The 142,804-nt window shown below is 50.2% G+C and overlaps 1 protein-coding gene and 1 non-coding gene across 2 annotated transcripts; one reads left to right on the plus strand and one right to left on the minus strand.

Moving 5' to 3' along the window:
• The first annotated feature begins 27,073 nt into the window (after positions 1–27,073).
• Positions 27,074–116,301, plus strand: PGM2L1 (phosphoglucomutase 2 like 1). The gene is given in 15 exon segments (XM_060235041.1): positions 27,074–27,197; positions 65,871–65,969; positions 65,971–66,039; positions 89,190–89,296; positions 93,531–93,615; positions 100,391–100,474; positions 100,698–100,891; positions 101,202–101,391; positions 101,957–102,054; positions 103,688–103,868; positions 107,509–107,602; positions 108,836–108,965; positions 111,947–112,136; positions 113,400–113,533; positions 115,936–116,301. Coding segments are annotated over 15 exon segments (1,869 nt in total). The 5' UTR covers positions 27,074–27,086; the 3' UTR covers positions 116,039–116,301.
• On the minus strand, positions 53,166–53,237 carry TRNAT-GGU (transfer RNA threonine (anticodon GGU)). The gene has a single exon. It is a non-coding gene; the product is annotated as a tRNA-Thr (tRNA).
• Positions 116,302–142,804: the final 26,503 nt, after the last annotated feature.

The following is a 142,804-nucleotide window of genomic DNA, read 5'->3' on the forward strand; positions in this document are numbered from 1 at the left end:
CCAACAGGGCTTCTTTTATGTTCTCTTAGAGAAAGAGAGAGAGAGAGAATTAGTATCCAAACAGGGGTCCTTTAGTAGCTATTAGTCACAAGGTCTAGATGGAACATTCTGTCTGGGGCAGTGATGCTCTTTATCAGGGTTGGCCAAACTGTGGCTCAGGAGCCACATGTGGCTCTTTCACACATCTTGCGTGGCTCTTGAAGCTCCCACCACCCCGTTGGCTGGCTCGGAGAAGGCATTTGTCTCTTTAAATCACTTCTCCAAGTCAGCCAGTAGCTTTGGAAATGCATTTAAAGTTGCTTTCTTCCCACCTCTCCTTCCCATCTGTTTCCCTCCCTCCCTTCCTTCTTTGTCTTGCAGCTCTGAAACATCTGATGCTCATGTCTTGTGGCTCTGAAACATCGGACTTTTTTCTATGTGCTCTTACATTAAGCAAGTTTGGCCACCCCTGTGCTGTATTCTTGGTGCTTGTGGGGCAACAGTGGAGGGCTTCTAGGGTCCTGGCCCCATTGGTAGCCCTCCTGATGTCACCTGGGTTTTGGCCACCGTGTGACACATGGACTCGATGGGCCGTTGGCCTGATCCTACATGGCCTCTCTCAAGTTCTTATGTCGCTCTAGGACTTGTGTTTCTCCTAGACTCTATCGAAAATCACACGGTTTTTCTTCCAAAGCTGCCGTATCCTGTGAAGGAAACTTATATGTGTACCTTGAACATCAGTTCCAATCCCAGGAGGTTTCTAGGAGACCCTACACTTCAGCCCCAGTTACAATGGATCACCCCCAGTCCACCCCTCTCTTCCTTTACCTGAGGTGATGGTCCTTCTCCGTCTGGTTTTTTCCTTCTTCCCCTTCCGGTAGATTCTTTTGAGGCACCTGAGGAGTGGCCCGCTTTCATCGGGAGCCAAATCCGAGGTCTCATCCGGGGCGTCGCCGCAGCTCAGGTCTATGTCATTCTGGCTACTTAACGACAGGTCAGAATCTTCCCATCTTAGGAGATTGGTGGCATCCAGAAGGTCTTCCTCGCCATCCTCTGGGAACCCATCTAGGTCCATTCTGCAACCCAGATGTGAAGGAGGAGCTTCATGTGGAGACAAAAACAATCACAATGTTCTCCCCCTTGTGAGAGCGCTTTATTCTTTATAGCGGGGGTGTCAAACATGTGACCCGAGGGCCGGATCACGCCCCTGGGGGGGGGGCTCCTATCAGGCCCCCAAGCATCTCATTGTCCTCTGCTTCCTTTTCTCTCTCTTGCTTCCTTCTACATCACCGTGCGCTTTGCCAGGCTTGCTCAATCGCACAGGAGCTACAGAGCAAAGCTTCTAGTTTCTCCATTGGCTGACCAGCACATGAAGCAAGTTATGTACAAAAGCTCACAGTTTTCCCCTGGGTCTTAGGCTCAAAGCATTGACCATGAGATTTCTGTAATCAAAAGGAGGTTTGCAACTTACACACAAGCACCCCTGAACAACACCTGAACAGCATACTCAAGAATGCTGCAGCACAGACACTGTCTTCAGATTTTGATGCAATAGTTCAGAGCAAGAGATGTCAGTTATCAGAAACTGTTAAATAAACAAAATATTCGAAGAGTGCTAATCTTTTAAGCATGTCTTAAGTTTTTAAACATTATATATATATTTTACATTTTATGACACGTATGGCCTGGCCTAAGGTCCCATTTATGTCAGATCTGGCCCTCATAACAAATGAGTTTGAGACCCCCGCTTTATAGAATTGTCAATTCTGGGTTGGTAGATTCCTGGACTTTTTTAGGGAGTCTCAGAGCGGCTTACAATCTCCTTTATCTTCTTCCCCCACAACAGACACCCTGTGAGGTAGGTGGGGCTGAGAGAGAGCTGTCAAGCAGCTGCCCTTTCAAGGACAACTCCTACAAGAGCTATGGCTGACCCAAGGCCATTCCAGCAGCTGCAAGTGGAGGAGTGGGGAATCAAACCCGGTTCTCCCAGAGAAGAGAGCTCTGCCTGAACCAAGGTCATTCCAGCAGCTGCAAGTGGAGGAGTGGGGAATCAAACCCGGTTCTCCCAGAGAAGAGAGCTCTGCCTGACCTAAGGCCATTCCAGCAGCTGCAAGTGGAGGAGTGGGGAATCAAACCCGGTTCTCCCAGAGAAGAGAGCTCTGCCTGACCCAAGGCCATTCCAGCAGCTGCAAGTGGAGGAGTGGGGGAATCAAACCCGGTTCTCCCAGATAAGAGAGCTATGGCTGACCCAAGGCCATTCCAGCAGCTGCAAGTGGAGGAGTGGGAATCAAACCCGGTTCTCCCAGAGAAGAGAGCTCTGCCTGAACCAAGGCCATTCCAGCAGCTGCAAGTGGAGGAGTGGGGAATCAAACCCGGTTCTCCCAGATAAGAGAGCTATGGCTGACCCAAGGCCATTCCAGCAGCTGCAAGTGGAGGAGTGGGGAATCAAACCCGGTTCTCCCAGAGAAGAGAGCTCTGCCTGAACCAAGGCCATTCAGCAGCTGCAAGTGGAGGAGTGGGGGAATCAAACCCGGTTCTCCAGATAAGAGAGCTCTGCTGACCCAAGGCCATTCCAGCAGGTGCAAGTGGAGGAGTGGGGAATCAAACCCGGTTCTCCCAGATAAGAGAGCTCTGGCTGACCAAGGCCATTCCAGCAGCTGCAAGTGGAGGAGTGGGGGAATCAAACCCGGTTCTCCCAGATAAGAGAGCTATGGCTGACCCAAGGCCATTCCAGCAGCTGCAAGTGGAGGAGTGGGGAATCAAACCCGGTTCTCCCAGATAAGAGAGCTCTGGCTGACCCAAGGCCATTCCAGCAGCTGCAAGTGGAGGAGTGGGGGAATCAAACCCGGTTCTCCCAGATAAGAGAGCTATGGCTGACCCAAGGCCATTCCAGCAGCTGCAAGTGGAGGAGTGGGGAATCAAACCCAGTTCTCCAGATAAGAGAGCTCTGGCTGACCCAAGGCCATTCCAGCAGCTGCAAGTGGAGGAGTGGGGGAATCAAACCCGGTTCTCCCAGATAAGAATCCGCACACTTCCAACTACACCAAACTGAAACCACACAGTGACTGTTTGCAAGTGGATTTTGCTAATCTTACTTTTTGAAAGAAATATTTTGTTCTTTCTTGAAAGATTATAATAAGATAGATAATATGACTTAATTTAGTGATATATTGGATCATTAATCGAATGAGGTAATAAGCATAAAGAAATATAAGTTCCTTTTTTCTTTTTAAACAGTTTTTTTAAAATGTTAAATGTTGGAAAGGTGGAAAATGTTATGCAATGTATTGACTTTTATTTGAGAGAAGTAAATGAAATAGTGATATAATATGTTGTAGAATAATAAAAATTGTTTTTACAAAAAAAAGGGACATAAAAGTCACGACCACCATTTTGGAAAAAATATAAACTTTAAACATTTATATCTGAGCTTAGGAGGCTCCAGGGATGGAGATTTTGGGCTTATTGAAAAAAGCAAAATTATTCTTCAAAACCCAATAGCTGGATTTTAATTTGGTGACGTCAACTTTTTCAGCCATAGCTCTCTTATCTGGGAGAACCGGGTTTGATTCCCCACTCTTCCACTTGAAGCTGCTGGAATGGCCTTGGGTCAGCCCTAGCTCTGGCAGAGGTTGTCCTTGAAAGGGCAGCTGCTGGGAGAGCTCTCTCAGCCCCACCCACCTCAAAGGGGTGTCTGTTGTGGGGGAGAAGACATGGGAGATTGTAAGCCGCTCTGAGTCTCTGATTCAGAGAGAAGGGCGGGGTATAAATTTGCAATTCTTCTTCTTATGCATGCAGGCTACGAGGGCTGCAAGCAAGGGGGAAACCATGGGGGAAAGCCGTCCCGGGGCCCCTAAATGCGTTGGGGCCCATAGGCCATTACCTACTTGGCCTAATTGTTAATCCGGCCTTGTTTGAGAGCCACAAGGCAAGGAAGAGGGGGAGGGAGGGAAGGAGAAAAATAGATGGGGAGGAGGAAGAGGTGGAAGGAAAGCAACTTTAATTTGAAATGCATTCTCCAAGCCGTCGGCTGGCTTGGCTTGGGGAAGTGATTGAAAGAGACAAATGCTGATGGGCGGTGGGGGCTTCTAGAGCCACACAATATGTGTGAAAGAGCCACATGTGGTGCCTGAACCCGCGTTTGGCCACCCCTGGTTTAGAAGGACTTACTTCTCTCTTAAGGGTAGGTTTGATTGGAAATTCACTCCAGACACCAACGTAAGGTACGCCACTATAGCGATAGATGCTGGGAGCAGACAGAAAGGGTCTCCCGGAATCTCCAGGGCAGAGTTGCTATGAGAACCCACAGGTAACAAAGGAAGGCTTGACGTGTCAGCTGGCCAGGTGGAGAGGCCTCTGGGCTCCAGGAGGAAACCTGTCCAGGTCATCGAGAGAAGCTCTGTTGGGCGTTCTCCAGCTTTCTAAAGTTCGGCAGAGGGCTCCCAGTGGGACAAGGATAGGCCAAACTGGCTTAACATAAGAACCACACAGAATAAATGTCAGATGTCTGAGGACCACAAGACATGAATGTCAGATGTATGAGACGGAGGGAGGGAGGGAAGATGATATTGGATTTATATTCCGCCCTCCACTCCGAAGAGTCTCAGAGCAGCTCAAATCTCCTTTACCTTCCCCCCACCACGGCTCACAATCTCCTTTACCTCCCCCCCTCCCCACAACAGACACCCTGTGAGGTAGATGAAGGTATTGGATTTATATCCCGCCCTCCACTCCAAAGAGTCTCAGAGCAGCTCATATCTCCTTAACCTTCCTCCCCCGCAACAGACACCCTGTGAGGTGGGTGGGGCTGGAGAGGGCTCTCCCAGCAGCTGCCCTTTCAAGGACAACTCCTGCCAGAGCTATGGCTGACCCAAGGCCATTCTAGCAGGTGCAAGTGGAGGAGTGGGGAATCAAACCCGGTTCTCCCAGATAAGAGAGCTCTGGCTTACCCAAGGCCATTCCAGCAGGTGCAAGTGGAGGAGTGGGGAATCAAACCCGGTTCTCCCAGATAAGAGAGCTCTGGCTGACCCAAGGCCATTCTAGCAGGTGCAAGTGGAGGAGTGGGGAATCAAACCCGGTTCTCCCAGATAAGAGTCCGCATACTTAACCACTGTACCAAACTGGGAGGGAGGAAGGAAGGAGAATAGATAGGGGTAGCTCCGTGGCGCAGAGTGGTAAAGCTGCAGTACTGCACTCCAAGCTCTTTGCTTGTGACCTGAGTTCAATCCCGGCAGCAGCTGGGTTCAGGTAGCCAGCTCAAGGTTGACTCAGCCTTCCATCCTTCCAAGGTCGGTCAAAGCATCCCCAGCTTGCTGGGGGGAAAGTGTAGATGACTGGGGAAGGCAATGGCAAACCACCCTGTAAAAAGTTTGTCATGAAAATGTGAAAGCAACGTCACCCCAGAGTCGGAAACGACTGGTGCTTACCCAGGGGACCTTTCCTTTCCTATCTACACTGAAGGAGCCCCGTGGCGCAGAGCGGTAAAGCTGCAGTACTGCAGTCAGAGCCCTCTACTCACAACCTGAGTTCGATCCCAGCGGAAGCTGGTTCAGGTAGCCGGCTCCAGGTTGACTCAGCCTCCCATCCTTCCAAGGTCGGTCAAAGGAGTCCCCAACTTGCTGGGGGGAAAGCGCAGATGACCGGGGAAGGCAACGGCAAACCACCCCGTCAAAAGTCTGCCGTGAACACGTCGTGAAAGCAACGTCACCCCAGAGTCGGAAACGACTGGTGCTTGCACAGAGGACTACCTTTACTTTTTTACGGAAGAGGGAGGGAGAGGTGGAAAGAAAGCAACTTTAACTTTAAATCCATTCTTTTAAAGAGACAAATGCTTTCTCCCAGTTGGCCGGCGGGGTGGTGGGGGCTTCAAGAGCCACACAATATGTGTGAAAGAGCCACACGGGACTTCCGAGCCACAGTTTGGCCACCCCTGCTGCGAAGTTTCTTTTGACATCAAACCTTTATATTTTCCCCAAATCGCACCCCAACTGGAGCTCTGTTTAAAAGCTGTGGTTGCAGCAGAATCAGAACTGATGGCTCCCTTCCCCAAGGAATAGGGATGCCGGCTTTTGCCTGGTCCAGGCGGGCAGCCGTCTGGTTCTGAAGCAGTAGAACAAATTTTGAGTCCAATGGCACCTTTAAGACCAACCAGGCCTTGCATTCAGCAGGAGCTCACAGGAGCACAGCTCCTGAACCTTTCTGAGGGTTCCCCCTCTTCCTCCCCACCTACCTTGTCCATTGAATAGGAAGTGCAGCTGCATAACAATCCCTGGATTAGGAAAGCGGGCAGCCAGCCAGCCACTAGGGGCTTTGCCATGCCCTCAGCAGCCCTCATTAACCCCTGGAGAAGCTGACGCCCCATCCTTTCTCCACTGCTTATGTGATTTTGGGCAGTGGGTGGCTTCCTGGCCTTTTGACTAGGGGGCGCGGCCCAGAAGAGCCCTAGGTGAGTGAGGCCTGCTTGGGCCGGCTGGATCTCTAGCTGGCCCAAGCAGGCTTCGCTCGCCCGGGGCTCTCCTTTCTTGCATCGGATTGCTTTTGGCTGGGGGGGGGGAGCGGCGGCATATGCTAATGAGTTATGCTAATGAGCTTCACCGCTTTTTTTTTTTTACACAAAACGACCCCAAAGACCACCCAAAAGTTTTATTCAAGGTGTGCGGCCTGCTTCCTCCGCACACAAAAGCTTACTCCTTGAATAAGCTTTTGTTGGTCTTAAAGGCAGACCTCGTTTTGGGGCAAGAGCTCGGGAGAGCGGAGATCCGGAACAGGTTTTCTTCCCAGGGTGTACTGTAAGCTCTTGGAAAATTGGCTGCATCAGGGGGCGTGGCCTAATATGCAAAGGAGTCCCTGCTGACAATAAAGCCTTGATTATTATTATTATTATGAATAATATTTATTTTATTTTGGTAAATTGATATTCCGTCCTTTCCCAAGCGGCCTCATGGTGGATTACAGCCAGATAAAACCCGTCAAATACAATAAAATCAATCAATTCAATAAAATGCAGTTAAAACAATAACACAACAAAGGAGAGCCAGTTTGGTGTAGTGGTTAAGTGTGCGGACTCTTATCTGGGAGAACCGGGTTTGATTCCCCACTCCTCCACTTGCACCTGCTGGAATGGCCTTGGGTCAGCCAGAGCTCTCTTCTCTGGGAGAACCGGGTTGGATTCCCCACTCCTCCACTTGCAGCTGCTGGAATGGCCTTGGGTCAGCCAGAGATCTCTTATCTGGGAGAACCGGGTTTGATTCCCCCACTCCTCCACTTGCACCTGCTGGAATGGCCTTCGGTCAGCCAGAGCTCTCTTATCTGGGAGAACCGGGTTTGATTCCCCCCTCCTCCACTTGCACCTGCTGGAATGGCCTTGGGTCAGCCATAGCTCTCTTATCTGGGAGAACCGGGCTTGATTCCCCACACCTCCACTTGCAGCTGCTGGAATGACCTTGGGTCAGCCAGAACTCTCTTATCTGGGAGAACCGGGTTTGATTCCCCACACCTCCACTTGCAGCTGCTGGAATGGCCTTGGGTCAGCCAGAGCTCTCTTATCTGGGAGAACCGGGTTTGATTCCCCACACCTCCACTTGCAGCTGCTGGAATGGCCTTGGGTCAGTGGCTGCAGTGAAAAGTCTGATTTAGGGTTGATGCTGTAGCAGTGCGATTCTTCCTCAATCTCCTTTTGTCCTCAAGACCAGCTATGCGTGCGTTCTCAGAGGAAGAGACAGCCTGGTGGATGGTGTGCCTCCATGCTTTGCGATCTGAGGCTAGGTCAGACCACTGGTGATGGTTGATGCGACAGGTGCCAAGGGATTTCTTCAAGGAGTCCTTGTACCTCTTCTTTGGTGCCCCTCTATTTCGATGGCCGGTGGAGAGTTCGCCATACAGGGCAATCTTGGGAAGGCGGTGGTTTTCCATCCTAGAAATATGCCCTGCCCAGCGCAGCTGCGTCTTCAACAGCAGTGCCTCGATGCTTGTAACCTCCGCCCTCTTGAGGACTTCAGTGTTCGTCACAAAGTCACTCCAGTGGATGTTGAGGATGGTGCGAAGGCAGCGCTGATGAAAGCGCTCAAGGAGTCGCAGGTGATGACGGTATAAAACCCACGATTCGGAGTCGTAGAGGGTATAGGCCATAAGGAAAAGGACGCCCGCTTGCCTCACCCAAACGCCTGGCGGAACAGCTCCGTCTTACAGGACCTACGGAAAGCGAACAAATCCGGTAGGGCCCGTATCTCCATGGGGAGCTGATTCCACCAGGTTGGGGCCAGGGCTGAAAAGGCAAGACAGATATCCTTTGGGCCAGGGCTGACCAGAAGATGGTGGTTGGCAGATAGGAGCAACCTTCGGGGCTCATATGTGGAGAAGTGGTCCCGCAGGTGTGTTGGTCCCAGGCCACGTAAGGTTTTGAATGTCAATACTAGAACCCTGGAGCGGATCTGGTACTCAACTGCTAACCAGTGCAATGTGCACAGCATCGGTCGACGGCTTGCCCCTACTAGCATGCATGTAGCTTTTTCAGACATTCAAAGAGCCTCACGTACCAAACTCCGGAAAATAGGTCAGAATTTATTGTCTCTAACGACGGGTCTGATTTTGCAGTCTCGCTGCCCCTCTGCTTGCAAAGCCCTCTGTTGTGCTGGTGAACGGGATGACTCCTCCTGCCCACTTTCCATTTTGCTGTCTCCGGGCAGCAGCGACTGATTAAGCCTTGGATTAGTGTCGTTTCAACAGCTGGCAATATGCCGCTTACCCTCATTTCAGGCTATGAGAATTAGAGACAGTGCCAGGCTGGAATAAAATTGCAGACTCCAGGGTGTGTAACTCCTGGTTAGATTTGGGGGTGGTGAGTGTGGATGGGGGGCAGTTAGGGCATAAAACCAGGAGAAGATCCTTGCTGCATCAGACCAGGGAGGGTCCATCTAGTTCAGCCTCCTGTCTCACACAGGGGCCAACCAGTTCCTCTGGAGGCCCAACAACAGGGCAGAAAGGCCGAGGCCTTCCCCTGAGAAGAACCTCAGAAAAGCCCTGGGGCTGGATCAGACCAGGGAGGGTCCATCCAGTCCAGCCTCCTGTCTCACACAGTGGCCAACCAGTTCCTCTGGAGGGCCAACAACAGGGCAGAGAGGCCGAGGCTGAGTTGAACCTCAGAAGAGCCCTGCTGGGTCAGACCAGGAAGGGTCCATCCAGTCCAGCCTTCTGTCTCACACAGAGGCCAACCAGTTCCTCTGGAGGGCTAACAATAGGGCAGAGAGGCCGAGGCCTTTTCCTGAGAAGAACATCAGAAGAGCCCTGCTGGATGAGACCAGGGAGGGTCCATCTAGTCCAGCCACCTGTCCCACACAGAGGCCAACCAGTTCCTCTGGAGGGACAACAACAGGGCAGAAAGGCCGAGGCCTTCCCCTGAGAAGAACCTCAGAAGAGCCCTGCTGGATCAGACCAGGGAGGGTCCATCTAGTTCAGCCTCCTGTCTCACACAAGGGCCAACCAGTTCCTCTGGAGGGCCAACAACAGGGCAGAGAGGCTGAGGCCTTCCCCTGAGAAGAACATCAGAAGAGCCCTGCTGGATAAGACCAGGTAGGGTCCCTCTAGTTCAGTCTCCTGTCTCACAGTGGCCAGCAAGTTCCTCTGGAAGGCCAACAACAGGTCAGAGAGGCTGAGGCCTTCCCCTGAGAAGAACATCAGAAAAGCCCTGCTGGATGAGACCAGGGAGGGTCCGTCTAGTCCATCCTCCTGTCCCACACAGTGGCCAACCAGTTCCTCTGGAGGGCCAACAACAGGGCAGAGAGGCTGAGGCCTTCCCCTGTAAAGAACATCAGAAGAGCCCTGCTGGATCAGACCAGGGAGGGTCCATCTAGTCCAGTCTCCTGTCTCACGCAGTAGCCAACCAGTTCCCCTGGAGGGCCAACAACAGGTCAGAGAGGCTGAGGCCTTCCCCTGAGAAGAACATCAGAAGAGCCCTGCTGGATCAGACCAGGGAGGGTCCATCTAGTCCAGCCTTCTGTCTCACACAGGGGCCAACCAGTTCCTCTGGAGGGCCAACACAGGGCAGAGAGGCTGAGGCCTTCCCCTGAGAATAACATCAGAAGAGCCCTGCTGGATGAGACCAGGGAGGGTCCACCTAGTCCAGCCTTCTGTCTCACACAAGGGCCAACCAGTTCCTCTGGTGGGCCAACAACAGGGCAGAGAGGCCGAGACCTTCCCCTGAGAAGAACATCAGAAGAGCCTGCTGGATCAGACCAGTGAGGTTCCATCTAGTCCAGCCTCCGGTCCCACACAGGGGCCAACCAGTTCCTCTGGAGGGCCAACAACAAGGCAGAGAGGCTGAGGCCTTCCCCTGAGAAGAACATCAGAAGAGCCTTGCTGGATCAGACCAGTGAGGGTCCATCTAGTCCACCCTCCTGTCTCACACAGTGGCCAACCAATTAAGCACATAAGAACGTAAAAGAAGCCATGTTGGATCGGGCCAGTGGGTCAGGCTAAAAAACCCCACAGGTGGCATCAGGAGGTTCCATCAGTGGGGCCAGGACTACTAGAAGCCTTCACACTGTGCCGTCCCACCCCCAGCACCAAGAATACAGAGCATCACTTGCCCCAGACAGAGAATTCCAACAACACAATGTGGCTGATAACCTGACTGTGTTCTTGGTGCTTTGGGGAGGCACAGTGGGAGGGCTTCTAGTGTCTTGGTCCAACTGGTGGACCTCCTGATGGCACCTGGTTTTTTTGGCCACTGTGTGACACAGAGTGTTGGACTGGAGGGGCCACTGGCCTGATCCAACAGGGCTTCTCTTATGTTCTTATGTGACACAGAGTGTTGGACTGGAGGGGCCACTGGACTGATCCAACAGGGCTTCTCTTATGTTCTTATGTGACACAGAGAGTTGGACTGGATGGGCCACTGGCCTGATCCAACATGGCTTCTCTTATGTTCTTATGTGACACAGAGTGTTGGACTGGATGGGCTGATCTAACACGGGGCCATTGGCCTGATCCAACATGGCTTCTCTTATGTTTTTACGTGACACAGAGTGTTGGACTGCAGGGGCCATTGGCCTGATCCAACATGGCTTCTCTTATGTTCTTATGTGACACAGAGTGTTGGACTGGAGGGGCCATTGGCCTGATGCAACATGGTTTCTCTTATGTTCTTCTGTCTCGGGCAGTGATGCTCTGTCTTCTTGGTGCTTGGGGGGGGGGGGCAACAGTGGGAGGGCTTCTAGTGTCCTGGACCTCCTGGTGGCACCTGGGTTTTTTGGCCCCTGTGTGACACAGAGCATTGGACAGGAGGGGCCACTGGCCTGATTCAACATGGCTTCTCTTATGTTTTTATGTCTGGGGCAGTGATGCTCTGTATTCTTGGTGCTTGGGGGGGGCACAGTGGGAGGGCTTCTAGTGTCCTGGCCCTACTGATGGATCTCCTGGTTGCACCTAGGTTTTGGCCCCTGTGTGACACAGAGTGTTGGACTGGAGCGGCCACTGGCCTGATCCAACATGGCTTCTCTTGTGTTCTTATGTTCAGTCCTCAGCATCTTTAGCAGGTGATGTGGAAGACCCCTCTCTGCCCCTGATCCTGGAGATACTGACCTTGAGGGCCTGATGGTCTGCTTTGCTATAAGGTGGCTTGGTGTGTTGGCCGCACATGTGGGGACCGAGAAGTGAAGGAGGGCAAGGCTGTGAAAGGCGGTGGCAGCCTGGAGGCAGGGCTTCTAATAGTTCCCCTTGCTGAGATACCCCAGTTTATCCTTGGGTTGCCAATCTCCTGGTGGGGGGGGCAGGGGATCCCCCAGTTTGGAGATCAGGAGAGGTTGGGGGTGGAGCCAGGAGACTTTGGGGTGGAGCCAGGAGACATTGGGGGTGGAGCCAGGAGACGTTGGGGTGGAGCCAGGAGACGTTGGGGGTGGAGCCAGGAGACGTTGGGGTGGAGCCAGGAGACATTGGGGGTGGAGCCAGGAGACGTTGGGATGGAGCCAGGAGACTTTGGGGGTGGAGCCAGGTGTCTTTGGGGTGGAGCCAGGAGACATTGGGGGTGGAGCCAGGAGACGGGGTGGAGCCAGGAGACTTTGGGGGTGGAGCCAGGAGACTTTGGGGGTGGAGCCAGGAGACTTTGGGGTTTGGAGATCCTCCCCCTGCTTCAGGGTCATCAGAAAGTGGAGGGGAGGGGGAATATGTCTGCTGGGCACTCCATTATTCCCTATGGAGACCGATTCCCATGGGGTATAATGGAGAATTGACCTGCTGGTATCTGGGGCTCACCAAATTTGCAGCATAATATCCGGTGCCTCTCCCCTGAACACCCTCCAAGTTTCAACCGGATTGGACCAGGGGGTCCAATTCTATGAGCCCCCAAAGAAGGTGCCCCTATCCTTCATTATTTCCTATGGAGGGCAAGAATTTAAAAGGTGTGCCGTCCCTTTAAATGTGATGGCCAGAACTCCCTTTGGAGTTCCATGATGCTTGTCACAACCTTGCTCCTGGCTCCACCCCCAAAGTCTCTTGGCTCCACCCCAAAGTCCCCAGATATTTCTTGAAGTGGACTCGGCCACCCTAATCAACTGCAATTCTGAGAAATCTCAAGGCCCCACCTATGTGTCGGAAAGCCGAGGTCTCCAAAAAAGGGAGGCCGATTATTTCGCTGCCTTTTTGCCACGGCATTCACCAGCCAGTGCAGCTCTCCTTTGCTTCGTTCTTGTAACTGTTCCTCTCGGGCATCTGATCCATTTCTCCACCGGTGTCAGTTCTGAGTTCTGCCTGTGTTGAAAGCGTTCTGTAGGGTTGCCAATCCCCAGGTGGGGGCAGGGGATCCCCTGGTTTGGAGGCCCTCCCCTTGGTTCAGGGTCATCAGAAATCGGGGGCAGGGGAGGGAAATGTCTGCTGGGCACTCCATTATTTCCAATGGAGACCAATTCCCATAGAGTATAATGGAGGATTGATCTGCAGGTATCTGGGGCTCTGGGGGGGGCATTTTTTGAGGTAGAGGCACCATATTTGCAGCATAGCATCCGGTGCTTCTCCCCAAAATACCCCCAAAGTTTCTAAACGATTGAACCGGGGGGTCCAATTCTATGAGCCCCCAAAGAAGGTGTCCCTATCCTTCATTTTTTCCTATGAAAGGAAGGCATTTAAAAAATTATCTGGGGGGGCCTATTGTTTGAGGTAGAGGCACCGTATTTGCAGCATAGCATCCGGTGCCTCTCCCCAAAATACCCCCAAAGTTTCAAAATGATTGGACCAGGGGGTCCAATTCTATGAGCCCCCAAAAAGGTGCCCCTATCCTCCATTATTTCCTGTGGAAGGAAGGCATTTAAAAGGAGCACGGCCGCTCTAAAATTGATGTCCGGAGCTCCTTTTGGAGTTCAATTGTGCTTGTCACACCCTTGCTCTTGGCTCCACCCCCCAAGTCTCCTGGCTCCACCTACAAAGTCCCCAGATATTTCTTGAGTTGGACTTGGCAACCCTAGTTTACCCCCAGTATTTCCCCCCCTCCAGAAATCATCCGTGGTGGAAGGGAGGGAAGCCATTGTATGAATCACTGAAGGATGGTGTAGAAGCCAGCATCGCCTTCAGGCACTCAGCGTTTGCTTTCGGAGACATCTGCGAGCAATTTATCTTTGTCCTCCAGGAATGCAGCGTCAACCTGGGAAGAGCCCTGCGCTCAAAAGGTGACATCACCGTCGGCCAATCCGAGCGAGGCTGCAGATCCCCCGCCCTCTGCCTCTGGGGTCTCTTGCTGCAGCCTGTTCATACACACACACACACACACAATAAAGCAATGAACAGACTAATTTTATTGCCTTATGACCAATGTTCCCTCTAAGCTGCAAAGTCTTGTGAGCAAAAATTCTACTTTGTGAGTTTCCTGCAATGTGCAGGGGGTTGAGACTAGATGACCCTAGGGACCCTTTCAACTCAGGAGGTGGTGGGCTCTCCTTCCTTGGAGGTTTTGCAACAGAGGTTAGATGGCCATCTGACAGCCATGAAGCTCCTGTGAATTTAGGGGGAGGTGTTTGTGAGTTGCCTGCATTGTGCAGGGGGTTGTACTAGATGACCCTAGAGGTTCCTTCCAACTCTGTGATTCTATGATTCTCCTTTGGAGGTTCTTCAACAGAGGCTAGATGGCCATCTGACAGCCATGAAGATCCTGTGACTTTAGGGGGAGGTGATTGTGAGTTTCCTGCATTGTGCAGGGGGTTGGACTAGATGACCCTGGAGGTCCCTTCCAACTCAGGAGGTGGTAGGCTCTCCTTCCGTGAAGGTTTTTCAACAGAGGCTTGATGGCCATCTGACAGCAATGAGGATCCTGTGAATTTAGGGGGAGGTAATTGTGAGTTTCCTGCATTGTGCAGGGGGTTGAGACTAGTTGACCTTGGGGGTCCCTTCCAACTCAGGAGGTGGTGGGCTCTCCTTCCTTGAAGGTTTTTCAACAGAGGCTAGATGGCCATCTGACAGCAATGAGGATCCTGTGAATTTAAGGGGAGGTGTTTGTGAGTTTCTTGCATTGTGCTGGGGGTTTTACGAGATGTCCCTTGAGGTTCCTTCCAACTCTGTGATTCTATGATTCTCCTTTGGAGGTTCTTCAACGGAGGCTAGATGGCCATCTGACAGCCATGAAGATCCTGTGAATTTAGGGGGGGAGGTGTTTGTGAGTTTCCTGCATTGTGCAAGGGGTCGAACTAGATGACCCTGGAGGTCCCTTCCAACTCTAGGATTCCATGATTCCTCAGGAGGTGGTGGGCTCTCCTTCCTTGGAGGCTTACAAACATAGGCTAGATGGCCATGTGACACCAATGAAGATCCTGTTAATTTAGAGGGAGGCGTTTGTGAGTTTCCTGCCTTGTGCAGGGGGTTGGACTAGATGACCCTGGAGGTCCCTTCCAACTTTATGAATCTAAGATTCAAGATCCTACTTTGTTCTATTGCTTCAGACCAACAGGGCTGCCCACCCGGATCTACACACACACACACACACACACACACACACACAAGCTGGCCATGGGTCTTCCTTCATTCCCCCTCCCTCCGCTCCACATCTTTGCATTCCGTGGCATCAAAAACGCTCTATTGCAGTGACCCTCCGTCAGATTAGACGCTTCATTCAGGATTCTCTGATCCCCCCGTGCGCCTCCCCTCCATCTATCCAGCATGCTGATAATCTGAGATGCTTTTACATGCAGATTAACTGGGAAGGGATGGGTGGGTCAGGTTGCATTGCAGAAAAATGTAAGAGACGAGTACTGAAGAAAATTCTAAACAGCTACAGGATCAGTGACTGGTAACCTGAGAGGAGCGGATAATAAGGCACGGCCTTCCCCTGTTAAATAAGTAATGCTCGGACAAAAGGTGTCCTGGAAAACAAGGGTATGGATATGTGCCTGCTAGGTATGTGCCAAGCGATTCAGCAGCTGGTCTGCTAGAAATCCGGTGAGGCCACCCTGCATAACTCTTTGCAATACCAGGAACTGGAAAGTGGGAAGGTTAAGACAGCTTTGTGAAGATCCAGGCGGGTAGCCGGGTTGGTTTGAAGCAGCTGAACAAATTTTGAGTCCAGGGCCAAAGGAGGAGGAGGAGGAGGAGGAGGAGATATTGGATTTATATCCTGCCCTCCACTTCGAATCTCAGAGTGGCTCACAATCACCTTTCCCTTCCTCCCCCACAACAAACACCCTGTGAGGTGGGTGGAACTGAGAAAGCTCTCCCAGAAGCTGCCCTTTCAAGGACAACTCTGCCAGAGCTATGGCTGACCCAAGGCCATTCCAACAGGTGCAAGTGGAGGAGTGGGGAATCAAACCCGGTTCTCCCAGATAAGAGAGTTCTGGCTGACCCAAGGCCATTCCAGCAGCTGCAAGTGGAGGAGTGGGGAATCAAACCCGGTTCTCCCAGATAAGAGAGCTCTGGCTGACCCAAGGCCGTTCCAGCAGCTGCAAGTGGAGGAGTGGGGAATCAAACCCGGTTCTCCCAGATAAGAGAGCTCTGGCTGACCCAAGGCCGTTCCAGCAGCTGCAAGTGGAGGAGTGGGGAATTGAACCCAGTTCACCCAGATAAGAGAGCTCTGGCTGACCCAAGGCCATTCCAGCAGGTGCAAGTGGAGGAGTGGGGAATTGAACCCAGTTCACCCAGATAAGAGAGCTCTGGCTGACCCAAGGCCATTCCAGCAGGTACAAGTGGAGGAGTGGGGAATCAAACCCGGTTCTCCCAGATAAGAGAGCTCTGGCTGACCCAAGGCCATTCCAGCAGGTGCAAGTGGAGGAGTGGGGAATCAAACCCGGTTCTCCCAGATAAGAGAGCTCTGGCTGACCCAAGGCCATTCCAGCAGCTGCAAGTGGAGGAGTGGGGAATCAAACCCATTTCTCCCAGATAAGAGAGCTCTGGCTGACCCAAGGCCATTCCAGCAGGTACAAGTGGAGGAGTGGGGAATCAAACCCGGTTCTCCCAGATAAGAGAGCTCTGGCTGACCCAAGGCCATTCCAGCAGGTGCAAGTGGAGGAGTGGGGAATCAAACCCGGTTCTCCCAGATAAGAGAGCTCTGGCTGACCCAAGGCCATTCCAGCAGCTGCAAGTGGAGGAGTGGGGAATCAAACCCATTTCTCCCAGATAAGAGAGCTCTGGCTGACCCAAGGCCATTCCAGCAGGTGCAAGTGGAGGAGTGGGGAATTGAACCCAGTTCACCCAGATAAGAGAGCTCTGGCTGACCCAAGGCCATTCCAGCAGGTACAAGTGGAGGAGTGGGGAATCAAACCCGGTTCTCCCAGATAAGAGAGCTAAGGCTGACCCAAGGCCATTCCAGCAGCTGCAAGTGGAGAGGTGGGGAATCCAAAACCGGTTCTCCCCGATAAGAGAGCTAAGGCTGACCCAAGGCCATTCCAGCAGCTGCAAGTGGAGGAGTGGGGAATCAAACCCAGTTCTCCCAGATAAGAGAGCTCTGGCTGACCTAAGGCCATTCCAGCAGCTGCAAGTGGAGGAGTGGGGAATCAAACCCGGTTCTCCCAGATAAGAGAGCTCTGGCTGACCCAAGGCCATTCCAGCAGCTGCAAGGGGAGGAGTGGGGAATCAAGCCCGGTTCTCCCCGATAAGAGAGCTCTGGCTGACCCAAGGCCATTCCAACAGCTGCAAGTGGAGGGGTGGGGAATCAACCCCAGCTCTCCCAGATAAGAGTCTGCGCACTTAACTGCTACACCAAACTGCTCACTTAACCACCACACTTGTAAGACCAACAAAGTTTCCGCTACTTGATCTCTCATCTCGGAGGACCGCTTTCCAAAATCCTTTTATTACCCTTCTGTCTGACTCCCTCCATCTGTTCCCTACTAAGGGATCAGCGACGTGCCAAGTTCTCAGCAGCCTGGCAACCATTCTCTGAAGAAGTGAGAACGAAAGAGATGGGCACTGCAGAGATCCAGCCTGTGGTCCCTACGATACTTTGTATTTTGTAAAAAATTGCAGCCGCCTCTTCTCAGAATGCCCAGGAAAAGGAAGAATCTCTTTCTTCCCATCTCACACCGGCACGCTGCGCTTCCCAGAAGGGGGATGTATAGAGTTTGTTTGGACATTCAAAGTACATCTCAGACAAAACCCTGGAAAATAAGACAGTCAGTAATAATGATGACAACATGCAAAAAGATAATAATCCAGATTAAAACTTCAATCTAGAAAGCATCCAAATCTATTTAAAAGGTTAAGAGTCAGGGAAGAACCAGCTACCAGGGGCAGTGCTTGTTCTGAGTGGATTAATCTCTCCTTCCCTTTTTTTGCTCCTTTTGAGCACAGTCCAAAAAAGGGATGTTTGTCTATTTTTCCTTGTCGCTTCTTCAAAGGTTCTGCCGTTGCGGCACCTGGTGTTATTGAACTGTATGCAGATGCTGGTGAAAGCTGGTTTAAAAAAGGAGAAAGAAAGGAGAAAGGGAGTGTGATGATAGAGAATATTCCCACGCTACAAGAACCGGAGGGCATTCAATGAAATTGCTGAGCAGTCGGGTTAAAATGGATAAAAGGAAGTATTTCTTCACCCAAAGGGTGATTAGCACGTGTAATTCACTGCCACAGGAGGTGGTGGCGACTACAAGCATAAACAGCTTCAAGAGGGGATTGGATAAACATATGGAGCAGAGGTCCATCAGTGGCTATTAGCCACAGCATATTGCTGGAACTCTCTGGGGCAGTGAAGCTCTATTCTTGGTGCTTGGGGAGGGCAACAGTGGGAGGGCTTCTAGTGTCCTGGCCCCACTGATGGACCTCCTGATGGCACCTGGGTTTTTTGGCCACTGGGTGACACAGAGTGTTGGGCTGGATGGGCCACTGGCCTGACCCAACATGACTTCTCTTATGTTCTTATGTCTGGAGCAGTGATGCTCTGGCTTCTTGGTGCTTGTGGGGGGCAGCAGTGGGAGGGCTTCTAATGTCCTGGAGCCACCGATGGACCTCCTCATGGCACCTGTTTTTTTTGGCTACTGGGTCACACAGAGTTTTGGACTGGAGGGGCCATTGGCCTGATCCAACATGGCTTCTCTTATGTTCTTATGTGACACAGAGTGTTGGACTGGTGGGGCCACTGGCTTGATCCAACATGGCATCTCTTATGTTCTTATGTGACACAGAGTGTTGGACTGGAGGGGCCACTGGCCTGATCCAACAGGGCTTCTCTTATGTTCTTATGTGACACAGAGTGTTGGACTGGAGGGGCCACTGGCCTGATCCATCATGGCTTCTCTTATGTGACACAGAGTGTTGGACTGGAGGGGCCATTGGCCTGGTCCAACATGGCTTCTCTTATGTTCTTATGTGACACAGAGTGTTGGACTGGAGGGGCCACCTGCCTGGTCCAACATGGCTTCTCTTATGTTCTTATGTGACACAGAGTGTTGGACTGGAGGGGCCACTGGCCTGATCCAACAGGGCTTCTCTTAGGTTCTTATGTGACACAGAGTGTTGGACTGGAGGGGCCATTGGCCTGATCCAACATGGCTTCTCTTATGTTCTTATGTGACACAGAGTGTTGGACTGGTGGGGCCACTGGCTTGATCCAACATGGCATCTCTTATGTTCTTATGTGACACAGAGTGTTGGACTGGAGGGGCCACTGGCCTGATCCAACAGGGCTTCTCTTATGTTCTTATGTGACACAGAGTGTTGGACTGGAGGGGCCACTGGCCTGATCCATCATGGCTTCTCTTATGTGACACAGAGTGTTGGACTGGAGGGGCCATTGGCCTGGTCCAACATGGCTTCTCTTATGTTCTTATGTGACACAAAGTGTTGGACTGGAGGGGCCACCTGCCTGGTCCAACATGGCTTCTCTTATGTTCTTATGTGACACAGAGTGTTGGACTGGAGGGGCCATTGGCCTGATCCAACAGGGCTTCTCTTAGGTTCTTATGTGACACAGAGTGTTGGACTGGATGGGCCATTGGCCTGATCCAACATGGTTTCCCTTATGTTCTTAAGTTAAGGTTAAGGCTGTACCTCCTGCAGAGGAGATAAATCCTGAGTATTCAATGTGCTCCAGGTCTTTTGTAAGCAAGACCCATCTTCCCCCCATATGAGAGTGAAAGGGATGGAGGGAGGCGGGTCAGAAAAAGGGCAGAATCTCCATGAGGCCCCACAGTGAGCTTGAGTGCCTCAGCCTCGCATATCCACAGCAGTGTCTTCAGGATTCGAAGATACAATCCGAGGTTTGATGAACCTTAGTTATACTGCTTGAGACCTTGTTGGACAAGATCCCTCGCCTCACAAGTAAAGCCAGGCTAGGCTACCTCCTATGTGACATAAACCCAGGGCTTTTTTTGTAGCATGGACTCCTTTGCATATTAGGCTACGCCCCCCTGATGTCGCCAATCCTCCAAGAGCTTACAGGGCTCTTCATACAGGGCCTACTGTAAGCCCCAGGAGGATTGGCTACATCAAGGGGGTGTGGCCTAATATGCAAAGGTGTTCTTGCTAACCCTAAAATCTCCTATCAAGTTTCCAGGTTTTGTGTGTTGATTATGAGGCTGCGGAAGAGGTACATTAACCAGGTTTTATACTGGACTTGAATAATTGGTATATTTCAGGGGTGGCCAACGGTAGCTCTCCAGATGTTTTTTTTGCCTACAACTCCCATCAGCCCCAGCCAGCATGGCCAATGGCTGGGGCTGATGGGAGTTGTAGGCAAAAAAACATCTGGAGAGCTACTGTTGGCCACCCCTGGTATATTTCATATCTCTCCTCTCTGCTCGCATATAAGAATGCCTACTTTTTAACTTTTAATTTTTCGACTTCTGTGCTGTATTTTTGCTTCTGTACATGGATGGTGTAATGACTATAATTAATACGACCGACTGACACTTGAGACCGTTTCAGGGCTGGCTTTGTGCTCGGTATGCAATGGACCAGACACCCGAGTCCCATCTGCAGGCTGTTCTTGCTATTGCCATGGTAACAGAAGAGGAGAGATTCTGGGATTCTCGCTTCCTTCCCTCCGTGGCCTAATACTCAGGCAGGCCGACAGCTATTCTGGGCAAACGCCTGGGCTTGCGATCTTTGGGCTAAGGCGCCCGTCTGGACTCTGTTCTCAACTGTCTCAAGGCAACCGAGATCAGCTGAGAACAGAATGCTAAGAAGTATGCAAGGCTGTGCAGTCAACTGACAGACGCAGGCTAGTTTTTAATCGCTTGGTGCCACCTACCTATTCTTCTTCATTCTGCCCAGTCTTCCAAGGGCCACATGACAGCAAATACATTTCTTTCCTCCTGGGTTTTATCCTTACGACAACACTGTGAGGTAGATCATGCCGAAACCGAGAGAGAGGGAAGAAGCTGACTGTGCGTGATTTGAACCTACGTTTGCGTTCTAGTCTGGCCATACCATCGCTGCAACGTTCGCGTATGGCACCTTTAATTTGGTTTGGTTTACTCAATTTATAACCTGTGTCCAGGTTCAGAGCGGGTGACATCATTAAAAAAAACATGTTAACAATAAACATATTAACAATCTAATACAAGGGTGCCCCTCTCGTGGATTGCTGCCTTGTCGTGGCGAGAGGGCTTGCGCGGTTCAATGAGGCCGTGGGCTATGCCATGCAGGGCCGGCCAAGATGGACAGGCCACAGCTGAGAACCCAGTCAAAATGTGATCCACTGGAGAAGGAAATGGGAGGGACGGTGGCTTAGTGGTAGAGCATCTGCTTGGTAAGCAGAAGGTCCCAGGTTCAATCCCTGGCATCTCCAACTAAAAACCTCCGCTGGAGACCCTGGAGAGCCATGAATGGGCTCAGTGGTAGAGTATCCGCTTGCTAAGCAGAAGGTTCCAGGTTCAATCCCCGGCATCTCCAACTAAAAAAGGTCCAGGCAAGTAGGCATGAATAACCTCAGCTTGAGACCCTGGAGAGCCATGAATGGGGCTGTGGCTCAGTGGTAGAGCATCTGCTTGGCAAGTAGAAGGTCCCAGGGTTCAATCCCTGGCATCTCCAACTAAAAAGGATCCAGTCAAATAGGCGTGAAAAACCTCAGCTGGAGACCCCGGAGAGCCATGAATGCGGGTGTGGCTCAGTGGTAGAGCATCTGCTTGGTAAGCAGAAGGCCCCAGGTTCAATCCCCGGCATCTCCAACTAAAAAGGGTCCAGGCAAGTAGGTGTGAAAACCTCAGCTTGAGGCCCTGGAGTGCCGCTGCCAGTCTGAGTAGACAATACTGACTTCGATGGACCGAGGGTCTGATTCAGTATAAGGCAGCTTCATATGTTCTCATAATAAACCACTCCAATATCCTTGCCAAGAAAACCCCATGGACAGTAACAAAAGGCTACAAGATATGGCGCTGGAGGATGAGCCCCTCAGGTCAGAAGGTGCCCAATATGCTACTGGGGAAGAGCGTTCAAGTAACCACAGAAAGAGTGAAGCTGCTGGGCCAAAGCCGAAAGGACGCTCAGGTGTGGATGTGTGTGTCTGATGGTGAAAGTGTCAGGATATGCAAAGCCTAACAGGTTATGTGCACATGCTGGGAAAGTGAAAGTAACAGAACTGCCAGGTAGATCATCTAAGTGACAGAAGGTGGCTGGTTGCCAGATTGCATCAGTCTGGGCAATGTCAGCATGACTCAGCAGGAAGCTGATTGGTTACCTGGCTGGACCTGATGTATAAATGCACAAAGATACTTTACTGTGTGTGGGATATGTATGGTGGAGGTGCAGCGGAGCGTTCTGTCAGATTGGAGAGTGGAGGTGTAAATAAATTGTATACAGTGGTTTTAACACTACTGTGTGCAAGCCTTCATTCTTTGCATCACTAAAACCACCCTCACTAAGCACAGGCCGATGCTGCAAAGAACAATACTGCATTGGAATGTGGAATGTAAGATGTATGAATCAAGGTAAGCTGGATGTAGTCAAATAAGAGATCGCAAGACTGAACATCGACATCCTGGGAATCAGCGAACTAAAATGGACAGGAATGGGTGAATTTAACTCAGAGGATCACTACATCTATTATTGTGGGCAAGAGTCCCGAAGAAGAAATGGTGTGGCCTTTATAGTTAACAAGAGAGTGAGGAAGGCAGTCATGGGATACAATCTCAAAAATGACAGAATGATCTCGGTCCGTATCCAAGGCAAACCATTCAATATCGCAGTAATCCAAGTCTATGCCCCAACCACTGATGCAGAAGAGGCTGAAGTGGGCCAGTTTTATGAAGATCTACAACACCTTCTAGAATTAACACCAAAAAAAGATGTCCTCCTCACCATAGGTGACTGGAATGCCAAAGTGGGAAGTCAAAAGGTAACCGGAACAACTGACAAGTTTGGCCTTGGAGAACAAAATGAAGCCAGGCAAAGGCTAATAGAGTTTTTTCAGAAGAACAAACTGGTCATAGCGAACACCCTCTTCCAACAACCTAAAAGGCGACTCTCCACGTGGACATCACCTGATGGGCAACACAGAAATCAGATTGATTATATACTCGGCAGTCAAAGATGGAGAAGCGCCTTACAGTCAGCAAAAACAAGACCTGGAGCTGACTGTGGCTCAGTTCATGAGCTACTCATCGCAAAATTCAGGCTTAAACTGAAGAAAACTGGGGAAGCCATCAGGCCATTCAGGTTTGACCTTGGTCACATCCCTTTGAATATACAGTGGAGGTGAGGAATAGGTTTAAGGAACTAGAGTTGATAGACAGAGTGCCGGAAGAACTATGGACGGAGGTTCGTGACATTGTACAGAAGGCAGCAATCAGTACCATCCCCCGCCCCCACAAAAAAAAAAAGAAATGCAAGAAAGCAAGGTGGCTGTCTGTTGAGGCTTTACAAATAGCTGAGGAAAGAAGGAAAGTGAAAGGTGAAGGTGAAAAGGTAATATTCCCTTCTCATTTGGTGGCCAAAGTATTTGCGCTTCAGCTTCAGCATCTGACCTTCCAGGGAACAGTCTGGGTTGATTTCCCTTAGGACTGACTGATTGGATCTTCTTGCAGTCCAAGGGACGCTCAAGAGTCTTCTCCAGCACCACAGCTCAAAAGCACCTATTCTTCTGTGCTCGGCCTTCCTTATGGTCCAGCTCTCACAGCCATGCATTACTACTGGGAATACCATCGCTTTAGCTATACGGACTTTTGTTGGCAGGGTGATGTCTCTACTTTTTATTATACTGCCCAGGTTTGCAAGAGCTGTCCTCCCAAGGAGCAAATGTCTTAATTTCATGGCTACAGTCACCATCTGCAGTGATCTTGGATCCCAGAAATGTGAAGTCTGCCACTACTTCCATGTCTTCCCCTTCTATTTGCCAAGGTGTGCTGGGGCCAGATGCCATGATCTTAGTTTTTTTGATGTTGAGTTTCAAGCCTACTTTTGTGCTCTCCTCTTTCACCCTCAACGGAATGCTGGCCTGGAAGAAGCACAAGCCGGAATTAAGATTGCCGGGAAAAACAACAACAACCTCTCTTCATTACCTGTTACAATTTCACTTTCCTGCCCTCGCAATGGGCCTACCATGTCCTTGCTCTTTTTCTTACTCTGAACATAAGAAAAGAACCTTTTTTTGTTGTTTTCAGCATCTTTGGCCAGCCTAAGCTCATACTGAGCTTTAGCTTTCCTAACTTTTTCTCTACAAGCACTGGTGATTTGTTTAAATTCATCCTTGGTTATAAGGCCCTCCTTCCAATTCCTAAAGGGACAGCACATCTTTTAAATGCCTTCCTTCCACTGGAAATAATTGATAGGGGTGCCGTCTTTTGGGGTACATAGAATTGGACCCCCTGGTCCAATCCTTTTGAAACTTGGAGGATGTTTTGAAGAGAGGCACCGCATGCTATGCTGAAAATTTGGTGGCTTTACCTCAAAAAACAGCCCCCAGATACCCACGGATCAGGTCTCCATTACACTCTATGGGAATCAGTCTTCATAGGGAATAATGGAGTGCCCAGCAGACATTTCCCTCCCCCCTCCTTTCTGATGATCCTGAAGGAGGGGGAAGGCCTCCAAACTGAGAGACCCCGTGCCCTACGGTTGCCAAGTCCAATTCAAGAAATATCTGGGGACTTTGGGGGTGGAGCCAAGAGACATTGGGGGTGGAGCCAGGAGACATTGGGGGCGCAGCCAGGAACAAGGGTGTGACAAGCATAATTGAACTCCAACCCCCACCTGGGGATTGGCAACCCTATCTAAACCAGCAAGTCGCTCCATAAACAAAACTGGGAAGAGATCTGAAAGGTTAAAAAAACTACACTTCCCAGAAGCCCCCGCGTCTCGAGAAAGCCGGACGCCTCATGCCTGGAAAGGGAAAAAAAAAATAAAGGCCGTATGCGCACGCAGCCGACGGGCGTGAGCGTAGCCTGGCGAGGCGGGGCCCGCCGGAGTGCGGGAGTGGGCGTGACTTCCGGGGGAGAAGAGGCCGGCCGTTGGGCGCGCGCTGGCGGTTGTTGAAAGCGAACGGCCGAAAGTAGGCGTGGCCGCCGGGTGGGCGTGGCTCGGGAAGGGTTGTTGATCCTTTCTCGGCCGGCTTCGGGGGCTGCGCGCGCAGCCACGCCTCCCTTCTCCCTCAGGGAGCTGCGGGAGGGGGCGGCGGAGGGGGAGGGTGGGAAGTGAAAGAAAAGAGGCTATTTTATTTTTAATTCTCTGGTTGCCCCTCCTCACTGGGTATTTGGTTATTACCACTTTAACCCCTGTCAAAACAGACCGTCGCGAGGAGGGAACAGGCAGGCCCCGCCCCCTTGGAGGCTAGCTCCGCCCTCTTTTTTTAAAGGGCGGCCTCTCCATGCCTTGGGCTGAGCTGATAGGTTAGGGGGTTGAAGGAGCCTCGGCTGAATCGCCCCCTTCCCTTTTTAGGTTAGCCCCTCTCTCTTTTTTAAGGGGGGGGCTGCTGGTTGGGGGGCTAAGGAGCCTTCTCTCTGGCTGAATCCCCCTCCCCACTTTAGCCTAGCCCCTCTCTCTTTTGTAAGGGGGGGCAGCTCTGTGTCTTTGGCTGGGCTGCTGGCTGGGAGGGCGGGGGCAAAGAGCCTTCTCTCTGATTGAACCCCCTTCCCTATTTTAGCCTAGCCCCTCTCTCTTTTGTAAGGGGGGGGGCAGCTCTGTGTCTTTGGCTGGGAGGGGGGGGGTAAAGAGCCTTTTCTCTGGCTGAATCCCCCTCCCCACTTTAGCCCAGCCCCTCTCTCTTTTGCAAGGCGGGCCGGCGCCTGCTGTCTGCACCCCCTTCCCTATTTTAGGCTAGCCCCTCCCTCTTTTTTCAAGGGGGGGCTGCTAAGGAGCCTTCTCTCTGGCTGAATCCCCCTCCCCACTTTAGCCTAGCCCCTCTCTCTTTTGTAAGGGGGGGCAGCTCTGTGTCTTTGGCTGGGCTGCTGGCTGGGAGAGGGGGGGGGGTAAAGAACCTTCTCTCTGATTGAACCCCCTTCCCTATTTTAGCCTAGCCCCTCTCTCTTTTGTAAGGGGGGAACCAGCTCTGTGTCTTTGGCTGGGCTGCTGGCTGGGAGGGGGGGGGCAAAGAGCCTTTTCTCTGGTTGAACCCCCTTCCCCATTTTAGCCTAGCCACTCCCTCATTTTTAAGTGAGGGCAGCTCTGTGTTTTTGGCTACTGATAGGTTGGGGGGGGGGCGAGGAGCTTTCCCTCTGCCTGCAACCCCCCCCCCGCCCCATTTTTGGCTAGCCCCTCCCTCGCATTTAAGGGGGCAGCTCTGTGTCTTTGGCTAGACTGATAGGGTGGGGGGGGTGAGGACCCTTCCCTCTGCCTGCAACCCCCCCCCCGTCCCCATTTTTGGCTAGCCCCTCCCTCCTTTTTAAGGGGGGCAGCTCTGTGTCTTTGGCTAGACTGATAGGTTGGGGAGGGGGTGAGGACCCTTCCCTCTGCCTGCAACCTCCCCGTCCCCATTTTTGGCTAGCCCCTCCCTCCTTTTTAAGGGGGCAGCTCTGTGTCTTTGGCTAGACTGATAGGTTGGGGAGGGGGTGAGGACCCTTCCCTCTGCCTGCAACCTCCCCGTCCCCATTTTTGGCTAGCCCCTCCCTCCTTTTTAAGGGGGCAGCTCTGTGTCTTTGGCTAGACTGATAGGGTGGGGGGGTGAGGACCCTTCCCTCTGCCTGCAACCCCCCCCCCCCGTCCCCATTTTTGGCTAGCCCCTCCCTCCTTTTTAAGGGGGCAGCTCTGTGTCTTTGGCTAGACTGATAGGGTGGGGGGGGGGTGAGGACCGTTCCCTCTGCCTGCAACCCTCCCCCCCCCCGTCCCCATTTTTGGCTAGCCCCTCCCTCGCATTTAAGGGGGCAGCTCTGTGTCTTTGGCTAGACTGATAGGGTGTGGGGGGGTGAGGACCCTTCCCTCTGCCTGCAACCTCCCCGTCCCCATTTCTGGCTAGCCCCTCCCTCCTTTTTAAGGGGGCAGCTCTGTGTCTTTGGCTAGACTGATAGGTTGGGGGGGGGCGAGGACCCTTCCCTCTGCCTGCAACCCCCCCCCCTCCATTTTTGGCTAGCCCCTCCCTCGTTTTTAAGGGGGGGGCTGCTCTCTGCCTTTCCCTGGTTGTCTTGAGGAGCCCGCCCTGTGGCCGCAGCCCCCCAGCCCAACAGGTGTGGCGAGCCTTTGCATGCGCCCACAGACGCACACAAACGCGTGCGCGCATCGGGGCTGGCTTGCACATCGCAGCGTCTCACCGGGGGCCCGCATAGAGCCCGGATTCCGCCAGCATGGGAGACCAGGGGGAAACCGGAGACGTCAACTCCAATTTGCTCATCAACTACAGCACCGGCGACTCTCAGCTGGACAAAGCGATCTGGCAGTGGTTGACCTGGGACAAGGTGCGCGCCTGTGCATGGACTCTTCTCCCCCGCCCCAGCTCCGTTATTAGCATGAAATGTTTGTGCCTGTCTGTCTGGGTCTTATTGGCCCTTTCTGGGATGCATTTTGTGTGTGTGTGTGGGGGGGGACCCTTGGGCTGGGCACATTTTTCTGCAGTGTCAAAATATTTCTGCTCCACTCCCCGAAAGCACAGATACCAATGTTGTCTTTTCTGTAGGGCGCTGATGGAAATCTTGCCTCCCCCCCCCCTTCCCTTTGGAGACTGGGAGTATTTCGGGGAAATAAATGTGTTTTTTTGCCTTTGCAGTGTGGGTAGATTTGGGGAAGATGTCCAAAAAACTCCATTCTGGTGCCTGCCTGTGAAGACTTGTGTCTGAAGGCAAAGCATTTGCCTGCCTTTCCACTGTCGCTTTTTTTGTTTTTCCTCTTGCAAAAATAACTGTCAGGGGAGGAAATCCATGCCGCATCTGTCGAAACAGCGTGTTCTTTTATAATAAACGGTTTCTGGGGACCTAAATTGCAGTGAGGCTGTTGGCTCGGTTAGAGTAAGGTCTTTTATAAAGGGGTTCTTTCTGTCAATGACTGTCTTTAATCTGTACTGGTTAATAAGCTCTATTACGTTCTCTGTGCTATACCAACCGTTGTCATCTCTGTAGTAATGAAACCGCAAAAGCACACAGCTCCTTTGAACACTTTCATCGTCTGGTAGATGAGAATTGATTATATTTTTGTGCCGTTTTCTGCTTTGAAATGTGTATTATTGTGTGTGTGTGTGGGGGGGAGCTCTCTGCTTTTTTGACTTGATTTGTGCCTTGGGGAGTAGAGAATAAATTTAAACTGTTTTCTTGGGAGATTCTTTTGCCTTAAGGCTTTTCTGAGTTCCTGCAACACCACCCATTCCTGGGGGGGCGGGGAGTGAAACCACAGAGTACAGTTCTCTTACATTTTTTGTTGTCTAAGGCATTTGCCGGCTTTCTTTTTTAAAAAAAATACTGGCAATGTGGTAATTTTGTGCATGTGCGTATTTGCTGCTTCCTTTTGGAAGTTATTGCAGCCTGGCAAGGGAGTGCTTTTCTGCTTGGTTAAGAGAGGGGTGTGTGTTAGTGTGTTAGAGAGCCAGTTTGGTGTAGTGGTTAAGTGCGCAGACTCTTACCTGGGAGAACCGGGTTTGATTCCCCACTCCTCCACTTGCACCTGCTGGAATGGCCTGGGGTCAGCCAGAGCTCTCTTATCTGGGAGAACTGGGTTTGATTCCCCCACTCCTCCACTTGCAGCTGCTGGAATGGCCTTGGGTTAGCCATAGCCCTGGCAGAGGTTGTCCTTGAAAGGGCAGCTGCTGTAAGAGCTCTCTTAGCCCCACCCACCTCACACCCACCCTGTAAGAGCCCCACCTTAGCCCCACCCACTTCTGTTGTGGGGAAGGAAGGTAAAAGAGATTGTGAGCCTCTCTGAGACTCTATAGAGTGGAGGGCGGGATATAAATCCAATATCATCATCTTCTTCTGCATGCATTGTGGGCAATAACATCAGCTCTGGCTGCGTGATGTTTCAATCCAACATTTTTATTTATCCATCTGTGTCGCTTGATGATGATATTGGATTTATATCCCACCCTCTACTCTGAATCTCAGAGTGGTTTACAATCTCCTTTACCCTCCCCCCACAACAGACACCGTGTGAGGTGGGTGGGGCTGAGAGAGTTCTTGCAGCAGCTGCAAGTGGAGGAGTGGGGAATCAAACCTGGTTCTCCCAGAGAAGAGAGCTCTGGCTGACCCAAGGTCATTCCAGCAGCTGCAAGTGGAGAAGGGGGGAATCAAACCTGGCTCTCCCAGATAAGAGAGCTATGGCTGACCCAAGACCATTCCAGCAGCTGCAAGTGGAGGAGTGGGGAATCAAACCCGGTTCTCTCAGATAAGAGAGCTCTGGCTGACCCAAGGCCATTCCAGCAGCTGCAAGTGGAGGAGTGGGGAATCAAACCCGGTTCTCCCAGATAAGAGAGCTCTGGCTGACCCAAGGCCATTCCAGCAGCTGCAAGTGGAGGAGTGGGGAATCCAACCCTGTTCTCTCAGATAAGAGAGCTCTGGCTGACCCAAGGCCATTCCAGCAGCTGCAAGTGGAGGAGTGGGGAATCAAACCCGGTTCTCCCAGATAAGAGAGCTGTGGCTGACCCAAGGCCATTCCAGCAGCTGCAAGTGGAGGAGTGGGGAATCAAACCCGGTTCTCCCAGATAAGAGAGCTATGGCTGACCCAAGGCCACTCCAGCAGCTGTAAGTGGAGGAGTGGGGAATCAAACCCGGTTCTCCCAGATAAGAGAGCTGTGGCTGACCCAAGGCCATTCCAGCAGCTGCAAGTGGAGGAGTGGGGAATCAAACCCGCTTCTCCCAGATAAGAGAGCTCTGGCTGACCCAAGGCCATTCCAGCAGATGCAAGTGGAGGAGTGGGGAATCAAACCTGGTTCTCCCAGATAAGAGAGCTCTGGCTGACCCAAGGCCATTCCAGCAGCTGCAAGTGGAGGAGTGGAGGAATCAAACCCGGTTCTCCCAGATAAGAGAGCTGTGGCTGACCCAAGGCCATTCCAGCAGCTGCAAGTGGAGGAGTGGGGAATCAAACCCGGTTCTCCCAGATAAGAGAGCTATGGCTGACCCAAGGACATTCCAGCAGCTGCAAGTGGAGGAGTGGGGAATCAAACCCGGTTCTCCCAGATAAGAGAGCTATGGCTGACCCAAGGCCATTCCAGCAGCTGCAAGTGGAGGAGTGGGGAATCAAACCCGGTTCTCCCAGAAAAGAGTCTGCACACTTAATCACTACACCAAACTGATGTCATAGTGTACACCTAGGAGAGTATACCTTGCAGAGTGGAGTAGGAGGTGAGAGACTCATTCTGAAGGAGGGCTGTCTGTTCCTTGGAAATTGGCAAAGATTGTTGATGACTTTCTTAGCTGCTGGGTCGAGGTTCTTCTCTGGCTGTGCATGGGGTGAAATCAAGAAGAAATTTTTGTGTGTGTGCTGTAAACACAGGAGACTGCCTTTAATGCTGACACAGGCCCTTGGTCTATCAAACGCAGTATTGTCTGCCTAGCAGCTGCTATCCAAGGTTTTTCAGTCAATGCCTTTCACATCGTTAACTGCATGATCTGCTATCTGCTGATGCTAAGGCCTGAATCTGGGGCCTTCTGTACGCCAAGCTGATGCTCTGCCACTGAGCCACAGCCCCTCCCTGGTACACTAGCGTTACATAATTATATGCATTCTTTCATTTCCCTCTCTGAACATGGCCTGATGACATAGATGGCAGATTTCATGGATCGTTGCTTCCTTTCGGTATAACGGTTGGCGTGTTAAGGCTAGCACTTGCAAAGCGGCGAGTGACCCCTGAGCGTCCAATGGAAAAACCAAAATTTATTTGTACCCCAAGTATGGCAGCTCTGTATTCTGACCCTCGCCATGCATCAGTTGTGCGTTATGTATGCTGCGCGCTGACTCTGCAGATCAGCTTGTGGTCTATTTTTGGCAGCATTTGCCTTTGGGGGGGGGGTAGAATATAGCAAGTGTTTAATAATGCATGGCATCAATTGTATAGGAAGAGAAGTAGAAAAACATCATATCCATTTTAACCGTGACGGGTGATGCTCTACAGAACAGAAATGGCTCTTTTTCTGAATTCCCTTCGACATTTATGAGCTCACAAGCATCTTGATTGGCGTTGTGCCGTCTAGGATTTGGCTTGCTATAAATCGATTTTAAATTTAAAAGCTGTTGCTTTATTGTGGATTTAGTCGTGTGAGAACTAAAGGGACTTCAGTTTAATAAGGGAAACCTAGAACTGGCATTGCTTAAGAACAAAGCAGGAGACAAGGTGCACCTTTAAGACCAACTAAGTTTTATTCGGAATGGAAGCTTTCGTATGCTCTTAAGCAGACCTCATCAGACAAAATGGGAATGGCAAGCAGCAATTCTTAATGTGTGGGCAGTGAGTTGGTACGTAGAATCGTGGGAATGTTTTTAGCAGATTAAAAGAATCACAAATAGGGATCTGTGTTTGTTAGTGTTAGAACACAGCAGGGCTGAAACAACACTGGAGGGCGATAAAAAGCAGACTGCTGTTGTAGGTGCGAAGTGCCATAAATCTAGGTAACATTCTGGCTTTCTTAGTTTAAATAGAGGTCTATTTAACATTTGACATCGCTGAAATTCATGTACAGGATTCTAGATTGGGACTTTGCCCAGTAACCACCGTTGCATTCAGATATTATCTTTTTGCATTTTCTATAGCCTTGTTTGGGAACCAGATATGATTATATGCATCAAATGAGCGTCTGTGTATCTAGAGAGAATAATTCTAAATGAAGAAACTGGCTTCTATTGGGGTCTCACTAGGCATGATGTGAGAGCCCCTGTTCAGAATTATTCAAAGCAGCCATGGAGATGTCCAGAATGGATTGGGGAAGTGTGTAGAGGAAAGGACAGGAGAGATCTTTTTTGAGCCAAAGGTGAATAGTTTAAATGAAGTATATTTAGACTGGGAAATGACATGGGAGAAAAGATTAGGGGAAGAGCTGTGGTAAGAGCCGGGAGGGGTCATGGCTCAGTGGCGGAGCATCTGCTTGGCCTGCAGAAGGTCCCAGGTTCAATCCCCAGCATCTCCAGTTAAAAGGACCAGGCAGGAGGTGATGGGAAAGAACCTCAGTGGCGCAGGGGCAGAGCATCTGCTTGGCCTGCAGAAGGTCCCAGGTTCAGTCCCCGGCATCTCTAGCTAAAAGGACCAGGCAGGAGGTGATGGGAAAGAACCTTGGTGGCTCAGGAGCAGAGCCTCTGCTTGGCCTGCAGAAGGTCCCAGGTTCAATCCCCGGCATCTCCAGTTAAAAGTACCAGGCAGGAGGTGATGGGAAAGAACCTCAGTGGCTCAGGGGCAGAGCATCTGCTTGGCCTGCAGAAGGTCCCAGGTTCAATCCCCGGCATCTCCAGTTAAAAGGACCAGGCAGGAGGGGATGGGAAAGAACCTCAGTGGCTCAGGGGCAGAGCATCTGCTTGGCCTGCAGAAGGTCCCAGGTTCAATCCCCAGCATCTCCAGTTAAAAGGACCAGGCAGGAGGTGATGGGAAAGAACCTCAGTGGCGCAGTGGCAGAGCATCTGCTTGGCCTGCAGAAGGTCCCAGGTTCAGTCCCCGGCATCTCTAGCTAAAAGGACCAGGCAGGAGGTGATGGGAAAGTGGCTCAGTGGCAGAGCATCTGCTTGGCATACAGAAGGTCCTAGGTTCAATCCCTGGCATCTCCAGTTAAAAGGACCAGGCAGGAGGTGATGGGAAAGAACCTCAGTGGTGGAGCATCTGCTTGGCATGCAGAAGGTCCCAGGTTCAATCCCCGGCATCTCCAGTTAAAGGGACCAGGCAGGAGGTGATGGGAAAGAACCTCAGTGGCGGAGCATCTGCTTGGCATGCAGAAGGTCCCAGGTTCAATCCCCGGCATCTCCAGTTAAAGGGACCAGGCAGGAGGTGATGGGAAAGAACCTCAGTGGCTCAGTGGCAGAATATCTTCTTGGCATGCAGAAGGTCCCAGGTTCAATCCCTGGCATCTCCAGTTAAAGGGACCAGGCAGGAGGTGATGGGAAAGAACCTCAGTGGCGGAACATCTGCTTGGCATGCAGAAGGTCCCAGGTTCAATCCCCGGCATCTCCAGTTAAAGGGACCAGGCAGGAGGTGATGGAAAAGAACCTCAGTGGCGGAGCATCTTCTTGGCATGCAGAAGGTCCCAGGTTCAATCCCCGGCATCTCCAGTTAAAAGGACCAGACAGAAGGGGATGGGAAAGAACCTCAGTGGCTCAGGGGCAGAGCATCTGCTTGGCATGCAGAAGGTCCCAGGTTCAATCCCCGGCATCTCCAGTTAAAGAACCAGGTAGCAGGTGATGTGAAAGACCCCTCAGCCTGAAACCTTGGAGAGCCGTAGCCAATTTGATCAGACAAGACTGACTTTGATGGACCAAGGGTCTGAAACAGTAGAGCAGATTTTTGAGTCCAGTGGCACCTTTAAGACCAGCAAAAATGTATTCAAGGTATGAGCTTTATTCAAGGTATGGGCATGGTCTTCTTCAAATACATAGAAAGCAAGGTTTCACGTATATAGGCAAATGCCTCTACATTGGTGAGTAGGGCTGCTAATCCCCAGTTGGGGGCAGGGGAGCCCCCGGTTTGGAGGCCCTACCCCCGCTTCAGCGAGCAGGGCTGGGGGTGAGGGAGATGTCTGCTGGGCACTCCATGATTCCCTATGGAGAGCGATTCCCATGGAGAATTGATCTGTAGGTATCTGGGGCTCCGGGGAAGCTGTTTTTTTGACGTAGAGGCACCAAATTTTCAACATAGTGTCCGGTGCCTCTCCTCCAAAGACCCTCCCAAGTTTCAAGCAGATTGGACCAGGGGGTCCAATTCTGTGAGCCCCAAAAGAAGGTGCCCCTGTCTTTCATTATTTCCGGTGGAGAGAAGGCATTTAAAAGGTGTGCGGTCCCTTTCAATGTGAGGGCCAGAACTCCCTTTGGAGTTCAATTATGCTTGTCACAACCTTCTCCTGGCTCCACCTCCAGTGTCTCCTGGCTCCACCCCCAAAGTCCCCAGATATTTCTTGTATCAGACCTCACAACCCTAATGGTGAGCAGCAAATTAGCATACAACTTAATGAAGATTATACAGGCAGCTTCATTTTTGTTTATGTGTTTTTTTTGGAGCAGGAACTGCTTTCCATGTTAGGCCACACCCTCCTGATGTAGCCAATCCTCCAAGAGCTTACAGGGCTCTTTGTACAGGGCCTACTGTAAGCTCCAGGAGGATTGGCTGCATCATGGGGGTGTGGCCTAATATGCAAAGTTGCTTCTGCTAGAATTCCACCCCTGGGCCACACCTCCCTGATGTAGCCAATCCTCCTGGAGCTTCCAGGGCTCTTAGAACAGGGCCTACTGTAAGCTCCAAGAGGATTGGCTGCATCATGGGGGTGTGGCCTAATATGCAAAGTAGCTTCTGCTAGAATTCCACCCCTGGGCACACACCCCTGATGTAGCCAATCCTCTTGGAGCTTACAGGGCTCTTCGTACAGGGCCTGATGTAAGCTCCAGGAGGATGGGCTGCATCATGGGGGTGTGGCCTAATATGCAAAGTAGCTTCTGCTAGAATTCCACCCCTGGGGCACACCCTCTGATGTAGCCAATCCTCCAAGAGCTTACAGGGCTCATCGTACAGGGCCTACTGTAAGCTCTTGGAGGATTGGCTACCTCAGGGAGGTGTGGCCTAATACGGAGATGAGTTCCTGCTACAAAAAAGTCCTGGTTCTGAATATCCATCCTGCTCTGGTCTGGTTAGCATTACCTTCCCCCTGGATTCATGTTTTAACTTTTTAAATAAAACGTTGCGTTCCGAAAACTGCTTGACCCAGCTTCTACCAGTTCACAATGAAATCTTGAAACTGAGCTAACCAAAACATTGGGAATAAAAACAAGTTCACGTAACAGTGCATTATTCCATCAAATAAAACACGAAAGAAGCAAAAACGTGAAAAAGCAGCTGGACCAGTTCAAAAACTACTTACTGTATTTCCTGTAAGCATAGGAGCCTGTCTGTGCTTACAGCAAATACAATAGCATTTGTATGTAGGGCTAGGTGATGGCCTAGGGCGCTGACCTTTTAGGGGTGAAAAATTGAGTGTCTGCATGTGACTTGGTGACACTATCAGGGGCGGGGGGGGGGAGAAGTTAGCCTTGCCTAAGGTGCCGGACAGTCTAGGGTCAGCCCTGTTTGTATGCTCACTGGAGAGGCAGTTTGGTGTAGTGGCTAAGTGTGTGGACTTTTATCTGGGAGAACCGGGTTTGATTCCCTACTCCTCCACTTGCAGCTGCTGGAATGGCCTTGGGTCAGCCAGAGCTCTCTTATCTGGGAGAACAGGGTTTGATTCCCCACTCCTCCACTTGCAGCTGCTGGAATGGCCTTGGGTCAGCCAGAGCTCTCTTATCTGGGACAACAGGGTTTGATTCCCCACTCCTCCACTTGCAGCTGCTGGAATGGCCTTGGGTCAGCCAGAGCTCTCTTATCTGGGAGAACAGGGTTTGATTCCCTACTCCTCCACTGGCTGCTGCTGGAATGGCCTTGGGTCAGCCAGAGCTCTCTTATCTGGGAGAACAGGGTTTGATTCCCCACTCCTCCACTGGCAGATGCTGGAATGGCCTTGGGTGAGCCAGAGCTCTCTTATCTGGGAGAACAGTGTTTGATTCCCTACTCCTCCACTTGCAGCTGCTGGAATGGCCTTGGGTCAGCCAGAGCTCTCTTATCTGGGAGAACAGGGTTTGATTCCCTACTCCTCCACTGGCTGCTGCTGGAATGGCCTTGGGTCAGCCAGAGTTCTCTTATTTGGGAGAACCGGGTTTGATTCCCCACTCCTCCACTGGCAGCTGCTGGAATGGCCTTGGGTAAGCCAGAGCTCTCTTATCTGGGAGAACCAGGTTTGATTCCCCACTCCTCCACTGGCAGCTGCTGGAATGGCCTTGGGTCAGCCAGAGTTCTCTTATCTGGGAGAACCGGGTTTGATTCCCCACTCCTCCACTTGCAGCTGCTGGAATGGCCTTGGGTCAGCCAGAGCTCTCAAAGGAGTTGTCCTTGAAATGGCCAGTTTGGTGCAGTGGTTAAGTGTGCAGACTCTTATCTGGGAAAACTGGGTTTGATTCCCCACTCCTCCACTTGCAGCTGCTGGAATGGCCTTGGGTCAGCCATAGCTCTCTTATCTGGGAGAACCGGGTTTGATTCCCCACTCCTCCACTTGCAGCTGCTGGAATGGCCTTGGGTCAGCCATAGCTCTGGCAGGAGTTGTCCTTGAAAGGGCACCTGCTGTGAGAGCCCTCACCCCAACCACCTCACAGGGTGTCTGTTATTGAGGGGGGTGGAGATAAAGGAGATTGTGAGCCACTTTGAGATTCGGAGTGGAGGGCGGGATATAAATCCAATATCATCATCTTCTTCTTTCTCTTGTGCATCTAAAACACATAAAACCACAACGACAGATGCCGGCTTTAGGTTTCAACTGCTCAAAGAAGTGAGAGTCCTATGTGACATCTAGCATGGCCCTTGGCCAGGATTTACGTAGTTTTTGTCTTGGCCGAAGGGTGGAAGTATCTCTGGCAGATCATTAGTCCTTCGATAGCTTTTGTTCCCTGCCAAAACCTTCAAATAAAATTTGCCATTTGACAAGGTTCTGTTTAACATTTTCCCATTGGCTTCATTAGCTGCTTTCCTGATGTGCAGGCAATGTGATTCTTCCTGCAGAGCTTGACTTCAGCAAGACCGGTCAGGTCTGGAACAAAAGGTCTCCTGCTGTTTGCTGTTACTTCCTGCAGAAGGCCCTGTGAATTAAAGGAGCTTCTGCTAGGTTTGGCTTGCTGTGGAGGCTGACCACTGAATCCAGATGTTGCAAAATCGATAGTTTCCTCTGGGCTCGCGCAAGCCCTGCAGGAACACATGAACATGGCATATACTTAATCAGACCACTGGTCCATCAAACTAGGTATCGTCTACTCAGATTCTACTGGATAGAATTCTGCAGACTGCAATATCGTCTACCCAGGGTCTCTAGGCTAGGGGTCCCCAACCCCCCGGGTCATGGACCAGTAACCGTCCGTGGCCTGTTAGTAACTGGGCTGTGAATTGTATAATTATTTCTTTATATATTTCAGTGTAATAATAATAATAATAATAAGACATTGGATTTTTATCCTGCCCTCCACCAAATCTCAGAGCAGCTCACAATCCTCTTTATCTTCTTCCCTCACAACAGACACCCTGTGGGGTGGGTGGGGCTGAGAGAGCTCTCCCAGAAGGTGCCCTTTCAAGGACAATTCCTGTGAGAGCTCTGGCTGACCCAAGGCCATTCCTGCAGGTGCAAGTGGAGGAACGGGGAATCAAACCCAGTTCTCCCAGATAAGAGAGCTATGGCTGACCCAAGGCCATTCCTGCAGGTCCAAGTGGAGGAGTGGGGAATCAAACCCAGTTCTCCCAGATAAGAGAGTTCTGGCTGACCCAAGGCCATTCCAGCAGCTGCAAGTAGAGGAGAAGGGAATCAAACCCGGTTCTGTCAGATAAGAGTCCACACACTTCACCACCACATGAAAATAAAGTGCACAATTGTATCATCCCGAAACTGTCCGGCCCCCCTCCCCCTATCCCCGGTCTGTGGGAAAATTGCCTTCCCCAAAACCGGTCCCTAGTGCCCAAAAGGTTGGGGACCACTGCTCTAGGCTATTTCACGTTGCCTGTAACCTGATCCTTAACTGGAGATGCTGGGATTATCTTCATGCCAAGCAGGTACTCTACTACTGTGCCATTGAGGGGGCATTTCTTGGAGAATGGCTGACACAGTATGCAGTAACTGCAAGTGGGAAGGCTATGGAAGCAAATCGAGGGAGCTTTGGGGCTGCTGTGCCTCAGTGGTAGAACATTTGCTTGGCACGCAGGAAGTTACATGTCCAGTCTGTGGTTAGAAGGACCAGGCCGCATCCTGAGACCCTGGAGAGCTGCTGCCAGTTTGAATAGACAAGACTGGCATGCATCAGATTTGCTAAATTTTAATCCAGGAGCACCTTAGAGACACCTTAGAGACAACCGCCGATCCAAATGGCTGCCCTGTAAATTATGCATCAGATATGCACATCCTGATGTTTGTTAACCAGTATTATATAAAGCTGAGCATCTGCTTGGGAAGCAGAAGGTCCTAGGTTCAATCCCCGGCATCTCCAACTAAAAAAAATAAAATGGTCCAGGCAAATAGGTTTGAAAAACCTCAGCTTGAGACCCTGGAGAGTCTGAGTAGACAATACTGACTTTGATGGACCGAGGGTCTGATTCAGTATAAGGCAGCTTCATATGTTCAAATAAAGACTAGGGTTTGATTTCTGTGTTTGTTGGGATGGAATCGACTAGTGGAGCAAACTATCTAGGTCGAAAGAGTTCACTGAGTTCATATATCTCTTATTTTACAGACAGTCTCCCTGAATCGGTGTTTGAAAAATCCCAGTTGCCATGGTGGCTAGAAATTTCACTGTGGCCCCTAATATTTCCCCCCCACCCCGTGTTAGCAGTAATTAGCAAATACAGTACTCTGAATAGGGTTGCCAAGTCTAATTCAAGAAATATCTGGGACCTTTGGGGGGTGGAGCCAGGAGACATTGGGGGTGGAGCCAGGAGCAAGGGTGTGACAAGCGTAATTGAACTCCAAAGAGAGTTCTGACCATCACGTTTAAAGGGACCGCACACCTTTTAAATGTCTTCCTTCCATAGGAAATAATGAAGGATAGGGGCACCTTCTTTTGGGGCTCATAGAATTGGACCCCTGGTCCAATCTTTTTGAAACTTGGGAGGTATTTTGGGAAGAGGCACTGGATGCTAGGCTGAAAATTTGGTGCCTCTACTTCAAAAAACAGCCCCCCCCAAACCCCAGATACCCGCGGATCAATTCTCCATCATTTTCTATGGGAATAAGTCCCCATAGGGAATAATAGAGTTCCCAGCAGACATTTCCCTCCCCTCCCCCCGCTTTCTGATGACCCTGAAGCCAGCGCGGGGGGGGGGGGGGCTCCAAACGGGGAGATTCCCTGCCCCGACCTGGGGATTGGCAACCCTGACTCTGAAGGCTAAAATAGGAGTCTGGCTCCTGAATATTTGAGATGGCTTCTGCAGCCCCAGAAAATCTGCCCTGACTGAGCTACATTTATGGGGCCTTTTTTTTTGCTTTGGCTTAAACTGGCTTAACGGGAAATCTTCCATTGACTAGTGTGAACTTGCACGAATGTATTTCCATTTTTGGAAACTTGCTTGCATTTAGTGTTGCTGGACGGAAAGTGAGGGGTCTACGTGTGCTTGCTGTTAGATTGTAGGGCCCCAGCTTAAGCGGAACAAAAGCCGTCTCAGCGATACAGGACCATTCAGTAGATAAAGCGATAATGAGGCAGGCCAAGGGATGGAAAGACAAACCAGGCGTGAGTGTTCGAGTTCTGTATCAGCGCTTGGAAATCTGAATTGCTTTGGGAGAGGTATTCATCACCGTTGCCGAGGTTGAGTTGGTTTATAGCCGGGTTGGGAGTTGGGACCCAAAAGCTGGTCACGAACGATACTCCCCCTGAGCCGTGGAGTCTTGTGAGCAAAAATTCTACGTTGTGAGCTACTGGCTACTACACACGAAGTAGAATTTTTGCTCACAAGACTCTTCAGCTTCGAGGGAACATTGGTCAGTATCCCAGGCGGTGGACCAAGTACCCGGAAATTTGGATCCAGTCTTGAACCACTCGTTTTGGGTGGCTGATGCAATAGGCAGGCGCACATCTTATCTGCAAGTAATTAATATGCAGTTGTCCTGCAAGATGAAAGGCTGGTTATAAATATTTAAAATAAATAAAATGAATCTTGTCACAGTCTTGGTGGTAGGAGAGATCTTCTTTCCATTAGGAAATTGGATTCTTGTCTACTGACCTGGAAGGTTTTCTCTCACACACTCTCACACACTCTCACACACTCTCACTCTCTCTCACTCTCTCTCACTCTCTCTCACTCTCTCTCACTCTCTCTCACTCTCTCTCTCTCTCTCTCTCTCTCTCTCTCACTCTCTCTCACTCTCACTCTCACTCTCACTCTCTCTCACTCTCACTCACACGCACTCCCACTCTCTCCCCCCCCACGGTAAATCCTGGCTTTGTCCTCTTACCAGTCTTTTGCCTTAGAGTTGAGAAGAGGTTTCTGATAATGTGCCTTAAACCCTCCTTGCCGCAATGTGAACGCACTGCTCCTGTCCTCCTGGACCAGAAGTTTCCAATCCCACTGCGCATGTGGGCACGTCTGGAATTTTGAGAAGGTGGGGGGGGGGGTCACCACAAGAAGTCTGCTGATGTGTTGCTGGAGCCAATCGCAAATAGCTGGGAGCTTGCAAGCCAAGCCTCTTCCCACAATGGAAGCTGGTTTGGGTCTGTGGCATGCATGCAGGAAGGCATGGCTTCTTTTGAAACACTTCCCATTCCTGGAAAGCTGAGGGAAACCAGGTCTGGCTGTTTGTTTTTGAGGAACGAACAGGGGTCACGAGGAGACCATCTGCAAGTACCAGGGGGGTCTGCTGCTCTAGATATTGGCTGGTCTCTTTCAACAGTAGCCTTTGCAGGGCTTTTTTTTTTTTGGTAGAAAAAGCCCAGCAGGAATTTTCTTGCATATTAGGAGAGCCAGTTTGATGTGGTGGTTAAGTATGCGGACTCTTATCTGGAAGAACCAGGTTTGATTCCGCACTCCTCCACTTGCAGCTGCTGGAATAGCCTTGGGTCAGCCATAGCCCTCGCAGGAGTTGTCCTTAAGAACATAAGAGAAGCCCTGTTGGATCAGACCAATGGCCCCTCCAGTCCAACACTCTGTATCACATAAGAACATAAGAGAAGCCCTGTTGGATCAGGCCAATGGCCCCTCCAGTCCAACACTCTGTGTCACATAAGAACATAAGAGAAGCCCTGTTGGATCAGGCCAATGGCCCCTCCAGTCCAACACTCTGTGTCACATAAGAACATAAGAGAAGCCCTGTTGGATCAGACCAATGGCCCCTCCAGTTCAACACTCTGTGTCACATAAGAACATAAGAGAAGCCACGTTGGATCAGACCAATGGCCCATCCAGTCCAACACTCTGTGTCACATAAGAACATAAGAGAAGCCATGTTGGATCAGACCAATGGCCCCTCCAGTCCAACACTCTGTATCACATAAGAACATAAGAGAAGCCCTGTTGGATCAGGCCAATGGCCCCTCCAGTCCAACACTCTGTGTCACATAAGAACATAAGAGAAGCCCTGTTGGATCAGGCCAATGGCCCCTCCAGTCCAACACTCTGTGTCACATAAGAACATAAGAGAAGCCACGTTGGATCAGACCAATGGCCCCTCCAGTCCAACACTCTGTGTCACATAAGAACATAAGAGAAGCCACGTTGGATCAGACCAATGGCCCATCCAGTCCAACACTCTGTGTCACATAAGAACATAAGAGAAGCCACGTTGGGTCAGACCAATGGCCCATCCAGTCCAACACTCTGTGTCACATAAGAACATAAGAGAAGCCATGTTGGATCAGACCAATGGCCCCTCCAGTCCAACACTCTGTATCACATAAGAACATAAGAGAAGCCCTGTTGGATCAGGCCAATGGCCCCTCCAGTCCAACACTCTGTGTCACATAAGAACATAAGAGAAGCCCTGTTGGATCAGGCCAATGGCCCCTCCAGTCCAACACTCTGTGTCACATAAGAACATAAGAGAAGCCACGTTGGATCAGGCCAAGGGCCCCTCCAGTCCAACACTCTGTGTCACATAAGAACATAAGAGAAGCCCTGTTGGATCAGGCCAATGGCCCCTCCAGTTCAACACTCTGTGTCACATAAGAACATAAGAGAAGCCCTGTTGGATCAGGCCAAGGGCCCATCCAGTCCAACACTCTGTGTCACATAAGAACATAAGAGAAGCCCTGTTGGATCAGGCCAAGGGCCCATCCAGTCCAACACTCTATGTCACATAAGAACATAAGAGAAGTCATGTTGGATCAGGCCTATGGCCCATCCAGTCCAACACTCTGTGTCACACAGTGGCCAATATATGTGTGTGTGTATATACATATACACATACACACACACATATATATATACACACACTGTGGCTAATAACCACTGATGGACGTCTGCTCCATATTTTTATCCAATCCGCTCTTAAAGCTGGCTATGCTTGTAGCCGCTGCCACCTCCTGTGGCAGTGAATTCCACGTGTTAATCACCCTTTGGGTGAAGAAGCTGTCCTTGAAAGGGCAGCTGCTGTGAGAGCCCTCTCAGCCCGTCCTCCACCTCACAGGGTGTCTGTTTTGGGGGGAGAAGATATACGAGATTGTAAGCCGCTCTGAGTCTCAGATTCAGAGAGAAGGGCGGGGTATAAATCTGCAGTCTTCTTCTTCTTAGGCAAGCCAAGCCAGCCAGAACTGCGTTCCTGTGTGCTCCTGCTCAGAAAAATCCCTGAGACTTTGAGCTATCTAAGATTTTCTGTATGTAACCTGCTTTTCAATCTAAGCATACCCAGATCTTTAGTGTTCTTTTTTATTGTTTAGGCAGAATGGTATTCTAAAGGTTATTATGCAGAAGCAGATTTTGGAGTACCTTGTAATTACAGTATATTGCCCTCCCCTATAAAACCACTCTCTCGGATGTCCGCTCTGGCTAATTCTTGTATTCTATCCAGTTGGCCGTAGCTGGGAGGGAAGCGAACTTTATGTTATACTGCGTCGAATTCTTACATTTACAGGCTTGTGAGTAATTGGGCCAGTGTTGATCGACGAAGCAGGAGGGGACTGTGTTATGAGAGACCTCGGGGTGTGTGTGTCATGCTGAGTCATCGAAATCATAGCTGTACACTTTGAACTGAAATCTGGTTTGAGGACACAGCCGCGTGAGTCTCACTGGCATCGTTCTCCGAGCGGAGATGGTAAAAGCGTGATTCTTCGTTAAAATCACAGCCGTGTGACTCTCGTTAGGGCCAAGGGCCTTGCCATTTTGTCTACTGACTTGTTCTTTTGATTTGGGAATCCGGGCTGGATGAGGGTGAACTGTGCCTGCTTTGCTCTGTCTGTGTAACAGTCATCGCCAGGCCTCGCATTCAGCAGGAGCTCACAGGAGCACAGCTCCTGAACCTTTCTGAGGGTTCGCCCTCCTCCTCCCCGCCTGCCTTGTCCATTGAATAGACAGGTGCAGCTGCATAACAATCCCTGGATGAGGAGAGCGGGCAGCCAGCCAGCCACCAGGGGCTTGCCACACCCCCAGCAGCCATCATTAACCCCTGGAGAAGCCCGCGCCACCCTTTCTCCACTTCTTATGTGATTTTGGGTGGTGGGTGGCTTGCTGGCCTTTTGACTGGGGGGGGGGCAGCCCAGGAGAGCCCTAGGTGAGTGAGGCCTGCTTGGGCTGGCCGGATCTCTAGCCAGCCCAAGCAGGCCTCACTTGTCCAGGGCTCTCCTTCCTTGCACTGGGTTGCTTTTGGCTGGTGTGTGTATGTGTGGGGTAGCATATGCTAATGAGTTATGCTAATGAGCTCCACCACTTATTTTTCTACAAAACGACCCCTGGTCATAAGTATTCGTTTCTACCTGGTGGAGAATCATAGAGTTGGAAGGGACCTCTTGAGTCATCTAGTCCAACCCCCTGCACAATGCAAGGAATTCACAAAGACCTCCCCCTAAATTCACAGAACTCGCATTGCTGTCAGATGGCCATCTAGCCTCTGTTTAAAAACCTCCACGGCAGGAAAGTCCACCACCTCCCAAGGAGGAAGCCTGTTCCACTGAGGAACCGCTCTAACGGTCAGGAAGTTCTTCCTAATGTTAAGCCGGAAACTCTTTTGATTTAATTTCAACCCATTGGCTCTGGTCCTACCTTCCGGGACCACAGAAAACAATTCCACACCATCCTCTATAAGACAGCCCTTCAAGTATTTGAAGATGGTGATCCTATCACCTCTCAGCCGCCTCCTCTCCAGGCTAAACATGCCCAGCTCCTTCAACCTTTCCTCATAGGACTTGGTCTCCAGACCCCTCATCCTCTACAGGACAGCCCTTCAAGTCCTTGAAGATGGTGATCCTCTCACCTCTCAGCCGCCTCCTCTCCAGGCTAAACATCCCCAGCTCCTTCAACCTTTCCTCATAGGACTTGGTCTGCAGACCCCTCATCCTCTATACGACAGCCCTTCAAGTCCTTGAAGATGGTGATCCTATCACCTCTCAGCCGCCTCCTCTCCAGGATAAACATCCCCAGCTCTTTCAACCTTTCCTCATAGGACTTGGTCTCCAGACCCCTCATCCTCTATAGGACAGCCCTTCAAGGACTTGAAGATGGTGATCCTCTCACCTCTCAGCCGCCTCCTCTCCAGGATAAACATCCCCAGCTCTTTCAACCTTTCCTCATAGGACTTGGTCTCCAGACCCCTCATCCTCTATACGACAGCCCTTCAAGGACTTGAAGATGGTGATCCTCTCACCTCTCAGCCGCCTCCTCTCCAGGATAAACATCCCCAGCTCCTTCAACCTTTCCTCATAGGACTTGGTCTCCAGACCCCTCATCCTCTATAGGACAGCCCTTCAAGGACTTGAAGATGGTGATCCTCTCACCTCTCAGCCGCCTCCTCTCCAGGATAAACATCCCCAGCTCCTTCAACCTTTCCTCATAGGACTTGGTCTCCAGACCCCTCATCCTCTATAGGACAGCCCTTCAAGGACTTGAAGATGGTGATCCTCTCACCTCTCAGCCGCCTCCTCTCCAGGATAAACATCCCCAGCTCCTTCAACCTTTCCTCATAGGACTTGGTCTCCAGACCCCTCATTCTCTATACGACAGCCCTTCAAGTCCTTGAAGATGGTGATCCTATCACCTCTCAGCCGCCTCCTCCTCTCCAGGCTAAACATCCCCAGCTCCTTCAACCTTTCGTCATAGGACTTGGTCTCCAGACCCCTCATTCTCTATACGACAGCCCTTCAAGTCCTTGAAGATGGTGATCCTATCACCTCTCAGCCGCCTCCTCCTCTCCAGGCTAAACATCCCCAGCTCCTTCAACCTTTCGTCATAGGACTTGGTCTCCAGACCCCTCATTCTCTATACGACAGCCCTTCAAGTCCTTGAAGATGGTGATCCTATCACCTCTCAGCCGCCTCCTCCTCTCCAGGCTAAACATCCCCAGCTCCTTCAACCTTTCGTCATAGGACTTGGTCTCCAGACCCCTCATTCTCTATACGACAGCCCTTCAAGTCCTTGAAGATGGTGATCCTATCACCTCTCAGCCGCCTCCTCCTCTCCAGGCTAAACATCCCCAGCTCCTTCAACCTTTCGTCATAGGACTTGGTCTCCAGACCCCTCATTCTCTATACGACAGCCCTTCGAGGACTTGAAGATGGTGATCCTATCACCTCTCAGCCGCCTCCTCCTCTCCAGGCTAAACATCCCCAGCTCCTTCAACCTTTCGTCATAGGACTTGGTCTCCAGACCCCTCATTCTCTATACGACAGCCCTTCAAGTCCTTGAAGATGGTGATCCTATCACCTCTCAGCCGCCTCCTCCTCTCCAGGCTAAACATCCCCAGCTCCTTCAACCTTTCGTCATAGGACTTGGTCTCCAGACCCCTCATTCTCTATACGACAGCCCTTCGAGGACTTGAAGATGGTGATCCTATCACCTCTCAGCCGCCTCCTCCTCTCCAGGCTAAACATCCCCAGCTCCTTCAACCTTTCGTCATAGGACTTGGTCTCCAGACCCCTCATTCTCTATACGACAGCCCTTCGAGGACTTGAAGATGGTGATCCTATCACCTCTCAGCCGCCTCCTCCTCTCCAGGCTAAACATCCCCAGCTCCTTCAACCTTTCGTCATAGGACTTGGTCTCCAGACCCCTCATTCTCTATACGACAGCCCTTCAAGTCCTTGAAGATGGTGATCCTATCACCTCTCAGCCGCCTCCTCCTCTCCAGGCTAAACATCCCCAGCTCCTTCAACCTTTCGTCATAGGACTTGGTCTCCAGACCCCTCATTCTCTATACGACAGCCCTTCAAGTCCTTGAAGATGGTGATCCTATCACCTCTCAGCCGCCTCCTCCTCTCCAGGCTAAACATCCCCAGCTCCTTCAACCTTTCGTCATAGGACTTGGTCTCCAGACCCCTCATTCTCTATACGACAGCCCTTCAAGTCCTTGAAGATGGTGATCCTATCACCTCTCAGCCGCCTCCTCCTCTCCAGGCTAAACATCCCCAGCTCCTTCAACCTTTCGTCATAGGACTTGGTCTCCAGACCCCTCATTCTCTATACGACAGCCCTTCAAGTCCTTGAAGATGGTGATCCTATCACCTCTCAGCCGCCTCCTCCTCTCCAGGCTAAACATCCCCAGCTCCTTCAACCTTTCGTCATAGGACTTGGTCTCCAGACCCCTCATTCTCTATACGACAGCCCTTCGAGGACTTGAAGATGGTGATCCTATCACCTCTCAGCCGCCTCCTCCTCTCCAGGCTAAACATCCCCAGCTCCTTCAACCTTTCGTCATAGGACTTGGTCTCCAGACCCCTCATTCTCTATACGACAGCCCTTCAAGTCCTTGAAGATGGTGATCCTATCACCTCTCAGCCGCCTCCTCCTCTCCAGGCTAAACATCCCCAGCTCCTTCAACCTTTCGTCATAGGACTTGGTCTCCAGACCCCTCATTCTCTATACGACAGCCCTTCGAGGACTTGAAGATGGTGATCCTCTCACCTCTCAGCCGCCTCCTCCTCTCCAGGCTAAACATCCCCAGCTCCTTCAACCTTTCGTCATAGGACTTGGTCTCCAGACCCCTCATTCTCTATACGACAGCCCTTCAAGTCCTTGAAGATGGTGATCCTATCACCTCTCAGCCGCCTCCTTTCCAGGCTAAACATCCCCAGCTCCTTCAACCTTTCCTCATAGGACTTGGTCTGCAGACCCCTCATCCTCTATAAGACAGCCCTTCAAGTCCTTGAAGATGGTGATCCTCTCACCTCTCAGCCGCCTCCTCTCCAGGATAAACATCCCCAGCTCCTTCAACCTTTCCTCAGAGGACTTGGTCTCCAGACCCCTCATCCTCTATATAACAGCCCTTCAAGTCCTTGAAGATGGTGATCCTATCACCTCTCAGCCGCCTCCTCTCCAGGCTAAACATCCCCAGCTCCTTCAGCCTTTCCTCGTAGGACTTGGTCTCCAGACCCCTCGCCATCTTCGTCGCCCTCCTCTGGACCCCTTCCAGCTTGTCTAAAGAAGATTGGAGCTGCCTTTCCAAGGCCATCTTATCTCATCCCTAAGCCAGCTCAAACTGCTTATTGTCCAGGAGGCGCGTGATGCTGGTGTGAACCGATTTGTGTTGCTTTGGGAGGGCTTTTTTGCGCTGTAACATTCGGCAGGCTGCATAATGGCCCTAGAGAGGGTATAACGTTCTGGCCACCTCGCCGGCGAGCCAGTTCTGACACAGACGTGTATTGCTGCTGTTTCTGTCTATCAATAAAACTAAGCTACTGACGACCCAGGAGGCCTGCTTTAATTGAGGATGGTCCCAGAGCTGACAATTTGGCTTGTGCTTTAAGCCTGGATGGCGATAGCATAATTCTTTTCTAACCAGTGGAACGCCTATTTACTTTGCTTGCTTTATTTCAGGGGTGGCCAACGGTAGCCCTCCAGATGTTTTTTGCCTACAACTCCCATCAGCCCCAGCCAGCATTGCCAATGGTTGGGGCTGATGGGAGCTGTAGCCAAAAAACATCTGGAGAGCTACCGTTGGCCACCCGTGCTTTATTTGATTTCTATCCCGAAGCAGGCTCAGGTTGGTTCACAGCATAAAACCACAACAGACCATTAAAATCCGCAACAATGTTGTAAAATTTAACATTCAATAATTGAAACAATCAAAGCAGTGCGGTGCTAGCATCCTTGATGCTGTATAATTACAGTGGCAGCAGTATTTCTTAGAGTGTTGGCTCATGTATTGCAGGTCTGAGCCAATGCCCAGCTGGAAACTTTTCAGTTTATGGGGAAACGTAGGTCTTCCCACTATCCGCTCGCCTTTACTTCTGGGCGGTTCATGGAACTTTGAGTAAACTGCAGGTCTTTCATTAATATAAAATAAATGATCAAATCAGCAATTTGCTTTGAATCTGAAAGGTTGGCTATCTTACCCATCAAGTTATGGAGCAGAGGTCCATCAGTGGCTATTAGCCAGTGTGTGTGTGTGTGTGTGTGTGTATATATATATATATAATTTTTTTTTGGCCACTGTGTGACCCAGAGTGTTGGACTGGATGGGCCATTGGCCTGATCCAACAGGGCTTCTCTTATATTCTTATGTGACACAGAGTGTTGGACTGGATGGGCCATTGGCCAGATCCAACATGGCTTCTCTTATGTTCTTATGTGACACAGAGTGTTGGACTTGATGGGCCACTGGCCTGATCCATCATGGCTTCTCTTATGTGACAGAGAATGTTGGACTGGAGGGGCCACTGGCCTGATCCAACAGGGCTTCTCTTATGTGACACAGAGTGTTGGACTGGATGGGCCATTGGCCAGATCCAACATGGCTTCTCTTATGTTCTTATGTGACACAGAGTGTTGAACTGGATGGGCCACTGGCCTGATCCAACATGGCTTCTCTTATGTTCTGGAGAGGGCTCTCACAGCAGCTGCCCTTTCAAGGACAACCTCTGCCAGAGCTCTGGCTGACCCAAGGCCATTCTAGCAGCTGCAAGTGGAGGAGTGGGGAATCAAACCTGGTTCTCCCAGATAAGAGAGCTGTGGCTGACCCAAGGCCATTCCAGCAGCTGCAAGTGGAGGAGTGGGAAATCAAACCTGGTTCTCCCAGATAAGAGAGCTCTGGGTGACCCAAGGCCATTCCAGCAGCTGCAAGTGGAGGAGTGGGAAATCAAACCTGGTTCTCCCAGATAAGAGAGCTGTGGCTGACCCAAGGCCATTCCAGCAGCTGCAAGTGGAGGAGTGGGAAATCAAACCTGGTTCTCCCAGATAAGAGAGCTCTGGCTGACCCAAGGCCATTCCAGCAGGTGCAAGTGGAGGAGTGGGAAATCAAACCTGGTTCTCCCAGATAAGAGAGCTCTGGCTGACCCAAGGCTATTCCAGCAGCTGCAAGTGGAGGAGTGGGGATTCAAACCCGGTTCTCCCAGATAAGAGAGCTCTGGCTGACCCAAGGCCATTCCAGCAGCTGCAAGTGGAGGAGTGGGAAATCAAACCTGGTTCTCCCAGATAAGAGAGCTCTGGCTGACCCAAGGCCATTCCAGCAGCTGCAAGTGGAGGAGTGGGGATTCAAACCCGGTTCTCCCAGATAAGAGTTTGCACAGTGGGAAATTAGTCTAGCTGTTCTACTGCAGACAAACAGGGGGTGTACCCTCCGAAATTGAATTTTGTTTGCATTTTATCTTAAGCAGTCTATTCTGCTACATTACAAAATGGTTCAGAATGGACAGTTTACATACACAGGTGTTGTTGTTTTTTTTAAAAAAGAATGAAAGCATTGTGGCTTCTAGATAAAAGCAAGAGTCCAGTAGCACCTGGCTTCTAGATGTAAAGCGTAATCCAGACCTCTGGCATTTTCCTTTGAGTTTTCCGCCTTGAGGCCTTTTGCCTTGCTTCGCTTATTCCAGGACTGGTTTCCAGGATTTCCTTGGCTTTGTTGGGATTCACTGCTGTGTTCTGCGTGGGATTGCCTTCAAAGACAGTTGGAACATTTCGTCCGGTACAGCTGCCGTCTGGACGATATGGAAAAATGGGATCATGTTCAGCCTGCAAGGTGGTTGACAGCTGCTCTGGCTTCTGCTTGGCTTCCAAGCCCGGTTCATGGTGATTAACATGTGGAATTCACTGCCGCAGGAGGTGGTGGCGGCTACAAGCATAGACAGCTTCAAGAGGGGATTGGATAAACATATGGAGCAGAGGTCCATCAGTGACTATTAGCCACAGTGTCTATATATATATATATGTGTGTGTGTGTATATATAATTTTTTTTGGCCACTGTGTGGCACAGAGTGTTGGACTGGAGGGGCCACTGGCCTGATCCACAGGGCTTCTCTTATGTTCTTATGTGACACAGAGTGTTGGACTGGAGGGGCCACTGGCCTGATCCAACATGGCTTCTTTTATGTTCTTATGAGACATAGAGTGTTGGACTGGAGGGGCCATTGGCCTGATCCAACATGGCTTCTTTTATGTTCTTATGAGACATAGAGTGTTGGACTGGATGGGCCATTGGCCTGATCCAATATGTCTTCTCTTATGTTCTTATGAGACACAGAGTGTTGGACTGGATGGGCCATTGGCCTGATCCAACATGGCTTCTTTTATGTTCTTATGAGACACAGAGTGTTGGACTGGAGGGGCCATTGGCCTGATCCAACATGGCTTCTTTTATGTTCTTATGAGACATAGAGTGTTGGACTGGATGGGCCATTGGCCTGATCCAACATGGCTTCTCTTATGTTCTTATGTGACACAGAGTGCTGGACTGGAGGGGCCATTGGCCTGATCCAACATGGCTTCACTTATGTGACACAGAGTGTTGGACTGGATGGGCCATTGACCTGATCCAACATGGCTTCTTTTATGTTCTTATGAGACATAGAGTGTTGGACTGGATGGGCCATTGGCCTGATCCAACATGGCTTCTCTTATGTTCTTATGTGACACAGAGTGCTGGACTGGAGGGGCCATTGGCCTGATCCAACATGGCTTCTCTTATGTGACACAGAGTGCTGGACTGGATGGGCCATTGGCCTGATCCAACATGGCTTCTCTTATGTTCTTATGAGACACAGAGTGTTGGACTGGATGGGTCACTGGCCTGATCCAACATGGCTTCTCTTATGTTCTTTAGGTGCTGATGTTGACTTTTGTAAAGCCCTTTATGGCTTGAGGCCTGTGTATCACAGGAACAACCCTAAGCTTTTTGCATCAGGAATCCAACCTCTATCCAAAATTTCAGGGAAGGATGTTGGAAGCCTTGGAGGGATGAGTAGGACTCTGTAGGTCATGACTGGAAGATTCAGAAATCAATTGTCGGAGAAGGTCTGCGTGTTCCCTTTTGATTTTTAGGAGGAGATATAAAAGCAAAATTATTCTGACAAGCATCTGGGCCTGATCCAACATGGCCTGATCCAACATGGCTGAGCCGCTCTGAGACTCCAAGATTCAAAGTGGAGGGCGGGATATAAATCCAATTTCTTCTTCCTTCTTCTGATTCCCCCATGTATATGTTTCTATTTTTGGCCGCCTGAAATGTCGCTAGAGAGGCAGAATGCAAGCATCTTTAATAAACAACATACTCGACATTATTCCAGGGGGGAAAGGCAAGAGCAGCTGTAATAGAACACTGTAATCAGGTAGAAGCCGGCCTCCTTCTGCCAGTTGGGAACGACGACGTCACCCAAAAGGGCTGTTCGCTAGTCATTCACAGCACAATGGAGAGACTCCTGAGAGCAGGAAGGCGCAAAATACTTCTGTTCAGCTAGTTGTTTGTCAGCTGTCCCCAGAGCCAATGCGAGAGCCTTTCCCAAGCTTCTACTCAGCTGCTAATGTCTGTTTTCCTGAGGCTAGGTAATAAAACAGCTGGAACCCCAATTTCACTGCCTTGTTCCTGATACGGTGAAAGCAAGCGGAGAGCGCAGCGGCAGGTGACAGCCAACGTAATTCATGTGGATGTTTTTAAAGCCTCTTCCTAGTGCCATTGCAAACTAGGCTGTCTCAAATGTACAAGATTTGTAAAATGTAAAATTTTAAGGTTTTAAATGTTTGAATTTAAATGTATTAATTTGTTCCGATTTTATTGTTTTATTATTTGTTGTAAGCCACCCTGAGCCACTTGTGGGAAGGGCGGGATATAAGTTATGGAATAAATAAATAAATAAATAAATAAATAAATAAATAAATAAATAAATAAATAAATAAAAGAGCAAGAGTCCACCTTCAAGACTAACCAAGTTTATGGCAGAAGTTGAGCTTGCGTGAGTCCTTTCTCTATACCAGGGGTGGCCAAACTGTGGCTCAGGAGCCACATGTGGCTCTTTTACACATATTGTGTGGCTCTCAAAGCCCCCACTGCACTGTCAGCTGGCTAGGAGAAAGCATTTATCTCTTTCAATCACTTCTCCAAGCCAAGCCAGCCGGCAGCTTGGAGAATGCATTTAAAGTTGCTTACTTTCAACCTCTCCTCCCTCTTCCTCCTCTATACCTTCCTTCCTTCCTTCCTTCCTTCCTTCCTTCCTTCCTTCCTTCCTTCCTTCCTTCCTTCCTTCCTTCCTTCCTTCCTTCCTTCCTTCCTTCCTTCCTTCCTTCCTTCCTTCCTTCCTTCCTTCCTTTCTCCCCTCCCTCCCTCCCTAGAGGCACTCAAACACCTGACGTTCATGCATTGTGGCACTCAAACACCTGACGTTCATGCCATCTGACAGAAAGGGAGAAAAGGACTTCTTTCTCTGCTTTCTCCATCCCAGGCATTATCTTGTCAACTCCGTGTCACATAAGAACATAAGAGAAGCCATGATGGATCAGGCCAGTGGCCCATCCAGTCCAACACTGTGTGTCACACAGTGGCCAAAAAAATTATATATATATATATATGTGTGTGTGTGTGTGTGTATATATATATACACACACACACACACATATACATATATATACACACTGTGGCTAATAGCCACTGATGGACCTCTGCTCTAAATGCAGAACTTTACATTTATCCCCATTAAAATTCATTATTGATTTTAGACCAGTTTTCCGGCCTGTCATGGTCATCCTGTATCCTGTTTCTGTCTTCTTCTGTGTTTGCAACCTCTCCCAATTTAGTATCATCTGCAGATTTCATAAGCATTCCCTCTATTCCTTCATCCAAATCATTGATAAAGATGTTGAACAAAACAGGTCCCAGGACAGATCCTTGAGGTACTCCACTTGTCTTTCCTCTCCAAGAGGATGAGGAACCATTCACAAGCACTCTTTGGGTGTGATCTGTCAACCAGTTACAGATCCACCTAATGGGAACAGGATCCAAACCACATTTTAGCAACTTGTCAACAAGGATAATATGTGGAACCTTATCAAAAGCCTTACTGAAATCAAGATAAACAATATTCTACAGCATTCCACTGATCCAGCAAGTACCAAGCTTGCTGCGGGGAAAGTATAGAGGACTGGGGAAGGCAATGGCAAACCACCCGGTAAAAAGTCTGCCGTTAAAATGTTGCGAAAGCAATGTCACCCCAGAGTCGGAAATGACTGGTGCTTGCACAGGGGACCTTTCCTTTCCTTTTCCTGTCCATCAAATTCAGTCTTGTCTACTCAGACTGACAGCAGCTCTCCAGGGTCTTCAGCTGAGGTTCTTCACGCCTACTTGCCTGGACCCTTTTGAGTTGGAGATGCCAGGGATTGAACCTGGGACCTTCTGCTTACCAAGCAGATGCTCTACCACTGAGCCACAGCCCCATTCATGGCTCTCCAGGGTCTCCAGCTGAGGTTCTTCACGCCTACTTGCCTGGACCCTCTTTAGTTGGAGATGCCGGGGACTGAACCTGGGACCTTCTGCTTACCAAGCAGATGCTCTACCACCGAGCCACAGCCCCATTCATGGCTCTCCAGGGTCTCCAGCTGAGGTTCTTCACGCCTAATTGCCTGGACCGTCTTTAGTTGGAGATGCCGGCGATTGAACCTGGGACCTTCTGCTTACTACGCAGATGCTCTATCACCGAGCCACAACCCCATTCATGGCTCTCCAGGGTCTCCAGCTGAGGTTCTTCACGCCTACTTGCCTGGGCCCTCTTTAGTTGGAGATGCCGGGGATTGAACCTGGGACCTTCTGCTTACCAAGCAGATGCTCTACCACTGAGCCACAGCCCCATTCATGGCTCTCCAGAGTCTCCAGCTGAGGTTCTTCACGCCACCCCTACTGGTAGCTCTCGTCCTAGGCAGCTGTCTAGTTTGCCCGCTCCCACACACCAGCCCTGGCTTAATATAACATTATGTAAAAGCCATAATCGTAAAGACTACGCACAGAAGCACAGAGCTGCCCTCTGGGAATTTTTCCTGCTTCCTGTTATTTCTTTGCCATAGTTTTTAAAAAAAATCCGTAACTCCCCTCTTCCTGCTGTTGCTGCCTTATCTCATGTCGAAGTTGCCTGCCCGCTTTTGGGCACGAGCTTTCAGATCGCTACTAGCCCGACGGCTCTTGGCCGATAGGAAGGTCAAGACAGTTTTTGCAAACCAGAAGTCGTTGTCTTGAGACCCAGGATGGTTAAAATGTGTGTGATGGTAGAGAACTTCCTTTCTAAGATGTCTTGGGAAACAGGCACCAATTGCTTTTTTTTTTACCAACGAAATTGTTAATTTACAGATGCTTGTATTCAGGGGTCGTTTTGCAGAAAAATAGGTGGTGGAGCGCATTAGCATAACTCATTAGCGTATGCTGCCCCCCCCCCCCGCCAAAAGCTACCTGATGCAAGAAAGGAGAGCCCTGGGCAAGCGAGGCCTGCTTGGGCTGGCTAGAGATCCAGCCAGCCCAAGCAGGCCTCGCTCGCCTGGGGCTCTCCTGGGTCCCCCTGTCAAAAGGCCAGCAAGCCACCCGCCACCCAAAATCACATCAGAAGTAAAGAAAGGAGTTAATGAGGGCTGCTGGGGCAAAGCCCTTTGTGGCTGGCTGGCTGCCCACTCTCATCCAGGGATTGTTATGCAGCTGCCCCTGCTATTCGGTGGAGAAGGTAGGTGGGGAGGGAGAGGGGGAACCATCGGAAGGGTTCAGGAGCTGTGCTCCTGCTGAATCGGAGGCCTGCTTGTATTTCAGGCTGCGTAGAAACATGCTTGGTGGTGATGTAAGATGGTTTTGTCACGTACGGTGATGGAAGCGGAATGAATTCCTAGACAGCAGCTGAGGTCAGCCAAGGTTAACTCCTTGAGGCCTGTGACTCATGAACCTGCCTTACAAATAATACTTTCATTATGCAAGAAAAGTGCAGTCGTAGTACTACTACTGCACCGTTGTTAGCCAGTTCCTTGAGACCCTCTGGGTCAGTAAATGAGCAAATATTGAGAGGGAGCCATATATGTAGAACATCCCTGTCCGTTATTCCTGTTATGCCCTGTTAATGCTATGCACAAAGCTTTAGCAGCCGCAGACCGACTGTGGGAATACGAAAGTGCTGGGAAGGATGGGTCTCCTTTAGGGTTGCCAAGTCCAATTCAAGAAATATCTGGGGACTTTGGGGGTGGAGCTGGGAGACTTTGGGGGTGGAGCCAGGAGACATTAGGGGTGGAGCCAAGATCAAGGCTGTGACAAGCATAATTGAACTCCAAAGGGAGTTCTGGCCATCATGTTTAAAGGGACGGCACACCTTTTCAATGCCTTCCTTCCATAGGGAATAATGAAGGATAGGGGCACCTTCTTTTGGGGCTCATATAATTGGACCCCCTGGTCCAATCTTTTTGAAATTTGGGGGGTATTTTGGTGGGAGGCACTAGATGCAATACTGAAGATGTGGTGCCTCTACCTCAAAAAACAGGGCCCCCAGAGCCCCAGATACCCACAGATCAATTCTCCATGATTTTCTATGGGAATAAATCTCCATAGGAAATAAAAGAGTTCCCAGAAGACATTTCCCTCCCCTCCCCCCCGGTTTCTGACGACCCTGAAGCGGGGGAAGTGCTTCCAAACCGGGGGATCCCCTGCCCACACCTGGGGATTGGCAACCCTAGTCTCCTTTGCTTAAGACAGGGGTGGGGAACCTCCGTCCCAAGAGCCGTATACGGCCCTCCAGATCACTTGGTGTGGCGCTCGGGGATTGCTGGACCAAATCGAGCCATGTGGCAGCCTCCCTGGGGCCTGGCTGGCCGGCCAGAATTGCTGCAAAGTTACTGTCACCGTTCAGTTTGCACTTGATTATCCCAGATGGCGTGGCCTAGTATGCTAGCATTAGGGGATGTGGTCTAATATGCTACTGAGTTCCTGCTGGGCTTTTTCTACAAAAAAAGCCCTGGACCCCAGGTATTTGCCTAGGGCGGTGGGCCGTGTGCGCGCGCGCCGGATTAGGCTCTCCCCACATGACTTCAAATAGAAAAACAATTATTTGCATTAATTTTGCTGGCCTGAATCGTTCTCCCTTGGCGGAGCACTGTTTTTTAAGTTGATAATTTTTTTATGGCCCGCGAATGATGTTATAAATATCCATATGGCCCTTGGCAGAGAAAAGGTTCCCCACCCCTGGCTTAAGATATCATACCCTGGTTCCATATATATCTGGTCTTAAATTCAGAACATGGCACAAAGAGAAGACAGAAGTGGCTTTTCTGTAGCATTTGCAAATCTTGCTGTATATTTGCCTACTTAATCTTGGTCTTATCGCACGGCGACAGTCTCATAAACAGCCTGCAGAACTGCTCGCATGTAAAGGGAGGGCATACTTAATTCTCTGCGACGGCTGGCGTCTGTTCATGATTTCAAATGGGCATGCGGAGAATGTAGGTCAAGAAACGTTCTGCAAGGTTCATCAGGAGGTAAAGCGGCTGTTTTGGGATTTCTTCAGTCTCCACGGTTGCATTTGCAATCCAGACTAGCTTTTAGGGTTGCCAAGTCCAATTCAGGAAATATCTGGGGACTTTGGGGGTGGAGCCAGGAGACTTTGGGGGTGGAGCCAGAAGACATTAGGGGTGGAGCCAAGATCAAGGCTGTGACAAGCCTCATTGAACTCCAAAGGGAGTTCTGGCCATCACATTTAAAAGGACGGCACACCTTTTCAATCCCTTCCTTCCATAGGAAATAATGAAGGATAGGGGCACCTTCTTTTGGGGCTCATAGAATTGGACCCCCTGGTCCAATCATTTTGAAACTTGGGGGGTATTTTGGGGAGAGGCACTAGATGCTATACTGAAAATTTGGTGCCTCTACCCCAAAAAACAGGCCCCCCCAGAGCCCAAGATACCCACAGATCAATTCTCCATGATTTTCTATGGGAATAAATCTCCATCGGGAATAACAGAGTTCCCAGCAGACATTTCCCTCCCCTCCCCCCGCTTTCTGACGATCCTGAAGCGGGCGGAGGGTCTCCAAACCGGGGGATCCCCTGCCCCCACCTGGGGATTGGCAACCCTACTAGCTCTGGACTTGTAGAAACTCCCAAGTAGTTGCAACCCATGAGCCAAGAAGTATCTTCCAGGATCCTCTTCAGTCTTCTCAGACGCTAGGTCGCAGACTCTAAATTGAGGTGGGGGGAGGGAAGGCAGCTATGTGCTTTTGTGAGTCACTGTTCACTTCTTCAGAACAATTCACTGCGCAGGGCTTATTAGGGACACAGGATACTTGTATCCCTGCAGATGCTTAATGTTATGAACATATGAAGCTGCCTTATACTGAATAAGACCCTCGGTCCATCAAAGTCAGTATTGTCTACTCAGACTGGCAGCGGCTCTCCAGGGTCTCAAGCTGAGGTTTTTCACACCTACTTGCCTGGACCCTTTTGAGTTGGAGATGCCGGGGATTGAACCTAGGACCTTCTGCTTACCAAGCAGATGCTCTACCACTGAGCCACTGTCCCTCCCCTGATGTTCTGCCCCCCAAGCATTTCCCCTCTGCTCTAATCAAACTGTTTACGATATGCAGGGGTCGTTTAGTAGAAAAATAGGTGGTGGAGCTCATTAGCATATGCTGCCCCCCCCCCTAGCCAAAAGCAACCTGATGCAAGAAAGGCCATTCCAGCAGCTGCAAGTGGAGGCGTGGGGAATCAAACCTGCTTCTCCCAGAAAAGATTCTGCACACTTCACCACTGCATCAAACTTGATGAGCCCGGTCCTGTGGAATGCCCATTTGCAGCAAAGGTAACAAAGCTGCATTGCAGTATATCCAGGAGGATGTCATGTATTGGCTAGGGTTGTTTTCAGTCCTGAGCAGGAATGCAGGTTCACTTAGTGCAAAGAACTGCCAGAGACTGACCAAGAGAGAGATCTTGGGGTCGTGGTAGAGAACTCACTGAAAATGTCAAGACAGTGTGCGGTTGCAATAAAAAAGGCCAACGCCATGCTGGGAATTATCAGGAAGGGAACTGAAAACAAATCAGCCAGTATCATCATGCCCTTGTATAAATCGATGGTGCGGTCTCATTTGGAATACTGTGTGCAGTTCTGGTCACCGCACCTCAAAAAGGATATTATAGCATTGGGGAAAGTCCAGGAAAGGGCAACTAGAATGATTAAAGGTTTGGAACACTTTCCCTATGAAGAAAGGTTAAAACGCTTGGGGCTCTTTAGCTTGGAGAAACGTCGACTGCGGGATGACATGATAGAGGTTGACAAGATAATGCATGGGATGTAGAAAGTAGAGAAAGAAGTCCTTTTCTCCCTTTCTCTCAATACAAGAACTCGTGGGCATTCGATGGAATTGCTGAGCAGACAGGTTAAAACGGATAAAAGGAAGTCCTTCTTCACCCAAAGGGTGATTAACATGTGGAATTCACTGCCACAGGAGGTGGTGGCGGCTACAAGCAAAGCCAGCTTCAAGAGGGGATTGGATAAAAATATGGAGCAGGGGTCCATCAGTGGCTATTAGCCACAGTGTATGTGTGTGTATATTTTGGCCACTGTGTGACACAGAGTGTTGAACTGGAGGGGCCATTGGCCTGATCCAACATGGCTTCTCTTATGTTCTTTTGTGACACAGAGTGTTGGACTGGAGGGGCCACTGGCCTGATCCAACAGGGCTTCTCTTATGTTCTTGTGTGACACAGAGTGTTGAACTGGAGGGGCCATTGGCCTGATCCAACATGGCTTCTCTTATGTTCTTATTCCTGTCTTTCTGCTGTTGACTCCTGCTTCCTGGTTGTGGTGTTAGGGCATTATAGAGTTTGACCTTCACAGGGGAATTTCTGTACACCTACCTGGGAAGGTAATTAGAACAGCACCTGGAAGCTCTCATATTATCTGTCTGCCCACCTGATAACCGTGGAAGTAAATAAACTAAACTCTCGCTCCGCTTGGCACAGCCGTTGAAACTGCAGCGTGACCTTGCCAGCCAGAGATATCAGGAAACCTGACGATGACCTCTCTGGATGAGCCTGCACTATAGAATTGTTCTCTCCTGAGAACGCTGCAGTCTTAAGCATGCCGGATTCGTGTTCCGCTGGATTCAAAGCAATTGAATTCCGCAATGCAAATGTCATAAGGCCTGTCTGAACAAGGGTTCCTCTTGTCTAATAGTTAATTAAAACAGAGGCAAGCTAAGTGCCTCTTGAATCTCTCCGGCACAGTAGGCAGATTATGTCCACCTTCTTTTTTCTCCTGCCGCCTGGAACCTGGAATGGTACGCTGCCTCCTAAATATCAATTTTAAATATTAAATGCGTTTGAACCCCACCTTTCTCTTGATCTAGTAAACCAAATAACCGTATTGAAAGCACTGGAATAAAAGACCCGGTCGGGTGCACATACTTGGAAAATGTATGTACTATAAAATGGCCCCATTAAAGCCAAATTCTGCTTCTGAAGCGTTAAATCTTGCTTGGTAACAAATGAAATCAGCCAGTATCATCATGCCCCTGTAAAAATCGATGGTGCAGTCTCATTTGGAATACTGTGCGCAGTTCTGGTCACCGCACCTCAAAAAGGATATTTCTCTCTCGGCTTGGCTTCGCGAACGAAGATTTAAGAAGGGTGCAATAGTCCACGTTTGCTGCAGGCTCGCTGGTGGCTGACAAGACCAATGTGGGACAGGCAGGTCCGGCCACAGCGGCTGCAGGGAAAAGTCTGATTTAGGGTTGGTCCTGTAGCAGTGCGATTCTTCCTCAATCTCCTTTTGTTCTCAAGACCAGCTATGCGTGTGTTCTCAAAGGAAGAGACAGCCTGGTGGATGGTGTGCCTCCATGCTTTGCGATCTGAGGCTAGGTCAGACCACTGGTGATGGTTGATGTGACAGGTGCTAAGGGATTTCTTCAAGGAGTCCTTGTACCTCTTCTTTGGTGCCCCTCTATTTCGATGGCCGGTGGAGAGTTCGCCATACAGGGCAATCTTGGGAAGGCGGTGGTTTTCCATCCTAGAAATATGCCCCGCCCAGCGCAGCTGCGTCTTCAACAGCAGTGCCTCGATGCTGGTAACCTCTGCCCGCTTGAGGACTTCAGTGTTGGTCACAAAGTCACTCCAGTGGATGTTGAGGATGGTGCGAAGGCAGCGCTGATGAAAGCGCTCAAGGAGTCGCAGGTGATGACGGTATAAAACCCACGATTCGGAGCCATAGATGAGGGTTGTCATCACAACCGCTTTGTAAACATTGATCTTTGTGCCTTTTTTCAGATGCTTGTTGCTCCACACTCTTTTGTGCAGTCGGCCAAATGCACGGTTTGCCTTTGCCAGCCTGTTGTCAATCTCCTTGTCGATCTTGGCATCTGAGGAGATGATGCACCCCAGGTAGCTGAACTGCTGGACTGTCTTCAGAACTGATTCACCCACAGTGATGCAGGGAGGGTGATAATCTTCCTGGGGTGCAGGCTGGTGGAGAACTTCTGTCTTCTTCAGACTAACTTCTAGGCCGAATAGCATTGGAAAAAGTCCAGGAAAGGGCAACTAGAATGATTGAAGGGTTGGAACACTTTCCCTATGAAGAAAGGTTAAAACGCTTGGAGCTCTTTAGCTTGGAGAAATGTCGACTGCGGGGTGACATGATAGAGATTTACAAGATTATGCCTGGGATGGAGATAGTAGAGAAAGCAGTCCTTTTCTCCCTTTCTCACAATACTCGTGGGCATTCAATGAAATTGCTGAGCAGTCGGGTTAGGATGGATAAAAGGAAGTCCTTCTTCACGCAAAGGGTGATTAACATGTAGAATTCACTGCCACAGGAGGTGGTGGCAGCTACAAGCATAGCCAGCTTCAAGAGGGGATTGGATAAAAATATGGAGCAGAGGTCCATCAGTGGCTATTAGGCACAGTGTGTGTGTGTGTGTGTGTATCTATCTATCTATCTATCTATCTATCTATCTATCTATCTATCTATCTATCTATCTATCTATCTATCTATCGGCCACTGTGTGACACAGAATGTTGGACTGGATGGGCCACTGGCCTGATCCAACATGGCTTCTTTTATGTTCTTATGTGACACAGAGTGTTGGACTGGATGGGCCATTGGCCTGGTCCAACATGGCTTCTTTTATGTTCTTATGTGACACAGAGTGTTGGACTGAATGGGCCATTGGCCTGATCCAACAGGGCTTCTCTTATGTTCTTATGTGACACAGAGTGTTGGACTGGAGGGGCCATTGGCCTGATCCATCATGGCTTCTCTTATGTTCTTATGTGACACAGAGTGTTGGACTGGAGGGGCCATTGGCCTGATCCAACATGGCTTCTTTTATGTTCTTATGTGACACAGAGTGTTGGACTGGATGGGCCATTGGCCTGGTCCAACATGGCTTCTTTTATGTTCTTATGTTACACAGAGTGTTGGACTGAATGGGCCATTGGCCTGATCCAACAGGGCTTCTCTTATGTTCTTATGTGACACAGAGTGTTGGACTGGAGGGGCCACTGGCCTGATCCAACATGGCTTCTCTTATGTTCTTATGTGACACAGAGTGTTGGACTGGAGGGGCCATTGGCCTGATCCAACAGGGCTTTTCTTATGTTCTTATGTGACACAGAGTGTTGGACTGGAGGGGCCATTGGCCTGATCCATCACGGCTTCTCTTATGTTTCTTATGTGACACAGAGTGTTGGACTGGAGGGGCCATTGGCCTGATCCAACAGGGCTTTTCTTATGTTCTTATGTGACACAGAGTGTTGGACTGGAGGGGCCATTGGCCTGATCCATCATGGCTTCTCTTATGTTCTTATGTGACACAGAGTGTTGGACTGCAGGGGCCATTGGCCTGATCCATCAGGGCTTCTCTTATGTTCTTATGTGACACAGAGTGTTGGACTGGAGGGGCCACTGGCCTGATCCAACACGGCTTCTCTTATGTTCTTATGTGACACAGAGTGTTGGACTGGAGGGGCCATTGGCCTGATCCATCATGGCTTCTCTTATGTTCTTATGTGACACAGAGTGTTGGACTGGAGGGGCCATTGGCCTGATCCATCAGGGCTTCTCTTATGTTCTTATGTGACACAGAGTGTTGGACTGGAGGGGCCACTGGCCTGATCCAACACGGCTTCTCTTATGTTCTTATGACATGGCCTGGCTCAACAAGGTCTCATTTATGTCAGATCCGGCCCCCATAACAAATGGAGTTTGTCATCCCCGACATAAATCCTTACATTCAGGGCTTTTTTTTAAGTAGCATGAACTCCTTTGCATATTGGGCGACACCCTCCCTTATGCAGCCAACCCTCCTGGTGAAGTTTACAGTAGGCCCTGTAAGGAGAGCACAGTAAGCTCTTGGAGGATTGCCTATTTCCCGATTCATACTCTTCCAGTCTTTTGTTTAATTACATTGTCTATTCTGTAGCACCCAGTTCTGGAGGTAACTCTGTCCAGCTTTCCTTTGCAGGCATGCGAGAAGATAAAAGTTTTTTAAAAAATTAAGTGTGTAGTCCGTGAAAGAAGTAAAGTTTTGGAAACAGAAAGAATATAATTACGATTAAAATGAGAATTAGGATAAGTGATACGGGGATCGGGTAAAAGAGAGGAAATAGGATAAAGAGGAAGGAGTTTATTTCTCTATTGTTAGGATTTAGTTTGATTGGTAGAAGACAGCAAGCAAAAAATGAAGTGTATTTATATAAGACGTATAAATATGTTGAATAAATAAGATGTATAAACAAGGGGAGGGACGGTGGCTCAGTGGTTGAGAATCTGCTTGGTAAGCAGAAGGTCCCAGGTTCAAGCCCCGGCATCTCCAACTAAAAAGGGTTCAGGCAAACAGGTGTGTAGAACCTCATCTTGAGAACCTGGAGAGCCATGAATGGGGCTGTGTGCTCAGTGGTTGAGCATCTGCTTGGGAAGCAGAAGGTCCCAGGTTCAATCCCCGGCATCTCCAACTCAAAAGGGTCCAGGCAAGTAGGAATGAAGAACCTCAGCTTGAGACCCTGGAGAGCCGCTGCCAGTCTGAGTAGACAATACTGACTTTGATGGACTGCGTGTCTGATGCAGTAGAAGGCAGTTTCATATGTTGGTTTATGCCAGGGGTAGGGAACGCTGGCTCTCCAGATGTTTTTTTGCCTACAACTCCCATCAGCCCCAACCATTGGCCATGCTGACCGGAGCTGATGGGAGTTGTAGGCAAAAGACATCTGGAGAGCCAACATTCCCTACCCCTGGTTTATGCTTATGTAGGTATTCAGTTCCGCAGTGCTGCTCTGTAGCAGCCTCTGTCTTCACAGGAAGCAAAGCTGCCAGTGCTTCCCCCTTCCACAGAGCGGTTCATAATGTCAGCCACGTCTGTAGGCTGAGTAACTTGACTATCCCCCCTTCTCTTGCTATAACGGAGCCCTGCAAACCGAACGGCGCTCAGCGAGGGCTGGGCCCAACGCTGGCTGACCTCTTTGTGGTAAATGTCAGTCGTGCTGCTGACCCCGAGGCTTTGAATTCCACTGCCTTTTTTTAAACCTCCGTGGAGGACTCTGGCTTATGCAGCACGCTGCAAAGAAAAGCCGCAGACTCAACCTGCGCTCTGTTACGCTTGTTATGCCATTGAGCGATTGCGCCAATCCCAAATTAAGCGTGTAGTACAAATTGCACTACAGATTGCTCTGCGTTTATCAGCCGGCCGGCTGAGAGTTTTGGCTGAAACTTGAAAGCGGAAACAGGCAAAGCCCCTGTCTCGATTACATACACCCAGGGCTTGAATTCAGCCGGAACTCACAGGAGCACAGCTCCTGAACCTCCAGCTAGGCTCTGCGTGCAGGGGGGAGTGCTCTCCCTGCTGCACACAGATCCCGGGGCATGTGTAAATGAGAGATGCTACTGAGCTCCTGCACCTTTCCCCCCTACAAAATAACCCCTGCACACACTCCTCAGAGACTCTTGCAGTGCAAATGCTGTTTGTCTACGAGCCTGTCATAAGAGAGGCATATTCTTCTCTCTCTCTCTCGTACCTGAACAAGTTATGTCTTGCTTTTGAAATGGAGCAAATGGGAGAATTGGAATGAATTGTTAAGTGCTTCATCTGAAAGACATTGGGGCAGTGTATAACTGACTTATGCCTATGCAGGGGGAGAATTCTGATGGAAGAAATATGGATTTCATAAAGGGGGGATCGTTAACATGTCTAATGTAGTGTAATACCTTTTATTAGGAGTCACCAGAATTTCAGACTGCATACCTCACAAAAAGGCATGTAATCTTTTGAATGCCTTAAAACAGGAGTCTTTGCAGTGGAGGACAGTAACCGGTGGGGTGCCGCACGGCTCAGTACTGGGTCCCATGCTCTTTAACTTGTTCATAAATGTTTTGGAGTTGGGAGTAGGCGGCGAAGTGGCTGAGTTTGCAGATGACACTAAATTGTTCAGGGTGGTGGGAACCAGAGAGAATTGTGGGACACTCCAAAGAGATCTGTTGAGGCTGTGTGAGTGGGCATCAGCGTGGAAGATGAGTTCAATGTGGCCAAGTGCAAAGTAATGCACATTGGGGCCAAGAATCCCAGCTACAAATACAAGTTGATGGAGTGTGCACTGGCAGAGACTGGCCATGAGAAAGATCTTGGGGTCGTGGTAGAGAACTCACTGAAAATGTCAAGACAGTGTGCGGTTGCAATAAAAAAGGCCAACTCCATGCTGGGAATTATTAGGAAGGGAATTGAAAACAAATCAGCCAGTATCATAATGCCCCTGTATAAATCAATGGCCTTCAACCAAAGCATATAGATGCCTAACATCATGGTATTAATAATTTAAATTGTAATTGTCTAATTTTAACTGATATTATTGTAATTGTTCCTATTGTTTTTATTGTTTTACTGTTTTATTGTTGATATTCAATGTTGTCAGCCGCTCTGATGCTGCTTCGGCGGGGAGGGCGGGGATATAAATGTGAAAATAAATAAATAAAATAAATACATTTCTTTTTCACGTGCATGCCCTTTTGTCGTTGTTGCTGCTTGATGTGGATTTTAAGACTATTGCATTCCGTTTTGTGCGTCTGCGCCGACTAAAAAGAAGCATGCGTGTTGTGCGCAAGATGGCGTATAAATGTATGCAGGCCTCGGATTCAGTGGGAGCTCACAGGAGCACAGCTCCTGAACCTTTTTGAGAGTTCCACCTCCTCCTCCTGAGAGTTCCACCGCCTTGTCCGTTGAATAGTAGGTGCAGCTGCATAACAATCCCTGGATGAGCTCCACCACCTTTTCCCCCCTACAAAACGACCCCTGAACATTTGAACGATTAAACTTCTGCGTTCTTCTTTACCGCACCCATTTGATGGAGGGAGGGGCGATAACGGTCAAGATTGTTTACCTCTGCGACTCTGAAAACGATCAGCGTTTTATTATTTTATTTATTTATTACATTCAATTTATATCCCACCCTCTCCGCAAGCGGACTCAGGGCGGCTCACAACATTATACCATACAGTCAGTCCAATAAAACATATACAACCATAAGTTACTTATTTCAGTTTCAAAACCATTCTATGGCGCTGCTTCAGTACAGTATAAGCGGTATTGAATTCTCGACTGTGATCCCCGGCATTCTATTTGATGTCCGGTGGCAGCCCTTTTTCAATTAAACAGCAAAAGCCTGCTTAAACCATTCGGTCTTACAGGCCCTGCGGAACACAGACAGATCCCGCAGGGTCCTTATGGCTTCTGGAAGGCTGTTCCAAAGTTCTGGTGCTGCCACCGAAAAAGCCCTGGATCTCGTTACACACAACCTGGCTTCTTTTGGCCCAGGGACGGACAACAGATTTTTTTGTCCCTGATCGCAGTGCTCTCTGGGGGATATATGGGGCAAGGCGGTCCCGCAGGTAGACAGGTCCCTGACCATAAAGGGCTTTAAAGGTTAATACCAGCACCTTGAAGCGAACTCGGAACACAACAAGGCAACCAGTGCAGCTGATAAAACCCAACCTCTGTCTCACTGTTGTGTATTGGATGCTGTGTTTGAACACGGGTTGTTGTTGATGATAATGATATTGGATTTATTAATTTGCTTGCAGAATCCCAAAACGAAAGAACAGATTGAAAACCTGCTGCGTAATGGGAGGAATAAGGAGCTCCGGGACCGCTTGTGCCGAAGGCTTACGTTTGGGACTGCGGGGGCTGCGCTCGGCCATGGGGGCTGGTTTTTGCTACATCAACGACCTGACTGTGATTCAGTCCACGCAGGTGAGTCCTGGAGAGCGTCGTACAGGTGGTGTGGACTCCTGGTAACACACAATAGTATGGCAGGGGTTGGGTTTTATCAGATCTGTCAGATGTTCGTCACAGACCTGAGGGATTCTGAGGGGCGGCCAGCAGCGCGCGTCTCGGGAAGGTCACTGATTGGGCATTGCAAGCTGATTGCTCTCTCCGAAGACCTATAAGGTGTTTGTCCAGAACAACAAGGGACAAGAATAAAATCACACATTAAATACCGTTTTTTCCATTCATAGGAGCCAGTGTAATTGCAGCCGGGTCTGTGATGACCGTCTGATATAGCTGATAAAACCCAACCTCTGTCTTACTGTTGTGTATTGGATACTGCGTTTGAACATGGGTTGCTGATTATGATAATGATATTGGATTTATATCCCGTCCTCCACTCCGAATCTCAGAGTCTCGGAGCGGCTCACAATCTCCTTTCCCTTCCTCCCCCCACAACAGGCACCCTGTGAGGTGGATGGGGCTGAGAGAGTTCTCCCAGCAGCTGCCCTTCAAGGACAACTCTCCAAGAACTACGGGTGACCCAAGGCCATTCCAGCAGCTGCAAGGGGAGGAGTGGGGAATCAAACCCGGTTCTCCCAGATAAGAGAGCTGTGGCTGACCCAAAGCCATTTCCAGCAGCTGCAAGTGGAGGAGTGGGGAATCAAACCTGGTTCTCCCAGATAAGAGTCCGCACACTTAACCACTACACCAAACTGTCTCTCAGAAGGAGGAGGAGAAGAAGAAATTGGATTTACATCCCGCCCTCTACTCCGAATCGAAGAGTCTCAGAGTGGCTCACAATCTCCTTTTATCTCCTTCCCCAAAACAGACACCCTGTGAGGTGCGTGGGGCTGAGAGGACTCTCAAATAAGCTGCCCTTTCAAGGACAGAATTTGAGCAGCCTACAATCTTCTTTCCCTTCCTCCCCCACAACAGATACCCTGTGAGGTGGGTGGGGCTGAGAGGGCTCTCACAACAGCTGCCCTTTCAAGGACAACCTCTGCCAGAGCTATGGCTGACCCAAGGCCATGCTAGCAGCTGCAAGTGGAGGAGTGGGGGAATCAAACCCAGTTCTCCCAGATAAGAGTCCGCACACTTAACCACTGCACCAAACTGGCTCTCAAATGAGCCAGGCAGGTTGCTAGCTCCTGCCTGGCTCATTGGAGCCATACGGACTGAGTTTGGTGGCACTGAAACAATGGGAAGCAGGATCCAAATTGCTTTCCTGGACCAGTCGCCAGCCCCCTGCGTGTTCCATTGGCCCAGTGACATTTGAGCGCATGTAGCTGTCCCAGTTCTTCAGTCATAGCTGAACTGTTGCCCTGCTGTGCTCAACTCTACCCAAGTCTTTTCGTACATCGAACCCGGTACTTTTCACATACTGTCAGGCATGAGCTTTGACTTAGTCAAAACAATATTTGAAGAGCCAGACTATTCTGGCATTTTGTCACGTTTATTATCTGCGCTGGTGAGTCGAGAAGCTCTTCGACAAATACTACATCATAGGTTCCTAATCTAATGTTTAGGCTTTAAAGCTAATACCACTGATATTGAAAATATAAACTGTATTCTAGGACACGAGTCATTTGCTTAGAAAATAGTGGAGCTGTGCTGTAGAGGATCATGGGAGAGAACCAAAGTTGAACAAACTGTGAACAAATGTGAGGTATACACAGGCTTCAGATTCAGCAGGAGCACAGCTCCTGAACCTTTCTGAGGATTCCCCCTCTTCCTCCCAACCTCCTTTATCCATTGAATAGGAGGTGCAGCTGCATAACAATCCCTGGATTAGTTGAGTGGACAGCCAGCCAGCCGCAAGGGGCTTTGCCACGCCCCCAGCAGCCCTCATTAAACCCTGGAGAAGCCCAAACCACCCTTTCTCCTTATGTGATTTTGTGCGGTGGGTGGCTTGCTGGCCTTTTGAACTGGGGGGGGTGTGTGGCCTGGGAGAGCCCCAGGAGAGCGAGGCCTGCTTGGGCTGGCTGGATCTCTAGCCAGCCCAAGCAGGCCTCACTCCCCTGAGAGTCAGTTTGTTGTAGTGGTTAAGTGTGCAGACTCTTTATCTGGGAGAACCGGGTTTGATTCCCCACTCCTCCACTTGCACCTGCTGGAATGGCCTTGGATCAGCCATAGCTCTCTTATCTGGGAGAACCGGGTTTGATTCCCCACTCCTCCGCTTGCACCTGCTGGAATGGCCTTGGGTCAGCCAGAGCTCTCTTATCTGGGAGAACCGGGTTTGATTCCCCACTCCTCCACTTGCAGCTGCTGGAATGGCCTTGGGTCAGCCAGAGCTCTCTTATCTGGGAGAACCGGGTTTGATTCCCCACTCCTCCACTTGCGGCTGCTGGAATGGCCTTGGGTCAGCCAGAGCTCTCTTATCTGGGAGAACCGGGTTTGATTCCCCACTCCTCCGCTTGCACCTGCTGGAATGGCCTTGGGTCAGCCAGAGCTCTCTTATCTGGAAGAACCGGGTTTGATTCCCCACTCCTCCACTTGCAGCTGCTGGAATGGCCTTGGGTCAGCCATAGCTCTCTTATCTGGGAGAACCGGGTTTGATTCCCCACTCCTCCACTTGCAGCTGCTGGAATGGCCTTGGGTCAGCCAGAGCTCTCTTATCTGGGAGAACCGGGTTTGATTCCCCACTCCTCCGCTTGCACCTGCTGGAATGGCCTTGGGTCAGCCAGAGCTCTCTTATCTGGGAGAACCGGGTTTGATTCCCCACTCCTCCACTTGCAGCTGCTGGAATGGCCTTGGGTCAGCCATAGCTCTGGCAGAGGTCGCCCTTGAAAGGGACATCGTTCTCTGCCAGAGTTACGGCTGACCCAAGGCCATTCCAGCAGTTGCAAGTGGAGGAGTGGAGAATCACAGATAAGAGTCCACGCACTTAACCACTACACTCAACTGCAAGAAGAAGAAGATAATGTTGATATTGGATTTATACCCTGCCCTTCACTCTGAATCTCAGAGTCTTGGAGCGGCTTACAATCTCCTTTATCTTCCTTCTCCACAACAGACACCCTGTGAGGTGGGTGGGGCTGAAGAGGGCTCTCACAGCAGCTGCCCTTTCAAGGACAACTTCTGCCAGAGCTATGGCTGACCCAAGGCCATGCTAGCAGGTGCAAGTGAGGAGTGGGGAATCAAACCCGGTTCTCCCAGATAAGCATCTGCACACTTAACCATGACACCAAACTGGCTCTCAGCAGCTCAGTTGCTGGCTGCTTGTGCAGGCTTGAAGGGCTGCAACCAAGGGGAAAACGGGGAGGGGGGGAGCCAGCCCAGGGCCCCTAAAGGCGTGGGGGCCTGTAAGCCAGTGCCTACTTGGCCTTATTGTTAATCTGGTTCTGTGGGCACCACTGGAATTCTGACACAGCACAGTGGATGTCGATGGGGTGGCAGCTACTGCCCAATAATGTCTTTTTGAGAAAAATCTGCAAAGTCAATCAAATCTCCAGTGGCCAATCAGAGGCCTTGCTGGGCGAAAGCTCTGTTTTCTAAAATTAACTGGTGGGTTCTGGAAAAGATGTTGGCAGGTGTGAAATAAACAATTTTATTAGTAACATATGGTAGTAGAACTATAACTACAACTTATAAAAAGCTTAATATATATTAAGAAAAAGACCATCATTCTACCCCACATCTTACTTTCTCCCACCCCTCCCCCAATTACTTGACCCCCGCCAGTGTTATTTTCTTTAAAAAAACAGATATTAAAGGTACCCTTAACTATCAAGAAAAAAAACGAAACAAAAAAGAAACATAGGGAAGAAGAACCCCTTCAAGAGTTATATTGTTATCTTAAAAATCTTAATCCTCAAAAATTGTCCAATGTCCTTTTATTTTCCACTCTTTCTCTACATATCTTCTGAATTTCTTCCACTCTTGGTTAAAAAGTTCTAAATCACAGTCTCTTAATTTTCTTGTTAATTTGTCCATTTCACTCCATGACATAACTTTCATAATCCAGTCCCATTTTTCTGGTATTTTTTCTTGCTTCCACAACTGCGCATACAATGTCCTAGCAGCTGAGAGCAAGTACCATATTAATGTTCTATCTTCTTTTGGAAATTTTTCCATTTGTAATCCCAGCAGAAAAGTCTCTGCCTCTTTATTGAATTCATATCCCAGGATCTTAGATATCTCTTGTTGAATCATTTGCCAAAACATTTTAGATCTTTCACAAGTCCACCACATATGGTAGAAAGAACCTTCATGCTTTTTACATTTCCAGCACCTATCTGGCATCTTATTGTTCATCTTTGCTAATTTTTTTGGAGTCATATACCATCTATACATCATCTTAAAACAGTTCTCTTTAATACTATGACATGTTGCGAGTTTCATGGAATTTTTCCACAGATATTCCCAAGATTCCATCTTTATTTCTTTATTTACATTAATTGCCCATTTTATCATTTGAGATTTCACTACTTCATCTTCTGTAGCCCATTGTAAAAGTAATTTGTACACTTTTGAAATTAATTTCTCATTATCTCCAAGCAGAACTCTTTCCATTTCTGTTTGTTCTTTCCTTATTCCTTCAGCTTTGATATCATTCTCCATCAAACTTTTTATTTGTTGCATTTGAAACCAATCATATTTATAGTTTAGTTCTTCTGCAGTTTTCAATTCTATTTTCCCGCTTTGTATTTTTAGTAACTGGTTGTATGATAGTTGTTTTTCCTTGACTGTTTTGGCCGTTAACTTTATCACTTCAGCCGGCACTATCCATAAAGGTCTCCTCTCATCACCATATTTCTTGTACTTTATCCACACATTTAATAAGCTACTCCTTATATAATGGTGGGAGAAAAGACCGTCCATCTTCTTTTTTCCATAGTACAAATATGCATGCCAGCCGAATTTTTTTCCATGGCCTTCTAACATTAGAAGTTTTTTATTTAATAACGTTGGCAGGTGTGATGGTGAGCATGGGTGCCCCAATTTGGGGGCTCTTCCCCTGAACATTACTCTCCTGGTTCTTACATGGGGGTACATGGGAGAGCCAGTTTGGTGTAGTGGTTAAGTGTGCGGACTCTTATCTGCGAGAATGGGGTTTGATTCCCCACTCCTCCACTTGCAGCTGCTGGAATGGCCTTGGGTCAGCCAGAGCTCTCTTATCTGGGAGAATCGGGTTTGATTCCCCACTCCTCCACTTGCAGCTGCTGGAATGTCCTTGGGTCAGCCATAGCTCTTGCAGAGTTTAGTTGAAAGGGCAGCTTCTGTGAGAGTCCTCAGCCCCACCCACCTCCCAGGGTGTCTGTTGTGAGGGGAGGAAGATAAAGGAGATTGTGAGCCGCTCTGAGACTCAGAATATAGGGTGGGATATAAATCCAATATCATCATCTTTTCCTTCTCCTCTTCCTCCTCCTCCTCTGAGAAGGCCATTCCAGCAGCTGCAAGTGGAGGAGTGGGGAATCAAACCCAGTTCTCCCATATAAGAGAGTTCTGGCTGACCCAAGGCCATTCCAGCAGCTGCAAGTGGAGGAGTGGGGAATCAAACCCAGTTCTCCCATATAAGAGAGTTCTGGCTGACCCAAGGCCATTCCAGCAGCTGCAAGTGGAGGAGTGGGGAAATCAAACCCGGTTCTCCCAGATTAGAGAGCTATGGCTGACCCAAGGCCTTTCCAGCAGGTGCAAGTGGAGGAGTGGGGAATCAAACCCAGTTCTCCCATATAAGAGAGTTCTGGCTGACCCAAGGCCATTCCAGCAGCTGCAAGTGGAGGAGTGGGGAATCAAACCGGTTCTCCCAGATGAGAGAGCTCTGGCTAACCCAAGGCCATTCCAGCAGCTGCAAGTGGAGGAGTGGGGAATCAAACCCAGTTCTCCCATATAAGAGAGTTCTGGCTGACCCAAGGCCATTCCAGCAGCTGCAAGTGGAGGAGTGGGGAAATCAAACCCGGTTCTCCCAGATTAGAGAGCTATGGCTGACCCAAGGCCTTTCCAGCAGGTGCAAGTGGAGGAGTGGGGAATCAAACCCTGTTCTCCCAGATAAGAGAGCTATGGCTGACCCAAGGCCATTCCAGCAGCTGCAAGTGGAGGAGTGGGGAATCAAACCCGGTTCTCCCAGATAAGAGTCTGAACTTAACCATTACACCAAACTGGCTCATGGTAACAGTTCATAGTCCTGTTTTCAAGAGTAGAACTTCTCGCATTTATACCGAACCTTTCCATGGCATCTGGTGTGTGGGAAATGCTCTGCAAGGAGTAAAAGCCCAGGAAACAAAACATTTCTTCATCCATTTAAATCCACAGAGGCAATTTTGGGCAATTGTAATTTGTATGGTCCTTTGGAACAATTTGTTAAAACATTTATCTGAGCGTAGCTTACCTCTTGGAGGTGTTTGGTTAAAGTCTGGGGCAAGGATTGTTCTGCACTCCTTTGAAGAAGGCAAGGTAAGAGCTATGAACACATGAAGCTGCCTTCTACTGAATCAGACCCTGGGTCCATCAAAGTCAGTATTGTCTACTCAGACTGGCAGTAGCTCTCCAGGGTCTCCAGCTGAGGTTTTTCATGCCTGCTTGCCTGCACCCTTTTTAGTTGGAGATGCCGGGGATTGAACCTGGGACCTTCTGCTTACCAAGCAGATGCTCTACCACTGAGCCACAGCCCCATTCATGGCTCTCCAGGGTCTCCAACTGAGGTTTTTCACGCCTATTTGCCTGGACCTTTTAGTTGGAGATGCCGGGGATTGAACCTGAGACCTTCTTCTTACCAAGCAGATGCTCTACCACGGAGCCACAGCCCCATTCATGGCTCTCCAGGATCTCAAGCTGAGGTTTTTCATGCCTACTTGCCTGGACCCTTTTTAGTTGGAGATGCCGGGGATTGAACCTGGGACCTTCTGCTTCCCAAGCAGATGCTCTACCACTGAGCCACCGTCCTGTAATGTTCTGGCCCACCATAACAGCAGGCGTTGAAGAGGGTGGAAGTCCTAGAGCAGGGGTGTTGAACTCATTAATTATGAGGGCTTGATCTGACATAAATGAGACCTTGTCAGGCTGGGCTGTGTTGGGCCAGGCCATGTGTGTACCTCTTTAAGATTAGGTAGCCGAGAGATAAACTTTTTAAAGGGCACAGACAAACGTGGCTCAATTTTATTTATTTATTTATTGAAACTTAAAACATGCTTAAAACATTAGCGCTTGTTGGTCTTAAAGGTGCTTTCTTTGTCGTTCTCCCATGGGATCCAGGGAACTGGGCAAAGGAAGCTCTGGCTCTTTCCTTCCTTCCCCAGAGGACCTGGAAGGAAAGGAGTCTCAGCCAATAGAAGGAAGAGAGGTTTGGCTTTGTAACTCTGCTGTGTGATTGAACGAGCCTGGCAAAGCAAGCTGAGATGCAGAAGGAAGGTGCTACTGGACTCTTCCTCTTTTCTACGGTATTCGGAATTAATAAAGGCAGTTTTTAAAAAACGTTCATGTGAGAAATAATGTAAAAGGGCTCTGTGATGTGCAAGGCTGCACAACGTGCTTAGAAATAGCAGGTAGGAAAAATCCAGTGCAAGGCAGGAAAAATCCAATGCATGCTTATAGGATGGGGGAGACTTGTCTTAGCAGTAGTATGTGCGAGAAGGATCTAGGGGTCTTAGTGGACCAGACGCCGAACATGAGTCATCAGTGTGATGTGGTGGCTAAAAACGCCAATGCAATTTTGGGCTGTATCAACAGAAGTATAGTGTCCAGATCATGTGATGTGATGGTATTGCTTTACTCTGCTCTGGTAAGACCTCACCTGGAGTCTTGTGTTCAGTTTTGGGCACCACATTTTAAGAAGGATCTAGACAAGCTGGAACAGGTCCAGAGGAGAGCAATGAAACTGGTGAGGTGATCAAGTCCTATGAGGAAAGGTTGAAGGAGCTGGTCATGTTTAGCCTGGAGAGGAGGAGGCTGAGAGGTGATATGATCACCATCTTCAAATCCTTGAAGGGCTGTCATATAGAGGATGGGGTGGAATTGTTTTTTGTTGCCCCAGAAGGTAGGACCAGAACCAATGGGCTGAAATTAAATCAAAAGAGTTTCCGGCTCAACATTAGGAAAAACTTCCTGACCGTTAGAGCGATTCCTCAGTGGAACAGGCTTCCTCGGGAGATGGTGGGCTCTCCTTCCTTGGAGGTTTTTAAAGAGAGGCTAGATGGCCATCTGACAGTGATGAGGATCCTGTGAATTTAGGGGGAGGTGTTTGTGAGTTTCCTGCATTGTGCAGAGGGCTGGACTAGATGACCCTGGAGGTCCCTTCCAACTCTTCGATTCTATGATACCTCAGGAGGTGGTGGGTTCTCCTTCCTTGAAGGTTTCTCAACAGAGGCTAGATGGCCATCTGACAGCAATGAAGATCCTGTGAATTTAGGGGGAGGTGTTTGTGAGTTTCCTGCATTGTGCAGGGGGTTGGACTAGATGACCCTGGTGGTCCCTTCCTACTCTATGACTCTATGATTCCTCTGGAGGTGGTGGGCTCTCCTTCCTTGGAGGTTTTTCAGCAGAGGCTAGATGGCCATCTGACAGCAATGCGAATCCTGTGAATTTAGGGGGAAGTGTTTGTGAGTTTCCTGCATTGTGCCGGGGGTTGGACTAGATGACCCTGGATGTCCCTTCTAACTCTATGACTCTATGAAATGACTCTGCAGACTAATTCACTGCCCACTTTCTCTATATTTAGGACTGCTTGCCATTCCATACTTTTGTCTGACGAAGTGTGCTTCTAGCACACGAAAGCTGACGTTCTGAATAAAACTTTGTTGCTCATAAAAGTGCAGCTTGACTCTTGCTTTGTTCTAATGCTTCGAAACGCTCTGTCAAAAATCATGTTCTAAAAAGCATTTGAGTTGAGGGACAGCGCAGCCAGCTTTCGAGAGCGAAAGAACTCCCTTAATGGGCTGCCAAGGAAGGAAATGCCTCTTTTCACTTTTGACCCGCGAACTCTTATTGACTTTGGAGCTGTTCACGCTCTCTCCGCCTGGGCAGCACGTGCTGCCTTTGTGTTTTGGGCTGCTGAAACCAGTGGGAAACGCTGGATTGGCTGCATCGCACTAGACATTCTTGGCCGCTTTGGTCGAGACACCGGGGAATTTCGACTCAGTGTTGTTTTGCCCGTTCTGTGGGTTTCCTTGCATGCTGTTTGTTGACTCGAGACACTATTTTTGGCCTCTCTGCAGTAATATTAGGGATGTGGGCTGAACCGGTTTTGCTTCTGAACTTGAATGTGCATTTTAATAGATACTTTCTGGTTGCATTCTACTCAATTTTCTTACTTTAGCTTCATATTTTCACTGAGACGAAAGGCAAAGAATGATAAAGCTGGGAAAAGAACAGAGAAGGGCAACCAAGATTAGGGGGTTGGGGGCACCTTCCCTAGGAGGAAAGGCTGAAGAGTCTGGGACTTTTCCATTTAACCAGTTTGGTGTAGTGGTTAAGTGCATGGACTCTTATCTGGGAGAACCGGGTTTGATTCCCCACTCCTCCCCTTGCAGCAGCTGGAATGTCCTTGGGTCAGCCAGAGCTCTCTTATCTGGGAGTTTGATTCCCCACTCCTCCACTTGCACCTGCTGGAATGGCCTTGGGTCAGCCAGAGCTCTCTTATCTGGGAGAACCGGGTTTGATTCCCCACTCCTCCACTTGCACCTGCTGGAATGGCCTTGGGTCAGCCAGAGCTCTCTTATCTGGGAGAACCGGGTTTGATTCCCCACTCCTCCACTTGCACCTGCTGGAATGGCCTTGGGTCAGCCAGAGCTCTCTTATCTGGGAGAACCGGGTTTGATTCCCCACTCCTCCACTTGCAGCTGCTGGAATGGCCTTGGGTCAGCCAGAGCTCTCTTATCTGGGAGAACCAGGTTGGATTCCCCCACTCCTCCACCTGCAGCTGTTGGAATGGCCTTTTGTCGGCCATAGCTCTCTTATCTGGGAGAACCAGGTTTGATTCCCCACTCCTCCACTTGCACCTGCTGGAATGGCCTTGGGTCAGCCAGAGCTCTCTTATCTGGGAGAACCAGGTTGGATTCCCCACTCCTCCACTTGCAGCTGCTGGAATGGCCTTGGATCAGCCAGAGCTCTCTTATCTGGGAGAACCAGGTTTGATTCCCCACTCCTCCACTTGCACCTGCTGGAATGGCCTTGGGTCAGCCAGAGCTCTCTTATCTGGGAGAACCAGGTTGGATTCCCCACTCCTCCACTTACAGCTGCTGGAATGGCCTTGGGTCAGCCATAGCTCTCTTATCTGGGAGAACCGGGTTTGATTCCCCTCTCCTCCACTTGCAGCTGCTGGAATGGCCTTGGGTCAGCCAGAGCTCTCTCATCTGGGAGAACCGGGTTTGATTCCCCACTCCTCCACTTGCAGCTGCTGGAATGGCCTTGGGTCAGCCAGAGCTCTCTTATCTGGGAGAACCGGGTTTGATTCCCCTCTCCTCCACTTGCAGCTGCTGGAATGGCCTTGGGTCAGCCAGAGCTCTCTTATCTGGGAGAACCGGGTTTGATTCCCCACTCCTCCACTTGCACCTGCTGGAATGGCCTTGGGTCAGCCAGAGCTCTCTTATCTGGGAGAACTGGGTTTGGTTCCCCACTCCTCCACTTGCACCTGCTGGAATGGCCTTGGGTCAGCCAGAGCTCTCTTATCTGGGAGAACCGGGTATGATTCCCCACTCCTCCACTTGCAGCTGCTGGAATGGCCTTGGGTCAGCCACAGCTCTCTTATCTGGGAGAACCGGGTTTGATTCCCCACTCCTCCACTTGCAGCTGCTGGAATGGCCTTGGGTCAGCCAGAGCTCTCTTATTTGGGAGAACCGGGTTTGATTCCCCTCTCCTCCACTGGCAGCTGCTGGAATGGCCTTGGGTCAGCCAGAGCTCTCTTATTTGGGAGAACCGGGTTTGATTCCCCACTCCTCCACTTGCACCTGCTGGCATGGCCTTGGGTCAGCCAGAGCTCTCTTATCTGGGAGAACCGGGTTTGATTCCCCACTCCTCCACTTGCAGCTGCTGGAATGGCCTTGGGGTCAGCCGTAGCTCTGCTCCAGATGTTTATCCATCCCTTCTTGAAGCCGTCTATGCTTGCAGCTGCCGCCACCTCCTGTGGCAATGAATTCCATGTGTTAATCACGCTTTGGGTGAAGAAGGACTTCTATTTATCAGTTTTAACCCCACTGCTCAGCAATTTCGTTGAATGCCCACAGGTTCTCGTATTGTGAGAAAGGGAGAAAAGTACTTCTTTCTCTGCCTTCTCTGTCCTACGCATAATCTTGTAAATCTCTGTCACCCCTCGGTCAACGTTTCTCCAAGCTAAAGAGCCCCAAGCTTATTAACCTTTCTTCATATGGAAGAAGAAGAAGATGCTATTGGATTTATATCCCGCCCTATACTCTGAATCTCAGAGTCTTAGAGCGGACACAATCTCCTTTATCTCTTTATCTATAAATCCAATATCTTCTTCTTCTTCCCCCCATACACACAACAGATACCCTGTGATGTGGGGAGGCTGAGAGAGCTCTTACAGCAGCTGCCCTTTCAAGGACAACTCTTGCTTGAGCAATGGCTGACCCGAGGCCATTCCAGTAGCTGCAAGTGGAGGAGTGGGGAATCAAACCCAGCTCTCCCAGCTAAGAGTCCGCCCACTTAACCACTACACCAAATGGGAAAGTGTTCCAACCTCTTCATCTTCAGCATGGTTTCTGCACCACAGGTCCTCCAACCGTCCCTTAAACACAGAAAGTGCTGAGGCGCAACTGACCGCATGCTGATCTGCTTCCCTCGTCTTCTGCTGGAGTGTTAATTTCAGAGGGTTTCAGAAGGCATATGGTAGAACAGCTAGGATCAAGTCCTGTATAACGCCTTCAGGACCAACAAGATCTGGGGGTTACTTGACAAAGAAGCTTTGACTCTCGGGTGCCTCTACCCTGAAAATCATTCTTCTTGTCATAGAATCCTAGAGTTGGAAGGGACCTCCAAGGTCATCTGTTCCAACCCCCCCCCCCCCCTGCACAATGCAAGAAACTCACAAATTCCTCCCCCTAAATTCACAGGATTCTCATTGCTGTCAGATGGCCATCTAGCATCTCTTGAAAAACCTCCAAGGAAGGAGAGCCCACCACTTCCTGAGTTGGAAGCGACCTCCAGGGTCATCTAGTTCAACCTGCTGCACAATGCAGGAAACTCACAAGCACCTCCCCCTAAATTCACAGGATCCTCATTGCTGTCAAATGGCCATCTAGCATTTGTTTAAAAACCCCCAAGGAAGGAGAGCCCACCACCTTCAGAGTTGGAAGGGATCCCCCAGGGTCATCTAGTCCAAGCCCCTGAACAATTCAGGGAACTCACAAATTCCTCCCCCTAAATGCACAGGATCTTCATCGCTGTCAGATGGGCATCTAGCCTCTGTTGAAAAACCTCCAAGGAAGGAGAGCCCACCACCTTCTGAGTTGGAAGGGACCTCCAGGGTCATCTAGTCCAAACCCCTGCACAATGCAGGAAACTCACAAACCCCTCCCCCCTAAATTCACAGGATCCTCATTGCTGTCAGATCGCCATCTAGCCTCTGTTAAAAAACCTCCAAGGAAGGAGAGCCCACCACCTTCTGAGTTGGAAGGGACCTCCAGGGTCATCTAGTCCAAACCCCTGCACAATGCAGGAAACTCACAAACCCCTCCCCCCTAAATTCACAGGATCCTCATTGCTGTCAGATGGCCATCAAGCCTCTGTTGAAAAACCTCCAAGGAAGGAGAGCCCACCACCCAGAGTCATCTAGTCCAAGCCCCTGCACAGTTATTTATTTATTTATTTATGATTTGTATCCCGCCCTTCCCACAAGTGGCTCAGGGCGGCTCCCAACAAATAGTCATACATAAAATTAAACAAGTATTTAAATATATAAGGCCCTGCGGAACTGAACAAGGTTCCGCAGGGCCCTCACCTCCTCCGGCAGCTGATTCCACCATGTAGGGGCCATAACAGAGAAGGCCCTGTCCCTAGTGGATTTAGGAATGCAGGAAACTCACTAATTCCTCCCCCTAAATTCACAGGATCTTCATTGCTATCAGACGGCCGTCTAGCCTCTGTTGTCATCTTAGATGCCACTGGACTTGATATAGCTGTGGTAGGGCTAGCGTTGCCTCTCAGCTGCTTGGCACTCTAGAGCGGCTGGGCTTCTATCCATCCAGGATATTTTTATCTCTCCCTCCTTCGTAGAAGCTCAGGGGAGCGCACACGATTCTCCTCTCTCTTATCCTCACAAGTCAGTTCCTTCCGAGGTAGATTTTGCAGAAAGAGTGCCTGGCCCATGAACACTCGGGGACCTTTGTGGGAGTGGAGGGGTCTCGAAGGAGGGGCAGTGGTTCAGTGGGGAAGCATCTGAGGTCTGAGATTCCTTTTCCAGGTCAAAGGGTTAGGTAGTGGGTGATGGGAAAGACCTCTGCCTGAGACACTGCAGAGTTGCTGCTGGTCTGAATAGATAGGACTGACATTGAAGAAGAGTTGCAGATTTATACCCCGCCCTTCTCTCTGTATCAGAGACTCAGAGTGGCTTACAATCTCCTATATCTTCTCCCCCCACAACAAACACCCTGTGAGGTGGGTGGGGCTGAGAGGGCTCTCACAGCAGCCGCGTTTTCAAGGACATCTCTGTGAGAGCTATGGCTGACCAAAGGCCATTCCAGCAGCTGCAGGTGGAGGAGTGGGGAATCAAACCCAGTTCTCCCACACAGGAGTCCGCGCACTTAACCACTACACCAAACTGGTTCTGACTTGTGAGGAACCAAACTGGTTCTGCCTTGTGCTCTACCACTGAGCCACCGTCCCCCCTCTGTCTGTCTATCTGTCTTCTACATCTGAATCTGCCTTCTACTGAATCAAACCCCCCTGGGTCCATCAAAGTCAGTCTTGTCCACTTAGGCTGGCAGTGGTTCTCCAGGGTCTCCAGCTGAAGCTTTTCACACCTACTTACCTGGACCCTTTTTCGTTGGAAATGCTGGGGATTGAACCTGGGACCTTCTGTTTACCAAGCAGGTGCTCTACCACTGAGCCACAGCCCCATTCATGACTCTCCAGGGTCTCCAGCTGAGGTTTTTCACACCTACTTGCCTGGACCCTTTTTAGTTGGAGATGCCGGGGATTGAACCTGGGACCTTCTGCTTCCCAAGCAGATGCTCTACCACTGAGCCACAGCCCCATTCATGGCTCTCCGGGGTCTCCAGCTGAGGTTCTTCACACCTATTTGCCTGCACCCTTTTGAGTTGGAGATGCCGGGGATTGAACCAGGGACCTTCTGCTTACCAAGCAGATGCTCTACCACTGAGCCACAGTCCCATTTATGGCTCTCCAGGGTCTCCAGCTGAGGTTTTTCGCGCCTATTTGCCTGGACCCTTTTTAGTTGGAGATGCCGGGGCTTGAACCTGGGATCTTCTGCTTACCAAGCAGATGCTCTACCACTGAGCCACAGCCCCATTCATGGCTCTCCGGGGTCTCCAGCTGAGGTTCTTCATGCCTATTTGCCTGGACCCTTTTTAGTTGGAGATGCCAGGGATTGAACCTGGGACCTTCTGCTTACCAAGCAGATGTTCTACCACTGAGCCACAGCCCCATTCATGGCTCTCCGGGGTCTCCAGCTGAGGTTTTTCATGCCTACTTGCCTGGACCCTTTTTAGTTGGAGATGCCAGGCATCGAACGTGGGACCTTCTGCTTACCAAGCAGATGTTCTACCACTGAGCCACCATCCCTCCCCTTTGTTGGTCTTAAAGGTGCACTTGACTTCCACTCTGTTCTACTGTTTACTTTCGAGTTCCGTGTGACTTCTTCCAGACTGAACGTGCACAGAACTGGCACCATAGAAACCCGTGTGACAGCTAACCCACAGCGATTGTGCTGGCAGCGAGCCATCCCTGAGCTTTCTGGGTTTGCGTTGGGCAAGCTGTTCCATCTAGCCGTGCTCCTGCAGAGAAGGAAATGGTGCGGAACGACGCGAGGCTTTGCAAAACGTCCAGGCCTTTCGCAGTATTCCGGTTAAATCCACGAATCAGTCAGGGCGACGAGGGAGAAAGCTGGCACCGAGGGCACTGCAGGGCGTCCTCCGATAAGCCTGCTGACTCGCCGTGACTGAGATTTGTGTCGGGCAAAGCGCCGGGAGCTTAGTCAGCAGTTGGGTTTGGAACCCATGACTGTGCTGTGTTGGCCCGTGGCAGCAGTGTTCCAACCCCAGGCACTCTTGAACACGAAGCTCGCTCTCTTTTCTGAAAGAAAAGGACAATATTGGATATGCTGAAGGCAAACTCACTGCTGAGATATTTGGAAGGCTAGTTGAAATACCTGCTGCGCTTCTCTTGGCTACAACTAGGGTTATCAATCCCCAGGTGGGCCGAAGCAAAAACAACTGTGCCAAAACAATTGCAAACAGTCTCTATTTCATTCGAAAAATATATCTGCAGATGCCCTATGAACAAGAGCCCTGTGGCGCAGAACGGTAAAGCTGCAGTACTGCAGTCGGAGCCCTCTGCTCACGACCTGCGTTCGATCCCGGCGGAAGCTGGTTCAGGTAGCCGGCTCCAGGTTGACTCAGCCTTCTGTCCTTCCGAGGTCGGTCAAAGAAGTCTCCAGCTTGCTGGGGGGGGGGGGAAGTGTAGATGACTGGGGAAGGCAACGGCAAACCACCACGTTAAAAAGTCTGCCGTGAAAACATTGTGAAAGCAACGTCACCCCAGAGTCGGAAACGACTGGTGCTTGCACAGGGGACCTTTCCTTTCCTATCTGCACTGAACGAGCCCCGTGGCGCAGAGTGGTAAAGCTGCAGTACTGCAGTTGGAGCCCTCTGATGTAGTGGATAAGTGTGCAGACTCTTATCTGGGAGAACCGGGTTTGATTCCCCACTCCTCCACTTGCACCTGCTGGAATGGCCTTGGGTCAGCCATAGCTCTCTTATCTGGGAGAACTGGATTTGATTCCCCACTCCTCCACCTGCAGCTGCTGGAATGGCCTTGGGTCAGCCAGAGCTCTCTTATCAGGGAGAACCGGGTTTGATTCCCCATTCCTCCACCTGCAGCTGCTGGAATGGCCTTGGGTCAGCCATAGCTCTCTTATCTGGGAGAACTGGATTTGATTCCCCACTCCTCCACCTGCAGCTGCTGGAATGGCCTTGGGTCAGCCAGAGCTCTCTTATCTGGGAGAACTGGATTTGATTCCCCACTCCTCCACTTGCAGCTGCTGGAATGGCCTTGGGTCAGCCATAGCTCTCTTATCTGGGAGAACTGGATTTGATTCCCCACTCCTCCACCTGCAGCTGCTGGAATGGCCTTGGGTCAGCCAGAGCTCTCTTATTTGGGAGAACCGGGTTTGATTCCCCACTCCTCCACTTGCACCTGCTGGAATGGCCTTGGGTCAGCCAGAGCTCTCTTATTTGGGAGAACCGGGTTTGATTCCCCCCTCCTTCACTTGCAGCTGCTGGAATGGCCTTTGGTCAGCCAGAGCTCTCTTATCTGGGAGAACCGGGTTTGATTCCCCACTCTTCCACTTGCAGCTGCTTGAATGGCCTTGGGTCAGCCAGAGCTCTCGCAGGAGTTGTCCTTGAAACGGCAGCTGCTATGAAAGCACTCTCAGCCCCACCTACCTCATAGGGTGTTTGTTATGGGGGGGAGGTAGAGGAGATGTGACCGCTCTGAGACTCTGAGATTCAGAGTATAGGGCGGGATATAAATCCAAAATCTTCATCATCTTCTCTGCTCACGACCTGAGTTCGATCCCAACGGAAGCTGGGTTTTCAGGTAGCCGACTCCAGGTCGACTCAGCCTTCCATCCTTCCGAGGTCAGTCAAAGGAGTCCCCAGCTTGCTGGGGGGAAAGCGTAGATGACCGGGGAAGGCAATGGCAAACAACCCCGTAAAAAGTTTGCCGTGAAAACGTGAAAGCAACGTCACCCGAGTCGGAAACGACTGGTGCTTCCACAGGCGACTACCTTTCCCTTTACCCTATGAGCGATATATTCAACAAGGGGTAGGTTCTATGACAATAAAGTTCATACATTCATATGGCAACAAAATTGCTCCCGAGTAGTTGAGGAACCAGATCCCCCCAAAAGAAGGCTCCAAAGTTTGGTATATCCTTAACGTGCCTGTCGGCTTCTTGGCACACGTTTCACATCGAGATGCTTTCTCGTTGAGCCAGTCCTGAATGGAATTTTTAACAGAAATATTCCTCCACCGATGGCAAGCTGTGTCTTCACGCAACTCTCACAACTCGGTTCCTCAACTACTCGGGAGCAAGTTCGTTGCCGCATGAATTTATGGGCTTTATTGCCATAGCACCTACCCCTTGTTGAATATAATGTTCATAGGGGATCTGTATATATATATTTTTGAAGGAAATAGAGATTGTTTGTAATTGTTTTGGCACAGTTGCTTTTGGTTTGGTCTATCGCTGTGCAGCCGCTCTGTTATTTTGCAATCCCCAGGTAGGTTTGGAGGGGCCCCCACTCCCCCCCCCCCAGCTTCAGGGTCATCAGAAAACTGTGGGGGGAAATGTCTGCTGGGCACTCCATTATTTCCTATGGGGACCAATCCCCATAGGGTATATTGGAGAATTGATCCATGGGTATCTGGGGCTCTGAGGGGTGTGTGTGTGTTTTTTTAGGTAAAGGCACCAAATTTTCAGCGTAGTATTCGGTGCCTCTCCTCAAAACGCCCCCCAAGTTTCAAAAGGATTGGTTCCTTTTGGGGGTCCAATTCTGTGAGCGCCCGAAGAAGGTGCCCCTCTCCTTCATTATTTCCAATGGAGGGAAGAAGAAGATGATATTGGATTTATATCCCGCCCTCCACTCCGAAGAGTCTCAGAGCAGTTCACAATCTCCTTGACCTTCCTCCCCCACAACAGGCACCCTGTGAGGCGGGCTGTGAGAGGGCTCTCACAGCAACTGCCCTTTCAAGGACAACCTCTGCCAGAGCTCTGGCCATGCTAGCAGGTGCAAGTGGAGGAGTGGGGAATCAAATCCAGTTCTCCCAGAGAAGAGAGCTATGGCTGACCCAAGGCCATTCCAGCAGGTGCAAGTGGAGGAGTGGGGAATCAAACCTGGTTCTCCCAGATAAGAGAGCTATGGCTGACCCAAGGCCATTCCAGCAGGTGCAAGTGGAGGAGAGGGGAATCAAACCTGGTTCTCCCAGATAAGAGTCCACACACTTAACCACTACACCAAACTGGAAGGCATTTAAAAGGTGCGGGGTTCCTTTAAATGTGTCAGCCAGAACTCCCTTTGGAGTTCAATGATGCTGGTCACAACCTTGCTCCTGGCTCCGCCCCCAATGTCACCTGGCTCCTCCCCCCCAAAGTCCCCAGATAGTTCTTGAATTGGACGTGGCAACCTTAGCTGCGACTCAGTTCTGAGCCGCTTGCGTTTCGTGCCATTTTGTACCCTGCCCGTCATTGGCATGATTTTATAATTCCGTGGGCGTTTGTGCCCTTGCCAGCTGCGGAGCTGGTTCCGTCATCTGCCCAAGTGGGCTTCAGCACACAAGAACTCTGTTGAGCCATAAGATGTCACAAGACTTGAATTAGCTGCAACAGACAACTCTCAGTAATTGGCTATTGGGGAAATCCCTTTCCCTAGCTATTTACCCACAGCAGGGCTTTTTTCGTAGCAGGAACTCCTTTGCATATCAGGCCACACACCCCTGATGTAGCCAGTCCTCCTGGAGCTTATAGTAGGCCCTGTACGAAGAGCCCTGTAAGCTCTTGGAGGATTGGCGGCATCAGGGGTGTGTGGCCTAATATGCAAAGGAGGTCCTGCTTCAAAAAATGTGGTAGGTCGGTAGGTGGATGGATGGCTTTTTTGTATCAGGAACTCCTTTGCATATTAGGCCACATACCCCTGATATAGCCAGTTCTCCTGGAGCTTACAGTAGGCCCCGTACTAAGAGCCCTGTAAGCTCTTGGAGGACTGGCTACATCAAGGGTGTGTGGCCTAATATGCAAAGGAGTTCCTGCTTCCAAAAAAGCCCTGACCCACAGTTTCTAACAACCCGCCCCCCCAAAGAACAAGTGAGAATAAAAGTTAGTTCCCTCTTGACACTATAAGGAGAAAAATTGCCACATCTCTTACGCAGTTTGCCAATCTACTTGCCCTTTGTACCTGCCCAGGGCCTTCCAGACGCTGCTCATTATCTGTGGATACCTCTTATCTTGGTCCCTCTTATAATCTGATCAAAGCTGCCATAATTCCGGATATTTGCCGTCACCCGCTGAAACATCACAGGAGATGTTCGATTATGCCAATGCCGCCTTGTTTTGATTGTTTAAAGAGCTTCGTTGTTTTTATATCATCGGTTTTTATTGTGCTTTTACCGTGTCGTGAACCGTCCCCGAGCCCATTCGTGGGGTTGGGCGAGGATACAAGTCAGAAGAAGAAGAAGAAGATGAAGAAGAAGATATTGGATTTCTATCCCGCCCTCCACTCCGAAGAGTCTCAGAGCGGCTCACAATCTCCTTTCCCTTCCTCCCCCACAACAGACACCCCGTGAGGTAGATGAAGATATTGGATTTATATCCCGCCCTCCACTCTGAAGAGTCTCAGAGCGGCTCACAATCTCCTTTCCCTTCCTCCCCCACAACAGACACCCCGTGAGGTAGATGAAGATATTGGATTTATATCCCGCCCTCCACCCCGAAGAGTCTCAGAGCGGCTCACAATCTCCTTTCCCTTCCTCCCCCACAACAGACACCCCGTGAGGTAGATGAAGATATTGGATTTATATCCCACCCTCCACCCCGAAGAGTCTCAGAGCGGCTCACAATCTCCTTTCCCTTCCTCCCCCACAACAGACACCCCGTGAGGTAGATGAAGATATTGGATTTATATCCCGCCCTCCACCCCGAAGAGTCTCAGAGCGGCTCACAATCTCCTTTCCCTTCCTCCCCCACTACAGACACCCCGTGAGGTAGATGAAGATATTGGATTTATATCCCACCCTCCACCCCGAAGAGTCTCAGAGCGGCTCACAATCTCCTCTACCTTCCTCCCCCACAACAGACACCCTGTGAGGTGGGTGGGGCTGGAGAGGGCTCTCACAGCAGCTGCCCTTTCAAGGACAACCTCTGCCAGAGCTATGGCGGACCCAAGGCCATGCTAGCAGGTGCAAGTGGAGGAGTGGGGAATCAAATCCGGTTCTCCCAGATAAGAGTCCGCACACTTAACCACTACACCAAACTGGCTCTGACTATTATAGTCAAATAAATAATTTTTAAAATTTTCTGCCAGAGCCTACAGGAGCAGCCTGGGCTGGCCAGAGCTCCAGCTGGATCAACCTGCCGTTTAATTTTAATTTAATTTAATTTTTTGGATGTATATCCCGCCCTTTCCCACAAACAGGCTTACAACAGTGAAATCGAACAGAGTTAAAATAATATAATAAAAACAAAACATTACAAAATCGGGAGCAGCACGGTAAACATATGGCAGCCCCACTCCTCCACTTGCAGCTGCTGGAATGGCCTTGGGGTCAGCCGTAGTTCTCGCAGGAGTTGTCCTTGAAAGGGCAGCCGTTGTGAGAGCTCTCTCAGCCCCAGTCCCAGTCCCCTCACGGGGTGTGTGTTGTGGGGAGAGAAGATATAGGAGATTGTAAGCCGCTCTGAGACTCTGATTCAGAGAGAAAGGCAGGGTATAAATCTGCCGTCTTCTTCTTCTTCACGTGCTCGCAGGCCAGGTGGTGTGGCCTAATACACAAATGGACTTTTTCTACAAAAAAAATCAGGGCTTTTTAAAAGCAGGAACATAGTTCTGGCTGGCTTGGCATCTTCTTGTTGTCGTTCCATCGCACAGTCGAGTCCGACTCTTTGCGACCCCATGGACAAAGTCATGCCAGGCCCTCCCGTCTTCCACCATCCTCCGAAGTCTGCTCAAATTGGCATCTTGGGGTGTCGCCTAATATGCAAAAAAAAGAGCCCTGAATAAATAAATTAATAAAAAAGCAGATAGTCTGCTTCTCAGAACGTGTGGTTAGCTGTTTTGTCCAAGGAGTAATATATTTGCCTTGGGGACGTACTAAAACAAGATCGGCTAGGAAGTTTACTAGATCTGGAAAATAAGGGCATTGGGATTCCTCTGCAGGAATTCTATTGTATCTCCCTTGGCACCTCTGCTGAGTCTGAGGCGTTCCTGTATCTGAAGACGAGTGCTTGCAGATGAAAGGCTATACCTTGAATAAAAATTTGTTGGTCTTAAAGCTGCCGCTGGACTCAGACTTTGTTTTCCCTTGCCAGTCGAAAAGCTCATCTAAACGCATGCGTTTCTAACCTGTGGAAATAGTCCAGCAGTAGCGGGGGAAAAATAGATATTTGACAAGGATGGAGCAATCACTGATGCCAGTTTTTCTTTTCAGGTTTGTATTGGCATTAAACATTTGCGCTTTAGGCCTGTTCTGTACACAGGCCCACGGACTTCTTTTGTGACTCCTCAGGGGGAGAGCAGGGGCGTCAAACATGCAGCCCTGGGGCTGAATCAGGCCCCCGGAGGGCTCCTATCAGGCTCCTGAACAACTGGCTGTCGTCTGCTTCCTTCTCCTCTTTTGCTTCCTTCTGCATCACACAAGAAAAAATGCAAGCTAGCGACCGATTTACTAAGAAGTATATAGAAACCAGTCCAAATGTCCAAAACGTGTATATTCAAGTCTTTGTGCCTTTTTTCAGATGCTTGTTGCTCCACACTCTTTTGTGCAGTCGGCCAAATGCACGGTTTGCCTTTGCCAGCCTGTTGTCAATCTGGCGAACTCTCCACCGGCCATCGAAATAGAGGGGCACCAAAGAAGAGGTACAAGGACTCCTTGAAGAAATCCCTTGGTACCTTTCGCATCAACCATCACCAGTGGTCTGACCTAGCCTCAGATCGCAAAGCATGGAGGCACACCATCCACCAGGCTGTCTCTTCCTTTGAGAACGCACGCACAGCTGGTCTTGAGGACAAAAGGAGATTGAGGAAGAATCGCCCTGCTACAGGACCAACCCTAAATCAGACTTTTCCCTGCAGCCGCTGTGGCCGGACCTGCCTGTCCCACATTGGTCTTGTCAGCCACCAGCGAGCCTGCAGCAAACGTGGACTATTGCACCCTTCTAAAATCTTCGTTCACGAAGCCAAGCCGAGAGAGAGAGAGAGAGTATATTCAAGTCCCAAAGTAGTGTGGTGACAAGCCAATCGATGAAGTACTTGTTTCTTTCCAGTCTTCATCAGACCTGGGACCACTAACAAAAGAAAATATTATACAAAAATATCAGAAGGACATTCAGACGCCACCAACCCTCTTCCAGTGAAAAAATATATCATACTTGCATATTGATTCAATTATATAGATTTTTTGCACAATTTTCAAAAAAGTTAGTGGTCCCAGGTCTGATGAAGACTGGAAAGAAACAAGTACTTCATCGATTGGCTTGTCACCACACTACTTTGGGTCTTGAATATACAAGTTTTGGACATTTGGACTGATTTCTATATACTTCTTAGTAAATTAGTATGTACTTCTTAGTAAATTGGTCACTAGCTTGCATTTTTTGTTGTGTTATCCATTATCCTCTCTCGGATTGTATTCCTTCTGCATCCCAGCTTGCTTTGCCAGGCTTGCTCAATCGCACAGCAGAGCTACAGAACAAAGCCTCTATTTCCTCCATTGGCTGAGGCTCCTCCCTTGGGGAGGAAGGGTGGGGAGGAAGAGCTTGCTTTGCCAGGCTCTCTCTCAGTCGCACAGCAGAGCGGCTGAGCCAAGCCTCTCTTCCTTCTTTTGGCTGAGGCTCCTCCCCCTCCTGGTCCCCTGGGGAAGGAAGGAAAGAGCCAGAGCTTCCTTTGCCCAGTTCCCTGGATCCCATGGGAGAAATATAAAGAAAGCACCTTTAAGACCAACAAGCGCTAAATGTTTTAAGGATGTTTTAAGGTGTTTTTTTAAAATCTTTTTGTTTTTCTGTGTTCTTTATAAAGCTTCCATCTCTGCTACCTAATCATAAATCGGTACACACATGGCCCGGCCTGCCAAGGTCTCGTTTATGTCATATTTGGCCCTCATAATAAATGAGTTTGACACCCCTGGTATAAACTGTTCCGTGTTCTTCCCTGCCCTTGCGCGAATGCGACCGGGAGGGTCCCGGGATCCAAGCGAGCGGGCGTTAATGCAAGCCGCCTCTCTTTGCTTTCGTTGCAGGGGATGTACAAATACCTCGAGAGATGTTTTCCAGACTTCAAGCAACGTGGCTTTGTCGTGGGCTACGACACCCGAGGTCAGGTGACCAGCAGTTGCAGCAGTCTACGGTACGGGATACATTGCCTACAGAAGACGACGGGCTTGAAAGAACGAAATTTATTTATTAGGGTTTGTAGAGTCTTTCGGGCTCAAGTGCCGTGTTCTACTGGAGAAAGTTTTCCTTCCAGACGTTTCGTTCTCAGGTGCGGAGAACATCCTCAGTGGTGTTGCAGCCGGAGCAGCGCTCAGACCTTCTTGGCTGCTGTGCATTGCTGTCCCCCCACTCAATGCACAGCAGCCAAGAAGGTCTGAGCGCCTGCTCCGGCTGCAACGCCACTGAGGATGTTCTCCGCAGCTGAGAACGAAACGTCTGGAAGGAAAGCTTTCTCCAGTAGAACACGGCACTTGAGCCCGAAAGACTCTACAAACCCTAATGATGTTACCAGCCGTGAAAACCTGAAATCTTTGAAATTTATTTATTTATTCGATTTATATCCCCCCCCCTCCCCACCGAGGCAGGCTCAGGGTGGCTTGCGACATGAAATCCAGAACAATTAAGATGAATAAATATTCAAATGCATATTCAATCATTTACAATAGTGAAAACAGTAAAACGAGAACAAACAGTCCGACAGTTTGGTGCTCTTCTCACAGCCTTCCTCCGCAGTTTTTAAATGCCAGTCAGTTATACGCCAGCCGGAAGAGGACCGTCTTCCAGGCGTTGCGGAACTGCCCAAGGTTCCGCAAGGCCCTCACCTCCTCCGGTAGCTGGTTCCACCAGCAGGGGGCTGTGATTGAAAAGGCCCTATCGCTAGTTGACTTCAGACGGGCCTCCTTCGGCCCGGGGATTACTAGCAGGTTTTGGGAACCAGATCTGCGTACTCTCTGGGGAACATGTGGGGAGAGACGGTCCCTAAGGTAGGTAGGTCCTAGGCCATATAGGGCTTTAAAGGTAATAACCAGCACCTTGTAACGAACCTGGTATATTATTGGCAGCCAGTGCAGTCCCCGGAGCCCCGACTGAATATGCTCCCACCTAGGAAGCCCTAATAAGAGCCTCTCAGTAGTTTGAGCACAACAAGAATTTTGTTTCATTAGGAGATTATTGCGCCATTATCCTCCCCCCAAGCAGGAACTCATTCGCATATTAGACCGCATCCCCTAATATTGGCATATTAGGTCACACACTCGTTAGCATATTAGACCACACCATTTGGGATAATCAAGGGCAAATTGAACTGATGTTAGCTGACTCCCACCAGCCACCCCTTCCTCCCTTTATGCGGAAACTGCAGCTGCTCTCAGAGAGAGAGGAAGAGAGAGAGAGAGAGATGGGGGAAGAAATGGAAAGAAAGGGAAATAAATGGGGGGAATAAAGGGAAATAAAGAAATGTGAGGAACATAAGAGAAGCCATGTTGGATCAGGCCAATGGCCCATCCAGTCCAACGCTCTGTGTCACACAGTGGCCAAAAAAAGCCCAAGTGCCATCAAGAGGTCCACCAGTGGGGCCAGAAGCCCTTCCACTGTGCCCCCCCCAAGCACAAGAATACAGAGCATCGCTGCCCCAGACAGAGTGTTCCAACAATAAGCTCTGTTTCGTATGCTTATCCATTCCCCTCTTGAAGCTGTCTATGCTTGTAGCCGCCACCATCTCCTGTGGCAGAAAGAGTAATAAAGGGAAATAAATAAATGGGGGGAAGAAAGGGAAATAAAGAAAGGGCAGAAGAAAGGGAAATTAAGGGAAAGAAAGAAATGGGGGGGGGGGAGATGTCTTTAGGCAAGACATCTGCTTTCTTATTTGCTTTCCCCCAGTCTGCAGATTTTAAACTTCCCAAAAGGAAACTTCTTTTTTTAAAAATGCAAAAACATTTTGTGAATTGGCAAGGAGGATTTTGGCAAGATGTTTTGGAGGTGTGCCCTCATGGAACCGACTTCTCCTGGAAACGCTGCAAGGACGAGGGAACTTCCGAAGTTTCCCCACCGTTCTTTAGCTGTGGTGCCTGGCTGCCCCCTGAGAATTTTTCTTTCAACTGAGGGCTTTGGGGAAAACGATTGTGTGCCATGGAGTGAGCTGACCCTTGGTTGTTTCCTGCAGTTCTAGTCTTTTTAGTCCTGGCCCCACTGATGGACCTCCCAATGGCACTTGGGTTCTTTGGCCCCTGTGTGACACAGAGTGTTGGACTGGAGGGGCCACTGGCCTGATCCATCATGGCTTCTCTTATGTTCTTATGTGACACAGAGTGTGGGACTGGATGGGCCATTGGCCTGATCCAACATGGCTTCTCTTATGTGACTCAGAGTGTTGGACTGGAGGGGCCACTGGCCTGATCCAACATGGCTTCTCTTATGTTCTTATGTGACACAGAGTGTTGGACTGGAGGGGCCGTTGGCCTGATCCAACATGGCTTCTCTTATGTGACACAGAGTGTTGGACTGGAGAGGCCACTGGCCTGATCCAACATGGCTTCTCTTATGTGACACAGAGTGTGGGACTGGATGGTCCATTGGCCTGATCCAACATGGCTTCTCTTATGTGACTCAGAGTGTTGGACTGAAGGGGCCACTGGCCTGATCCAACATGGCTTCTCTTATGTTCTTATGTGACACAGAGTGTGGGACTGGATGGGCCATTGGCCTGATCCAACATGGCTTCTCTTATGTGACTCAGAGTGTTGGACTGGAGGGGCCACTGGCCTGATCCAACATGGCTTCTCTTATGTTCTTATGTGACACAGAGTGTTGGACTGGAGGGGCCGTTGGCCTGATCCAACATGGCTTCTCTTATGTGACACAGAGTGTTGGACTGGAGGGGCCACTGGCCTGATCCAACATGGCTTCTCTTATGTGACTCAGAGTGTTGGACTGAAGGGGCCACTGGCCTGATCCAACATGGCTTCTCTTATGTTCTTATGTGACACAGAGTGTGGGACTGGATGGGCCATTGGCCTGATCCAACAGGGCTTCTCTTATGTTCTTATGTGACACAGAGTGTGGGACTGGATGGGCCATTGGCCTGATCCAACAGGGCTTCTCTTATGTTCTTATGTGACACAGAGTGTTGGACTGAAGGGGCCACTGGCCTGATCCAACAGGGCTTCTCTTATGTTCTTATGTGACACAGAGTGTGGGACTGGATGGGCCATTGGCTGATCCAACAGGGCTTCTCTTATGTTCTTATGTGACACAGAGTGTTGGACTGAAGGGGCCACTGGCCTGATCCAACATGGCTTCTCTTATGTTCTTATGTGACTCACAGTGTTGGACTGGAGGGGCCACTGGCCTGATCCAACATGGCTTCTCTTCTGTTCTTATGTGACACAGAGTGTTGGACTGGAGGGGCCACTGGCCTGATCCAACATGGCTTCTCTTCTGTTCTTATGTGACACAGAGTGTGGGACTGGATGGGCCATTGGCTGATCCAACAGGGCTTCTCTTATGTTCTTATGTGACACAGAGTGTTGGACTGAAGGGGCCACTGGCCTGATCCAACATGGCTTCTCTTATGTTCTTATGTGACTCACAGTGTTGGACTGGAGGGGCCACTGGCCTGATCCAACATGGCTTCTCTTCTGTTCTTATGTGACACAGAGTGTTGGACTGGAGGGGCCATTGGCCTGATCCAACATGGCTTCTCTTCTGTTCTTATGTGACACAGAGTGTTGGACTGGAGGGGCCATTGGCCTGATCCAACATGGCTTCTCTTCTGTTCTTATGTGACACAGAGTGTTGGACTGGAGGGGCCACTGGCCTGATCCAACATGGCTTCTCTTCTGTTCTTATGTGACACAGAGTGTTGGACTGGAGGGGCCACTGGCCTGATCCAACATGGCTTCTCTTATGTTCTTATGTGTCACAGAGTGTTGGACTGGAGGGGCCATTGGCCTGATCCAACATGGCTTCTCTTAGGTTGTTATGTCTGGGGCAGTGATGCTGTGTCTTCCTGGTGCTTGTGGGGGGCACAGTGGGAGGGCTTCTAGTGTCCTGACCCCACGGATGGACCTCCTGATGGCACCTGGGTTTGGGCCGCTGTGTGACACAGAGTGTTGGACTGGAGGGGCCATTGGCCTGATCCAACATGGCTTCTCTTAGGTTCTTATGTCTGGGGCAGTGATGCTGTGTCTTCTTGGTGCTTGTGGGGGGCACAGTGGGAGGGCTTCTAGTGTCCTGACCCCACTGATGGACCTCCTGATGGCACCTGGGTTTGGGCCCCTGTGTGACACAGAGTGTTGGACTGGAGGGGCCATTGGCCTGATCCAACATGGCTGCTCTTATGTTCCTATGTCCTTGATTGTTTCCTGCAGACTAGCAAAGCTCACCGCTGCAGTCCTGCTTGCGAAGGGCGTCCCCGTCTACTTGTTCTCCAGATACGTCCCCACGCCCTTTGTGGTAAGTCTCCCTGGGCATTATGTTTGAGGGCTGAGCTAAGCTTGATGTGGGAAATCCTAGAGTTGGAAGGGACCTCCAGGGTCATCGAGTCCAACCCCCTGCACAATGCAGGAAATTCACAAACACCTCACCCTAAATTCACAGGATCTTTATGGCTGTCAGATGGCCATCTAGCCTCTGTTTAAAACCAGGGATGTGTGCTCAGAATTGCCCAACGCTTTATTGAAACACCAAGTGTCTGTGCAGAGGGGGAACTGGGCCAGGGAAATGCGTCTGCCGCTGCTAGCTTAAGGCAGGAGACTGACCAAGGCAATGGGGACTTTTTCCAGCAACGAGCTACCTATCCCCCCTCCAATTCCCTCAAGAGTCAGTTTGGTGTAGTGGTTAATTGCGCGGACTCTTATTTTGGAGAACTGGGTTTGATTCCCCACTCCTCCACTTGCAGCTGCTAGAATGGCCTTGGGTCAGCCAGAGCTCTCTTATCTGGGAGAACCGGGTTTGATTCCCTACTCCTCCACTTGCACCTGCTGGAAAGGCCTTGGGTCAACCAGAGCTCTCTTATCTGGGAGAACCGGGTTTGATTCCCCACTCCTCCACTTGCACCTGCTGGAAAGGCCTTGGGGCAGCCAGAGCGCTCTTATCTGGGAGAACCGGGTTTGATTCCCCCACTCCTCCACTTGCAGCTGCTGGAATGGCCTTGGGTCAGCCATAGCTTTCTTATATGGGAGAACCGGGTTTGATTCCCCACTCCTCCACTCGCAGCTGCTGGAATGGCCTTGGGTCAGCCAGAGCTCTCTTATCTGGGAGAACCGGGTTTGATTCCCCACTCCTCCACTTGCATCTGCTGGAATGGCCTTGGGTCAGCCAGAGCTCTCTTATCTGGGAGAACCGGGTTGGATTCCCCACTGCTCCACTGGCAGCTGCTGGAATGGCCTCGGGTCAGCCAGAGCTCTCTTATATGGGAGAACCGGGTTTGATTCCCCACTCCTCCACTCGCAGCTGCTGGAATGGCCTTGGGTCAGCCAGAGCTCTCTTATCTGGGAGAACCGGGTTTGATTCCCCCCTCCTCCACTTGCACCTGCTGGAATGTCCTTGGGTCAGCCAGAGCTCTGGGAGAACTGGGTTTGATTCCCAACTCCTCCACTTGCAGCTGCTGGAATGGCCTTGGGTCAGCCAGAGCTCTCTTATCTGGGAGAACCGGGTTTGATTCCCCACTCCTCTACTTGCAGCTGCTGGAATGGCCTTGGGACAGCCAGAGCTCTGGGAGAACTGGGTTTGATTCCCCACTCCTCCACTCGCAGCTGCTGGAATGGCCTTGGGTCAGCCAGAGCTCTCTTATCTGGGAGAACCGGGTTGGATTCCCCACTCCTCCACCTGCAGCTGCTGGAATGGCCTTGGGTCAGCCAGAGCTCTCTTATCTAGGAGAACCGGGTTCGATTCCCCACTCCTCCACTTGCAGCTGCTGGAATGGCCTTGGGTCAGCCAGAGCTCTCTTATCTAGGAGAACCCAGTTTGATCCCCCACTCCTCCCCTTGCAGCTGCTGGAATGGCCTTAGGTCAGCCAGAGCTCTCTTATCTGGGAGAACCGGGTTTGATTCCCCACTCCTCCACTTGCAGCTGCTGGAATGGCCTTGGGTCAGCCAGAGCTCTCTTATCTGGGAGAACCGGGTTTAATTCCCCACTCCTCCACTGGCAGCTGCTGGAATGGACTTGGGTCAGCCAGAGCTCTCTTCTTTGGGAGAACCGGGTTTGATTCCCCACTCCTCCACTTGCAGCTGCTGTAACGGCCTTGGGTCAGCCAGAGCTCTCTTATCTGGGAGAACCGGGTTTGATTCCCCACTCCTCCAGTGGCAGCTGCTGGAATGGACTTGGGTCAGCCAGAGCTCTCTTCTTTGGGAGAACCGGGTTTGATTCCCCACTCCTCCACTTGCAGCTGCTGGAATGGCCTTGGGTCAGCCAGAGCTCTCTTATCTGGGAGAACCAGGTTTGATTCCCCACTCCTCCACTTGCACCTGCTGGAATGGCCTTGGGTCAGCCAGAGCTCTTATCTGGGAGAGCCGGGTTTGGTTCCCCACTCCTCCACTTGCAGCTGCTGGAATGGCCTTGGGTCAGCCAGAGCTCTCTTGTCTGGGAGAACCGGGTTTGATTCCCCACTCCTCCACTTGCACCTGCTGAAATGGCCTTGGGTCAGCCAGAGCTCTCTTGTCTGGGAGAACCGGGTTTGATTCCCCACTCCTCCACTTGCAGCTGCTGGAATGGCCTTGGGTCAGCCAGAGCTCTCTTATCTGGGAGAACCGGGTTTGATTCCCCACTCCTCCACTTGCAGCTGCTGGAATGGCCTCGGGTCAGCCAGAGCTCTCTTATCTGGGAGAACCAGGTTTGATTCCCCACTCCTCCACTTGCACCTGCTGGAATGGCCTTGGGTCAGCCACAGCTCTCTTATCTGGGAGAACCGGGTTTGATTCCCCACTCCTCTACTTGCACCTGCTGGAATGGCCTTGGGTCAGCCAGAGCTCTCTTATCTGGGAGAACCGGGTTTGATTCCCCCCTCCTCCACTTGCACCTGCTGGAATGTCCTTGGGTCTGCCAGAGCTCTGGGAGAACTGGGTTTGATTCCGAACTCCTCCACTTGCAGCTGCTGGAATGGCCTTGGGTCAGCCAGAGCTCTCTTATCTGGGAGAACCGGGTTTGATTCCCCACTCCTCTACTTGCAGCTGCTGGAATGGCCTTGGGACAGCCAGAGCTCTGGGAGAACTGGGTTTGATTCCCCACTCCTCCACTCGCAGCTGCTGGAATGGCCTTGGGTCAGCCAGAGCTCTCTTATCTGGGAGAACCGGGTTGGATTCCCCACTCCTCCACCTGCAGCTGCTGGAATGGCCTTGGGTCAGCCAGAGCTCTCTTATCTAGGAGAACCGGGTTCGATTCCCCACTCCTCCACTTGCAGCTGCTGGAATGGCCTTGGGTCAGCCAGAGCTCTCTTATCTAGGAGAACCCAGTTTGATCCCCCACTCCTCCCCTTGCAGCTGCTGGAATGGCCTTAGGTCAGCCAGAGCTCTCTTATCTGGGAGAACCGGGTTTGATTCCCCACTCCTCCACTTGCAGCTGCTGGAATGGCCTTGGGTCAGCCAGAGCTCTCTTATCTGGGAGAACCGGGTTTAATTCCCCACTCCTCCACTGGCAGCTGCTGGAATGGACTTGGGTCAGCCAGAGCTCTCTTCTTTGGGAGAACCGGGTTTGATTCCCCACTCCTCCACTTGCAGCTGCTGTAACGGCCTTGGGTCAGCCAGAGCTCTCTTATCTGGGAGAACCGGGTTTGATTCCCCACTCCTCCAGTGGCAGCTGCTGGAATGGACTTGGGTCAGCCAGAGCTCTCTTCTTTGGGAGAACCGGGTTTGATTCCCCACTCCTCCACTTGCAGCTGCTGGAATGGCCTTGGGTCAGCCAGAGCTCTCTTATCTGGGAGAACCGGGTTTGATTCCCCACTCCTCCACTTGCACCTGCTGGAATGGCCTTGGGTCAGCCAGAGCTCTTATCTGGGAGAGCCGGGTTTGGTTCCCCACTCCTCCACTTGCAGCTGCTGGAATGGCCTTGGGTCAGCCAGAGCTCTCTTGTCTGGGAGAACCGGGTTTGATTCCCCACTCCTCCACTTGCACCTGCTGAAATGGCCTTGGGTCAGCCAGAGCTCTCTTGTCTGGGAGAACCGGGTTTGATTCCCCACTCCTCCACTTGCAGCTGCTGGAATGGCCTTGGGTCAGCCAGAGCTCTCTTATCTGGGAGAACCGGGTTTGATTCCCCACTCCTCCACTTGCAGCTGCTGGAATGGCCTCGGGTCAGCCAGAGCTCTCTTATCTGGGAGAACCAGGTTTGATTCCCCACTCCTCCACTTGCACCTGCTGGAATGGCCTTGGGTCAGCCACAGCTCTCTTATCTGGGAGAACCGGGTTTGATTCCCCACTCCTCTACTTGCACCTGCTGGAATGGCCTTGGGTCAGCCAGAGCTCTCTTATCTGGGAGAACCGGGTTTGATTCCCCACTCCTCCACTTGCAGCTGCTGGAATGGCCTCGGGTCAGCCAGAGCTCTCTTATCTGGGAGAACCGGGTTTGATTCCCTCCTCCTCCACTTGCAGCTGCTGGAATGGCCTTGGGTCAGCCATAGCTCTCTTGTCTGGGAGAACCGGGTTTGATTCCCCACTCCTCCACTTGCACCTGCTGGAATGGCCTTGGGTCAGCCACAGCTCTCTTATCTGGGAGAACCGGGTTTGATTCCCCACTCCTCCACTTGCAGCTGCTGGAATGGCCTTGGGTCAGCCACAGCTCTCTTATCTGGGAGAACCGGGTTTGATTCCCCACTCCTCCACTTGCACCTGCTGGAATGGCCTTGGGTCAGCCATAGCTCTCTTATCTGGGAGAACCGGGTTTGATTCCCCACTCCTCCACTTGCAGTTGCCGGAATGGCCTTGGGTCAGCCAGAGCTCTCTTATCTGGGAGAACCGGGTTTGATTCCCCACTCCTCCACTTGCACCTGCTGGAATGGCCTTGGGTCAGCCAGAGCTCTCTTATCTGGGAGAACCGGGTTTGATTCCCCACTCTTCCACTTGCAGCTGCTGGAATGGCCTTGGGTCAGCCACAGCTCTCTTATCTGGGAGAACCGGGTTTGATTCCCCACTCCTCCACTTGCACCTGCTGGAATGGCCTTGGGTCAGCCACAGCTCTCTTATCTGGGAGAACCGGGTTTGATTCCCCACTCCTCCACTTGCAGCTGCTGGAGTGATCTCGGGACAGTCGTTACTCTGACTCTTACTCTCAAGAGCAATTCTCTCAGCGCTCTCTCAGCCCCTCCGACCTCACAGGGTGTCAGTTGTGGGGAGAGGAAGGGAAAGGAGATTGCAAGTCACTCCGAGACTCTTTGGGGTAGTGATGGGCAGGGTGTAAATGCAGCCTCCTCATCATCCTCTTGGATCACGGCTTCCAAAGGTCCACAGCAGGGTGGCCAAACTTGCTTAATGTAGAAGCCACATGGAATAAATTCCAGATGTTTGAGAACTGCAAGGCAGGAATGTCAGGTATTTGAGGGAAGGGAGGAGAGGGAGGAAGGGACCCTGGAGATCTCTTCCAACTCTATGAGTCTAAGGAGAGGGATGTGGGAAGAAAGCAACTTTAACTTTAAATGCATTCTCTATGCCACTCTCTGGGATGGCTGGAGAGGAGGCGGCTGAGAGGTGATCGGATCACCATCTTCAAGGACTTGAAGGGCTGTCCTAGAGAGGATGGGGTGGAATTGTTTTCTGTGGCCCCAGAAGGCAGAACCAGAACCAACGGGTTGAAATTAAATCAAAAGAGTTTCCGGCTCAACGTTAGGAAGAACTTCCTGACCATCAGAGCTGTTCCTCAGTTGAACAGGCTTCCTCCTCAGGAGGTGGTGGGCTCTCCTTCCTTTGAGGTTTTTAAACAGAAGCTAGATGGCCATCTAACAGTGATGAAGATCCTGTGGGTTTAGGGGGAGGAGTTTGTGAGTGTCCTGCATTGTGCAGGGGGTTGGACTAGATGACCCAGGGGGTTCCTTCCAACTCTAGGATTCCTGACACTTAGAGCAGTTCCTCCGTGGAACAGGCTTTCTCCTTGGGAGGTGGTGGGCTGTCCTTCCTTGGAGGTTTTTAAGCAGAGGCTAGATGGCCATCTGACAGCAATGAGGATCCTGTGAATTTAGGGGGAGGTGTTTGTGCGTTTCCTGCATTGTGCAGGGGGTTGGACTAGATGACCCTGGAGGTCCCTTCCAACTCTGTGACTCTATGATTCCTCAGGAGGTGGTGGGCTCTCCTTCCTTGGAGGTTTTTAAACAGAGGCTAGATGGCCATCTAACAGTGATGAAGATCCTGTGGGTTTAGGGGGAGGAGTTTGTGAGTGTCCTGCATTGTGCAGGGGGTTGGACTAGATGACCCAGGGGGTTCCTTCCAACTCTAGGATTCCTGACACTTAGAGCAGTTCCTCCGTGTAACAGGCTTTCTCCTTGGGAGGTGGTGGGCTGTCCTTCCTTGGAGGTTTTTAAGCAGAGGCTAGATGGCCATCTGACAGCAATGAGGATCCTGTGAATTTAGGGGGAGGTGTTTGTGCGTTTCCTGCATTGTGCAGGGGGTTGGACTAGATGACCCTGGAGGTCCCTTCCAACTCTGTGACTCTATGATTCCTCAGGAGGTGGTGGGCTCTCCTTCCTTGGAGGTTTTTAAACAGAGGCTAGATGGCCATCTAACAGTGATGAAGATCCTGTGGGTTTAGGGGGAGGAGTTTGTGAGTGTCCTGCATTGTGCAGGGGGTTGGACTAGATGACCCAGGGGGTTCCTTCCAACTCTAGGATTCCTGACACTTAGAGCAGTTCCTCCGTGGAACAGGCTTTCTCCTTGGGAGGTGGTGGGCTGTCCTTCCTTGGAGGTTTTTAAGCAGAGGCTAGATGGCCATCTGACAGCAATGAGGATCCTGTGAATTTAGGGGGAGGTGTTTGTGCGTTTCCTGCATTGTGCAGGGGGTTGGACTAGATGACCCTGGAGGTCCCTTCCAACTCTAGGATTCTGAGATTCTAAGTGATTTAAAGAAAGAAATGCCTTCTCCAAGCCAGCCAATGGGGCGGTGGGGGCTTCAAGAGCCGCACGGCATGTGTGAAAGAGCCACGTGTAGCTCCTGAGCCGCAGTCTGGCCACCCCTGATACAGACGGTTGTCTTTGTAGACAGTTGTGTTATACGTTGCCGTGACCTGAAGCAGTGAATCTGTTTCTTCTTACAGCCCTACGCAGTCCAGCAGCTTGGAGCCGTCGCCGGCGTGATGATCACTGCTTCCCATAACCGGAAGGAAGACAATGGGTACAAGGTACGCCGGAAGCTCTCTCTCTCTCTGCCTTTAAATGAAAAGGTCTGTACTCTGTGGAGAAATTGTGGGCGCCGGTTGCAGTATTCAGAGCTGCATGTTCTGTTTTTGAGGGAAAGCATTCCAAGAAAAAAACCCCCCTGCTTTTTAAAACCTCAGAGCATGTTGGACTGGAGGGCCTGATCCAACAGGGCTTGTCTTATGTTCTTATATTCTCCTGCTTTAGGTGTACTGGGAAAATGGGGCCCAGATCACCTCCCCCCATGACAAAGAGATCCTGAAATGCATCGAGGAGTGCGTCGAGCCGTGGGATGACTCCTGGAACGAGAACCTGGTGGATTCCAGCACTCTGACGCGAGATCCTCTGCAGAAGATTTCGGCGAGCTACATGGAGGATTTGAAAAAGATCTGCTACCACAGGTTAGAAACCCAAGCGAGCCGCCTTTCTGAAGTGGGCAGCGACCTGTGGCTGAGACAGTATTTAGACAGCATCCTAAAGGGCCGTGACTGTGGCTGATACAGTATTTAGCGCGTTGGGGTTTTGGCCTGTCTCCTGAGCTACAAGGGCCGGAGGAGGCCAGGTTACCTCTGGGGCTGAGGAGCATGCTGGGAGCAGCCTTCCTCTTCTGCATCTCTTCCCCCGCTGTCCCATCCTTGGGCGATGTCTTTCCTCCTGGACAAAATGTCTGTTTTCAAGAACCTGTTCTCTGTTATCATTTGTCCCTCGCAGGAAGCTGAATGCCCAAAGCAGCCTGAAGTTTGTCCACACTTCTTTCCACGGGGTGGGTCACGACTACGTGCAGCTGGCGTTCCAGGCCTTCGGCTTCCAGCCCCCCATTCCAGTTCCTGAACAGAAAGATCCGGATCCGGACTTTTCCACCGTCAAATGCCCAAATCCCGAGGAAGGAGAATCTGTGCTGGTAACTGTCATATAGTTAGTAGTGCCATGTGTCAATAGTGTGTCTGCATAAGCATGGTGTAGTGGTTAGAGCAGGGCTCCCCCACATGGTTCCCATGGGCCCTGTGCTGCCCATAAACCGCCAAGTGCTTCTGGAAAGCAGGCGGGGCCACGTGGGGCATTTGCCCAGTAAGGCTTCTGCGATTCGACTGTCTGTGCAGGGACGGTGGCTCAGTGGTAGAGCATCTGCTCGGTAAGCAGAAGGTCCCAGGTTCAATCCCCGGCATCTCCAACTAAAAAGGGTCCAGGCAAGCAGGCGTGAAAAACCTCAGCTGGAGACCCTGGAGAGCCATGAATGGGGCTGTGGCTCAGTGGTAGAGCATCTGCTTGGTAAGCAGAAGGTCCCAGGTTCAATCCCCGGCATCTCCAACTAAAAAGGGTCCAGGCAAGTAGGCATAAAAACCCTCAGCTGGAGGTTTATGAGCCCGGAGAGCCACTGCCAGTCTGAGTAGACAATACTGACTTTGCTGGACCAAGGGGCTGATTCCATACAAGGCAGCTTCATATGTTCATATGGCCTTTTCCAGGAACTGTCCCTGCGGCTTGCGGAGAAGGAAGGCGCTCGGGTGGTGGTGGCGACAGATCCCGATGCCGACAGACTAGCCGTGGCGGAGCTGCAGGAGAAGTAAGTGAGGAGTCCCTTTGCAACTTCCGAAGGAAGGGCGGTCCCATCTTTCCTTGGAAAATACCCTCAGAAGGCAGCAGTGAATCCACTTCGTGGGCCTTCCGGCGAAGATCCAATGGGAGCGTGCACAAATACTGGGATTCTCTTTTGTGATTTACAGGCCAGGCTGAAGGGCCAAGTCTGGGGTCTTCTATAGGCTGGTATATGTAAATATAGCTGTCAAAGCCCTCCCCACCCACAATCCAAGTGATTCAAATGCAAACTGGCCTGCTGGTGATCAGCATTACCCTGGGCATATAAGAAAAGGGCCAAGAGAGCCAAACACTGGCTCAAGCCTTTGTAGAGTTGGAAAGGATCTCCTGGGTCATCTAGTCCAGCCTCCTGCACAGTGCACGAAATTTGCAAGTACCTCCCCCTAAGTTCACAGAATCAGCATTGCTGCCTAGCTTGTGCTTCAAAACCTCCAAAGAAGGAGAGCCCACTGCAAATTTCATTTGGTCTCATTTGGAATACTGTGTACAGTTTTGGTCACCGCACCTCGAAAAGGATATTATAGCACTGGGAAAAGTCCAGAATAGGGCAACTGGAATGATTAAAGGTTTGGAACGCTTTCCCTATGAGGAAAGGTTAAAACGCTTGGGCCTCTTTAGCTTGGAGAAACGTCGACTGCGGGGTGACATGATAGAGGTTTACAAGATTATGCAGGGGATGGAGAAAGTAGAGAAAGAAGTACTTTTCTCCCTTTCTCACAATACAAGAACTTGTGGGCATTCAATGAAATTGCTGAGCAGTCAGGTTAAAACGGAAGGTTAAAAGGAAGTCCTTCTTCACCCAAAGGGTGATTAACACTTTCCCTATGAAGAAAGTTTAAAACACCTGGGGCTCTTTAGCTTGGAGAAACCATCGACTGCGGGGTGACATGAGAGAGGTTTACAAGATTATGCCTGGGATGGAGAACGTAGAGAAAGAAGTCCTTTTCTCCCTTTCTCACAATACTCGTGGGCATTCAATGAAATTGCTGAGCAGTCGGGTTAGAATGGATAAAAGGAGGTACTTCTTCACGCAAAGGGTGATTAACATGTGGAATTCACTGCCACAGGAGGTGGTGGCGGCTACAAGCATAGCCAGCTTCAAGAGGGGATTGGATAAAAATATGGAGCAGAGGTCTATCAGTAGCTATTAGCCACAGTATATTATTGGAACTGTCTGGGGCAGTGATACTCTGTATTCTTGGTGCTTGGGGGCAGGGGGGCAAAGTGGAAGGGCTTCTAGACCCACTTGTGAACCTTCTGATGGCACTTGGGTTTTTTTTGGGGGGGGGGTTGGCCACTGTGTAACACAGAGTGTTGGACTGGATGGGCCATTGGCCTCATCCAACATGGCTTCTCTTATGTTCTTAACCACTCTAACGGTCAGCAAGTTCTTCCTAATGTTGAGCCGGAAACTCTTTCGATTGAGAGACCAATGAGATTTGGGGGGTGCAAGCTTTTGAGAGTCAAAGCTCCGAGTCTAAGCTGGCTCTCTGAAGTCAGTAAGTTGGTGCGGTGCTCAAATCTAGCCCTCTTGTGGCTTGCAGCTACCTGCTCGTTCCTTTTGAGCGCCTGACGCTCTCTCTTTCTCCTCACCTCTGCAGCGGCCGCTGGAAAGTCTTCACAGGCAACGAACTGGCGGCTTTGTTTGGGTGGTGGATGTTTACTTGCTGGAAGGAGAACGGCTCCAAGGACCGTGACGTCAAAAATGTTTACATGCTGGCCACCACCGTCTCCTCGAAGATCCTGAAAGCCATCGCGCTCAAAGAAGGGTTTCACTTTGAAGTAAGGGCCTTTGGGAACATGATGTTTATCTTCAGGGGAAATGTCATCATTTTGCATCGCATTCCACATAAACTCAGAAGCTGCAATCTGAGCGCTTGCTCTTTAAATACGGAGAGACGCGCACCTTTTAAGAAGATTGCTTTGTTCGGGTCACAGTTGTTCTTGCAACTGCGTGCATCAAAATTGTATTTTGTTGCTGTACAAGTGTAATTTCATATTTGGCTTTAATATATAAGGATTTGCAGTAATCAGCCGTGAGCTTTCGCTTTTGCATTCCCGGACTGTGTACACGGCTCCCTCTTTTGTATTTTGCTTTTTAATATGCACAGCCAATCCAAAAACCTGCAGGCCCAAAGCCCCACAAATCTCTGCCCCCTTTCTAAAAGCAGTTTTTATGCCGGGTCGAGAGCCTTATTTTCACACGATGCTCATTTAGTGCCTTGGTCATAGAATCATAGCGTTGGAAGGGATCTCCAGGGTCATCTAGTCCAACTCCCTGAACAATGCAGGAAATTCACAAATACCTCTCCCCCTGCCGCAACCCAGTGTCCCCTACTCCATGCCCAGAAGATGGCAAAAACCCCCCCCCTCCAGGATCACTGAAGATGATGATATTGGGTTTATACCCCATCCTTTTCTCTGAATAAGTAAAAGTAAAAGTAAAATTTTATTTATATCCCGCCCTCCCCCGCCAAGCAGGCTCAGGGCGGCTAACAACAGCAAAACAACAATGCATTTAACAAAACATTAAATTAACCCCAAACCGATTAATACATTAGTTAAAACAGTTACTAAGTCTAAAAACATTAAGTTAGATCTGACAGTACCGTTATTAATCGACGCTATGCCTGTCAGTTTGTGAATGATGGCGGATCTCCAGACTGGACCATTTTGATGTTTCTTTGTGGACTTGGTCAGCCGTTCATGAATGCCTGTTTGAAAAGGGTGGTCTTGCAGGCCCTGCGGAACTGATCAAGGTCTGAATCTGAGTCTCAGAGCAGCTCACGATCTCCTTCACCTTTCTCACCCACAACAGACACCCTGTGAGGTGGGTGGGGCTGAGAGAGCTCTGACAGAACCTGCCCTTTCAAGGACAACTCCTACAAGAGCTACAGGGTCTCCAGCTGAGGTTTTTCATGCCTACTTGCCTGGACCCTTTTTAGTTGGAGATTCCGGGGATTGAACCTGGGTCCTTCTGCTTCCCAAGCAGATGCTCTACCACTGACATAGCCCCATTCATGGCTCTCCAGGGTCTCAAGCTGAGGTTTTTCACGCCTACTTGCCTGGACCCTTTTGAGTTGGAGATGCCGGGGCTTGAACCTGGGATCTTCTTCTTCCCAAGCAGATGCTCTACCACTGAACCACCGTCCCTCCCCAAAGTTGCTTTCTTTCCACTTCTCCCACTATCTCCCTCCCTTCCGGCTCTCAATCATCTGTTCATGTCTTGTGGCTCTCAAACATCTGATGTTTAGTCTGTGTTAAGTTTGGCCACCCCTGCTATAGATTATTGTCTGATATTAGTAATATATGTTGTCATTGACAGGCTCATTTTTTTGCTATATTAGCTTTATGGAAAAGGGAGCTTTCTCAGCACTTTAGAGCCACGAATCTTAGACCGGGAGGGTACAGCTGATTTATACTCTGTTGGTATGTCGATTGCCGTCAAGAATCACCCCTTTTGCCCAGTCTTTGGTCAAGCGACTTGAAGAGGCTGTCACACGGATAAGGAGTTTGTATTTATTTACTCAGTGCAGGGGTGGCCAGCGGTAGCTCTCTAGATGTTTTTTTGCCTACAACTCCCATCAGCCCCAGCCATTGGCCATGCTGGCTGGGGCTGATGGGAGTTGTAGGCCAAAAACATCTGGAGAGCTACCGTTGGCCACCCCTGATTTATATCACGAGTGGCCGAACTGCAGCTCAGGAGACACCTGTGGCTCTTTCAGACATATTGTGTGGCTCTCCACTGCCCCCATCAGCCAGCTTGGAGAAGGCTTTTCTCTCTTTAAATCCACTCTCCAAGCCAAGCCACATGGCTTGGAAAATGCATTTAAAGTTGCTTTCTTTCCCCTCCCCCTCCCTCCTCCATCTCTTGGCCTTCCTTCCTTCCCCATTTCTCTCTCTAGATCTCTTCTCCGAACCAAGTCAGGGAATGTATTTAAAGTTAAAGTTTCTTTCCATCTCCCTCTCCCTCCACCTCCCTTCCTTGTTGCTCTCAATCATCTGACGTTCGTGTCTTGCGACTCTCAAACACCTGACGTTTATTCTATGTGGCTCTTATGTTAAAGAGCCAGTTTGGTGTAGTGGTTAAGTGTGCGGACTCTTATCTGGGAGAACCGGGTTTGATTCCCCACTCCTCCACTTGCACCTGCTAGCATGGCCTTGGGTCAGCCATAGCTCTGGCAGAGATTGTCCTTGAAAGGGCAGCTGCTGTGAGAGCCCTCTCCAGCCCCACCCACCTCACAGGGTGTTTGTTGTGGGGGGGGGGGGGAAGGGAAAGGAGATTGTGAGCTGCTCTGAGACTCTTCAGAGTAGAGGGCGGGATATAAATCCAATATCTTCATCTGCCTCACAGGGTGTCTATGGTGGGGGAGGAAGGGAAAGGAGATTGTGAGCTGCTCTGAGACTCTTCAGAGTAGAGGGCGGGATATAAATCCAATATCATCATCTTCTTCTTCTTCTTCTAACGAAGTTTGGCCACCCCTGATTTATAGTGTGCCTTCCTCTCTGAGGCTTTAGGTGGGGCCCCCAAACTTCGACATCTTTGGAATTGGGACCCAGTGTGGTGGGTCACTGAGGGAGTTGGAGGGGGGTGTGTGTGGAGAGGTAGCTCTGAATTCCTTGCATTTTGCAGAGGGTTGACTAGATGACCCTTGGGTCCCCTCCACCTCAATGTTTCGCCCAAATACTGGAGGATCCTGAGCAACGCATTGTCTTTTCCATCAGCTCACTGTATTGATGTCTTTTGACACCAGCTCATTGCTGCCTAAAGTCCCCACTGCCTTGGTCAGTCTCCTGCCTTATGCTAGCAGCGGCAGAAGCATTTCCCTGGTCCAGTTCCCCCTCTCCACAGACGCTTGGTGTTTCAATAAAGCCCTGGGCAATTCTGAGCACACATCTCTGTTTAGAAATAGAGGCCAGAGGGCCATTTGACAGCGAAGAGGATCCTGTGAATTTAGGGCGAGGGGGTTGTGAGTTTCTTGCATTGTGATAGGTGTTTGATTAGATGACCCTGGAGGTCCCTTCCAACTCTAGGATTCTATGATTCCCCTTCCTTGGGGGTTTTTCAACAGAGGCTAGATGGCCATCTGATAGCAATGAGGATCCTGTGAATTTAGGGGGAGGGGTTTGTGAGTTTCCTGCAGTGTGCAGGGGGTTGGACTCGATGATCCTGGGGGGTTCCTTCCAACTCAGGAGGTGGTGGGTTCCCCTTCCTTGGAGGTTTTTCAACAGAGGCTAGATGGCCATCCGACAGCGATGAGGAGCCTGTGAATTTAGGGGGAGGTGTTAGTGAGTTTCCTGCATTGTGCAGAGGGTTGGACTAGATGACCCTGGAGGTCCCTTCTCAGCTCTTTGATTCTGCGATTCTACAGCAGTAATTACAACTCACAATGGTGCTGTATACCTCCTCTTCTCGTTTCAGGAGACACTCCCTGGATTCAAATCAATTGGCAGCAGAGTCAAAGACCTTCTGGATGACGGCAAGGAAGTCCTCTTTGCCTTTGAAGAGTCCATTGGTAAGCACAGGAAGGCTCCAGCATCAAGGAACCATTTACAAACGTTCTGTTTTATTTCTGAGTGCACTGCAGGAATTTAATAACCGTTTCTGTTCCTGTTCTGTTGCTGAAGTCCATGTTTATTAACAGTTGCTAGTTTAGGGTGTTTAGGGCGGGGTTTCTTTAGTTGTTAGTTTAGGGTGTTTTTTTTAAACCAAGACAGCACGCTTGGATAAACTTCCAGAGATCTCTTGTCTTTACAGCAAGAGGCAGCCTAAAACTTGGCAAAGAAGTCACAGAATCATAGAGTTGGAAGGGACCTCCAGGGTCATCTAGTCCAACCCCCTGCACAATGCAGGAAACTCACAAACACCTCCCCCTAAATTCACAGGATCTGCATTGCTGTCAGATGGCCATCTAGCCTCTGTTGAAGAACCTCCAAGGAAGGAGAGCCCACCACCTCTTGAGGAATCATAGAGTCATAAAGTTGGAAGGGGCCACCAGGGTTATCTAGTCCAACGCCCTGCACAATGCAGGAAACTCACAAACACCTCCCCCTAAATTCACAGGATCTTCATTGCTGTCAGATGGCCATCTATCCTCTGTTGAAGAACCTCCAAGGTTTAAACAGAGGCTCCAAGGTTTAAACCATATTCTCAGTGCTTGTGGGGGGCACAGTGGGAGGGCTTCTAGTGTTCTGGCCCCACTGGTGGACCTCCTGATGGTGCTTGGTTTTTTTGGCCACTGTGTGACACAGAGTGTTGAACTGGATGGGCCACTGGCCTGATCCAACATGGCTTCTCTTATGTTCTTATGTCTGGGGCAGTGATGCTCTGTATTCTTGGTGCTTGTGGAGGAGGCACAGTGGGAGGGCTTTTAGTGTCCAGGCCCCACTGATGGACCTCCTAATGGCACCTGGGTTTTTGGCCACTGTGTGACACAAAGCGTTGGACTGGATGGGCCACTGGCCTGATCCAGCATGGCTTCTCTTATGTTCTTATTTCTGGGGCAGTGATGCTCTGTATTCTTGGTGCTTGTGGGGGCCACAGTGGGAGGGCTTCTAGTGTCCTGGCCCTACTGGTGGGCCCTAGGTTTTTTGGCACCTCCTGATGGCACCTAGGTTTTTTGGCCACTGTGTGACACAGAGTGTGGGACTGGATGGGCCACTGGCCTGATCCAACATGGCTTCTCTTTTGTTCTTATGTACTCTGGAAAGAGAGCTGTACTTAGCATGGAATGTTATCTGCTTCCCAGGTTTCATGTGCGGCACTTCTGTGTTGGACAAAGACGGCGTGAGTGCGGCCGTGGTGACTGCTGAGATGGCCGCATTTCTGGATACCAAGAATCAAACGCTGACCCAGCAGCTAAGGGAAATCTATAAGATGTAAGTCCTATGATTGACTGAAGGGGAGGGATGGATGGAGTCAGCACACAGCAGAAGGGGGAGGTGGCGCAAGCCCTTTTCCGTCACGTTGATGTCAGCACTACAACCTTGCATTGTGGGAGACGGTGCTACCTCTGCGATCCTCCCAGTATACGTGCGGTTGTCTTTTTGTGTGAATAAGTCACGTTTGCGTGCAACAAAATTGGGAAATATTTGCATTGCCCTTTTCACACTAAGTGGGGAGAACACTCTTGCCGCCACTGGTATGCATGGCTTCTCAGTTTGCTGAGAAACAACTTGTGGTCCAGTGAGGGTGAAAAACTAGGGCAGAAATGTTTTAAATAAAGGCATCTGTTGGTGGAGAGGTTCGCCGGAAGAAGAGAGTCTTGCCTTTCCGTGTTTGTTTTAAGCATTTGCTCTTTTTTTATACCCCACCTTCCTTCCCAGTTGGGATCCAAAATGGGTTTACATCGCTCTCGCCTCCATTTTATCCTCACAACCGGGGCTTTTGGGGGGCAGGAATGCACAGGGACGCATTTCCGGCTGGCTTAGTGTCAGCGGCCCCGTGGCGCAGAGTGGTAAAGCAGCAGTACTGCAGTACTGTGATCTGAACTCTCTGCTCAAGACCTGAGTTCGATCCCAGCAAAAGCTGGATTCAGGGAGCCGGCCTAAGGTCGACTCAGCCTTCCATCCTTCTGAGGTCGGTCAAATGAGGACCCAATTTGCTGGAGGGGGAGTGTAAAAAGATTGGGGAAGGCAATGGCGATCCTGGCAGAAGCTGGGTTCAGGTAGCCGTCTCCAGGTTGACTCAGCCTTCCATCCTTCCGAGGTCGGTCAAATGAGGACCCAATTTGCTGGGGGGGGAGGAGTGTAAAAAGACTGGGGAAGGCAATGGCGATCCTGGCAGAAGCTGGGTTCAGGTAGCCGTCTCCAGGTTGACTCAGCCTTCCATCCTTCCGAGGTCGGTCAAATGAGGACCCAATTTGCTGCGGAGGGGGGAGTGTAAAAAGATTGGGGAAGGCAATGGCGATCCTGGGAGAAGCTGGGTTCAGGTAGCCGTCTCCAGGTTGACTCAGCCTTCCATCCTTCTGAGGTCGGTCAAATGAGGACCCAATTTGCTGGGGGGGGGGAGAGTGTAAAAAGACTGGGGAAGGCAATGGCGATCCTGGCACAAGCTGGGTTCAGGTAGCCGTCTCCAGAGTGACTCAGCCTTCCATCCTTCCGAGGTCGGTCAAATGAAGACCCATTGAATGAAATTGCAAAGTAGTCAGGTTAGGACAAATAAAAGGAAGTCCTTCTGCACCCAAAGGATGATGAGCACGTGGAATTCCCTGACACAGGAGGGTCACCACACCTCGAGGCTTGCTGGGGGGAAAGTGAAGATGATTGGGGAAGGCAGTGGCAAACCACCCTGTAAAAAGTCTGCTGTGAAAACGTTGTGAAGGTAAAATCAGTCCCTGGCTTGCTGGGGGGAAAGTGTAGATGACTGGGGAAGGCAATGGCAAACCACCCGGTAAAAAGCCTGCCGTGAAAACGTTGTGAAAGCAACATCACCCCAGAGTCGGAAACGACTGGTGCTTGCATAGGGGACCTTTTCCTTTCCTAGTGTCAGAGGGGTGTGGCCTAATATGCAAATAGATCCCTGCTCAGCTTTTTCTACAAAAAAAAAAGCCCTGTGTGAAACAATGGTGGTGTCAGGGGGTGTGGCCGAAAATGCAAATGAGTTCCTTTTTTTAAAAAAAAAAAGCCCTGCTCACAACAACCCTGTGAGGCAGGTTAGACTGAGAGTTTAGTTTAGTTTATCTGATTTCTATCCCGCCCTCCCCGCCGAAGCAGGCTCAGGGCGGCTCACAGTGCACAGTAAATCGCAATAAAAACAGTTAAGATAAACATTAAGTTAGAACGGTTAATTTGGTGCTAGTTTCCATTTCGTTACGGATGGCATTTGATGGCCTTAGATATCTTATTAGATCTTCTCTTTCGGCAGATTCAGTTAAAGGGCATGTGGGATAGTATCGTCTTGCAGGCCTTAACGGAATTGGGCAAGGTCCCGCAAGGCTCTGGCCTCCTCGGGCAGTCGGCCCCACCAACGGGGGGCAGCGATCAAGAAGGCTCTGTCTCTGGCTGATTTCAGTCTTGCCTCCCTCGGCCCCGGGATTGATAGTTAGTTTTGCGTTCCAGATCTCAGTACCCTCTGGGGAACATAGGGTTGCCAATCCCCAGGTGGGGGCAGGGGATCCCCCGGTTTGGAGGCCCTCCGCCCGCTTCAGGGTCGTCAGAAAGCTGGGGGAGGGGAGGGAAATGTCTGCTGAGACCTCTATTATTCCCTATGGAGATTTATTCCGATAGGAAATCATGGAGAATTGATCCGCGGGTATCTGGGGCTCTGGGGGGGGGGGCTGTTTGAGGTAGAGACACCAAATCTTCAGTACAGCATCTAGTGCCTCTCCCCAAAATATCCTCCAAGTTTCAAAATGACTGGACCAGGGGGTCCAATTCTATGAGCCCCAAAAGAAGGTGCCCCTATCCTTCATTATTTCCTATGGAAGGAAGGCATTGAAAAGGTGTGCTGTCCTTTAAATGTGATGGCCAGAACTCCCTTTGGAGTTCAGTTATGCTTGTTACAGCCTTGATCTTGGCCCCACCCCTAATGTCTCATGGCTTCACCCCCAAAGTCCCCGGATATTTCTTAAATTGGACTTAGCAACCCTAGGGGAGCATGTGGGGAGAGACGGTCCCTAAGGTAGGCAGGGGTGTGTGGCTCAAGGTCGCTCAGCGAGCTTCCATAGCAGGATTTGAACTCAGGTCTTCCAGGTCCCAGTCTGGGCGCTGTAACCACTGCACACCCTGTCTCCTCAGTATATATTAGCGTTGGCCGGGAAGAAACGGCAAGGAAGCAACTACATTCACTGACCCGGAGAAACGGAGTTCCGGTCGTTCCCACTTTAATTTCTGTAATCTCCGTTTTTTTTTTTCTGTAGTTACGGCCATCACATTTCGAAAACCTCCTACTTCCTGTGCTACGACCCCGCTACCATCAAACGGATATTTGAGAGGCTGCGGAACTTTGGTTCGCCCAACTCTTACCCAGAATGCTGCGGGACTTACAGCATCTTGCATGTCCGGGACGTCACCACGGGCTACGACAGCAGCCAGCCGAACAAAAAGTCGGTGAGTTTCCGGCGCTGGAAGGTGGGTGCTGCTTGAAGTCTGGATTCTGGGCTGTGGACTTGAGCATTCAGGTGATGAAATTTACCTCCGAAATTGAGGACTAGCTTGTTTGTGGAAAAAGAGGTACCGGGGCTTTGGTTCCGCAGCCTCTCAAATCGCTGGTGCAGTCTCATTTGGAGTACTGTGTGCAATTCTGGTCACCGCACCTCAAAAAGGATATTATAGCATTGGAAAAAGTGCAGAAAAGGGCAACTAGAATGATTACAGGTTTGGAACACTTTCCCTATGAAGAAAAGTTGAAACGCTTGGGACTCTTTAGCATGGAGAAACGTCGACTGCAGGGTGACATGATGGAGATTTACAAGATTATGCCTGGGATGGAGAAAGTAGAGAAAGAAGTCCTTTTCTCCCTTTCTCACAATACAAGAACTCGTGGGCATTCAATGAAATTGCTGAGCAGACAGGTTAAAACGGATAAAAGGAAGTACTTCTTCACCCAAAGGGTGATTAACATGTGGAATTCACTGCCACAGGAAATGGTGGCGGCTACAAGCATAGGCAGCTTCAAGAGGGGATTGGATAAAAATATGGAGCAGAGGTCCATCAATGGCTATTAGCCACACTGTGTGTGTGTGTGTGTGTGTGTGTATAATTTTTTTTTTTTGTCCGTGTGTGACACAGAGTGTTGGACTGGATGGGCCGTTGGCCTGATCCAACATGGCTTCTCTTATGTTCTTATGTTTGAGCGGGGGGGGGGGGGGGGAGGGAAATGTCTGCTGGGCACTACATTATGGAGACTGATTCTCATAGGGTAGAATGCTGAATTGTTCTGTGGGTATCTGGGGCTCTGGGGAGGCTGTTTTTTTTTTTTTAGATAGAGGCACCAAATCTGCAGCATAGCATCTGGTGACTTTCTTCAAAACACCCTCCAAGTTTCAAAAAGATTGGACCAGGGGGTCCAATTCTATGAGCCCCAAAAGAAAGTGCCCTTATCCTTCATTATTTCCAATGGAGGGAAGGCATTTAAAAGGTGTGTGGTCCCTTTAAATGTGACAACCGGAACTCCCTTTGGAGTTCAATTCTGCTTGCCACAGCCTTGCTCCTGGCTCCACCCTCAAAGTCTCCTGGCTCCGCCCCCCAAAGTCCCCAGATCTTTCTTGAATTGGACCTGGCAACGCTATGCCCTGTGTATGTAGAAAGTTGGGGAGGGGACGTGTCTTGACTGCTCGAGCCTCAGTTTCCCTGCTGCTGTCGTCGCAACAGGTGCTTCCCGTGAGCAAAAACAGCCAGATGATCACTTTCACCTTCCAAAACGGTTGTGTTGCCACCCTACGGACAAGCGGAACTGAACCAAAGATCAAATATTACGCCGAGATGTGCGCGCCGCCGGAACAGAGGTAGGGTGCTGTGCTTTGTGTCTCGACTCCTGCAGCCCAAATTTTATGCCCATCGCAGGCCAAGTGAATTGAGAGCTTTGAGCAGGATCTCTCAAATGATTGGCATGTGCATTTGAAGGCACAAATAGATCCTTTTGTTTAAATTATATGCACCTATGAAGCTGCCTTCTACTGAATCAGACCCTCGGACCATCAAAGTCAGTATTGTCTACTCAGGCTGGCAGCGGGTCTCCAGGGTCTCCAGCTGAGGCTATTCACGCCTACTTGCCTGGACCCTCTTTAGTTGGAGATGCCGGGGATTGAACCTGGGACCTTCTGCTTACCAAGCGGATGCTCTACCACTGAGCCACAGCCCCATTCATGGCTCTCCAGGGTCTCCAGCTGAGGTTCTTCACGCCTACTTGCCTGGACCCTTTCTAGTTGGAGATGCCGGGGATTGAACCTGGGACCTTCTGCTTCCCAAGCAGATGCTTTACCACTGAGCCACAGCCCCATTCATGGCTCTCCAGGGTCTCCAGCTGAGGTTATTCATGCCTACTTGCCTGGACCCTTTTTAGTTGGAGATGCTGGGGATTGAACCTGGGACCTTCTGCTTACATATGAAGCTGCCTTCTGCTGAATCCATCAAAATCAGTCTTGTCTACTCAGACTGGCAGCGGCTCTCCAGGGTCTCAAGCTTAGGTTTTTCACGCCTACTTGCCTGGACCCTTTTTAGTTGGAGATGCCGGGGATTGAACCTGGGACCTTCTGCTTACATATGAAGCTGCCTTCTGCTGAATCCATCGAAATCAGTCTTGTCTACTCAGACTGGCAGCGGCTCTCCAGGGTCTCAAGCTTAGGTTTTTCACGCCTACTTGCCTGGACCCTTTTTAGTTGGAGATGCCGGGGATTGAACCTGGGACCTTCTGCTTCCCAAGCAGATGCTCTACCACTGAGCCACAGCCCCATTCATGGCTCTCCAGGGTCTCAAGCTGAGGTTTTTCATGCCTATTTGCCTTGACCCTTTTTAGTTGGAGATGCCAGGGATTGAACCTGGGACCTTCTGCTTCCCAAGCAGATGCTCTGCCACTGAGCCACAGCCCCATTCATGGCTCTCCAGGGTCTCAAGCTGAGGTTTTTCACGCCTACTTGCCTGGACTCTTTTTAGTTGGAGATGCCGGGGATTGAACCTGGGACCTTCTGCTTACCAAGCAGATACTCTACCACTGAGCCACCGTCCCTCTAAAGGTAGAAAGGTACTGGCTGGTTAGTAGGAAGAATATTTTTACTTTGAGAGTAGCTGAGCGCAGTGGAGTCAGCTGTCTCGGGAAGTGGTGAGCTCCTCCTCCCTGGCCGTCTTCAAGCAGTGGCTGGATGAACACTGGTCAAGGATGCTCTAGGCCTGGGGTGGCCAAACTGCAGCTCGGGAGCCACCTGTGGCTCTTCCACACACATTGCGTGGCTCTCGAAGCCCCCACCACCCCATCCGCCAGCTTGGAGAAGGCATTTGTCTCTTTAAAATGCATTCTCCAAGCCAAGCCAGCCAGCACCTTGGAGAATGCATTTAAAGTTAAAGTTGGTTTCTGTCCACCTCTCCCCATCTATTTGCCTGCCTGCCTCCCTCCCTTCCTTCCGTTTGGTGTGGTGGTGAAGTGTGTGAACTCTTATCTGGGAGAACCAGGTTTGATTCCCCACTCCTCCACTTGCACCTGCTGGAGTGGCCTTGGGTCAGCCATAGCTATTGCAAGAGTTGTTCTTGAAAGGGCAGCTTCTGTCAGAGCTCTCTCAACCCCACCTACCTCACAGCTGTGGGGGAGGAAGGTAAAGGAGATTGTGAGCCGCTCTGAGATTCAGAGAGAAGGGTGGGGTGTTAATCCAATATCATCTTCCTTCCTTCCTTCCTTCCTTCCTTCCTTCCTTCCTTCCTTCCTTCCTTCCTTCCTTCCTTCCTTCCTTCCTTCCTTCCTTCCTTCCTTCCTTCCTTCCTTCCTTCCTTCCTTCCTTCCTTCCTTCCTTCCTTCCTTCCTTCCTTCCTTCCTTCCTTCCTTCCTTCCTTCCGTCTTGCACCTCTCAAACATCTGATATTCATGTCTTGCACCTCTCAAACACCTGACATTTATTCTGTGTGGCTCTTACATTAACCAAGTTTGGCCACCCTGACTCCAGGCCGATCCTGCTTTGAGCAGGGGGTTGGGCTAGATGGCCTCTATGGCCCTTCCCCGCTATGATTCCATGCCAAACCCACGCTCCCCTGGCTCAACACTTTGCTGTGCAGGGCCTTCTAAATATCTTGAAAGGAAGAAAGCTTGGGAGGGGAGCAACGCAACAGAAGTCCACCCTCGCCTCTCCCTTCCGGATAGGACCGTGGCTCTTTGAATTGCGCTTGGGACGCCTTCCTAACCACTGCCTTCTCTTCCCTCCAGCGACCTGGCCTTCCTGGAGGAGGACCTGCAGAAACTCATCGACGCCCTCGTCGAGCACTTCCTGGAGCCCAGTAAGAACGGACTGGTCTGGCGTTCTCTGTAGCCCTCCTCCTCCTCTCCTCGGCTATCATACGAGTCACTTTACGCACCGCATCGTGCAGAACAAAAGGAACCAAGAACGTAGCTCCTGTTTGCATTAATTTAACGTGTGTTCATGTGTCTGTGTGCGTGTGTCCTCTATACGGGAGCAGTGTGTTGTCCTCCGCTTTTTCGATCCCAAGTGGCGGAGCCGGCCATCTAATTGCTTTACGGATCCCTGCGGGAAATCCCCTTCCCTCGAAGCTATCAGAAAAGGCCTGGGATGTTTATGGCCCCTTAAGCAGGTGCTGATTGGGGGCGGCTCCTTCTTCCACCAGCCACAGCTCTTAAAAACAAACACCCCCCCCCCCCCAATAACATTCATGAATTCTCTCTAGTGTTTGACTAATTTCAGGTATCTGGATTCCCCGATTTGCACAGATCCGGGGCAACTAGCCGGCGTCCGTCCGCTGGAAGGCTGTACGGGATTGCATTTGGACAGATGCACGGTCTCCCTCCTTAGTAGCTGCGTTGAAGTGTTCTCTTTGCTGTCCAAAAGTCTTAATTTTATCTCTGCTCTTTCTTCCCCGCTAGATTAGTCCGTGTTGCCTAGTAGCGACAAGGATCCCAGCTCTTTAAAGGCGTTCCGAAAGGTGCTGTTTCTGCTTTTGTGTTCCTATCTGTCGGTGTCCTTCTTTAAGTTTACTTAACGGTGGAACGAGAGTGACAAGCTGCAGTCTTGAGGTTGGGCTCATCTCGGAGCACGGGAGTAGTGCAGAAGCCTGCCAGGGCACATGTGTGTTTTGGTTCAAGATAAAAGCTGCTGTGGGGCAATTGAATGCAGATGTGTCCATTCTGCCTTTGTGGGCCTCCAGGAGAAATCCCTCTGCCCTTCAGAAAACAACGAAAGGACAGCTGTTTCCTATCTACTCACAGCCCAGAGTAGGCTATCTCTTTGACTTCTGTTTGCAACTATTCCAACTACCGCTGTCTCATAGCAGTAGCTAAAAGGTTTGCGGGAACGAGCGCAGCGGCTAATAGTTATAATCACCAACTGGATTCCATAAATAGGTGAGTTTAATCAGTCTCTCCTTACGGGCCTGATCCAGCACTGAGCTTTAATCAACACGTACTTTGCAGAGTCTTGCTTGGCTCTTTTTCAGTGGCTGCACGGAACCACCTTCTGTTGCAGCTGGAATGCCAGCACTTTTTAGGAAGTGGAGAAAAGGTTTCTTTGGCAGATCTTGGATAAGGTCAGGCCTCCAGATAGAAAAGTATGTTTTAAAAAAATGCAGCAAGGCTCTTCTAGGCTACTGGCCAGAGACCGCTTCCTCACCCACAAGTTTGTCACTGCAAATAGCTTGTCTTTTCAGCTATGCCACCTGGAAAGTTATTCTCCATTCTCATTTTGTTGCTTGTGTGTTCCTATGGCTTTGGTCTCCCCACCCCCCTTTTCCTGCGTGTGCTTTTCTCCCTCTCGCAGTTGATTTAATATTGCATCGCCATATATCCGACATATTTCCCCGCACTTCAAATCTGCGGGGAAATAGGCTGGACGTACAGCGATGTCATGTTGAATTGGCCACTAGAGGATGCAAAACATACATAAAAGAAAACTCTCCCAAGAAATAGGGATACACAAGTGACCTCAAAAATTAGAATGCGGGAGAGCCGGAAGAGAAACTGCACGTGGTGTGCGTGCACGGGGGTCGTCTGGTGGTCTGAAGAGGCTAGAAAGACCCCAGACAAGCAGAGCCTGGTGTGTATTCTGTTCAGTGCTTGGAGTAGGACCGCCAAGTTCCCGGGCCAGGTGGGGGTTCCCCTGCCCTGGAGTTTCCCAACCCGCTGGCCCCTATTGGGCTGGCGGGGGGGATCCTCTCCCAACATCACCAGCGCGAGAACATCACTCACAGTGACGTCATCACACCGGTGATGTTATGTGCTGGCTGCTCTAGGAACTTCTGAGGAAACTCTATGGTTTTCCCCGGACACTCTAGCGATTTGGGAGGGAAAACTCTGTGGTACACCACAGAGTTTTCCCTCCCAAATTGCTAGAGCGTCCAGGGGGGGGGGGAACCATAAGAGTTTTCCCGAAAGCTCCTAGAGCGGCCAGCATGCAATGTTGCTGGTGCGATGACGTCACTTGCGAGTGACGTCATCGCGCTGCGCGTGCAAAAACAAATCTCCCACCAGAGGCTGCGAGGAACTTGGAACTCTAGCTTGGAGACTCGGCTTCCCTCAGGCCTCCAGGGCCTACTGAAGTGACGCGTGTTCTGTGGCCATCCAGACAGTATCTCATTGGGCTTTACCTCCAACCCTTGAGGTTGCCGGGGAAAGGTGAAGGGGGAAGTCCCTCCCACTCCGGATTGGCATCTGAGGCAGTCCACGCCAGAGGGCGGGGGCTTTATGTGGCCGATTGCACCTCCACGTCTTAAAATCCCTTCCACGTAGAAAACCAGCACATGGAGGAGACAGTTTTTGTACGTGGCGGGTCTTTCTCGTCTGTGCAATTCGAAACGATGCAGTCCAGACTCAGGCTGCTTGTGCGGCCTGCTGCATAAGAAGATCTCTGACCCAGGAAAAGCTTCTAGACGCTGCCTGTTCTAGCACTACCGATAAGTCCGTAGCCCACCGGAGCCCGCAGTACCACCAAGATTCCAAAACACTCCTTCCCCCCAGAGGCTTTCTTCAGGTAAATTGAACGGGCCGAAAGCGTTCTCTGAGTTTAGGCGACCCCACGTGGTATAGCTTGGCCGCTGTCGCTTGACTTTGCCCTTCTCTTTTCCCCATTTGGGTTGGGACTAGTAAGGTGGACCTGACGCACCACCCAGCTAGATGGGGCTCTTTTTGTAGCAGGAACTCCTTCGCATATTAGGCCATGTCCCCCTGATGTAGCCAGTCCTCCAAGAGCTTACAGGGCTCTTAGTGCAGGGCCTACTGTAAGCTCTTAGAGGATTGGCTACATCAGGGAGGCGTGGCCTAATATGCAAAGGAGTTCCTGCTACAAAGAAAGCTCTGGAGGGAGAGATGATTTTGTGTGTGTGTATTTTTTTTGGGGGGGAGTGGGGGGTTAACACTGACAAGAGCTTTTTTGATGTGTGGCGTAACAACGTATCTTAGCTGCACTTGAATGTATGAAGACAGCAGGAAATCGTCCGCCACGTGTCAGACCTTCGGGACTGCTCCTGCGTGAGCCCCATAGAATTCTCTGCATAAGGGATATTGCGGCGGGATTTTGTCTTTGATTGATGCGACGGGGATATTTATTTATTCTTTTTATTTAAAGCTTAAACCCCTTCCCGATTGTGCATACCTTTGGGTGAAACGTACCGAATGCCAAAACTTTTTTTTTTTAAACAAATACTTTTGTTTTCCTCTCTCGTTGACTGTATATTTAACATATGTATATGCAGCATAATGCAAAAGGACTTTATGGGAAAGCACTGAAATGACAAGGCTTTCCTGATTTTGCGTGTGTGTGTGTGTTTGTGTGTGTGTGTAGGAAGGCATCCAAAGAAATTTAGGGCAGCGGGGGGGGGGGGGTTTGCCCCTCAAGAGATCTCTTGCGTTTTGACATCTGATTTCTCACTCCCCAAAGCTTCGCTGTGTAGAGGATTTAAGGCGCTCTCTAAATCTAGTTTGTTGTTGTTTTTAAGCGAGGGAGAAAGCAATCTTCCTTATCCGTGGTTTGAACAAAGAAAAATGCAAGAACACAACTCGATGCCATTTGGCAAGCCATTGTTGGTATAGGATTATTATTATTGTTGTTATTTTGTGGAGACCTGAAAACGCTTGCAGGTGACGGCACAAAAAATGATTTAATTCTTTCCTGAAACAAGAGTCCTGTAAGAATGCTGTCATTTCTTCTGCCCCACGAGCCAGGTAGAGAGGAATGCGGCCCCACTCCCCACTGCATGTGCTGAAAGCTGACTCCTTAGGGATTTACTCGCTGCTGCTGTGTGTGTTTTCATTGTTGATGGCGCTTGAAAATCCAATCAATTCCATTTGGGGAAGCCGTTTCTCTTCGTCCCCCCCGCCGCTTCCCCTCTCTTCCCGCGTTCTACTTTTCTGTTAACTGTGAAAGACTGTCGCTTTTACCTCTCTGGCGGGTAGCGCGTGGCCCTGCTCTCTGACTCCCTTTCTTCTTCCCAGTGGGTCTTCTCTTTTGAGAGGAACGCTATTTAAAACTGGGCATGAAGGGTGGTGGTGGTGGAATCAAAAGCATTCTCCAAAATGTAAGGCTAGATGGTTAAGACAGGTCTTTCCCCCTGAGACGCAACGGTGGACTGATTTTTACCTGGCTGATGTATAACTCATTGTCCTTTTTTTAAAAAAAATGCATTTTATTGGTTAACATCCCTCCCCCCCCCTTTTCCCCCCCGGCAATGTCAACAGAATCTTCTTTTATTCTGTGAACAAATCCGGTTGACCTAAATGAGATTTAAGATACTGGCTTTTTTTCTGTGTTCTAAAGAAAGCGCAGGATGCTGGGAACGTTTACACCACAGAGAGAATCTCCAGCTTTCTTTTAAATAAGGAAACGTTGCAAGGTTCTTTCCTCTCTCTGTTCTGTCGTGGTGAAAACAGCTGTGGGCGGGCGCTTCTTCGCCATCCATGACAACAAATGGGGACCTCCCCTCCCCCAAAATTGGGCATTCCCAGGCTTTTTTTGTAGCCGGAACTCCTTTGCATATTAGGCCACGCCTCCCTGATGTAGCCAATCCTCCAAGAGCCTACAGGGCTCTTCTTACAGGGCCCACTGTAAGCCCAGGAGGATTGGCTACATCAGGGGGCATGGCCTAATATGCAAAGGAGTTCCCGCTACAAGAAAAGCCCTGGTGAATTCATTGTTACGATGCAGCCAGCTGTCGTGGTTCACGCTTGCAATCAGTGGGGAAGATCTGACAGTGGAGTCCCCAGTTACACCTTTGTAAAACGGGGCAGTTTCGAGCAACGGGAACCCCCACGTGTGCTCCCCCACCCTCTACAAGTCTTAAAATTAAACTACTATTTGCTCTCCAAGGGAGGCACAACGTTATGTATTGCCCTGGAGACCTAGATTTAGACAAAAGGCAGGGAAGCAGCGTTTTAATCTGTTGCCTTTACTCGAAGAAAGTGCCCCTCCTTGAGTGGGTCAAATCTCCATGCGGGGTGTGTGTGTGTGTGTTATCCCTGCTCTTTGGTGCAAGATCCAGCACTGACAAGTTGGAATCCTAGGAACCTGAGGGGGAAAGAGTGTTTCTTTTAGCAAGGGGGTGGCTCCGGTGATCGGGCAGAAGCGAGAGAGAGATGCGTATGCTTTCTCGTTTGTCTCTCGAACTTGGCTTGCGTTCAGAACCGAGCAAGCCTGCCCCCTCCTTGAGTCAGTCAGTCCCACCCTCCCCCCCCCCAAAAAAAATTAACCATCTGCATCCACTTGGTAGCTCACCCTTCTCGAAGGGGAACAAGAAAGGTCGGTGCCCCTCTTCCAAACCCAGCACACTTTGACTTTGATTTCAGGACAGTTCTCTTCCAGGCAGTCACGATTCTGCCCTGCTCTCACGGCTGTGGCAGTTCAGTATCGGAAAGCCTCCTCTTCCCTTTCCAAAGCCGTTTTCCTCCTCAGAGACGATGGGTGTATTATAAACGTGGACTGATCATTTTGCACTTTGAATCTGTTGGAAGTATTTTTTTTTGTGTGTGTGTATGATGTGGATTTAGTTGAATGAAGTGTTAAGTTAATAAAAATGTTCTCTACACAGAAGCTTCCGAGCCTTGTTTCTTTGCAAATTCCAAAGGCCGGGGTGGGGTGGGAGCAACCACTGAAAAGGCCCTGCACCTTCGGGGGTGAAGGATAGCCCCAGCCAGAGTAGGCAGCCTCCCAGTTTTACAGCTGGCACTCGACAGCCAGTCTGGCGTAGCAGTTAAGAGTGTCGGACTGGTATCCGGGAGACCCAAGTTCAAATCCCCACTCTGCCATGAGTGACCTTGGGGTTAGTCATAATCTCTCTGCCTATCACATATGAAGAAGATATTGAAGAAGATATTGGATTTATATCCCGCCCTCCACTCCGAAGAGTCTCAGAGCGGCTCACAATCTCCTTTCCCTTCCTCCCCCATGACAGACTCCCTGTGAGGTGGGTGGGGCTGGAGAGGGCTTTCACAGCAGCTGCCCTTTCAAGGACAACCCCTGCCAGAGCGATGGCTGACCCAAGGCCATTCCAGCAGCTGCAAGTGGAGGAGTGGGGAATCAAACCCGGTTCTCCCAGATAAGAGTCCGCACACTTAACCACTACACCAAAGTGGCGTAGGTTGTTGTGTGGAAAACAACGCCAATGCGAAATGAGAAATCTTCTTCAGCAGGGGCCCTCCAAAGGATCACTCGTTAGAGGATGCTTTTCTCCATCGGTGGTTGGGAAAAATTGTACCAGGTCAGTTAAAAATAAATTTAAAAGGTGCGGGGCCAGCATGCAACCTTGTTTAACCTCCCCTTTAACACTGGGATTTTGCTAGTCAGGTCACCGCTAGAAGAAAATTTCACTTGGCAAAAAGTATTAGAATGAAGTTTCCTCAAGAGAAACAGCAGACGAGGGTCCATTCCCAGGTAACCTAGCTTAATCCATAGTTGGGCTCTATCTATTGAATCAAATGCGCCCTTCAAGTCGACGAAGGCAGCATATAATTTTTTTTGTCCCGGTATGCATATATTTTTCAGCAAGGAAGGCCAGAGTGCAGCAACGGTCCATAGCAGATTTGCCTTTGGAGAAGCCGATTTGTTCAGGACCTATGATGTTGCCTAGGTGCATTCAGTCAGTTAATCGGAGTTCTAAATGTTTGGCATACAGTTTGCCCACTATAGATAATAAACGAATGGGGTGGAAATTTTCTGGTAACTCCAACCCCACCTCACCCCTTTTCTGTAAATTGGAATAATTATAGAATCAAGCTAAGAGTCTGGAATGGAGCCATGTAGATAAATGAAAGAGAACAATTTTGCAAGGGGCAAGAGCCACCAATCGGCAAACTTTTTGAATACCTCAGTGGGGAGGCCATCGGGGCCTGGTGCTTTACCCGCCTTTAAATCCTTCAATAACTCACTAATTTCCTCTAGAGGCCAGACCGGCATATCAGTAGCCGTGGGGTTTACTAAGATAGGAGGGGATACACATGGAGCAGCAAAAATGTTAGAGAAGTAATCAACCCATGTTTGTGCAGAAATATTTGGGTCAGTAACAGAATTGTTTTTTAGATTACCCGAAATGATTCTCCAGAAAGCCTTATCATCATTAGATTTTATCAAGTGGTAAAGTTGGTCCCATTTATTCTGAAAGAAAACTTTCTTTTTGATTGTAATAAGCTCCAGGTAGTCTGTCTTACAAGCAATATAGGTCTTAATTTTTGTTGGGTCTTTGGAGTGACAGGACTCTTTAAATAGTGCTCTCGGTTCTTGTTTCTGAGCTAAACAGTCTGTATCGAACCAGCTAGAGAAACTGGACCTAGACAAAATCACAGGTTTCGCTTTAGCACTACAGTAATCAATAATGAGAATCCTGAAAGGACTGTATCATCTGAATTGGCATTTATGATTGAATCCCTTAATCTGCACAGTGCTTCAGAGCCAAAGAGGGAAGAAAACTCCCTTTCTAGGGCTTTGGACAACTTGATTTTTTTTAGAACATTCTCAGAGGCCTTCACAGATTGGGAAGATGATACCATATTAACCTCCAGATCCAATTTTAAAGATAGAATTAGGGGCAAGTGGTCACTTTCCGTGTGCGAATCAATGTAAAAATTATCAATAGATGATAGAAGGTTGGGTGAACCCAAACAAAAATCTATCACACTGCAACCCCGTGTGGAAGACAAAAGTAAAATCAGTTGCAGCCAGAAATTTGGAGAGACCATTAAATATTATAGCATTGTGTGCTATGCAGAATTCAATTAGTCTACGACCCGCCTTATTGGTTAAAGTATCTTTAGAAAAACGGGGCAAACATAATGGTAGTGGAAGGGATTCAGCCGCTTCAAAGCCAAAATGAGAGATCCATTTCTGATTATTACTGCCTATCCGAGCATTAAAATCACCCTAAATCATGAGCTGAGCAGTATGGAATTTCCTAGACAAAGACATCACATAATCAGAAAATTTCTCCCAGACAGCATCAAACTCCAGCTCTCCATTAGAAGGGGCTAAATAAACATTAATCATGATTAGAGTCAGTGCTGGAGAGGACAGCAATAAAGCCTGGGCAAACGGCGGGCAAGGATCCAAGAGGATCACCTTAAATGGTAAGTTGGATTTCACCAAAGCAGCCCGGCCTGCTTTACTGCGACCTTTAGAGTGAGTTCTATAAGCGGGGAGATTAAAAACTTTAAAATCCATCAGGCTAAAACTGTCTTCCACCCACGTTTCTTGAAGGAACACCCAGTCAAAGGATTTCAAAAAGTCCAAAAAATCTGAGTCATTCACTTTACTCTTCCACCCAGCTATGTTCCAGGAGACAATGTGGATATTCCTTGTGGCTTCCCTAGCTGGTAGTCAATCGATAATGGATATCCTTTCTAGCACCCTGGCGTCATCAGTGAAAATACAGCCATTATGTTGGGGTGCCCTTGAGCCAGTTAGAAAGACTTACATAGTCAGATCGATTGAGTCAGCCGATGAGGGACAAGGAGACAGGGGGTGGCCTGCAGGATCCTGGTTGATTGAAGGAACTGATTTCCCAGGCTCTGACCTTTGCAGCTGCCGCTTAGTACATTCAAGTCTTACGAGGATCACCTGTTGTTCTTTTGCGGGAAGAATCCCAAATGACTGCAGAAGGTCGTCATCTATTGAAACATTAAGGGAACTGTGCATCACGTCCATAGAGGGCTGCACTGATGACTCATTATCCAACTCGAGGTTTGATTGGGACTGACCAGAGCATGCTCTGGATTCCTTAAAACACATCGAAACCTGATGTTTTGCCGCTGAAGTTGATGCCCTCTTCAAAAGGAGAGGATTACTTCGCGTACTGTCCCTTGAGGACAGGTTAGGCAGCAGAGCATTCGTTTGGGAGTTAATAAAGGACCGCACAGGGAAAGCCCCCTTTGACCACAAGTAATTCTTCCGCCTCAAAATTAGTGAAGGAATGTTGAGGGATTGAAAGGTAAGCAGAATCCTTTGCATCTGAGACCGATCATTAAGAGATTCGACGGTAATCAAGTCAATTTTGTGATAGTTCAGATGAAGAAGTTCACAGAGATGAGATTTAACTAAAAGTTTACTTCTCCAGCATGGGGTCTTCCCGCCATAAGTACAAACTGTGATGTATACCTTTTCGGGCTGTAGAACCAATTGTTGCGTGTTCCTTTCATGGCCCACACTGACCTTAGACTCCATAAGGGACGGAGGGACGGTGGCTCAGTGGTAGAGCATCTGCTTGGTAAGCAGAAGGTCCCAGGTTCAATCCCCAGGATCTCCAAAAAAGGGTCCAGGCAAAAAGGTGTGAAAAACCTCAGCTTGAGACCCTGGAGAGTCACTGCCAGTCTGAGTAGACAATACTGACTTTGATGGACCGAGGGTCTGATTCAGTATAAGGCAGCTTCATATGTTCATAAAGGAGCTCCGGGGATCCACATCCTGTGTTGCAGACGGACACCGCTTTAAAGGGGCTAAAGCTCCAGTAGAGGTATCATCCAGCTGGGCTAAGTGAACTTTATCCATTGACACTGATTCTCTCTTTATTTCCAAGAATTTGACCTTCTATTCCCTTTCACTTTTTAAAGATACATTCCGCTGTGCTTGCAATCAGGGTAATTGGGGCGAGCTCGTCAGAAGACATGGCTCTTTCTTCATTATCACAGCATATTTGTGACTCGTGCTGTCTCTGCTGCGCCTTTAAAGCCCCCACCCCGGACTGGAGTTGAGAGTCTACGACATCTTCGTGGTCAGACTCATTAGTCAGTGCCTCCTTTTCTAACTCGTCTTCCAGAGGGGAGAAGCGATTTGATGTTTTAATAGCAAATGACGGCAGAGCAGATTTGGACTTCTCGTTTAAGGTGAAGAAGTCCTCTCTCCTAAACTGTTTGCAAACTGGCAAAGAAGCAGATTCCTCCTCCGCTTCACTTGGCCGCTTGCCCGAAGCCATTAGGAGAGTTCTGTTGGATGGCAATTGGCACTGTTCTGATAAAAAAATATATAAATAAAACAAATACCGGACAACTAAGGACTTAAAACTTACAGATAAAAGCCACGACGTCTGCTATAAATATCTTAAAATGTCTTTAAAAGCCAAATTTGTCAGAGCCAACGGTGTAGCCGACTGCACTCCGCCATGTTGTCCCCTATTCTCCCCCTGACGATGTCCGCTCTAGGTGAGATGCATCCTTCGGGAGATCCGTCTTATCATCTGTTTTCCAGTGACTGCATCAGCACTGGAAATCAGGTGAGCCTGCAAAAAAGCATGTTTACATGTTACTAACCTCTGCTTGATTCTAGACTGTTGAGATCTTGTACCAGCACCCACCATGCAGGTACGGTAGCTTGCTATTAACCCAAGTGTGTAGACTGCACAAGGACCACGAAGAAGATAAACAGGTTGCTTTACCTGTAACTTATGATCATCTTCGAGTGGTCACCTGTGCAGTCACACACGACCCGCACAGCCTTCCCCACTGCTGGCACTTCCTTCTCCTTACCTGCGGTTGGACTTGCTAGTGGCGGTTGGAAGAAACTGAGCGGGAGGCGGAGCTCCTCCCCCGTTCTAGGCATGCGCACTGTGTGCCTGCTCCCCAGAGTGGGAGAGAAGCCCACCAAAAACACGCTTTGCTGCTATTGGAGTTCTCCGAGGTCGGCTTCGAGCAAAGGGCACGAACCCAAGTGTGTAGACTGCACAGGTGACCACTCGAAGATCATCAGTTACAGGTAAGCAACCTGTTTAGTTTCAGAGTGGCTTACAAATCTCCTTTCAGTTCCCCTCCCCACAACTGATATCCTGTGAGGCAGGTGGGGCTGAGAGAGCTCTGAGAGAAACTGCTCTTGAGCAGAACAGCCCTGAGAGAACTTATGGCCGACCCAAGGTCACACCAGCAGGTGTATGTGGAGGAGGGAGGAATCAAACCCAGTCCTCCCAGATAAGAGTCAGCACACTTAACCACTAGACCAAACTGGCTCCCTTTATGTGAGGGAGGAGTGGGGAAATTGAACCCGGTTCTTCTGATGAGAGTCCACCGCTCTTCACAACGACACCAAACTGGCTCTCTAGCTCAAAACCTCCAGCGACCCCATCTGAGTATGCTGGAAAAAAGAAAAAGATATTGGATTTCTATCCTGCTCTATACTCTGAGTCTCAGAGAGGTCACAATCTCCTTTACCTCTCCCCCACCCCACGACAGACACCCTGTGAGGCGGGTGAGAATGAGAGAGTTCTCCCAGAAGCTGCCCTTTCAAGGACAACTACTACAAGAGCTATGGCTGACCCAAGGCCATTCCAGCAGCTGCAAATGGAGAAGTGAGGAATCAAACATGGTTCTCCCAGATAAGAGTCAATGCACTTAACCACTACACCAAACTGGCTCTCCTAATAAGATATTGGATATATATTCCGCCCTCCACTCAAAGTCTCAGAGTGGCTCACAATCTCCTTTACCTCCCCCCACCCACAACAGACACCCTGTGAGGTGGGTGGGAATGAGAGCTCTCCTAGAAGCTGCCCTTTCAAGGACAACTCTACCAGAGCTATGGCTGACCCAAGGCCATTCCAGCAGCTGCAAGCGGAGGAGTGGGGGATCAAACCTGGCTCTCCCAGATAAGAGAGCTATGGCTGATCCAAGGCCATTCCAGCAGGTGCAAGTGGAGGAGTGGGGGAATCAAACCCGGTTCTCCCAGATAAGAGAGCTCTGGCTGACCCAAGGCCATTCCAGCAGCTGCAAGTGGAGGAGTGGGGAATCAAACCCGGTTCTCCCAGATGAGAGAGCTCTGGCTGACCCAAGGCCATTCCAGCAGCTGCAAGTGGAGGAGTGGGGAATCAAACCCGGTTCTCCCAGATGAGAGAGCTCTGGCTGACCCAAGGCCATTCCAGCAGCTGCAAATGGAGGAGGGGGGAATCAAACCCGGTTCTCCCAGATGAGAGAGCTCTGGCTGACCCAAGGCCATTCCAGCAGCTGCAAATGGAGGAGGGGGGAATCAAACCCGGTTCTCCCAGATGAGAGAGCTATGGCTGACCCAAGGCCATGCCAGCAGCTGCAAATGGAAGAGGGGGGAATCAAACCCGGTTCTGCAAGATAACAGACTGCGAACTTAACCATTGCACCAAACTGAAAGGGGGAAAAGAATCGCACGTCACCTGAGCGTTGATGGTTCAGCGACAGCTCATTCGTTTTTGAAAATGGTTTGCCTTTCTGCTGTAAATCTCCCAAGTGCAATTTCAATCTGTCACGCTAAATTTTTTTAGAAAATACAATCCTGCCACAAATGATTTGCAAAAGCCCCGTGAGACCCAGAAGAGCCCCAGTACCACCCATGTAAACGATCTGGCCGAAAAATGAGAGGTCTCGCTCGCTTGTAATTGAACGCCTGCCTCGCTTGGTGTCGCTGTAGGCCACGCAAGAGATCGCGGCTCCTTTTGGCAAAGAGTTTTAACTCTGCTCTTGTTTTAAACCCATGCCTTGACCTGAAGCCGAGCAATTGCTTTGAACCTTTGTTTTCAAAAAGATGAAACAAACGAGCCGAAACCAAAATGTCTTGCAGTTCCGTAAGGTAGAGGAGCTATACCTGAATGGCCCAAAGGTAAAGAAAGAAGTCCTTTTCTCCCTTTCTCACAATACAAGAATTCGTGGGCATTCGATGAAATTGCTGAGCTGTCGGATTAGAACCGATGAAAGGAAGTCCTTCTTCTCCCAAAGGGTGATTAACATGTGGAATACACTGCCAGAGGAGGTGATGGCAGTTGCAAGCATAGACAACTTCAAAAGGGGATTGGTTAAGTATATGGAGCAGAGGTCCATCAGTGGCTATTAGCCACAGTGTGTGTGTGTGTATTGGCCACTGTGATACAGAGTGTTGGACTGGATGGGCCACTGGCCTGATCCAACATGGCTTCTCTTATGTTCTTATGTGACACAGAGTGTTGGACTGGAGGGGCCACTGGACTGATCCAACAGGGCTTCTCTTATGTTCTTATGCGACACAGAGTGTTGGACTGGAGGGGCCCTTGGCATGATCCAACAGGGCTTCTCTTATGTTCTTATGTGACACAGAGTGTTGGACTGGAGGGGGCACTGGCCTGATCCAACAGGGCTTCTCTTATGTTCTTATGTGACTCAGAGTGTTGGACTGGAGGGGGCACTGGCCTGATCCAACATGGCTTCTCTTATGTTCTTATGTGACTCAGAGTGTTGGACTGGAGGGGGCACTGGCCTGATCCAACAGGGCTTCTCTTATGTTCTTATGTGACACAGAGTGTTGGACTGGAGGGGCCCTTGGCATGATCCAACAGGGCTTCTCTTATGTTCTTATGTGACACAGAGTGTTGGAATGGATGGGCCATTGGCCTGATCCAACATGGCTTCTCTTATGTTCTTATGTTCAAAGATCTGGAATCTGCAAAAGCTCATGGGAGGGGCCGCAGGAAGTATCTAGTTAAAGAAGGGGGAGCGGAGTGCTAAACTAAAGTCAGCTATGTAGGTGTTGGCTAACCATGTTCGGTTGTTTAAACTTTTCTCACCCAAAGGGCCAGCTCTGGTCACCATATCTGAAAAAAGGACATTGCAGAGCTGGAAGAAAGTACAGAAGCCAACTAAGAGGATTAGTGGGTTGGAACACCTTCCATAAGAACATAAGAGAAGCCATGTTGGATCAGGCCAATGGCCCATCCAGTCCAACACTCTGTGTCACATAAGAACATAAGAGAAGCCATGTTGGATCAGGCCAGTGGCCCCTCCAGTCCAACACTCTGTGTCACATAAGAACATAAGAGAAGCCATGATGGATCAGGCCAGTGGCCCATCCAGTCCAACACTCTGTGTCACATAAGAACATAAGAGAAGCCATGTTGGATCAGGCCAGTGGCCCATCCAGTCCAACACTCTGTGTCACATAAGAACATAAGAGAAGCCATGTTGGATCAGGCCAATGGCCCCTACAGTCCAACACTCTGTGTCACATAAGAACATAAGTGATGCACTGTTGGATCAGGCCAGTGGCCCCTCTGCTCCAGATGTTTATCCAATCCCCTCTTGAAGCTGTCTATGCTGGCAGCTGCCACAACCTGTGACAGTGAATTCCAGGTGTTAATCACCCTATCCCTATCAGGAAAGGATGAAGTTTCTGGGACTTTTCAGTTTGAAGAAGAGATGACTAAAGGGGGGGGGGATGAGTGAGATTTATAAAATTTTGCATGGGGTAGAGAGAGTTGACAGATTCTTCTCCTCCTCCCAGAATACTAGAACTCAAAGGCTTCCAAGGAAGCTGATGGGCGGAAGGTTCAGGATAGACAAAAGGAAATACTTCTTTACACAGAAGGTGATGAGAATGTGGAATTCGCTGCCAGGGGATTTAGTGATGGCCACAATAATAAATAGCTTGAAGAGGAGATTAGAGAGATTCATGGAGGAGAAGTCTATCGATGGCTACTAGCCATGGAGACTAAGGAGAAGATGCACGTTCAGGGGCTGTCAACCTCTGAATCTCAGTGCCGAGAGGCAGCATCAGTGGAAGGCCTTGGCCTCTATGCCGTGTTGTTGGCCCTCCAGAGGAAGTGGTTGGCCACTGTGTGAGACTGGAGGCTGGACTAGGTGGACCACTGGTCTGATCTTGCATGGCCCTTACATTCTTAACAGGGGAAGACCTCGGCTATAAATGCCGTTGTTGGCCCTCCGAAGGAACTGATTGGTCACTGTGAGAGACAAAAAGCTGGACTAGATGGACCCTCACTGGTCTGATCCAGCAGGGCTCTTCTGATGTTCTTCTCAGGGGAAGGCCTCAGCCTCTCTGCCCTGTTGTTGGCACTCCAGAGGAACTGGTTGGCCACTGTGTGAGACAGGAGGCAGGACTAGATGGACCCACAATGGTTGATCCAGCAGGGTTCTTCTGAGGTTCACATCCCATCCCATGAAGCTGCCTTCTACTGAATCAGACCATAAATCCATCAGGGTCAGTGGCTCTTCAAGAGATTGAACCTGGGATCTCCTGCATGTCAAGCTATGGCCTCTCCCCAAACGTACAAAGTTGTCTTATGCTGGACCGGAGCCTTGTTCCATCCAAGTCAGCAGTTAGAATTAATTATCATTATTTTACAACTCCAAGGATGAGTGATTTACCCACCCTTGCAACGATGGATGTCACTTCCCCGATACGAAATGATTCTGGAATATACAGATTCAAGTGAAAAGCCCCACCACCACTCCCGTTCCCTCCCACACAGTTTCTTTCAAGAGATTTGCAAAAGAGGAAGAGGTCCAAAGGGCCAAGCAAGTCAGTCTAGACTATCAGAAGAGTCATCCTTGATCAGACCAATGGTCCCTCTAACCCAGGATTCTGTCTAAATCAGTGGCCAACCAGTTCCTCTGGAGGGTCAAGAAACAAGGTGTAGAGGCTGAGGCCCTTCCCTGACCAGAACATAGGAGACACCTGCTGGAGCAGCCCAGTGGTCCATCTAGTCGGTTGTCCTAAGACCGTGTGACTGGCCCAAGATTGCCCAGCAAGCTTCAAGGGCAGAGTGGGGATTTGAAGCTAGGTCTCTCAGAGCCAGTTTGGTGTAGACTCTAATCCGGGAGAACCAGGTTTGATTCCCCACTCCTTCACTCGCAGCTGCTGGAATGGCTTTGGGTCAGCTTCTGTCAGAGCTCTCTCAGCCCCACCCATATCACAGGGTGTCTGTTGTGGGGGGAGAAGATAGAGGAGATAGTAAGCCGCTCTGAGTCTCCGATTTAGAGTATAGGGTGGGGTATAAATCCAGTATCATCATCATCTCCTTCTCCTCATTCTCTTTCTTCTCCTTCTTCTCTTTCTCTTTCTGCTTCTCCGTCTCCACCCCCACCCCCCCGCCCAAATCGGACAATATTACCACTACCCCACAATATTAGCAGCTTAGGTCCACTTATCACTTATCTCTATTTCATCTAATGCCGCTTTGGTGTAGTGGTTAAGTGAGTGGACTCTTCTCTGGGAGAACCAGGTTTGATTCCCCACTCCTCCACTTGCACCTGTTGGAATGGCCTTGGGTCAGCCAGAGCTCTCTTATCTGGGAGAACCGGGTTTGATTCCCCACTCCTCCACTTGCATCTGCTGGAATGGCCTTGGATCAGCCATAGCCCTCTTATCTGGGAGAGCCGGGTTTGATTCACCCACTCCTCCACTTGCAGCTGCTGGAATGGCCTTGGGTCAGCCATAGCTCTCTCATCAGGGAGAACCGGGTTTGATTCCCCACTCCTCCGCTTGCAGCTGCTGGAATGGCCTTGGGTCAGCCAGAGCTCTTATCTGGGAGAACCAGGTTTGATTCCCACTCCTCCACTTGCAGCTGCTGGAAGACCTTGGGTCAGCCAGAGCTCTTATCTGGGAGAACCAGGTTTGATTCCCACTCCTCCACTTGCAGCTGCTGGAAGACCTTGGGTTAGCCAGAGCTCTCTTATCGGGGAGAACTGGGTTTGATTCCCCACTCCTCCACTTGCAACTGCTGGAATGGCCTTGGGTCAACCATAGCTCTCTTATCTGGGAGAACTGGGTTTGATTCCCCACTCCTCCACTTGCAGCTACTGGAATGGCCTTGGGTCAGCCAGAGCTCTCTTATCTGGGAGAACCGGGTTTGATTCCCCACTCCTCCACTTGCAGCTGCTGGAACGGCCTTGGGTCAGCCAGAGCTTTCTTATCTGGGAGAACCGGGTTTGATTCCCCACTCCTCCACTTGCAGCTGCTGGAATGGCCTTGGGTCAGCCAGAGCTCTCTTATCTGGGAGAACCGGGTTGGATTCCCCACTCCTCCACTTGCAGCTGCTGGAATGGCCTTGGGTCAGCCATAGCTCTGGCAGAGGTTGTCCTTGAAAGGGCAGCTGCTGTGAGAGTCCTCTCAGCCCCACCTAACGCACAGGATATCTGTTGTGGGGGGTGGGGGGAAGGTAAAGGAGAATGTGACCGCTCTGAGACACTGAGATTCAGAGTATAGGGTGGGGTATAAATCCAGTATCATCATCCTCTCCTTCTCTTTCTTCTCCTCTTCCTCCCCCAATCGGACAATATTACCCCTACACCACAATATTAGCAGCTTAGGTCCACTTAGAAGCCATAGTCATTGCTAGGAAGACTAGGAGTTTTCATTAAAAAGAAAATAAAAGCTGAATTCAGAGAACGTTGGATAAAATGTCATGTTTGTTCCCTAGGGGAAAGGTAGGGTGCTTTGCCCTGAAAGTAACAGTGTGTCCCAATCAGGCTGTGGAGCTGTTCCCGGTGCTGAAATCTCACAGCCAACTCCATCTGCCTCTCCTCCTCCTTTGTCTAGTCTTGCTGAACCTGAGCTGTTGGCCACCTAGCCCACCCCTTTCCAAACAGTCTGCTCCACTCAGGTTTAGCAAAGCTGCCAGCTTCTAATTACCTTCTCCAAGAGAGAGATCTTGGGATTGTCGTAGAGAACTCATTGAAAATGTAAAGACAGTGTGCGATTGTAATAAAAAAGGCCAACGCCATGCTGGGAATGATTAGGAAAGGAACTGAAAACAAATCCGCCAGTAACATCATGCCCCTGTATAAATCGATGGTGCGGTCTCATTTGGAGTACTGTGTGCAATTCTGGCCACCGCACCTCAAAAAGGATATTATAGCATTGGAAAAAGTGCAGAAAAGGGCAACTAGAATGATTAAAAGGTTGGAACACTTTCCCTATGAAGAAAGGTTGAAACGCTTGGGGCTCTTTAGCTTGGATAAACGTCGACTGCGGGGTGACATGATAGAGGTTTACAAGATAATGCATGGTATGGAGAAAGTAGAGAAAGAAGTACTTTTCTCCCTTTCTCACAATACAAGAACTCGTGGGCATTCAATGAAATTGCTGAGCAGTCAGGTTAAAATGGATAAAAGGAAGTCCTTCTTCACCCAAAGGGTGATTAACATGTGGAATTCACTGCCACAGGAGGTGGTGGCGGCTACAAGCATAGCCAGCTTCAAGAGGGGGCTAGATAAAAATATGGAGCACAGGTCCATCAGTAGCTATTAGCCACAGTGTGTATATATGTGTGTGTGTATCTTTTGGCCCCTGTGTGACACAGAGTGTTGGACTGGATGGGCCACTGGCCTGATCCAACATGGCTTCTTATGTGACACAGAGTTTTGGACTGGATGGGCCACTGGCCTGATCCAACATGGCTTCTCTTATGTTCTTAACTTCTTATGTGACACAGAGTGTTGGACTAGATGGGCCACTGGCCTGATCCAACATGGCTTCTCTTATGTTCTTATGTGACACAGAGTGTTGGACTGGATGGGCCACTGGCCTGATCCAACTTGGCTTCTCTTATGTTCTTATGTTCCATCGGCAGCAAACTAAATTGTTTGGTGATCGCCTCTTCTGGGGCAGCCCCCGTTCTTTCTGCCTGTTCAGTGGGAGGAATGAACAAGGAAGTACTTGGGAACCACGGCAAAATGAGCACATCGGTGGCTATTTGGCTTTTCTGAGCAGAAGGCATGCAAAACAAAGAAGAGCCTCTAGCAGCTGCATCTCCGTCAAGAGCGAACTGTGGCTCGGTTGGGCGTGGAAGAACAACGGATGCCCAGAAAAAGGATGACAAACGGCCCCAGTCCCCTCCGTGAGCGATCGCTTTGCAAATGCACTTTGTTCCAGCTTTTTAGCGGCAAGATAGAAGCGACACGCGCTTCGCTTCAGTTTTTCATTTTTGCGGCATATCGGCAAGGGGTGGCCATAGCGGGGGATCCTCATTGGCCCTGCTGGGAAAGCAAATAGATCATTAGTGGGACATCCAGCCCTGGTTTTTCACCAGCACCCGCTGCCAGGGTTTTGTTAATACGTTTGCACTGCTTTCAAAGATTGTGCAAGGAAACAGCGAGGGATTTCCCGCTGGGACTGTGTGAGATGATCTTCTGTAGGGCACAGACAGGACCTGTTCTCCTGCTGGTTGGGGGGAGAGAAGGAGAAGAGGAAGAGGGAGGAAGAGGAAGGAGGAGGAGGGAGAAGAAGAAGAGTGCAGATTTATACCCTGCCCTTCTCTCTGAATCAGAGACTCAGAGTGACTTACAATCTCCTGTATCTTCTCCCCCCACAACAGACACCCTGTGAGGTGGGTGGGACTGAGAGAGCTCTCTCAGAAGCTGCCCTTTCAAGGACAACCTCTGCCAGAGCTATGGCTGACCCAAGGCCATTCCAGCAGGTCAAGTGGAGGAGTGGGGAATCAAACCCGGTTCTCCCAGATAAGAGAGCTCTGGCCGACCCAAGGCCATTCCAGCAGGTCAAGTGGAGGAGTGGGGAATCAAACCCGGTTCTCCCAGATAAGAGAGCTCTGGCCGACCCAAGGCCATTCCAGCAGGTGCAAGTGGAGGAGTGGGGGAATCAAACCCGGTTCTCCCAGATAAGAGAGCTATGGCTGACCCAAGGCCATTCCTGCAGGTGCGCGTGGAGGAGTGGGGAATCAAACCAGGTTCTCTCAGATAAGAGAGCTATGACTGACCCAAGGGCTATTCCAGCAGGTGCAAGTGGAGGAGTGGGGAATCAAACCTGGTTCTCCCAGATAAGAGAGCTATGGCTGACCCAAGGCCATTCCTGCAGGTGCGTGTGGAGGAGTGGGGAATCAAACCAGGTTCTCTCAGATAAGAGAGCTATGACTAACCCAAAGGCCATTCCAGCAGGTGCGAGTAGAGGAGTGGGGAATCAAACCCGGTTCTCCCAGATAAGAGAGCTATGGCTGACCCAAGGCCATTCCAGCAGGTGCAAGTGGAGGAGTGGGGAATCAAACCCGGTTCTCCCAGATAAGAGAGCTATGGCTGACCCAAGGCCATTCCAGCAGCTGCAAGTGGAGGAGTGGGGAATCAAACCCGGTTCTCCCAGATAATAGAGCTCTGGCTGACCCAAGGCCATTCCAGCAGCTGCAAGTGGAGGAGTGGGGAACCAAACCCGGTTCTCCCAGATAAGAAAGCTCTGGCTGACCCAAGGCCATTCCAGCAGGTCAAGTGGAGGAGGGGGGAATCAAACCCGGTTCTCCCAGATAAGAGAGCTCTGGCTGACCCAAGGCCATTCCAGCAGCTGCAAGTGGAGGAGTGGGGAATCAAACCCGGTTCTCCCAGATAAGAGAGCTATGACTGAAACGGCCGTCAGGCCGCAGAAGCAGAAGACTGATGACCAAGGACATTGTAGGGTTTTCAAGGCAAGAGGTGAAGAGCGCCCCTTTGCCATTGCCTGCCCCTGGAATTCCTTAGTGGTCTTCAATCCAAGGACTAACCACGGCGAATGCTGATTAGCATCTGACAAAGTAGGGCTAGCCTGCACCATCCAGGTCAGGGCAAAAGACATTCAGAGGCGGTTGGCCATTGCATGCCCCTGCGTAGCAACCTTGGACTTCCTTGGAGGTCTTCCATCTGAATACCAATCAGGGTTGACCCTGCTTAGCATCCAAGATCTGATGGGATCAGGCTAGCCTGGGCCTTCCAAGTCAGGGCAAGAGATGTCCAGTGGTTGTGTTCCATCGCCTGCCTCTGCGTAGCAACCTGGGACTTCCTTGGAGGTTTCCCATCAAGGACTAACCAGGTCCGACCCTACTTAGCTTCTGAGACCTGATGGCTAGCCTGGGCTGGGTCTGCTGTTAACGCACAAGGATGGGCAACAGGTGAATGATCAAGGGGAAGGTAGAGAAAGAAGGACTTTTCTCCCTTTCTCACAATACAAGAACTCAAGGGGCACTCCATTGAATTGCTGAGCAGCCAGGTCAGAATGGCTGAAAGGAGGTCCTTCTTCACCCAAAAGGTGATCAAAACGTGGACTTCACTGCCACAGGAGGTGGTGGCAGCTGCAAGCATAGACAGCTTCAAGAAGGGATTGGATAAAAATATGGAGCAGAGGTCCGTCAGCAGTTATTAGCTATAGAGTTTAGATGGAACTCTCTGTCTGGGGGAATTGATGCTCTGTATTCTTGGTGCTTGGGGAGGGGGGTGGCAACAGTGGGAGGGCTTCTAGTGTCCTCGCCCCACTGGTGGACCTCCTGATGGCCCCTGAGTATTTTGGTCACTGTGTGTTGGACTGGAGGGGCCATTGGCCTGATCCAGCAGGGCTTCTCTTATGTTCTTATGTGACACAGAGTGTTGGACTGGATGGGCCACTGGCCTGATCCAACAGGGCTTCTCTTATGTTCTTCTGTGACACAGAGTGTTGGACTGGAGGGGCCCTTGGCCTGATCCAACATGGCTTCTCTTATGTTCTTATGTGACACAGAGTGTTGGACTGCATGGGCCATTGGCCTGATCCAACATGGCTTCTCTTATGTTCTTATGTGACCCAGAGTGTTGGACTGGAGGGGCCATTGGCCTGATCCAACAGGGCTTCTCTTATGTTCTTAAGGGGCTGGAAAAGCTGGTTATGTCTTTGAGGCTTTGAATTTTGGGGAAAAGGCTACCGGGGGAGGGTGGCCCAGGCTGGCTCAAGCTCATCAAATCAAAGCCGAATTGTTCTGTGGGGATGCGCAACCCGTCCCATAGTCACCTGCTGTTGATCTTTAAAATCCTCCAACCGGGCCAGCCTGGCCTTGCAGGGAAGTTCCTCGACCTCCTTTTTCTGCACTTGTAACTGCTTCCACATTATCCATTTTGAGATTCAGCAGTCCACAGCACAAAGGATTCCAAATGAGGCCGCGCTGTAGATTTATATGAAGATGTTGCAATCGCGGCAGTTTCCTTTCCCCCCTCCCATCTTTTCTCTGAAGGCTCTTGCAGAAATTCAGGCAGCTGCTGTTGGCGCAGATGGAAGGTCCGTTCCGCTGCAAAGCAAAACGGCCATCCTCCCCTCCCCCCTCCACTGTCAAATCTGAGACCGCAAGCCAGGTTAGAAACTGTGCTGAGAACCCAGCACTCTGACAACAAGGAGCTTTCCCTGAATGCTTCAAAATGCAGAGATCTGGCTGGAGAAGAGGAGCACCAGCTCCCTTCCTTTGTGATTAAAACGTAGAATTTGCTAACGGAGGATGCCGCGATGGCCACAGGAATAAACAGCTTTCAAAGCAGATTAGATAGATTCATGGAGGATGTCTATCAATGAGGATCCTGTGAATTTAGGAGGAGGCGTTTGTGAGTTTCCTGCATTGTGCAGGGGGTTGGACTAGATGACCCTGGGGGGTCCTTTCCAACTCAGGAGGCGGTGGGCTCTCCTTCCTTGGAGGCTTTTCAACAGAGGCTAGATGGGCACCTGACAGCAATGAAGATCCTGTGAATTTAGGGGGAGGTATTTGTGAGTTTCCTGCCTTGTGCAGGGGGTTGGACTAGATCACCCTGGAGGTCCCATCCAACTCTATGATTCCTGAGACTTAGAACAGTTCCTCAGTGGAACAGGCTTCTTCGGGAGGTGGTGGGCTCTCCTTCATTGGAGGTTTTTAAACAGAGGCTAGATGGCCATCTGACAGCGATGGAGATCCTTTGAATGTAGGGGGAGGCGTTTGTGAGTTTCCTGCATTGTGCAGGGGGTTGGACTAGATGACCCTGGGGGGTCCCTTCCAACTCAGGAGGCGGTGGGCTCTCCTTGGAGGTTCTTCAACAGAGGCTAGATGGCCATCTGACAGCATTGAAGATTCTGTGAATTTAGGGGGAGGTGTTTGTGAGTTTCCTGCATTGTGCAGGCGATTGGACTAGATGACCCTGGGGGGTCCCTTCCAACTCAGGAGGTGGTGGGCTCTCCTTCCTTGGAGGTTTTTAAGCAGAGGCTAGATGGCCATCTGACAGCAATGCTGATCCTGTGAATTTAGGGGGAGGTATTTGTGAGTTTCCTGCATTGTGCAGGGGTTGGACTAGATGACCCTGGAGGTCTCTTCCAACTCTATGATTCTATGATTCCATGAATGGCTGCTGGCCATGGTGGCTGAGGGGAACTTCCACATTGAGAGGCACTAATCCTCTAAATCCCAGAGTCAGGAGGCAACCTCGGGGGAAGACCTCAGCCTCTCCGCCCTGGGGGTTGGATCTCCAGAAGAACTTGCATTGCCCAGAGGCAAACTGAGGCTGTAGAAGCCTGCCATCTGCAGGGGAGAGAATAACACTGCGGTTTTAATCTCATTCCTTGGAGCCTTCAGGGTAGGAGAAGACCAGTCCTCCTCCTAGGTTAGAAACCTGGGTTTTGCAAGACAATAGCTTCCTGTTAAGCCCCACGGACCTCATCTTTGCCAGAAGGAAAAACAGAGAGCCAGTTTGGTATAGCGGTTAAGTGCGTGGACTCTTATGTGGGAGAACCGGGTTTGATTCCCCCACTCCTCCACTTGCATCTTCTGAAAGGACCTTGGGTCAGCCATAGCTCTCATAAGGAGTTGTCCTTGAAAGGGCAGCTTCTGTCAGAGGTCTCTCAGGCCCACCCACTTGACAGGGTGTTTGTTGTGGGGGAGGAAGCTAAAAGAAATTGTGACCACTCTGAGACTTCATCTTTGAAAGGGCAGCTGCTGTGAGAGCTCTCTCAGCCCCACCCACCTCACAGGGTGTCTGTTGGGGGGAGGAAGAGAAAGGAGATTGTAGGCTGCTGTGAGACTCTGTCCTTGAAAGGGCAGCTGCTGTGAGAGCTCTCTCAGCCCCACCCACCTCACAGGGTGTCTGTTGGGGGGAGGAAGAGAAAGGAGATTGTAGGCTGCTGTGAGACTCTGTCCTTGAAAGGGCAGCTTCTAGGAGAGCTCTCTCAGCCCCACCCACCTCACAGAGTGTCTGTTGGGGGGAGGAAGGGAAAGGAGATTGTAGGCCGCTCTGAGACTGTCCTTGAAAGGGCAGCTGCTGTGAGAGCTCTCTGCCCCACCCACCTGACAGGGTGTCTGTTGTGGGGGAGGAAGGGAAAGGAGATTGTAGGCCGCTCTGAGACTGTCCTTGAAAGGGCAGCTGCTGTGAGACTGTCAGCCCTACCCACCTCATAGGGTGTCTGTTGGGGGGAGGAAGGGAAAGCAGATTGTAGGCTGCTGTGAGACTCTGTCCTTGAAAGGGCAGCTGCTGTGAGAGCTCCCTCAGCCCCATCCACCTCACAGGGCGTCTGTTGTGGGGGAGGAAGGGAAAGGCGATTGTAGGCTGCTCTGAGACTGTCCTTGAAAGGGCAGCTGCTGTGAGAGCTCTCTCAGCCCCATCCACCTCACAAGGCGTCTGTTGTGGGGGAGGAAGGGAAAGGCGATTGTAGGCCGCTCTGAGACTGTCCTTGAAAGGGCAGCTGCTGTGAGAGCCCTCTCCAGCCCCACCCACCACACAGGGTGTCTGTTGTGGGGGAGGAAGGGAAAGGAGATTGGGAGCTGCTCTGAGATTCAGAGTGGAGGGCGGGATATAAATCCAATATCTTCATCTACCTCACAGGGTGTCTGTTGTGGGGGAGGAAGGGAAAGGAGATTGGGAGCCGCTCTGAGATTCAGAGTGGAGGGCGGGATATAAATCCAGTATCATCATCGTCTCTGGCAGTGTGCTATCAACGTGACAAGAAGACACTTCCTGACTCCCATACCAGATCTTTCCCCATCAGAATACACCGTTTGATCTGCCTTCATTTTTGTCAGCCTAATGAGCCAGGTCAGAATTTGCTCTCTGTGTCTCAGCTGGAGCCGACATTCAGCCTCCTGACTCGGCGTGCAACCTTTTGTGGCAGAACTTTCCTCCTGTGCAAAGAACGTTTCTCTTGCTCTTACTGTAGGAGGGATTTCTTTGTGCAGCACAGCAGCGCTCCTGCTGGTGGAACAGAAGCACGGGATCTATCCTGGATGTCAATGGAACGCCCAGTAAAAATAAAATAAGCAGCGTTCGTCAAACAGTAAAATATATGAAGGAACCAAAACACACCAAACCATACAAGCCAGAAAGTTGACTGCATGACCTCAGATGTCCTCATGACACTCTAGAGCAGGGGTGGCCAAACTTGTTTATTGTAAGAGCCACAAAACATGAGCGTCAGATGTCTGAGAGCCACAAGACATGAGCATCAGATGTCTGAGAGCCAGAAGACATGAGCGTCAGACGTCTGAGAGCCACAAGACATGAGCATCAGACGTCTGAGAGCCACAAGACATGAGCGTCAGACGTCTGAGAGCCAGAAGACATGAGCGTCAGACGTCTGAGAGCCAGAAGACATGAGCGTCAGACGTCTGAGAGCCACAAGACATGAGCGTCAGACGTCTGAGAGCCAGAAGACATGAGCGTCAGACGTCTGAGAGCCAGAAGACATGAGCGTCAGACGTCTGAGAGCCAGAAGACATGAGCGTCAGACGTCTGAGAGCCAGAAGACATGAGCGTCAGACGTCTGAGAGCCAGAAGACATGAGCGTCAGACGTCTGAGAGCCACAAGACATGAGCGTCAGACGTCTGAGAGCCAGAAGACATGAGCGTCAGACGTCTGAGAGCCGCAAGACATGAGCGTCAGACGTCTGAGAGCCACAAGGCATGAGCGTCAGACATCTGAGAGTCGCAAGACATGCGCGTCAGACGTCTGAGAGCCGCAAGACATGCGCGTCAGACATCTGAGAGCCGCAAGACATGCGCGTCAGACGTCTGAGAGCCGCAAGACATGCACGTCAGACGTCTGAGAGCCGCAAGACATGCGCGTCAGACGTCTGAGAGCCGCAAGACAGGAGCGTCAGACGTCTGAGAGCCGCAAGACAGGAGCGTCAGAAGTCTGAGAGCCGCAAGACATGAGCGTCAGACGTCTGAGAGCCGCGAGACATGAGCATCAGACGTCTGAGAGCCGCGAGACATGAGCGTCAGATGTCTGAGAGCCGCAAGACATGAGCGTCAGAAGTCTGAGAGCCGCAAGACATGAGCGTCAGACGTCTGAGAGCCGCGAGACATGCGCGTCAGACGTCTGAGAGCCGCGAGACATGAGCGTCAGATGTCTGAGAGCCAGAAGACATGAGCGTCAGATGTCTGAGAGCTGCAAGACATGAGTGTCAGAAGTCTGAGAGCCGCAAGACATGAGCGTCAGAAGTCTGAGAGCCGCAAGACATGAGTGTCAGACGTCTGAGAGCCGCAAGACATGAGCGTCAGATGTCTGAGAGCCAGAAGACATGAGCGTCAGATGTCTGAGAGCTGCAAGACATGAGCGTCAGATGTCTGAGAGCTGCAAGACATGAGCGTCAGATGTCTGAGAGCCGCAAGACATGCACGTCAGACGTTTGAGAGCCGCAAGACATGAGTGTCAGACGTTTGAGAGCCACAAGACATGAATGTCAGATGTTTGAGAGCTGCATGACAGGAAGGCAGGCTAATAGATGGAGAGGGGAAGAGAGGTGGAAAGTAAGCAACTTTAAATGCATTATCCAGGCTACTGGCTGGCTTAGAGAAGTGATTTAAAGAGACAAACGCTTTCTCCAAGCCAGCCGATGGGAACCTCCGAGCGCCACGCAATATACGTGAAAGAGCCATATGCGGCTCCTGAGCCACAGTTCAGCCACCCCTGCTCTAGAGTTACCAACCTCAAGGCAGGGCCTGGAGTTCTCCAGGAATTGCAGCTGATCTCCGGCCTGCAAAGACCAGTTTTTGTGGAGGCAACGGCACCTTCAGAGGTTGGATTCTACAGAATGCCAGAAAGCAGGGCTCCCAAACCTTTTTGAGCCCGGGGGGGGGGCATCTTTGGAATTCTGACACAGAATGGTGGGCACAATCCACCTCTGAACGTCTCTTTGCTTTGAAAAGC

The sequence above is a fragment of the Heteronotia binoei genome, chromosome 3 (assembly GCF_032191835.1).
Source record: "Heteronotia binoei isolate CCM8104 ecotype False Entrance Well chromosome 3, APGP_CSIRO_Hbin_v1, whole genome shotgun sequence".
In the NCBI taxonomy this organism is placed as follows: domain Eukaryota; kingdom Metazoa; phylum Chordata; class Lepidosauria; order Squamata; family Gekkonidae; genus Heteronotia; species Heteronotia binoei.